The 138778-nt window shown below is 41.8% G+C and overlaps 2 protein-coding genes across 2 annotated transcripts; one reads left to right on the top strand and one right to left on the bottom strand.

Annotated features, from left to right (window-relative positions):
- The first annotated feature begins 19440 nt into the window (after positions 1 to 19440).
- DECR1 (2,4-dienoyl-CoA reductase 1) lies at positions 19441 to 57235 on the top strand. Its single transcript, XM_004597220.4, has 10 exons — positions 19441 to 19593; positions 31723 to 31925; positions 33051 to 33108; positions 33245 to 33331; positions 34534 to 34681; positions 48069 to 48168; positions 51072 to 51144; positions 56426 to 56572; positions 56990 to 57052; positions 57156 to 57235. The coding sequence occupies exons 1-10, from the start codon at positions 19525 to 19527 to the stop codon at positions 57213 to 57215; spliced, it is 1008 nt and encodes a 335-aa protein (XP_004597277.3). The 5' UTR covers positions 19441 to 19524; the 3' UTR covers positions 57216 to 57235.
- Positions 57236 to 65611: 8376 nt separating this feature from the next.
- CALB1 (calbindin 1) lies at positions 65612 to 87359 on the bottom strand. Its single transcript, XM_004597221.2, has 11 exons — positions 87230 to 87359; positions 86719 to 86795; positions 82971 to 83045; positions 76468 to 76551; positions 76313 to 76369; positions 73041 to 73118; positions 70735 to 70790; positions 70610 to 70649; positions 70433 to 70486; positions 66720 to 66791; positions 65612 to 66065 (listed from the first exon to the last, which is right to left on the bottom strand). Exons 1-11 carry the CDS (start codon positions 87306 to 87308, stop codon positions 65952 to 65954), a joined length of 786 nt encoding a protein of 261 aa, XP_004597278.1. The 5' UTR covers positions 87309 to 87359; the 3' UTR covers positions 65612 to 65951.
- Between the last annotated feature and the right edge of the window lie 51419 nt (positions 87360 to 138778).

Here is a 138778-nt window from a genome sequence, read left to right as displayed (position 1 = left end):
AGTCAAGAGCTGCATCAGAGTGGAGCCACCGGGACTCAAACCGCTGCGTCCTTGGGGTGTAATGTGCTGAAGCACAGTGCCAGTCCCCCTAAAGAAAATGGCCTAGACTAATCCACAGAAAATATCAACAAACACAGAGGGACTGAAGGGCAAAAGACAAAAAGGAGGAAAAAAATAAAACCACAGAGACAAATCAATAGAAAATAATTTGCAAAGGAGAAAAGTGCAATCCAACCATGGCACTAATATATTCTTTGTGAAGACATGAACAAGTCCAAGAAAAAGGCAGTGATTACACTTGTTTTATAATAAATGATGCGCTCTAAAGCAGCTAGAATCCAACATCTGACACGGCAGGTAAAGTCGCCACTTGCAGTGCTGTCACCCTGTAAGTGCACTGGTTCCTGTCCTGATGCTCCACTGCTGTTTCAGCGCCACACTAACAGCCTGGGAAAGCCAAGTGCTTGGCCCCTTTGCACCCACGGGGGACACCCACGGAACTTCTGCCTCCTGGCTTTATCCTGGCTCTATCCTCACCATTGTGGTCACGTGAACAGGAAATCAGCAGATGGAACATTCAATCTCACCCTCCACTCTCTAACTGACCTTCAAATAAAGAAATAAACAAATCCATCTTTCCTCTTTTAAAAGCAAATCACAAAGAAAAAAAAAGTTGAATCTCAGGACTTCCAAGTAGCTGTAGAAAACGTAGTCCTCTTTGTAGGGGAGATTTTCCCAGATCACCCCTCAGCTTCGATAGCCATGTTTCCACACCCTTATTTCCATACCCTTGTTTTTTATGAACTCTGTAAGTCATTGTTTCTATATTTTACATCTCTTCCATAATTTTTGATATTGATGTGTAATTATTTCAAATGTGTATAACTTGGTGAAGCTGACTTAGTTGTATTTAGAGTATTCCCTTAATTACACACACTTTCTCATGTAGTACTGCATATGTTCTTTTGAAACTTTGTGTGATTTTTTATGTAATTCCAAGAGAAATATTGAGAGCATCAAGGTGACTGTAAATTCTTCATGTTCTCTATAATAATTCATTTATGATTCTATGCTATTGTACCCTGGAAGTAGCATATCTTGTTGCATAGCACATTGAATGCAGATCTCTGCTGTGTAAAATTTAATGCATGTTCTTCAAATATAATACAAATAAACCAGATCAGTGGAAAAAAAAAGCAAATGTGCTACCATTTTATGAAATGGGAAGAAGAAGAATCATCACACAGAGTATCCATAGCAAACATAAAATGTTTGGCCCTAAAAATGTCCTGATAGGTTTCAGAGATTTAAAGTCATAAAATGTGGATATGAGGTCTCAGCAGAATCAATTGACAAATCCAAACCTCCAAGAAAATCAGGAAAATCCCTAGTGTATGGCAATTAAATGGTGTCTTTGTAAACAGAGCAGAGAAAACTTATGAGAGAAGCCAGAGATAGGCTGGAGTGAGGGTCATGCAGCCTAGGCCAGCTACAGGGATGCGCTCACAGCACTGCCCATTGAGCTCCCTGCTGGTGCACCTGGGAAAGCCTGGGAAGGCAGCTCAGGGCCCTGAGGGTCCCCCTGACACCCACGTGGGAGACCAGCGAGAGCTCCTGGTCCCTGGCTAGAGCCTGATACAGCCCAGGCCACTGTAGCCATGTGCAGAGTGAACTAGCAGGTGAAAAATCTGTTTCTTTCTTCTTAACTTTGTCTTTCAAATAAATAAATCCTTCTTCACAAGTGACATTATCCGGAAAACCATTGGAGCATCAGTTGACCTTTGATCTCAGGACACTGTGCCTTTTCTGTGACCCCAAGGAGCCTGCTCCTCCAGCGCTTTCTGCCTCCCTTACAGAGCCGACACTGCACACAGTATGCATGCACAAAGCTCAGGCTCCTCTGCCACACCTGCTGCTGACACCTAGAGCCCAAACGAGTGGCAGACCCCCGGCCCATGGGTGTGAGTCCTTCTGGAACTCTCAGGTGTTCATTACACTGTGGAGTGACGCCTTCCTCAGGCTGCATGTCCCTGTGCACATGTACACACAGGTCCAAGGAAGCCAAGGATGCCACGTGTGGGTCAGAGCAGCAGGGAGAGGCATCCTGTGGGCTTGGAGGGGCTATCCCAGGAAACCTGTCCCTCTGCTACCACACAGGGCCCAGCCCTGCTGCCTCCAGCAATCAAGCAGTACGATGAAGCCCCCTCTGGGAGCTGACCATCTTGGGGGCCAGGCTGCTGACTGGGAGGAGGGGGTATCCTGGGCTCCCCTTCAAATGCAGACTCAGGATGACCTTGCACAACCCTCATCCCACACACTAGCTGGGGTCTCATGGCACAGTAAGGAGCCCTGGGCCCCAGGAAAGGACACCCGGGTCCTTATAACCTGGCCCAAAAAGGCAGGCTTCCTGGAGGAGCCCCAGAGCGGCCACCCCCAATGGATAAAGGCAAGAAGAGCAGGCCAGAGCCCTCTTCCTTCTGACCCCTACACAAGGAGGAGGGCAGGTGCCTGACAGGGAATGGGAAAGGGCCAAGGGGCAGGGGCATGCCGGACAGGAACCATGCTTACCACTCAGGACCGTGTTGATCCACTGACTCACAACACGGTGTTCCTTGTCCACGTCCTTTGCGGTGACTCTGTAGCCGGGGTCGGGTGCCTCGGGCAGGATGAGTGGCTCTCATCTCCTGTAGGGCAGCAGCAGAGGGGTCTTCCGCGCTGGGCCTGGATGGATCCTGCTCCAGTGCAGGAGGTTTCACGGAGTCAATCTTCCCCACAGCAGTGCTTGCAGCCTTCTCCTGTGGGATGTGCCTGTGGAGCACCCTGGCTGCCTGGGCGCTGACCAACTGGCCTTCCTCACAGGACTTGGCATGTGGTGCACCAGCAGCTTGGCCTGCAGCCTTCTGAGGGCTGATAGTGCGTTTCATACAGGAGGGGACCCTGTCCACCCCACCTGCATCTGGGGTCTTGGTGTGTGGTGTCTGGAGAGGTTTGCCCTCAGCCTTTCCTTGTGGGATGTCCCTGTGGGCCACTGTGCTGGCAGGGGTTCCCCCCTGAGGGTGTTCCTTGGGGGTCTTGGCCTGTGATTCATTGACTGGAGCTCGGGCCCTGATTGCTGTGAGCATCCAGGGCCCTGTGGCGGAGCTGTAGGAGCTGGCGCTGGGGTTGCGGTTGGGGCATGTCACCCTGAAGGGGAACTCTGGTTCCCTCCTCTGTCTCTCAGGATTTGGGGTTCTTCTCAGAGGCCCAGGCCTGGGCACAAAGGAAGCCAGGACCCCATTGACACGCAGGCGCCTAAAGGCAGAAGAGGCCCTGCCACTGTCCTGGGTGTTGTAGTCCTGTGTGTCCTGCCCATCACGGACTGTGGGGTTGCCCTCAGATGTTGGTGTCCCCTCATTACTACCTGTATGGAAATTCTCTGAGGTGCAGCCTACTGCTGCCCTCTGCTGACCCCAAGCCAGGCGGCGGGCCAGTGCGACCCATAGGTAATGCAGCACCTTCAGGAGAGTCTGTTGCAGACCCTGCTGCAGCGCCTGTGGCAGTGCTGTGAGGACTGCCAGGCAGCCATTGGCACCAGCCATCTTGGGCAGTTTGAGGCCCAAGGACCGGGGGGCACAGCCGTGAGGCACTCTGGAGGCAGGGTCTCCAAGCAGCTGCTGTTCCCTGCAGGTCTTGGCCTGTGGCACCCGGGTGGGTGTGCCTGAACCCTGCTGTGTCATGTCCCTACATTCCATTGAGGAAAGGAACCTGTCCTCCCAGCCTTCCTCAAGGCTCTTTGCTTTTCGTAGGCCATATCCGCGCATCTGGGCGTGTGGTGGCCAGAGAGGTTTGCCCTCAGCCTTTCCTTGTGGGATGTCCCTGTGGGGCACCCATGAGGCTGGGGTGGCCCCCTGAGGGTGTTCCTGTGATGCCCTGACAGGAGCTCGGGCCCTGATTGCTGTGAGCCTCCAGGGCCCTGTGGTGGAGCTGTAGGAGCTGGTGATGGGGTTGCGGTGGGTGCATGTCACCCTGAAGGGGAACTCGGGTTCCCTCTGTCTCTCAGGGTTCCTGGTCTTTCTCAGAGGCCCAGGCCTGGGCACAAAGGAAGCCAGGACCCCATTGACACGCAGGCGCCTAAAGGCCGAAAGGGCCCTGCCACTGGGGATGTCGCTGTGTGGTGCCCTGGAGGCTTGGGCACCAACCAGCCAACCTTCCTCATGGGTTTTGGCATCTGGCCTCTGGGTGGGTTTGCCAGCAGCTTTCTCCTGCGCGGTGTCTCTATGTTCTGTGGAGTCAGATACTCTCTCTTGTGGAGCTTCCATGGAAATCTTTGCTCCCCGAGAGACTTCCTTGGGGATGTTTGCTAGTGACGCCCAGGCATATTTGCCTGCAGCCTTCCTCCTCCTGCGGATGTCCCTGCGCGGCCCCTCAGAAGTGGTGGAGCCAACTAGCAGGCCTTCCCCGGGGGTCTCGGCCTGTGACGCCCGGGTGGGTTTGACAGCAGCCTTCGGCATGGTGTTGCTGTGTGCTGCAGAGCGGGAGCTTCTGTCATGCCAGCCTCCCACAGGGGTCTTTGTTTCCTGAGGCCTTTCTTCAGGGCTCTGTGAGAGCGGTGTCCAGGCAGAAACACCAGCAGTTTTGTTCTCCTCCTCGGGCAACAAAGAGGCTGGAGCACCAGTGAGCAGGAATTGCTCAGGAGTGCTACCAACTGGTGCAGAGATCAATTGACTCACAGAATTTTCATGAGGCATGTTGCAGTGAGTAATTGAGGCAGAGGAGCAGGACTGGGTATGACCATTGGAGACCTTCACATGTGTTCTGGCAGGTTCAAAAAGGTCCTTGGATGTGAATTGGATATTGCAGTGTGGTGTATTGCAGGCTGGAGATAAAGAGTGTGGGGAAACCTCCACGGAGTCGGCAAACGGTGCCCAGGACCAGTCATCCACAATTGTGTCCTGTGGCATGTGGCTTTTTTCCACAGAGAGCATGGTGGCACTGGCCTGGGAGACTTCATCGGTTTTCTTGCCCTGGGGTCCACCAGTGAGTTGATCAGTTGCCTTCTGCTTAGACCGAATGCTGTCGTGCACGGCAGGGGAGGCTGTGGTGCCAGCCTGCAGTTTCTCCTGGGGATGCTCAGCCTGTGGTGCCAGGCCAGAGGCACCTGTAGTCTCAGCCTGGGTGGTATAACTGTGTCCTCGGCATGTGGGGTCCCTTGCTGTCAGGTCTTCCAGGTTGAAGTTTACTGCCTGCGGGCCTTCCTCTGGAGCCTTCACGAGAGGTGCCGAGGCAGAGATGCCCACACTGTTCCTGTTAATGCTGGTGTGTCTGTGTTGCTCCCTGGACGCAGGGACACTGGTCCTCGGGTGTTCCTTCGGTGATGTGTCAAAGGACAGCTTGGCGAGTTTGCACACGGTCTTCTTGTGCACATCGTTGCTGTGGTTCATGGATTTGGGGGCTCTGAGCTGTGTGGCTGAATTCTGCACATGAGGTGCAAAGGAAGGTGAGCCCATGACCCTCCTCTTTGTCATGGCCCAATACGGGCCATGAGAAGTTGGGGATTTGTCTTGGCCTCCCTCAGATATTTCTGCACGTTGGGACATACATGCATGTTCAGCCGCAGCCTTTCTCTTCTGCCTGCGGTCCCTGTGCGATGCCCTGGAGTCTGGGACAGCAGGTTGGAGGTGTTTGTTGTTTGTCATGGTGTTTGGCTGCAGAGCAGGGGTTGCCATGGACTTCCTCTGCAGGATTTTGCTGTATTGTGGAGAGGTGTAAGCCCTTTCTTCCCGGCCTTGCAGGGAGGTCTGTCTTTCCTGCAGGCCTTCCTCACGGGTGACTGGCAATGAGGCCGAGGACCCATCGTCCACAACTGTCTTCTGTGGTGCGTGGTTCTTCTTCACAGAGACCGTGGCACTGGTCTGGGAGACTTTCTGTAATTTCTGTCCACGAGTTGTATGGGCGCGGTCTCCCACTACAGTCTTGGCAACATCAATGTTGCTGTGCAACACATTGGATGCTGGTGTCCCAACACGTGGGTCTACGTCAGGGGTCATGGGCTGTGGCACTAGGCCAGGAGCTCCCACAGGCTTCTCCTGTGGGATTTTGCTCTTATCTGAAGAGGTGTTGCTGCTTTCTTCCTGGCCTTGCAGGGAGGTCTTTCTTTCCTGCAGGCCTTCCTCGCAGGTGTCTGCAAATGGTGCCCAGGCCCAGTCATCTACAACTGTCTTCTGTGGTGCATGGTTGCTTTCCACAGAGACCATGGCATTGGCCTGGGGGAATTCATCAGTTTTCTTGCCCTGGGGTTCACCAGTGAGTTGACCAGTTGCCTTCTGCTTAGACCCAATGCTCTTGTGCAGGGCAGTGGAGGCTGTGGTGCCAGCCTGCAGTTTCTCCTGGGGATGCTCAGCCTGTGGTGCCAGGCCAGAGGCACCTGTAGTCTCAGCGTGGGTGGAAAAGCTGTGTTCTGGGCATGTGGGGTCCCTTGCTATCAGGTCTTCCAGGTTGAAGTTTACTGCCTGCGGGCCTTCCTCTGGAGCCTTCACGAGAGGTGCCGAGGCAGAGATGCCCACACTGTTCCTGTTAATGCTGGTGTGTCTGTGTTGCTCCCTGGACACAGGGACACTGGTCCTCGGGTGTTCCTTCGGTGATGTGTCAAAGGACAGCTTGGCGAGTTTGCACACGGTCTTCTTGTGCACATCGTTGCTGTGGTTCATGGATTTGGGGGCTCTGAGCTGTGTGGCTGAATTCTGCACATGTTGTGCAAAAGAAGGTGAGCCCATGACCCTCCTCTTTGTCATGGCCCAATACGGGCCATGAGAAGTTGGGGATTTGTCTTGGCCTCCCTCAGATATTTCTGCACGTTGGGACATACATGCATATTCTGCTGCATGCTTTCTCTTCTGCCTGCGGTCCCTGTGCGATGCCCTGGAGTCTGGGACAGCAGGTTGGAGGTGTTTGTTGTTTGTCTTGGTGTTTGGCTGCAGAGCAGGGGTTGCCATGGATTTCCTCTGCAGGATTTTGCTGTATTGTGGAGAGGTGTAAGCCCTTTCTTCCTGGCCTTGCAGGTCTGTCTTTCTTTCCTGCAGGCCTTCCTCGCGGGTGGCTGGTAATGAGGCCGAGAACCCGTCGTCCACAACTGTCTTCTGTGGTGCGTGTTTGATTTTCACAGAGACCGTGGCACTGGTCTGGGAGACTTTCTGTAATTTCTGTCCATGAGGTGTACAGGAGAGGTCACCCACTACAGTCTTGGCAACATCGATGTTGCTGTGCCACACATTGGATGCTGGTGTCCCAACGCGTGGGCCTATGTCAGAGGTCATGGGCTGTGGCACTAGGCCAGGAGGTCCCACAGGCTTCTGCTGTGGGATTTTGCTCTTATCTGAAGAGGTGTTGCTGCTTTCATTCTGGCCTTGCAGGGAGGTCTTTCTTGCCTGCCGGCCTTCCTCGCAGGTGTCTGCAAACGGTGCCCAGGCCCAGTCATCAACAACTGTCTTCTGTGGTGCGTGATTATTTTCCACAGAGACCGTGGCACTAGTCTGTGAAACTTCATCGGTTTTCTTGCCCTGGGGTTCACCAGTGAGTTGATCAGTTGCCTTCTGCTTAGACCCGATGCTCTTGTGCAGGGCAGTGGAGGCTGTGGTGCCAGCCTGCAATTTCTCCTGGGGATGCTCAGCCTGTGGTGCCAGGCCAGAGGCACCTGTAGTCTCAGCCTGGGTGGTATAACTGTGTCCTCGGCATGTGGGGTCCCTTGCTGTCAGGTCTTCCAGGTTGAAGTTTACTGCCTGCGGGCCTTCCTCTGGAGCCTTCACGAGAGGTGCCAAGGCAGAGATGCCCACACTGTTTTTGATAATGCTGGTGTGTCTGTGTTGCTCCCTGGATGCAGGGACACTGGTCCTCGGGTGTTCCTTCGGTGATGCGTCAATGGACAGCTTGGCGAGTGTGCACATGGTCTTCTTGTGCACATCGTTGCTGTGGCTCATGGATTTGGGGGCTCTGAGCTGTGTGGCTGAATTCTGCACATGTTGTGCAAAGGAAGGTGAGCCCATGACCCTCCTCTTTGTCATGGCCCAATACGGGCCATAAGAAGTTGGGGATTTGTCTTGGCCTCCCTCAGATATTTCTGCACGTTGGGACATACATGCATGTTCAGCCGCAGCCTTTCTCCTCTGCCTGCGGTCCCTATGCGATGCCCTGGAGTCTGGGACAGCAGGTTGGAGGTGTTTGTTGTTTGTCCTGGTCTTTGGTTGCCAAGCAGGGGTTGCCATGGACTTCCTCTGCAGGATTTTGCTGTATTGTGGAGAGGTGTAAGCCCTTTCTTCCTGGCCTTGCAGGTCTGTCTTTCTTTCCTGCAGGCCTTCCTCGCGGGTGACTGGTAATGAGGCCGAGGACCTGTCGTCCACAACTGTCTTCTGTGGTGTGTGTTTGATTTTCACAGAGACCGTGGCACTGGTCTGGGAGACTTTCTGTAATTTCTGTCCAAGCGGTGTACTGGCGAGGTCACCCACTACAGTCTTGGCAACATCGATGTTGCTGTGCCACACATTGGATGCTGGTGTCCCAATGCGTGGGCCTATGTCAGAGGTCTTGGCCTGTGGCACTAGGCCAGGAGCTCCCACAGGCTTCTGCTGTGGGATTTTGCTCTTATCTGAAGAGGTGTTGCTGCTTTCATCCTGGCCTTGCAGGGAGGTCTTTCTTTCCTGCAGGCCTTCCTCGCGGGTGACTGGTAATGAGGCCGAAGACCCGTCGTCCACAACTGTCTTCTGTGGTGCGTGTTTGATTTTCACAGAGACCGTGGCACTGGTCTGGGAGATTTTCTGTAATTTCTGTCCATGAGATGTACGGGCTAGGTCACCCACTACAGTCTTGGCAACATCGATGTTGCTGTGCCACACATTGGATGCTGGTGTCCCAACGCGTTGGTCTATGTCAGAGGTCATGGGCTGTGGCACTAGGCCAGGAGGTCCCACAGGCTTCTGCTGTGGGATTTTGCTCTTATCTGAAGAGGTGTTGCTGCTTTCATCCTGGCCTTGCATGGTTGTCATTCCGTCTTTGGGGCCTTCTTCCAAGATTTCGGTTAATGGTCTCCAGGACCAGTCATCCACATTTGTGTCCTGTGGCATGTGGCTTTTTTCCACAGGGACCGTGGCACTGGCCTGGGAGGCTTCATCGGTTTTCTTGCCTTGCAGTTCACCAGTGAGTTGATCAGTTGCCTTCTGCTTAGACCCAATGCTCTTGTGCAGGGTAGTGGAGGCTGTGGTGCCAGCCTGCAATTTCTCCTGGGGATGCTCAGCCTGTGGTGCCAGGCCAGAGGCACCTGTAGTCTCAGCCTGGGTGGTATAACTGTGTCCTCGGCATGTGGGGTCCCTTGCTGTCAGGTCTTCCAGGTTGAAGTTTACTGCCTGCGGGCCTTCCTCTGGAGCCTTCACGAGAGGTGCCGAGGCAGAGATGCCCACACTATTTCTGTTAATGCTGGTGTCTCTGTGTTGCTCCCTGGATGCAGGGACACTGGTCCTCGGGTGTTCCTTTGGTGATGCGTCAATGGACAGCTTGGCGAGTTTGCACATGGTCTTCTTGTGCACATCGTTGCTGTGGCTCATGGATTTGGGGGCTCTGAGCTGTGTGGCTGAATTCTGCACATGTTGTGCAAAGGAAGGTGAGCCCATGACCCTCCTCTTTGTCATGGCCCAATACGGGCCATGAGAAGTTGGGGATTTGTCTTGGCCTCCCTCAGATATTTCTGCACGTTGGGACATACATGCATGTTCAGCCGCAGCCTTTCTCTTCTGCCTGCGGTCCCTGTGCGATGCCCTGGAGTCTGGGACAGCAGGTTGGAGGTGTTTGTTGTTTTTCATGGTGTTTGGCTGCAGAGCAGGAGTTGCCATGGACTTCCTCTGCAGGATTTTGCTGTATTGTGGAGAGGTGTAAGCCCTTTCATCCTGGCCTTGCAGGTCTGTCTTTCTTTCCTGCAGGCCTTCCTCGCGGGTGACTGGTAATGAGGCCGAGGACCTGTCATCCACAACTGTCTTCTGTGGTGCGTGTTTGATTTTCACAGAGACCGTGGCACTGGTCTGGGAGACTTTCTGTAATTTCTGTCCATGAGGTGTACGGGCTAGGTCACCCACTACAGTCTTGGCAACATCGATGTTGCTGTGCCACACATTGGATGCTGGTGTCCCAACGCGTGGGCCTATGTCAGAGGTCATGGCCTGTGGCACTAGGCCAGGAGCTCCCACAGGTTTCTCCTGTGGGGTTTTGCTCTTATCTGAAGAGGTGTTGCTGCTTTCATCCTGGCCTTGCAGGGAGGTCTTTCTTTCCTGCCGGCCTTCCTCGCAGGTGTCTGCAAATGGTGCCCAGGCCCAGTCATCTACAACTGTCTTCTGTGGTGCGTGGTTATTTTCCACAGAGACCATGCCATTGGCCTGGGGGACTTCATCGGTTTTCTTGCCCTGGGGTTCACAGGTGAGTAGATCAGTTGCCTTCTGCTTAGACCCGATGCTCTTGTGCAGGGCAGTGGAGGCTGTGGTGCCAGCCTGCAGTTTCTCCTGGGGATGCTCAGCCTGTGGTGCCAGGCCAGAGGCACCTGTAGTCTCAGCCTGGGTGGTATAACTGTGTCCTCGGCATGTGGGGTCCCTTGCTGTCAGGTCTTCCAGGTTGAAGTTTACTGCCTGCGGGCCTTCCTCTGGAGCCTTCATGAGAGGTGCCAAGGCAGAGATGCCCACACTATTTCTGTTAATGCTGGTGTCTCTGTGTTGCTCCCTGGACGCAGGGACACTGGTCCTCGGGTGTTCCTTCGGTGATGCGTCAATGGACAGCTTGGTGAGTGTGCACATGGTCTTCTTGTGCACATCGTTGCTGTGGCTCATGGATTTGGGGGCTCTGAGCTGTGTGGCTGAATTCTGCACATGTTGTGCAAAGGAAGGTGAGCCCATGACCCTCCTCTTTGTCATGGCCCAATACGGGCCATGAGAAGTTGGGGATTTGTCTTGGCCTCCCTCAGATATTTCTGCACGTTGGGACATACATGCATGTTCAGCCGCAGCCTTTCTCTTCTGCCTGCAGTCCCTGTGCGATGCCCTGGAGTCTGGGACAGCAGGTTGGAGGTGTTTGTTGTTTGTCCTGGTCTTTGGTTGCCAAGCAGGGGTTGCCATGGACTTCCTCTGCAGGATTTTGCTGTATTGTGGAGAGGTGTAAGCCCTTTCTTCCTGGCCTTGCAGGTCTGTCTTTCTTTCCTGCAGGCCTTCCTCGCGGGTGACTGGTAATGAGGCCGAGAACCCGTCGTCCACAACTGTCTTCTGTGGTGCGTGTTTGATTTTCACAGAGACCGTGGCACTGGTCTGGGAGACTTTCTGTAATTTCTGTCCATGAGGTGTACAGGAGAGGTCACCCACTACAGTCTTGGCAACATCGATGTTGCTGTGCCACACATTGGATGCTGGTGTCCCAATGCGTGGGCCTATGTCAGAGGTCATGGGCTGTGGCACTAGGCCAGGAGGTCCCACAGGCTTCTGCTGTGGGATTTTGCTCTTATCTGAAGAGGTGTTGCTGCTTTCATCCTGGCCTTGCATGGTTGTCATTCCGTCTTTGGGGCCTTCTTCCAAGATTTCGGTTAATGGTCTCCAGGACCAGTCATCCACATTTGTGTCCTGTGGCATGTGGCTTTTTCCCACAGGGACCGTGGCACTGGCCTGGGAGACTTCATCGGTTTTCTTGCCTTGCAGTTCACCAGTGAGTTGATCAGTTGCCTTCTGCTTAGACCCAATGCTCTTGTGCAGGGTAGTGGAGGCTGTGGTGCCAGCCTGCAGTTTCTCCTGGGGATGCTCAGCCTGTGGTGCCAGGCCAGAGGCACCTGTAGTCTCAGCCTGGGTGGTATAACTGTGTCCTCGGCATGTGGGGTCCCTTGCTGTCAGGTCTTCCAGGTTGAAGTTTACTGCCTGCGGGCCTTCCTCTGGAGCCTTCACGAGAGGTGCCGAGGCAGAGATGCCCACACTATTTCTGTTAATGCTGGTGTCTCTGTGTTGCTCCCTGGATGCAGGGACACTGGTCCTCGGGTGTTCCTTTGGTGATGCGTCAATGGACAGCTTGGCGAGTGTGCACATGGTCTTCTTGTGCACATCGTTGCTGTGGCTCATGGATTTGGGGGCTCTGAGCTGTGTGGCTGAATTCTGCACATGTTGTGCAAAGGAAGGTGAGCCCATGACCCTCCTCTTTGTCATGGCCCAATACGGGCCATGAGAAGTTGGGGATTTGTCTTGGCCTCCCTCAGATATTTCTGCACGTTGGGACATACATGCATGTTCAGCCGCAGCCTTTCTCTTCTGCCTGCGGTCCCTGTGCGATGCCCTGGAGTCTGGGACAGCAGGTTGGAGGTGTTTGTTGTTTGTCTTGGTGTTTGGCTGCAGAGCAGGAGTTGCCATGGACTTCCTCTGCAGGATTTTGCTGTATTGTGGAGAGGTGTAAGCCCTTTCATCCTGGCCTTGCAGGTCTGTCTTTCTTTCCTGCAGGCCTTCCTCGCGGGTGGCTGGTAATGAGGCCGAGGCCCCGTCGTCCACAACTGTCTTCTGTGGTGCGTGTTTGATTTTCACAGAGACCGTGGCACTGGTCTGGGAGATTTTCTGTAATTTCTGTCCATGAGGTGTACGGGCTAGGTCACCCACTACAGTCTTGGCAACATCGATGTTGCTGTGCCACACATTGGATGCTGGTGTCCCAACGCGTGGGCCTATGTCAGAGGTCATGGCCTGTGGCACTAGGCCAGGAGCTCCCACAGGTTTCTCCTGTGGGATTTTGCTCTTATCTGAAGAGGTGTTGCTGCTTTCATCCTGGCCTTGCAGGGAGGTCTTTCTTTCCTGCCGGCCTTCCTCGCAGGTGTCTGCAAATGGTGCCCAGGCCCAGTCATCTACAACTGTCTTCTGTGGTGCGTGGTTATTTTCCACAGAGACCATGGCATTGGCCTGGGAGACTTCATCAGTTTTCTTGCCCTGGGGTTCACAGGTGAGTAGATCAGTTGCCTTCTGCTTAGACCCGATGCTCTTGTGCAGGGCAGTGGAGGCTGTGGTGCCAGCCTGCAGTTTCTCCTGGGGATGCTCAGCCTGTGGTGCCAGGCCAGAGGCACCTGTAGTCTCAGCCTGGGTGGTATAACTGTGTCCTCGGCATGTGGGGTCCCTTGCTGTCAGGTCTTCCAGGTTGAAGTTTACTGCCTGCGGGCCTTCCTCTGGAGCCTTCATGAGAGGTGCCAAGGCAGAGATGCCCACACTGTTCCTGTTAATGCTGCTGTGTCTGTGTTGCTCCCTGGACGCAGGGACACTGGTCCTCAGGTGTTCCTTCGGTGATGTGTCAAAGGACAACTTGGCGAGTTTGCACACGGTCTTCTTGTGCACATCGTTGCTGTGGCTCATGGATTTGGGGGCTCTGAGCTGTGTGGCTGAATTCTGCACATGTTGTGCAAAGGAAGGTGAGCCCATGACCCTCCTCTTTGTCATGGCCCAATACAGGCCATGAGAAGTTGGGGATTTGTCTTGGCCTCCCTCAGATATTTCTGCACGTTGGGACATACATGCATGTTCAGCCGCAGCCTTTCTCTTCTGCCTGCGGTCCCTGTGCGATGCCCTGGAGTCTGGGACAGCAGGTTGGAGGTGTTTGTTGTTTGTCATGGTGTTTGGTTGCCAAGCAGGGGTTGCCATGGACTTCCTCTGCAGGATTTTGCTGTATTGTGGAGAGGTGTAAGCCCTTTCTTCCTGGCCTTGCAGGTCTGTCTTTCTTTCCTGCAGGCCTTCCTCGCGGGTGGCTGGTAATGAGGCCGAGGCCCCGTCGTCCACAACTGTCTTCTGTGGTGCGTGTTTGTTTTTGACAGAGACCGTGGCACTGGTCTGGGAGACTTTCTGTAATTTCTGTCCATGAGGTGTCCGGGCGAGGTCACCCACTGCAGTCTTGGCAACATCAATGTTGCTGTGCAACACATTGGATGCTGGTGTCCCAACGCTTGGGTCTACGTCAGGGGTCATGGCCTGTGGCACTAGGCCAGGAGCTCCCTCAGGTTTCTCCTGTGGGATTTTGCTCTTATCTGAAGAGGTGTTGCTGCTTTCATCCTGGCCTTGCAGGGTTGTCATTCCGTCTTTGGGGCTTTCTTCTAAGATGTCGGGTAATAGTGCCAAGGGCCCGTCATCCACGTTTGTGTCCTGTGGCATGTGGCTTTTTTCCACAGGGACCGTGGCACTGGCCTGGGAGACTTCATCGGTTTTCTTGCCTTGCAGTTCACCAGTGAGTTGATCAGTTGCCTTCTGCTTAGACCCAATGCTCTTGTGCAGGGTAGGGGCGGCTGTGGTGCCAGCCTGCAATTTCTCCTGGGTATGCTCAGCCTGTGGTGCCAGGCCAGAGGCACCTGTAGTCTCAGCCTGGGTGGTATAACTGTGTCCTCGGCATGTGGGGTCCCTTGCTGTCAGGTCTTCCAGGTTGAAGTTTACTGCCTGCGGGCCTTCCTCTGGAGCCTTCACGAGAGGTGCCGAGGCAGAGATGCCCACACTGTTCCTGTTAATGCTGGTGTGTCTGTGTTGCTCCCTGGACGCAGGGACACTGGTCCTCGAGTGTTCCTTCGGTGATGTGTCAATGGACAGCTTGGCGAGTTTGCACACGGTCTTCTTGTGCACATCGTTGCTGTGGTTCATGGATTTGGGGGCTCTGAGCTGTGTGGCTGAATTCTGCACATGTTGTGCAAAGGAAGGTGAGCCCATGACCCTCCTCTTTGTCATGGCCCAATACGGGCCATGAGAAGTTGGGGATTTGTCTTGGCCTCCCTCAGATATTTCTGCACGTTGGGACATACATGCATGTTCAGCCGCAGCCTTTCTCTTCTGCCTGCGGTCCCTGTGCGATGCCCTGGAGTCTGGGACACCAGTTTCGATTCGTGTGTCTTTTGTCTTGGTCTTTGGCTGCAGAGCAGGTATTGCCGCAGACCTTCTCTGTGAGATTTTTTTATATCTTGAGGTTTTGTATTCCCTGGTGGCTCCGAGACCATTCTCCTGTCTTGCCTCAGCTGTATTTGGTTGTGATTTCTGGGCAGCAATTCCCACATTCTTCTGGGAGGTTTTTCTCAGCATCTTGGTGTGGAATTGTCTTTCTTCCTTGGCTTTCAGGGGGATTGTTTTTGTCTGCACATCTTGATTTGTGGTCTTCACTTGTGGTGCTGCATCAGGATAGCCTGTAGCCTTCCTCTTCTCATGGATCAACCTGTGGGTTGCCTCACTGGTGTGTGTGATTGCTGGCAGGCCTTTGTCAGGGTTCTTGTCATGTTGCCCACTGCTGGGTTTAGCTGCAGGCCTCTCCAGCAGTATGTCGCTGTTTATTGCTCTTAAAGTTCTGGTGGCAGCCACCTGACCTTTTTTGCAGGTCTTGTCATGTAGTATACTACCATGTTTGCCCTCAGCCTTCTGTTGGTTTTTGCAGGGCTCAGGAGAGGAGGGGACCCTGTCCTCCCTCCCATCCCCAAGGCTCTTGGCATGTGGTGTCTGGAGAGGTTTGCCCAAAGCCTTGCCCTTTGGGATATCCCTGTGGCTCACCATGGAGTCAGGAGTGACCCTCTGAGTGCGTTCCTTAGTGGTCTTGGCCTGTGATGCTCTGACCGGAGCTCGGACCCTGATTGCTGAGAGCCTCCAGGGCCCCTTGGTGGAGCTGTAGGAGCTGGTGCTGGGGTTGCACTTGGTGCATGTCACCCCAAAAAGGAACTCAGGTGCCATGGTCTGTCTCTCAGGTTTTGGGGTTCTTCTCAAAGGCCCAGACCTGGGCACAGAGGAAGCCAGGACCTCTTTGACTTGCAGGCACCTAAAGGCTGAGGAGGTACTGCCTCTGGGGATGGTGCTGTGTAGCGCTCTGGCAACTGAGGCCCTGAGCAGCCGACCTCCCTCACAAGGCTTGGCCCATGGCACACTGGTACATTGTCCCGCAGCCTTCTGCAAGATGTTCCTATGATCCATGTAAGAGGGGACCCTGTTGATTTTGACTTCCTTGGGGATCTTGTCCTGTTGCTTCCATGCAGTATTGGCCCAACCAACAGCCTTCTTTTGTGGGATGTCCCTGTGAGCAGACGTGGTGGCAGGGATACCCACCTGAGGGCGTTTCGTGAGGGTCTTGCCCTGTGATGCCCTGACTGGAGCTCGGGACCCCATTGCCATGAGCATCCAAGTCCTCGTGTTGGAGCTATAGGAGCTGGTGAGGGGGTTGTGCCTGGTGTTTGTCACCCTGAAGGGGCATTCGCGTTTCCCCCTCTGTCTTTCAAGATTTGTAGTCTTTCTCAGAGGCCCAGGCTTGGGAAGAAAGGAAGCCAGGCTCCTATTGACACTCAGGTGACTAATGGCAGAAGGGGCCCTACCACTGGCCTGGGAGCTGCTGTCCTGTGTGCCCTGCTCATCTGAGACTATGGGGCTGCCCCTGGGCTTTAGTGCCCCCTTAGTGCTGCTTGTAGGGCCCCTCTCCTCTGGGGCGCGGCCTGATGCTGCCCTCTGAACCCAAGCCAGGGGGCAGGCCAGCAGGACCCATAGGCAATGCAGCAACTTCCACAGGGCCTGCTGCAGACCCTGCTGCAGCGCTTGTGGCAGTGCTGCAAGGAGCGCCAGGCGGCCCCTGGCAGCATCCATCCTGAGCAGTTCAAGGCCTGCTGCTCCAGGTCCAGTGGGTGCGGCCTGGGGCGGTGGGAGCGGCTTCCTCTGAGGACCACCTCAGAGGAGAAGGCTGGGAATGAGCCCATTGAGGGCTGAGCCCTTAGAAAGTAAGACGGTCCCCGCCTGGCGGGGTGGGAGCCCCTGCCGCTGGCGGCGGCGGGGGAAGCCTCTGAGAGCTTCCCCCGCCCGCCTGTGGACTCAGTTCAGAGAGCAGATGGGTCTGGGGGGCGGGGTACTGGGTGTGCGGGCTGATTGGCCCGAGGCGCTGGGCCCCTACCGGGGTCGTCACGCTGCACTGAATGCCGGGGTTCCTTCCTTGGTCCTCAAGGTGCACTGCGGCGTTCAGTGTGGGCGCGTTCGACGCTCTTGGGAGCTCCGAGACGTGTCCGTTGGCAGTGCTCAGGGCGGCACGAGCCCGGAGCGGGGCGGGTGGCCGCGGGGCAGAGCTGGCGCGCCTGGGGGCGTGGGGAACCCGCGGCCGCCCGTGGTCGTGACAGCGAAGGGCCCTGGCTGTTGTGGGGCGCCGGCGGCTTGACATGGTGCACAGCGGCTGCTGCCTGTTCACCTGAGGCCAGGGTTCCCCACTGAGATCCTGCTTCTCTCAGTGCCTTGGCCCTTGACTGCAGCCTGCATTTCAGAGAGCAAAGACAGAGAAGATCTTCCATCCCATGAGTGACTCCAACAGCAAGAGCTGAGCCGATCCCATGCCAGGAGCCAGGAGCTTCTTCCGGGTCTCCACACGTGTGCAGGGTCCCAAAGCTTTGGGTCGTCCTCGACTGCTTTCCCAGACCACAAGCAGAGAGCTGCATGGGAAGTGGGACCGCTGGGATTAGATCCAGTGCCCATATAGGATCCCAGTGTGTGTGAGGAGAGGACTTCAGCCGCTAGGCTACGGTACCGGGCTCTAGATGATATATCTTCAATATTCTTGTCAGCTACAGAGTTAACAATGGATTTTACTTTTTATTAAAAGAATTGTAAGATTAGCTTCTATGTTTATTAACATCTTTATCATTTGTGGTACTCTGAATTCTGTGTTGAAGGTCTTGTTTTCTTTTGATGTTCTGATGGTTTAGCTGTAATCCTTGCACATTTTCCATTTCAGATGTTCCTTATTCTTCTAAACTTGCAACTGCTTCTTTGCCTCCAATTCTGGAGGACGCTCTGTTCACTCATTATGATGATTTTAACCCTGCAGTGTTGTAGTACATATTCAATAGCTTCGTCAAAGTTCTGTGTGTATTTAGGCCCAATGTGGTAGCCTAGTGGCTAAAGTCCTCACCTTGCCCATGATGAGATCCCTCATCACACACTGGGATCCTATATGGGTGCTGGTTCTAATTGCAGCAGGCCCACTTCCCATCCAGCTCCCTGTCTGTGGCCTGGGAAGGCAGGTGAGGACGGCCCAAAGCCTTGGACCCTGCACCTACATGGGAGACCCGGAAGAGTCTCCTGGCTTCAGATCGGCGCAGCTCCAGCCATTACAGCCCCTTGGGGAGTGAAACAGCGGAAGATCTTCCTCTCTGTCTCTCCTCCTCTCTGTATATCTGACTTTCCAAAAATAATAAAACAAGTCTTTACAAAAATAAAAACAGTGTCCTGTGTATGAACTCAAACATCAACACCCACAGTTTGTTGGTGGTAACTGCTTTTCAGATGGTACTTTCATTGGAGTTGCATTTTTGATAGATGCTTTCATGCTTTCATGTTGATAGCATTGCATTTGAATGTGTTAGCTCATTTCAGTGTCCCTCTTACTTGAAAGTTTAACTTAGCCACAAGAATTTTATTTTTTGTTTGCTAGTCATTTCTTCTCTTCTCTATTATTTTTAAGCTTTAAATGATTTTAAACGGCTGATTTACATGTAATATCATGTATGTTGGTGGGATACAGTGCAGTTTTTCAACACAATTCCAGAGTGTAAAACAGCGAGCCCAGGTAACTTGCCTTCCCCTTTCTCATCCTCCCTTTGTGTTTGGGGCCTGTCAGTTCTTCTCTCCCAGTTCTTTCATCCACAAGGATATATTATATTCTGCATGCAGTTCCTTCACCCCAACACTGCTCTGGAACACTAGAACTTACTGTTTTGGTCTGTGTGTCAATGCCCATTGTACAGCCTCTCTCTCTGGCCTCTCCCTCTGTGTGTGTGTGCATATGTGTGCACTCTATGAAGTTTTCTTTATCCACTCGTACAGCAGTGGACACCTGGGTTGATTCCATGTCTTGGTTACTGTGGACAATGCTGCAATGAAATGGGAGCTAAAAGGTTTCTCACAAATGTCCATTTCCTTTCCCTCAGATGTACATGGAGAACAACTCCACAAGGGCTGTACTCATTTGCATAGCTATGATTATTACTCATTTGCATTTTCAAGTGCAAATATTACCTGGTAGGGATTTGGATGAGGTGAGGAAGACAAAAGCAGTGCCTTCCAAAGGGAGTAGGAATGTTCAAAATAGCCAAAGAACTCTTTTCCACACTAAATGTGTCACAGTCAATGTTCAATCATGACTCTGATTCCAGATAGGTGCTTTCCATCAGAGGATTCCAAAGCAAAATTGGGCTGTTGGTGGAGTGACCACCCACAGATGGACGATGCTGTCCCAGAGTGTGTGCGTTTGTGTTTCACGCCTGTGCGGCTCGCCCCCTGGCGAGGCCAGCCCGCGACCGGAGGCCCGCGGCGCTGGGTGCCAGGGGGCAGAGTGCCCGGCGGCAAGTTGGCGCTCCGGAGGCTGTAGCCGCGTCTGGGAAAAGTTAATCCAGACGGGCCAAGAGTTAATCCAGACAGTCCCAAGCGGGCCAGAGCCGCAGATCCCAGCTCCCCGCCCAGCCCCGGAACTTTGCTCTTCCTGGCCCGCCCCTTGTGGTTGCTGCTTTCCGGCCAAAGTTCCGACGGAGGCATGGCTTCCTGGCGCCTGATTTTCTCTACCGGGGCGTCCCGGCTGCCCTGTAGCCTCGCTCCTCGGCGGGTAAGGCAGCTCCGGAGGGGCAGGAGGTCGAGCTCGCTCCTCGCGAACGCCTGGCCCGAGCTGGCCCCCGGGGAGCTCGCGAGGAGGGAGGATCAGGGTCCCAGGCTGCAGGAGCGGAGGGAGCTGGCGACCCCGGGGCGCCCGGGGAGAGGGGACAGGAGTTCAGTGGCGCGGGCAGCGGGGATGGTGAGGAGACCGGGCGCCTTGCAGCCCCGCGGAGTGTCCCTGGGACCGGAGGGCAGGCGAGCAGAAAGCTGCCTGAGGTCTTACTCCATAGTCAGATGAAGTCTGTGTGTAAAGAAGGGAGAAGGAGAGCGTGGGGCCCGGGGCGGGGTGGGGAGTTGTGGGGACAGGGCTTCAAGGTTTTCACATCCTTGCAAGTTTTGAAGTTGTGAACAGGTGGAGGTGGAAGAAGAGAGGGTCCCGCGGAGGGCCTTTGCTTTGTCTGAAAATCCACTGTTGGGCTGTGTAGTTAAACCTGAATACAGTTTCATGGAAAATTGAAAGTCTGCATACAAATTTACAGAAAAGTGAAAGTTTCACTTAAAAAGGAAATAAAACCAGAAAGAAAACATGAGCTGTCTGCAAAGTCCCCTTTGTAGCCTACAAAATCTTGCTGGCCCTCACTGATTTCCCTGTACTTTTTTGTCTAATTTTGCCAGCATGCCTTTATAGGGCCTATTATTGTAAACAGGACAGCTGGGAAAGGGCTCAGAGAAAACGTAAAGAAACGCCCAGAACCCTGTCCTTTTTCTGAGAGCTGAGGCCAGTGTGTCTGGAGGAAGACGTGTAAGGATTAAAAAAAAATTTTTTTTTTCCATGACCCAGTTCTGTAGGTTGAGGGATTTCCCTTCCCACCCTCCCCATGGGTAAGGGTTTGGTGGGTGAGGAAGAGGGGAGAGCGATGCCAGCCCTGGAGCGCTGAGGGGGACCCCGAAACTGACTTGGAGTTAGTTCAGTTAGAAAGGTGGAGGTGCGAGTGCTCATACTCTCTGGGAGTGTCAGGGAAGGCGGTAGAGCATTTCTTCTTCTAAGGTTTATTTACCTTTTTTTGAAAGGAAGATTATACAAAACGAGATTTTACAAAGTTTGGACTGGTTCACCTCCCAAATGGCCACAGTGCCTTGGAGCTGAGCTTATCTGAAGTCAAGAGCCAGGAGCTTCTTCCAGGTCTCCCACATGGGTGCAGGAGCCCAAGGACTTGAGCCATTCTCTGCTATCCTCCAGGTCATAAGCATGGAGCTGAATGGGAAGTGGAGCAGCTGGGACTAGAACTGGCGCCCATATGGGGTGCTGGGGCCACAGGTGAAGGCTCAGCATGCTATGCCACCGCACCTACTGTGGTGGCAGTGTTTTTAAGGGTGGGGTAAAGAGATGGTATTGAACAATTTGTGGAAAGGTAAGGTGAGAGGAAGCAGTTGTGTTCAGGAAGGGACATGAGGCAGGAGAGAGGGACAAAAGAGTGTTGTGTGGAGTTAAAATAATTGGAAATTTTGGGGCATGGCACGGTAACCTAGCGGCTAAAGTCCTTGCCTTGCATGCACTGGAATCCCATGTGGGTGCTGGTTCTAATCTCAGCAGCCCCACCTCCCATCCAGCTCCCTGCCTGTGGCCTGGGAATGCAGTTGAGGATATCCCAAAACTTTGGGGCCCTGCACCCGTATGGGAGACCCGAAGAGGCTCAGGGCTCCTGGCTTCAAATTGACTCAGCTGCACCCATTGCTGAATCAGTGGACTGGAGTGAATCAACGGATCGAAGATCTTCCTCTCTCCGTCTCTCCTCTTATCTGTATATATGACTTTCCAGTAAAGATAAATCTTAAAAAAGAAAGAATCGGGACTTTGGGCAGCTCACAGGTGCTGTTGGGGGATCCTGCTTCAAAACTGCATTTGCTAGAGCATCTTGGCTGCTAGAATGTGGTTATTCCACAGTCCTGCTGCAAGCTGCCGTTCCAGGGCACAGCCTTCTAGCCCATCTCCTTTGGGTCTTTTCACCTCAACTCAGTCATGGTCGGGGAAGTATTTCGCCCATGCTGTCACTTAAACTGGAAGACAGCCATGTTCAACTCCTCGCTGACTCGTTCCTAGCTGCCACAGGTCAACTCCTATATTACACAAGTTGTCCGCTTTTAGTTATGTCATCTGTGGGCTCTCTTAGACCAGTGTCTGCTTATCAGACAGCTCTGCGTTTCCTTTTTGTATCTTACGATGAACTTGAACTCTTTCTGGCGCACAAAGACATTGCAGCAGTAACTGTCGTGGTCGGGTGAAGGTCAGAGGTGTGTAGAAACTCTCAATCGGAGGAACATGATCTTCTCAGTAAATAGGAGATCTGTTTTATTTGCTCTTAGTGAAATAGGTCAAAGTGTGATGAGGCTGTGCTTGAGGCAAGAAGATGGAATCAGACCAAGCAACGCTAGACAGAGTGATGACTCATGGCATTCTGACTTGTGGGGACCCTCATACTCGGCAGATAATGGGATTTGCTAACTTTCTACCACTTCTGATAACAGACATCCTCTTGACTTAAGCCATCATCATCTTTTGGGTAGTCTGCCGCACAAGTGTCTGAACCGGAATCTCTGTTTCCAGCCTTGCACTTTGTAGCATAGCAGCTGGAGCAGTCCTTGAACTGCTTCTGGCAAAAGATGTCAATCTTCTGCTCAAAACGTGGGCCATTTCCCATTCAGAATGAAAGCATGTCTGTGCAGAGTGGCCCACCCAGCCTGCAATTTCCAGTGCCCTCTGCCTCTCTGACCTCTCCTCCCACATGTCTTCCCGTGCCAGCCACACTGGCCTGCTGCTTGATTGCCCTGTGAACTGGCTTGCTGCCTTCGCTCTCTGCCTCGAACCTTTGCTCTGCTTTCCCCTTGGCCTGAAACCATGTAACTCGTCCTTCACCTCTTCCAGGACGTTGCTTAAATGTCACCTGCTCAGGGAGGCCACTGCTGTCCATTTTACTCTAAGTAGCAGTTTCTGCCTCTCTCCTATGCCTTGTTTTCTCCACACTCCATCTCATTATCTGCTGTCTATGTCATTCAATGTGTTTACACCTTGTCCGCCTTACATCATTCTGGAAGGTAGAATTCGATATCTGTTCTGTTTACTGCTGTCTTGCCATTGTCTAGAGCAGTGCCTGCTTGGGGCAGAGTAATAAACAATCATAATGCCACATTAAAAAAAATAAACCTCTAGTACTTTTTCATGTTAGCAAAACCTTAAATCAAAGCAAACCATCGGCAAGAGCAGTGGATCTGATTTTCCTAATCAAAACAGTTAGTCATGTTAGTTTTGCCTGATGAGATAGAGAATCAAAAAAAACATGACTCCTCTGAGACATGAGCAGGATCGAAGACCACAGTTAAAAACTTTAAGTTGCTCCTAATTTGTCTCTGATTTTTGTCTCCCTTGATTGTATAGTATTTGGGAAATACCTGGCTCTTAACTGTGGACACATAAGAACTGTATGAAGAATGAGAAATAATATCCTGTAGCACAAGGCAGCTACTTTTTCGAGCACTCATGTTCACTGGGACAACATGTATTGTTACTCCAAAGTGTAATTTCTGTTTTGCTGCTGGCGGTTGCCTACTTCAGCTTAGCTACTGGAGCTTAGAATACAGTAGGCACTTTCTTTTGTATCTGCTCAGCCTTACCTTCGAGTTGCTGTGGCAACAAGAACTGTGCTCTGCCGAAGCTCAGAATAGCTGTGGCCTCTGTCCAATGTCTTGCTTTAAGTTCAGGAGCAGCTAGAGATGCTGACGTGATATGTAAACACATTGAATATAAACCTAACATGCACGTAAAAGCAAAGAGTATGAACCTAACAGGGCCTGTGGCAAGCCATGTATGGGGTAGAATTGAAACACTTTAAAACTTTCTTCTTCTTTCTTTTTTTTTTTTTTTGTAGAGGGGGCAGCTTGCTAGTCTAGTGATTAAAGTCCTCATCTTGCCTGTGCCAGGATCACATATGGGCACTAGTTCATGTCCTGGCTGCTCCATTTCCCTTCCCGTTTCCTGCCTGTGGCCTGGGAAAGCAGTCGAAGATGGGCCAAAGCTTTGGGACCCTGCTCCTGCGTGGGAGACCCAGAAGAAGCTCCTGGCTCCTGGCTTTGTGTTGGCTCAGCTTTGACTGTTACTGCCATTTGGGGAATGAACTAGCGGATGGATGAGCTTTCTGTCTCTCCTCCTTTCTGTGCATCTGACTTTCCAGTAAGAATAAGTACATCTTAAAAAATCACTTGTTTAATGTACAGGGTCGCTGTTCTCATTTGGGATGAGACAGTTGCTCATTCTACTGGACTCTTCATACCTGCACTGGAAGACTAGATGTACATGCACCTGGTTGCCTCCCCTGCTTCCAGGTGCCTCTGGCCACGAACCACACACACCATACTGCGGTAGTCATGACACAGGGGCTTGGAAAACAGTGCATGCATGGCACAGTCCTGTACCTTGCAGTAACAGGACCACATGTTGGGAAGTGGTTATGGAAGGGTCACAATTGCCAGGGTGAATGTGATGTACTTTTAGATTATAAAGATGTACATTGTTCATACTCATTCTTTAGAAAATATGATGTTCTGTTTTTGCCAAGCTGACATGTTTACACTCCAGTTAAGGCTCAGACTGCAAATCTCATAGATGAATTTGGGTTTGATCAAAAATATTAATTTGGCATTAAGTGATGGGTACTTATAGAATATAGGGAAATTCTATCCATCACTTGTAAGCGTAAGGCATTCACCTTTCTCATGAAATCAGATCTGTGCTGTTTATGTTCTTGCTGTAGGTTTGGTTTGCTCTAAATCTCTTGTGTCGCATGCATTGATGCATGATTTTATTTTGTATTAGTGTTTTTGATGAAGTTCTAATTTATGACCACATTGCGTGTTCAAGCTGCATGTCCGCATAGGCAGTGATAGTGTTAATAAGTCCCTCTTCAAGAGGCAACTCCTTGGAATGGTTTTCTGAGCATCCTGTCAAGGCATGTATCAATTTATGCATGAAGATAGCCAGTGTAAAAGAAGCACATGAGTGGGAACATATTATCTATATTTTTTGAAGTTTTCGCTCAATATGTAATGTTTCATATTGTTGATATTCAGCAACATTGAATAAATAATGCATCTCAGCCATGCTTACATTCTGCTTGAGCAGCACGATTGTGAGTGCTAGTCTCTTCTGTCAGTAAATAATTTATAGAACAGTGTTTTGTTGCATGTATGTGCTCTGAGCCATTGGATATGTCAATACATTGTTTTCGGGTCTTTTCCATTACCAAAGCTTTAATGTATATACTTGATGACCTGGAATCCCCTGCAGTTCGTATCAAGTTTAGGAGAAGCCTTTTAAGCTTTGTACAAAGCCACATGGATTTTAAGAGGGATATTGTTGAACCTGTAGGTCAAGGTGGATAGTATCGCCTTCCTAACAAAATTAAATTTTACAATCTGTGAACACAGGTTGCCTTTAATTCCTCAATGGTGCTTTGTGGTTTTCAATTTACAAGTCTTGCATTTTTTAAATTGCATTTATCAGTATTTTGTTCCTTCACAGTGTAATTGTAAACAGTTATTTTCCTTATTCCATTTTAATTACTTCTGATGATTTTGTGTATTTGAAAGGCAGAGTTACAGAGAAAGAGAGATCTTCCATCTACTGGTTCAGTCCCCATATGGCTACAAAGGCCAGGGCTGTCCAGCATGAAGCCAGGAACCGGGAAACCCATCTACAAACATCTCCTCCTTGTTTGGCAGGGACCCAAGCACTGGGCCCTCTCTGCTGCTTTCCTAGGCTCATTAGCAGGGAGCTGGATTGAGAGTGGAGCTGCTGAATTCAAATATATGCTCATATTGGGATACTAGAGTTGTAAAGCAGTTGCTTAATTCTCTGTACCACAATGCTGGCTCATTTTTGTGTTAATGCGTCTTTCTATATACACCGTCTCCTCCCTCATTCCAAATAATGGGAGAATATCTACTGGATAAATTGTAGTATGTGAAGTTACTAAGTCAAATCGTATTTACACTTAACATTTTGATGAGCGTTGCCAAATTGACCTCCAAAGTGAAGTTGCCACGATTTCTATCAGTAGATTGTAAGAGTGACCCTAATAAATGTGTATGTTGCAAGCTTTTGAGCCATTCCAGTCTGATAAGACGAAAATTAGATCTCCTATTGTTTGCATATATAATTTAGTTTGTAAATATGGTTGTATGTGTGTTGTGTTTATGTGAGAGAGAGAGAGCTACTCTGAACCCAGGTTTTTTATGTCCAGGTGTCTTGTTAATACTCATGTATGAATAGGTTTTGTTTATCTTTTCTTTAATATAAGCTTTTAAAAAATATTTATTTTATTTTTATTGGAAAGGCGTATATACAGAGAGGAGAGACAGAGAGGAAGATCTTCTGTCCGATGTTTAAATCCCCAAGCGGCCGCAACGGAGCAGAGCCAATCCGAAACCAGGAGCCTCTTCCGGGTCTCCCACGCAGGTGCAGGGTCCCAAAGCCTTGGGTCATCCTCGACTGCTTTCCCAGGCCACAGGCAGAGAGCTGGATGGGAAGCAGGGCCACCAGGATTAGAACCGGCACCCTTATTTGATCCCGGTGCATGCAAGGCGAGGACCTTAACCACTAAGCCATCGCGCCGGGCCACTAATATGAGTTTTTAATATTCCATAATTTAGGGTCATCGGAAGACCCTAAATTTTAACTGTTTCTTTGTGTGTTTTTAAATTATTGAAATATTTATATATTTGAAAGGCACAGTGACAGTGACTGCTGGTTCACTTCCCAAATAGCTACAATGCACAAGGCTGAGCCAGATTAAAAGAGGCCAGGAAGTCCCGTCTGTGTCTCCCATGCAAGTGGCATGGGCCCCTGCTTGGGCTGTCGTCCACTGCTTTTGCAGGTGCATTGGTAGGAAACTGGACTGAAAGAGTAGCTCATCTGAGATGCCTTGTATTACAAGGGAAAGTTAACCCATTGCATTACAACCGAAGCCTCTATTTTAACTTTTTCAACAAAGGGCAGAGAGCTGGGTTTGTATTATATATTCATGTAAGATTCTAGGTCTCCATCACTGTGCTTTTGAATATAATTGGAGCTTGGCAAAGTTGTATTAAATTCAATAAACCAAACGTTTACAGTATGTCTTATTGCTGTCAGATTCCCTGATTTGGTGATGAATGAGAAACTGCTCTGCCTTCTTGAGTGCTCACAGTCAAGCCAGAAGCCTTGGTGAGGGGATGGATTCCTTGGTCCTATTTAACTGAGGCACCTGTTAATGGTTTTTATAGAGGTGTTGGCCTCTGTGTGATTCTTGAAGCTTGAGAAAGGAAGTGAGTCAGGCTGAGGAGACAGCAGAAGGGAAGGCCAGAATAGGGGTAAGCATGGCAAATTTTGTGAATGCCTGAAAATGTATTAGTGCAAAGCTCCTCTCTGATGGAACTGGTGCAGTGCGGAGTTAGGACGGTGGCTAGATGCTGTGTTTGTACCGTGATGTGAACATGTGAATGCCAGGGTGAAGACTTTGACTTTTGTCTTTTTGACTCTGGAAGGTGTTAATGTTTTTGAGAGATTTTTTTTTTTCCATTTCTATTTTATTTGAGATCAGTAGAGATCTTTCTTGTGCTGGTGCTCTCCCCAAATGCCTGCAGCATCTGGGACTGGGTTGTGCTGAAGCTGGGAGTATGGAATTCAGTCCTCCATCACGTACCCACGTATGTCTTCCAAGGTGAACGTCACCAGGAAGCTGCGTCTGAAGTGGAGCTGGGACTAGCAGCGGGCACTCCTATGGGAAGCAGGTGTCCCACCAGAATGCTCCGTCTGCTCACCCTGGACTTCGTTTTTTTGGAATGTGAATTTGCCTGATTTCTAAATATCGAGTTCAGAGTTTAAAAACATTGGGCAATCCCAACACCACACAATTGACTTAGGATCTCTAACATACCTCTGGTTTTTAGATATTTATCCTAAGCATTCCAGAATCATCGAAATACTGAATTACTTAATCCCAGTGTAAATCTCACTGGAACAAAGTTGCTTTCTGTTGGAGAAGACAAAGTTCAGACGCTTTGTGAACTGCCACTTGAGAGTTGGTAAATCCCTTCTTTTTTAAATTAAGAAAACATTTTTTTAAAAATTTTGATGATCTTTACATAGTTGGTTAGGGTTCATAGGGTCAAGGGCTACAGGAAAGTGGGTAAAACCGTTGTTTCCACATTCTTTTTTTCCTTCCTGTATCTGGGGTAAGGGGAGACTCAAAGGGAGAAGCCACACCCACCCTCCCAGCCGTCCCAGGTCACTGATGTGGGGTGTGCTCCGAGGGCTGAGGGCCGAGGGCACTGCTCAAGTGGCTTTCATAGTTTAACTGTTTGAATTGCTGTCAGTCTCGCCATTCCAAGCACAATGAAATCTTTTCAGAATCCACTGGCTGACAAAGTCTGCCTCTTCATCTTTTTTAAAGATTTATTTTTGTTGGAAAGTGAGATACATAGAGAAGAGAGACAGAGAGGAAAATCTTTCATCCAGTGATTAATTCCCAAGCAGCCACAACAGCCAGAGCTGCGCCAATCCGAAGCCAGGAGCCCAGAGCCTCCTCAGGGTCTCCCATGTGGGAACAGGGTCCCAAGGCTTTGGGCTGTCCTCAACAGCTTTCCCAGACCACAAGCAGGGAGCTGGATGGGAAGTGGGGTTTCAGGGATTAGAACTGGTGGTCATATGGGATCCCAGTATGTGCAAGGTGAGGACTTTAGCTACTAGGCTACTGGACTGGGCTCTAAGTCCCTTCCCTTTAGAGTTACTGTAACTAGCAGGACTGGAAGGTGGAAACTGTCGTTTCTGTGATGAGATACTGTCTGTGAGCAGAGGTGGGTGATTGCTTTTACTCTGCTAGACTTATAACTTCCAATCCTTAAAAAAAAAAAATTATTACCAAAATCGAAAGGTTTCAGAGACTTTTACGAATTTTAGGACCCTGAAGATCTCTGGAGAAATAAGTTCTGTTATTTGAAATGTGTGATTTCTGTTTTCAGAAATTCTAAACTTATTTCTAAACTTATTTCTACAAAAACAACAAAGCAAAAAAAAAATGTAGCTTTTTGTAAAATCAATTTTTAAGAAAGTAACAAGAAAAAAGTAATGACCAAAGTGTTGTTTCAGGTTGCTCAGCTTGCTTTCTCATCCTTTTCCTTTTTGTAGAAACAGGGCATTGAATACAGTGTGACCATTGAGTTCTGATAGACTCTGTGAGTCTTGCTGTTGAGCAGCTGACTTAGGCAAAGCAATGACTTGAATTAACATTTGTATAGAGTCCGTGAATTGTCAGAATATTGAGCTAACTAGCAGGTGGTTTCTTCACTTGTGGTTTGGTGAGAGGAGTCCTGGGACGGGCTTTGAGTAGCTCAGAGAAGCAAGAGCATGTTATGCTGCTAACCTGATAGGTTGTAAACACTTATCAGCAGTTTTTGGTGTCAAATGTGCTGCTTTTACCTTTATATTTTTTCCTGTGTCAAGAGACTGAAGAAAATATTTTACAAGGAAGGTCTGTATGTTAATGTCTTAATTGAGTTCCTTAAGTTTCCACATCAGATTATATATACAATAAGAAAAACTTAATGTTAGCGACTTTGGAAAATTAGGATCCTTTTTTTCTTTGTTATTAGGTAGTGATGAATTTACCAGCCTACTCGTGCATGCTTCCTGATTTATCATCTTCATGTAATAGTTCTGAAGGCGGGAGGCAGCCTCAAGTAAAAACTGCCATTTATGTAGAAAAAGGTTATTGTAGGTTGCTTTGGCAAAAGGATAAAAAAGAAAATGTCAACAGGAAGAGAAAAGAAATATGACTGGAGATAACAAATTTATCTTTAGTTATTTTACTTATGGTCTCAGTTTTTTTCTTTCAATAATATCTTGTCCTGATTATAAAACTAAGCTATACTTAATGGATGGATTTGGAAAATATTAAAAAGCAAAAAAAAAAAAAACAAAACCAAAGCAAGGGACACATCCATAGTCTGTCCTATTTGGAGACGATAATTGTGTAGAGTAGTGGAGATGTTAGATTTGAGCCAGCCCCACCCCAGCCCCATCCACTCATTGTGAGTTGTCTTTAAAAAGGAAAAGACATGGCCTTAAGAGAACAGAGAGGAAATATGTAAGGTGGTTTGCAGAGGACTCCAGAACCTGTTAGCCCACTTTTTAAGCTCGATTCTGTAACTTTGACAATATTTTTGAAAAATAATTGAGAGAGAGATTAAGATTGAGGCAGAGCACACTTTGACCTGTTGGTTGCTATAATCCTGGGGCTGGGGGAAAGTGTAGGTTGAAGGTGAGAAGCTGGCAACACCATCTGGCTCTTACACAGGGGGATAAAGGACCCATCTTCTTACACCGTCACTTGCTGCCTCCCAGAGTGCACTTTGGTAAACGGCTGGTTTTAAGAATGCAGTGCTCCAACTTGGGATGTGGTGCCCTAACTGGCACCTTAGCTACTGTGCCAAACACTCTCCTTGATTTTGTAATGTTTGAAGCCTTTCTTGTACAACAGGGTGAATATAGTATTTGTGTCACTGTGAAGAGTGAACACTAAGTAGTTTGTTGTGAAGGCTCCGCTAGGCTGTGCAGACCAACTATCTAATTGCAGTACATGATTATCACCTAATGAAAGTTAGCTCTGTTTAACACTAAGTTTGTTTCTATAGTTAAATGTGATCATGATAGTGATTTTTGAAAGTATCGTGAGCATAAATTATAAAATATAAAATAGGGCAGAGAGTTATTTTTTATTTCCCTTCTTCACCCACAGGAAGAAAAAAAAATCCTGATTTTGTTTCTACTTAATTTTTTTAAAAGCTTACTTATGTATTTGAGTACAGGCTAACAGAGAGAAATTTCCAGACTCCCCAAATGCCCGCAGTTGTTAGAGCAGAGCCAGGCTGAAGCTAGGAGCAAGACCTCCACCAAGGTCTTGTAGAGTGGTGACGGGTACACATGTACAGTACCTGAGCCATCACGTACTGCCTGTAACACACTTTAGAAGGAAGCTGTATCAAAAGGGAAGGTAGGTACTCCTGTAATGGCTGTGGCTATTCCAGGAGGCAGCTTAATGTGCATTGCTATCACCGCCCTGCTGCTGTTGTAAATATTTTGTCTATTCTAAGACTATTCGCCAGCAGAAAGTAGGAGGTCTTTGATTTAATCAAGAAGAATTTAAAAATGATTTTCTTGAGTGAGTCAAAGATGAGATGTGAATTTGGTTCAAGTTATTCCTGTTAAAAGGCAAAAGTACTTAGTGAATTTTAAGAAAATATTTATTGTTTATTTTTATTGGAAAGTCAGATATACAGAGAGGAGGAGAGTCAGAGAGGAAGATCTGTCCGATGATTCACTCCCCAAGCAGCCGCAATGGCTGGAGCTGAGCCGATCTGAAGCCAGGAGCCTGGAGCCTCTTCCAGGTCTCCCATGCGGGTACAAGGTCCCAAGGTTTTGGGCCATCCTTGACTGCTTTCCCAGGCCACAAGCAGGGAGCTGGATGGGAAGCAGGGCTGCCGGGACACAAACCGGTGCTGATATGGGATCCCGGGGCATGCATGGAAGGCGAGGACTTTAGCTGCTAGGCCAGGCTACCTCACTGGGCCCACTTTGTGAATTTTTAAGGTTAGATTCGGAGGTGGGCATTTGGTACAGCGGTTAAGATGCTGCATTGGATGTCTGCCTTGTACATCAGAATGTACATCAGAGTTCTGGCTCAGCTTCCAATTCAGCTTCCTGCCCTTGCGCACATGTCGAAGCAGCAGGTGATGGCTCAGGTGCTTAGGTTCCTGTCACTCAGTTGGGAGACCAAGTTGAGTTCCTGGCTCCTGGCTTTGGCCTGGCTCCATCCTGGCTGTGGCAGGCCTTTAGGTTCACCATCCAACACATGGAAAATCTCTGTGATTGTGTATGTGTCTGTTACTGACGTTATTAACGTTCAGAAAGGTAGATGATTACATAGTATGCTTGCAGTGAGTTTATATTCATTCAAAACTGGTTAGTTTTAAATGAAAGAGTAAGTTTAAAAAATTCGTGTCTCTTGTGGAATATGTAAATGCAAATGTCAATTCTGTCTTTTGCTCTTTTTAGTTTTTCAGTTGTGGGACAAAAATACTATGTCAAAGCACTGAAGCTGCCCAGGCTAAATTCTTTCCTCCCGTTCAAAAAGTGATGCTACCACCCAATAGTTTTCAAGGAAAAGTGGCGTTCATTACTGGGGGAGGCACCGGCCTTGGGAAAGCAATGACAACCTTCCTGTCCAGCCTGGGTGCTCAGTGCGTGATAGCCAGCAGGTAAGTCGGTCTCAGCAGCCACTTGGCAACAAAGGAGCTGCGCTGCGTGGTTGCAGTGCGCCAGAGTGGATGAGTTGCATCTCACTCTTCCAGAAAGTACTTGATTTCTTTGCATGATTTCAACAAAGCACCTGGGAAAAGTCAGTTGTAAGTTGAGATGATGGAAATAGTAACATTATGGAACTGGAGTTGTTTACATTTCCTGAATTCAGTCCACTACTGTTTCTGCTCATGCAGATGAAGTTAAAATGAACTGTACTGAGGCCGTTTTGTTCTCAGTAGAAGTGATTATGGTTCCTGTATCAATTGCTAATCAACTTTGTATGGTAATATTTGATGTGGATTTTTAAAAACATCTGTTGTGCTGAATACTGGAAGTGTGTCAACACGAGGTAGGAATTTCTTATTTAGCCATATCCTGGCCCCTGTGTAAGTTTGGCACTTTCAAGATTGCTCAGAAAAATCCATCCTTTCTTTTTTTTTTGACTGAGATAAAATTTTAGCTGGATGAAGTGTTCATGAATGTAATTGACCACAACTTTTGTGTTTTTGTACTGTAAGGTTTTTGAGTTTTACAGTATTTTCATTTAAGTACTATAAAAGTTAAATTCATACTATAAAACTTTGTGTATATAAATTTATATATGTGTCTATATGTATACATATGTGTGTATACTATATAAATTATTTTTGTATTGCTGTCAAGCATATAAGATTCTGAATATATATAGATTATATGAAACCTTAAATTTGGCCTAAGAACTGCCGACATTATGCCATGAATGTATTTTTTGGCAAAAGCCTATTGGGGCAAAAGAACAGATATAATTATTATAATCAAGGAAATATTTTAAATCTACAAGTAGATATGTAATAACTGACTTAAAAGTGGCTAATTAAGTAACTACTATCAGATGTATAAAATTATTTTGAATTTAATTTTTAGTATTAAGTATATTAAAACTGATTTATGTTTTAAGGCAACTTTTGTGCTTTCTCAGAAATTCTTTTCCTTGAGCCATGGATTCTTTGTGTTCTTTAGCTTATGGAATTAAAAAGGAATTAAAAAGCAACTTTAACATGAGTCTTTTCAGAACTCAAGCAAAATACTTTGTTTCCTTCCAGGAATATTGATGTTCTGAAAGCTTCTGCAGAACAGATTTCATCTCAGACTGGAAATAAGGTACATTAAGAAAAAAAACAGTCACTTAATCACTAAATACAGATGTAGGGATTACAACATGTAAGTATTTTCCTCATAGCTTTGCATTCGAAAGCCTGGAGAATGAAGAGTTCATTTTTCACTTCGTTATTTTCAGGTTCATCCGGTTCAATGTGACGTGAAAGATCCTAAAATGGTACAGAATGCAGTGGCAGAACTGATCAAAGTAGCAGGGCTTCCTGATGTGAGTACAATGGATGGGAGGCCAAAGTAAGAGGCGTTTGATGTTGATAACACCCTCAAAATGTACAAAGCACATCATATATTGATGTGAGCAAGTGCTGTGGTGGGAAGTACCTATTTTCCACGTCTGGGAAAATGCTGGTTCCATTTAAAGGAGGCAACAAATTAGGTGGACTGCACTACTTCCTTTTAGGGATCCTTAAAGAGTGCATTAGTAATTATAAAACAAGGTTGATTTCACTTTATTTAATAAGATTATGAAATAAGAAGAGCAGTTATCTAAGAGCACAATATCCAATTTGATGATGTATGCTCTGATTTTACTAATAATTTTGATTATCTCTCTTACAATATAGACGAGGAGAATTATAAAAAATTCTGAATTTTTTCATAAGACTGAGATTTGCCTGGGTATTTGCTATTATTTGGTTCATTTATTGGAAAGAAGTTATTTCTTTCAATATCCTGAAAGAAAATACATTTTAATGTTAGAGGTATTTTTAGACTAACCAATGTGATTGAATCTACTGTGGAATTATTAGAATAGTTTTTGGTAGTGAAGAAACAGGTCACTAACCAGGTTCCATTGAATCAGTTCAACTACAATAACACTGGATATTAAAATGCATTATTTGAGATTCCTTGAAATATTATCACATGGTAAATATGCGTAATCTGTATTTGTTTTCTAATATAGTTTACCTTAATGTAAATACAAGGATTAGGATTTTGACATTTGGTAAATAATGAAATCACAGACATATAACAAAGCTGAACTCAATCTCATAGTATTGTTTTGTAACTACGAACTCCAGTTTCATTGTATTATTTGTATTAGTAAGTCTCAGAAATGGGACATTTGGTGCTGGCATCCCACATGTGAGCTGGTTCGTGTACTGGCTACTCCACCTCTGATCCAGCTCTCTGGTTATGACCCGGGAAAGCTGTGAGGATGGCCCAAGTCCTTGGACCCTTGTACCCACGTGAGAGAACCTGGAAGAAGCTCCTGTTTCCTGGCTTCAGATCAGCCCCACTGCAGCAATTGTGGCCACTTCGGGAGTGAACCAGCAGACAGAAGATCTCTCTTTTTGTAAATCTGCTTTTGAAATAAAAATAAATAAATCTTTAAGAAAGAAGTTCTAGAGGGAAGATGTACTTCTTCATCCCCAGTAGTCTCTCTAACCTTTGCTGTTCATCTGTTAGGTCGTGATAAACAACGCAGCAGGGAATTTTATTTCTCCCTCTGAAAGACTGTCACCTAATGCCTGGAAGACGATCAATGACATAGTTCTGAATGGCACAGCCTATGTGACACTAGAGATTGGAAAACAACTAATTAAAGCACAGAAAGGTATGTTTGTAAACTTATTTGTTGAGCTACTGTGTATAGGTTCTAAATCATGCCCAGGGATGCTTAAAAATGTAAATGAGACCTCTACTTGTGTAAGCCACAATGTAATGGAAAACTAAGATCATTAAATCATCACCTCTGTACGACACAAGCCATCATAAACACGTTTCAGAGTGCATTGGCAATCAGAGACAGGCATGATCGGCTCCCTGGGTTGGTGCTCGGATAGAGGACTGTGGTATAATTTGAATTGTCTGAGATCAAGAAGCAGAGGAAGAGGAGAATGGTGAGGAGAGCGGTGAGAAATTTGCTGTTGTTAGAGATGGTAAGAAGGAGGGACAGGAAATTATTTTGGGGAATGGGTTGAGTGTACTTGGGACATTTCCCAATATCAAAATCGGGTGTCTGTGATTACTCCTGAAAGAAATAGGATGAAATAATTGAAGGAGACGCATTCAGGAGGGCTTGATAGTTCTTTTGGCATGTGGATAGATGGCATGGGAGCCAAAGAGGGAGACAATTAGAAGATAAAGTCCACAGGCTGTGCATGTGAGGTAAAAGAGCCTTTGGCTGGAATGTGTCATTTGGATCATGAGAGTGATGACGGGAGGTTAATGGGGAACATGTTTGTCAGTGCTTTGAATACGTTCCTCATAAAAGTTCATACAAATAGTAAACTTGTGTATAACGTATGCATATGTGAGTACTTGTATGCCTATTCGTTTAACAGACAATGGTGGCTTTTGAGAACCAAGTCCTGTGGTCATGCCTGAAGCTCAGAGGCAGAGGGGCCTGTCTCTGAGCAATTTGGAGTTGGGATTGGCAAGATGGGGGCATTTTTCAGAGAGTGGGGGTTTCTGTACAGAAGAATCCTGCTGCTTCTGGGAGAATGTCCTTTGGGGCTTTTAGGGAGGAATTGGGCCTGGAGTCAGCCCACTACCTCCCTCTCCTGATTGCCTGAGGAGGTTGAAAATCCGTGCAGTGTGGCTTGCAGCAGCTTGAAAGGGGAGTTGGAAATAGAGAGACGCCTGAGAAGCACCAGGCCTTTTTCTTTTGGTGTTAAATGTACTGGTTGAAGAGGGGCAGGAGGCTGACCCCTCCTCGGCCTTCTGTCGGAAGAACCCGGATCTCTGTCCTTGGTGGCTGCCTCCATCGTGTTTTTGTGGCTTCTCCCCACCCATTGCTCATGGCTCTGTTTCTTTATATTTCTGCCTCTATCAGCTCTTCATTTCTGGCTGTTTCTTCTGTGTCTCAACACATCTTTCTCTGCTTCCTTGTCGCTCTCAGTACTTCCCCAGCCCGTCTCAGTGCCCCTTGATTCTGGTCTGACTCTCCTCTATTCTCATCATTGTCTTTCATTTGAACATTGACTTTGATCTATTTTTACTCATCATGTTGGATTAAAATTCTATGCCCTTCATTAAAAATATATTAGAGAAGAATTTTTGAAATATCAAAGCTAGTTTTTAGTCTTTGAAGATTTCTGTCAGTTATTGATACTGCAACTTGACAGTGTTGGGCCACTGAGTGGAGAGTTTAGTGCAAATGGCCTGTTCTGTTATTAGGTCAATAGTTAGGAACCTCAGATGTTAGTGGTTTCTCAAGTGTTGGCAGCGATTTGTGCAATCTGTGATCAGAATTGTGCTAGGTTGTCTGGCAGCTAGGATTAATTGTCTTTAACTCTGTATGTATTTATTGTAGGCTTATATATTAAAAATTGGTTAGTTTGACATTAGCTTGAAATAGTGTATGTCCTCCAACTTCATACTTTTTAAAAATTCTGACTCATCTATGTCTTTTTCATTTTTAGTACTTTTAGTATTGATAATTTTTTACATGGAAACCTACTGAGATTCTGAAATCATGAATAGGTTGAACTTGCCAAGTCCTATAGTTATATTTAGGCTGTTTTTTTTTTTTTCTGACTTGTTAGTTAAAATTTTCATTTCTTTGTACGAAGTTAAACTTTGAACACACTTCCTTTCTTTTCTTGGCCAGATGTTGGTAACTCTAGCCATGTTCTATCCGGAAATGTACTTCTTCTTTGGAAGAACTCGGCACCTCTTTTGTGAGTTGACTGTCTGTTGCAAGCACCAACTATATTTATCTAGTTTTGAATAGTAAAGAATTTCTCTAGTCACTCTAGAAACTCCCATTACACTAAAAAAGAAAGCCTGGCAATATTTTCAATTAACCCAGCTACTACACTGAATTTAGTGGTGAAGTTTCTTAATTAATTCTCCCATTACTAGCAGTCATGCTCTGCAGCTGAAACTCATTTACATATAGCTGTAGAGTATTATTTAAGTTTAAAGAAACTAAAATCAGATCACACAGTGGTTACATGGACTGGAATCAATGCAGGCTATTAATAGGATGCATTCAATAAGCAGCATTGCATCCTAGGCTAACTCCTGCTTGGTTGTGACTTGGTGTATGAGTGGATTTATGTTGCTGACATTTGTTAAGGCTCACTGTTTTAGGTTCTCTCTGCTACTCTTCCTTGAGCTGCTTCTTCACATCCTTCTTGTGGTTGTTTAACTCAAGGGTCACCCAAGGATCTGAGGGCAGTTTCTTTTTTTAAAAAGAATAGATTTGTTTATTTTTATTGGAAATATACAGAGGGGAAGAGAGACAGATTGGAAGCTCTTCCATCCGCTGATTCGCTTCCAAGCTGGAGCTGAGCTGATTGAAAGCCAGGTGTCCTTGTCTACCTTCCCAGGCCATAAGCAGAGAGCTGCATGGGAAGCAGGGCCACCGGGACTTGAACCGGCGCCCATATGGGATTCTACCATGTGCAAGGCGAAGACTTTAGCCACTAGGCTACTGCACGGGCCCCTGAAGGCAGTTTCTATGCAGATGCTACTTGCTTCGTTCCAGCTGCTTCCACAGTCCTCTGCCTGGCTGTGTGGAGATCGGTGCAGTGTTGGCCACAGTCCTGTCTTTTCCAGTGGGTGTGTTCCCTTTAGCCTGAATTCAACTGGGATCTCTGATGCCACCACCATTTATATAAATATTTAACATACTATGACGTCTTCATATTTGGTTGTTAACCTCCCTCTTTCCCTACCACTCTTCTTCCTTTTTTATTTTTAATTTTTTAAAAGATTTATTTATTTTTGTTGGGAAGTCAGTTTTTTGCAGAGAGAAGGAGAGACACAGAGAAAGATCTTCCATCTGCTGGTTCATTCATCAACTGACCACAACGGCCAGAGCTGAGCTGATTTGAAGCCAGGAGCCAGGAGGTTCTTCTGAGTCTCCCATGGGGGTGCAGGTTCACCGGGCTTTGGGCTGCCCTCGACTGCCTTCCCAGACCATAAGCAGGGAGCTGGAAGGGAAGTGGAGCAGCTGGGATAAGAACTAATGACCATATGGGATCCCAGTGGATGTAAGGGTGAGGACTTTAACCACTCTAGGTTACTGCGCCAGGCCCTAATTTTTCTTTTTAATTTTTACAATACTGTACTTTCAATTTTCTTTATACTTATTCACAAGCTTAATTCATTACTAAATAAATAATTCAACAAGTAGTGAGGAGAAAAAAAACACTTTTTTAAAGAGTATATGCAGTGGCTATATGCAATAATCAAATCTCAAAATGTCAGTTTTACTCCTGTACATTTTATTTTCTTTGTACTTTATACATTAGTCCTCCCAAAACAGGGTCTTTCTGGGGACTGACCTATTTCACTAAACGTAACGGTCTCCAGATGCATCCATTTCATTGTGAAAGGCAGATTGTCATCTTATTTTCATATTGCTGAGTGGTACTGCAGTGGGTATATCTACACTATTTCTTTATGCAGTGATCAGTTGAGGCACATCTGGATTGATTCTGTATCTTAACTGTTATGAGTTGAACTGCTGCAAGTATGGAGGTACACCTGTCCTTAGTATGCTCATTTCGTTTCCTTTGGGTAAATTCCTGGCAGCAGAATGACTAGGTTCTGTGGTCGGTGCGTTTTCCTGCTCCTGCTGACTCTGCATGCTGGTTCCATAACGGCTCTGCTCGTTTATGTCCCCATCAACTGTAGATTCGGGTGCCTTTGTCCACATGATTGCCAGCGTTTGCTGGGCTTTTGATGCTGGTTGGCAACCATTCTAATTATGTTGAGGTGGAACTTACTGTAGTTTTTATTTGTGTTTACCTGATGGCCAGTGTCTCTTCATGTGTCTGTTGGCCATTTGTATTTCATCCTTTGAAAAGTGCCTGTTAATATATCCTTCATCCATTTCTTAACTGGACTGCTTGTTCTCTTGTTGACTTTTTTTTCTTTTTTTTCTTTATTTATTATTTTTAATTCATTAATTACATTGTATTATGTGACACAGTTTCATAGGTACTGGGATTCTCCCCACCCCTCCCCAAACCCTCCCACCATGGTGGATTCCTCCACCTTGTTGCATAACCACAGCTCAAGTTCAGTTGAGATTCCCCCATTGCAAGCATATACCAAACATAGAGTCCAGCATCTTATTGTCCAGTCAAGTTCAACGGCTTCTTAGGTATACCCTCTCTGGTCTGAAGACAGAGCCAGCAGAGTATCATCCCGATCGATTAAAAGCTCCAACATACCATCAGCAAAAAGTTACATCATTATGGAATTAATTGACATAGTAATGAGTAACCAATATGTTAAAAGTAAATGCGAGTTCTTCACCACCTTCTGTGACCACCTCATTGACATTTCAATTTTAGTTTATACACAACATATAATATACATAACATAACGTGTTATACATAACATCATATCATCTTTTTTCTTGTTGACTTTCTTAAGCTCTTTCTTTATCTTGGATATTAATCCTTTATCGTATATACAGTTTGTAAATATTTCCTCCCATTCATTGACTGCCTCCTTGCTGAGTGCTTGTTTTGTTGTGCAGTATAGCTTCTTAGCTTGATGTAATCCCCTTTTTCTATTTTTGTCTTTTTTTTTAGGGATTTATTTTTATTGGAAAGTCAGATATATAGAAGGGAGGAGAGACAGAGAGGAAGATCTTCTGTCCATTGATTCACTCCCTAAGCTGCTGCAACAGCTGGAGCTGCACCAGTCCAAAGCCAGGATCCCAGAGCCTCTTCTGGTTTCCCACATGAGTGCAAGGTCCCAAGGCTTTGGGCTGTGCTCCACTGCTTTCCCAGGCCACAAGCAGGGAGCTGGATGGGAAGCGGGGTTGCCAAGATTACAACCGGCCCCTGTGTCTGCCAGCATGTGCAGTGGACTGGTCTGGCCTGTCACACATCCCATTGAGATCTTTTATGTATCATTGGGCATTGAAGCCTAATTCAGCCCAACTGACTTCACGCTCCAGCCCACATTCATGCCAGTGCATGCCACAGCCTGTCCAGCCAGACCCACCCCTAGTCCTGGTTTTCATGCTCACCAGTGGGAGCTGCAGCCCATCAGAGAGGAGCCCACAACCTCCCCACTCCTTACCCCGGGTATTGCACTTTCCAGGTGGTTCTGCAGTTTAGCTCAACAAGACTTGCCCCCAGCTTCAGCACTTGCCGACTGATGCTGTGGCAATGGCCAACCCACCTCCCCTTATTCTGGCTCATGCCTGCCCCAGTGGATACAATTGGTTAGCTCAACCTGACTCTCACCCAGTTCACATGTAGGCCAATAGGTGTTGTCACTCTGCCCAGTCTGTTCTGCCCCCAGTTCTTTTTTTTTTTTTTTTAAAGATTTATTATTATTGGAAAGCTGGATATACAGAGAGGAGAGACAGAGATGAAAATCTTCCGTCCGATGATTCGTTCCCCAAGTGAGCCACAACGGGCCAGTGCGCGCCAATCCAATGCTGGGAACCAGGAACCTCTTCCGGGTCTCCCACACGGGTGCAGGGTCCCAAAGCATTGGGCCGTCCTCGACTGCTTTTCAGGCCACAAGCAGGGAGCTGGATGGGAAGTGGAGCTGCCGGGATTAGAACCAGCGCCCACATGGGATCCCGGGGCGTTCAAGGCGAGGACTTTAGCCGCTAGGCCACACCGCTGGGCCCCTGCCCCCAGTTCTAACTCTCACATTCGCTAGCATGAGTGGTGGCCCAGCAGTGGAGTCCCCACTACACTCCTACTAGAATTACCTTCCTCACCTGCGTCAATCTTGCATGTGCTGGTGGGTGCTGAAGTCCAGTCTGGCATGGCCCATCTCACCTTGGCATTTGCTGGCGGGTGCTATAGCTTAGCCTGGCCTGGTCTGTGTTCATTTCAGCTTGTGCTGCCTAGAGCTGCCTTCTAACCTAGTGCTGTCAGCCCCCAGTCCTGGCCCTAATGTGAACTGGCTGGTGATGTGGCCAGATCCAGCCTGTCCTGTACCCCATGCTGGTTCTGAGATCTCCCAGTGGGTGTTATAAACTGGCCCAGCCCCCATATCTGAGCTACATGTATGCTGGCAGGTACTATAACCTGGGCTGCTCTTTGCTTTGGTTCTTGCACTCACCTGCAGGGACTGCGTCCTGGCAGAGAAGTTCCCAAGCTCCTCTATCAGGTCTCCTCTCAGTGGCAGATCTTGTGTACACTGGTGGGTCCTGGCCCAGCCTGACTTAGCCACCTTTTGTCCTGGCAGGAACAGTAGCACCTGGGAGGCCAATGGGCTCAAGCCATCAGTCCCAAGCCCTGTCTCCAAGAGAAGCTAACCCACCTGGCTCTGAGCACTTGGCAGGCCAAAGGGTTTGAGCCTCCAGACCCAAGCCGTGTCCAGGGACAAACTGACCCACCTGGCCCGAGTCCTGCCGCCTGGGAGCCTCAAGAGTCAAGTTCCAATGAAAGTGTCAGAGAAGCTGGATAGCATCAATTAAGGTTACAGATGACTAAAAAACAGGATGTTATTAGTTTTGTAATGGAACTTCCTGGAACCTGCATTGTGGTATAACATGTACAGCTACCACCTGTCACACCACCATCCTTTTTTGGCACCAGTTTGTTTCCCAGACACTCCACTTCTGATCCAGCACTCTGCTATTAGCTTGGAAAGCAATTGAAAATGGCTTAAGTGCTTGGGCCACTGTCAACCACATGGGAAATTTGAATGAAGCTCCTGGCTCCTGGCTTCACGGTACATGCCTGTTGCAGCCATTTGAGGAATGAACCAGTGGATGAAAGATTCTCTCTCTATCATCCCTTCTCCTGTCTCCCTATTTCTCTTTCTCGCTTTCCACAATTCTGTCATTCAAATAAATCTTAAAAAATGAAACTTTCGGGAACTAGTACTCTGGTATTGCAGAGTACAGTCCCTCTGCTTACAGAGCCAGCATCCTGTATGGGCTCTGGTTCAAGGCCCACTGATTCCACTTTCCATTTAGCTCCCAGCTGATGGCCTGGGAAAGCAACAGAGGATGGCCCAAATCTTTGGGCCTTTGCACCCATGTGGGAGACAAAGAAGAGACTCCTTGTCTCTGGCTTCAGCTCAGTCCACTTCTGGTCGTAGCTGTCATTTGGGGAGTGAACCAGCAGATGGAAGATCTCTCTCTCTCTCTTTCTCTGTCTTTCCTTTTTTCTGTAATCCTGCCTTCAAATAAAAATAAAGTAAATCTTAAAAAAAAGGAAATACTTGCACGAGGATAGGACACTCCTGAATAGAATTAACAGCAACAGTTATGTAATAGGTATTCCCTAAACTTGAATGAAATTTTCGAGATTCCTGCTTTTGGTAATCTGGGGCTCAGAGCAGGTCACCCAGATACACAGCTAGTAAGTAGAATTAGAATCTGAATCAGCGTATGAAGAGACATCACTGGTGGAAAATATCTGTTATGGGGAAGATATGTATGATTTCAAAATTGTTTTGCACCAAAATGTACATATTTTTTAAATTACATTTTGCCCATGAATTTTTTGAAAACTCTTCACCTCTGTTGCTCTCTGGACCGAAGTTGTTCCTTGATTGTTTTAATTTTCATAATTTACATTGAAATTGAATTTTAGAACTTTAGAGTTCTCTTCTGAAGTTGAGAGATAATGTTTCAAATTTTTTTTTTATCATTTTTGATAGTTAATGCCTTTTTTGCTTTTTAATGATTTATTCATCAATCATTTTTGCTTGAAAGACAGTTACAGAGAGATGGAGGGATAGGGAAAGACAGATCTTGCGTCTGGAATGGCTGAGGCTGAGCTGATGTGAAGCAGGGTGCAGGATCCCAAGGTTTTGGACTGTCCTCCACTGCTTTCCCAGGCCATAAGCAGGGAGCTGGATGGGAAGTGGAGCAGCCAGGATTAGAACCAGTGTCTGTCCACATGGGATGATGGTGCCACAGGAGGAAGCTTAGCTGGCTGCACCATGGTGCAGGCTTGGTAATATGATTTTTTTGTAAAAGATTTATTATTTGAAAGAGAGATGGGGAGAGACAGAGATTTTTCATTCAAGTGGTTGCAACAGCTGGAGCTGGTGTTGGTCAGTTGAAGATAGGAGTCAGGAGCTTTATCCGGGTTTCCCATGTGGGTGGTAGGGACCCAAGAAGTTGGGTCATTTTATGCTGCTTTCCCAGGTACATTAATAAGAAGTTGGGTTGGCAGTGGAGTAACCAGGGTGTGAACTGGTACCCACTTGGGATGCAGAGCTGTAGACAGTGGATTTACCCGTTACTCCATTGTGCCAGTTGCCGCGAATGTGATTTTTAGTGTTTCTTTGGTACTGTATTTTCAATTTTGAAATAATGAAGGATGGATGACATACTTTTAAAATTTTATTGTGATTATTACTAATGGCTATGGCTTATTACAGTGGAAGGATCCAAAAGCAATAGCAATGAAGGGTAAAAGCACACTGCACCAAGCTTGGGGAATTCAGCTTCCAACGAATTCCAGTGGAGCGATACAGGCATGTTTATTACTCTAGCCTCTTAGGCTGAAGAGTTTTCTACTTACGATTCCTTCTTTGAGCCTCAGAGTCTAGAGTTAGTTTCTGTCTGTCTGTTGTTGTCACACGTTTATTTCAATTTATTTGTTTGAAAGGCAGACTTTACAAAGAAGGAGACGGGGAGAGGGAGTTGGAGAGGGAGGAATGGAGAGTGGGAGAGAAAGAGATCTTCCACCCGTGGTTTGCTTCTCAGACGGTCGCACTATCCAGAACTAGCCAAAGCCCATAACTCCAGCCAGGTTTTCCATGTGCGTGTCAAGGACCAGAGTGCTTGAACTGTCATCTGTTGCTTTCCCAGGTACATTGTCAGGGATCTGGACCCAGAGCAGAGCAACCTGAAACTGTTGCTTCAGCATGGGACACTGATGCTGTAGGTGTTGGCTTGATGTTCTGTAATAGACACACAGTCATTTACATATTTTAGGGTGTAATGTGATAATTTGACATAATTTTATTAAATCTGCATCATTACCACTTCTTTCTGTTGGGTAACTTTAAACTCTACTTTTCTAGTTATTTTGAAATAATGCAATAAATTGTTCTAAACCATAGTCTCCCTTCATGCTAAGGAACACTATAACTTAATGTCTTATAATATTTGATACCTATTATTTAGCCTCCCACAGTCTCTTCTGCCTTCCTAACTCCTTGTGAACACTGTTCTCTGCTAAGATAGCATCAGCTGTTTTAGCTTTCACAAGTAAGTGGAAATATGCACTTGTCTTTGTGGATAGCATCATGTCCTTCAGTTTCATCCAGGTTTCCATAGGTGACAGGAATTTATTTTTTTTTTTATGGCTGAGCAAAGTTCTGCTGTGTATATATACCACAGTTCCTTTATCCACACACATATTGATGAATCTCGGTTCCCATGCCTGTCTATTGTGAGTGGTACTGCAGTCAAGATGGGAGTAAAGATAAATCTCTGGCAAAGTAATTTCATTTCTTTAAATACATTTGTTAGCTAGTAGGATTGCTGCATCATCTGATAGTTGTCTTTTTAGTTTTTTGAGACAAGTCTGAACTGTTTTTCATAATGGCCATGTTGATTTACATTCCACCAACAGCACGCAAGAATTCCCCTTTCTCGGTATCTTTGTCAACATGTTTGTTTTTGTGTTTTTTTTTTTTTTTAATTTTGAAAGGCAGATTTAGAGAGAGAGAGAGAGAGAGAGAGAGAGAGAGAGAGAGAGAGAGAGAGAAAGATCTTATATCTGCTAGTTCACTCCCCAAATGGCCACAATGACTGGAGCTGGTCTGGTCCTGAGCCAGGAGTCACGAGTCTTGAGCCATTTCTGGATCTTCCACAGGGTTGCAGGGGCCCAAGGACTACAGCCATCCTTTGCTGCTTTCGTAGGGGCATTAGCAGGGAGCTGGATCACAAGTGGAGTAGCTGGGACAAGAATCAATGCCCATATTAGATGCTGGTGCTTGCAGGTTGAAAATTAGACTGTTGGGCCCGGCATGGTGGCCTAGCGGCTAAAGTCCTCGTCCTGAACGCCCCAGGATCCCTTATGGGCGCCGGTTCTAATCCCACCAGCTCCACTTCCCATCCAGTGGCCTGGGAAAGCAGTTGAAGACGGCCCAAAGCTTTCGGTTCCTGCACCCGATGTACAGTTTTCCCAGCACCATTTGTTCCTACCATGTACGTTCTTGGCACCTTTGTCAAAAATCTATTGCCTTGAAGTATATGGGTTCATTTCTAGGTTCTCAAATATGTTCACTGGTTTGTGTGTTTGTTTTTGCAAGATGGTTATTTTATCGTTCCTTGTCTCCATTTTCTTGACCTCTCTAAATAACATAGATTTATTTCGGTTGAATACATCTATTTACCCTCTAGAAATTTACCATCTATAATCCTCTCCCATAGGCAGTTTATTCTCATTGAAAATATTGGCCTTCCCACATACAGAAAAATATATCTGACTAATCCTAGGAATCAGGGATTCTTTAGCTTGAACTTTCCATACCCCTGCCTTTTTTGAAGGCCAGCTTCTAATTGTTTCACTGTGTAGCATTTGTGCTATTGGAACGGTGCAATTATACATTTTTATTTTCTGCTTACATTTAAGAAAACTACAAAACAGCAGTATTTTATTCTAAGTAGTGGGCCATCTGAATTTTCCAGATTGAGAAAATAAAATGTGCAGAGAGAACAAGAGGAAATAACTGCTTTCGTTTTGGCTTCTAAAGTATATTATGATGATCCTACTCCTTTTCTCTCAACCTTGGGGGAAAAACCTATCTGTTAAATCTTAATTGGAAGATAGTGCACTGTGTGTTGCTGCATTTGCTTTGTGTAAGTAATTCAATTTTAAGGTCGTTTTTATATTGTGCGCTTGGCATCTGTTGTCAGTATACTGCCCTAGAGCCCACTGATGTTCTACATCCCGCTCTCTCTCTCTCTCTCTCTCTCTTAACAGAGTAACATTTTAGAAGCAAAGTAATTTTCAGATATTTGAGAGGCTGAGTTTGCTATAGCAAGTAGTTACCAGAATGACTAACATAATTGTTCTTATTTCTCATATCCTCAAAATGGTACTCCTGCCCCCTCTCCCACCCCCGTGTTCTCCAGGATGAGCTGAATTTTATTTCTACCCTGGAAAATGCTGAGGGAAAGAGAAACTAAATATGTGGAGAAGAGGAAAAAAAACTGAATGATCTTCAAACTTTTTTCCTTCAAATTTAAGTTTCTTAAAATACATTTTATTAAAGAATATATAAATAGATTCTTGAAGCTTTTCAAGATATTAAACTTGGAGCATGTTTTTATTTAGTGTTGTGATTAAATAAGTAGAAAGTCACTGATTTTCTCAGAGGCTAAAGACTGCTTTGTTGGGCCCTGGTGCAATGGTCTAGTGGTTAAGTCCTTGCTTTGCATCTGCTGGGATCCCATTTGGGTGCTGGTTCTAATCCCAGCTGCTCCACTTCCCATCCAACTCCTTGTGGTTTGGGAAAGCAGTAGAGGATTGCTGAAGGCTCCTGGCTCCTGCCTTCAGATCTGCTCAGCTCCAGTCATTGTGACCACTTGGGGAGTGAACCAGTGGATGGAAGATCTTTCTATAAATCTGATTTTCCAATAAAAAAAATCTTTACTCTGTTAAGCTTATAGTTTTGTAGTTAATTTACTTTGAGCCTGCTGCATTCCAGGCACTGTTAATTACTATACATGTATAGCTTTGTACAATTTAAAAACACAATTCATTTATTTAATTTCACTTTATCTGAAAAGTGAGAGCCAGGGAGATCTTATGTCCACTGGTTCACTCCCTGAAAGACTGTACCAGCCAGGACTAGTCTAGGCTGGAACTCGGTCTGCATTTCCCGTACGAGTGGCAGGGATCTAAGTGCGTGGACCGTCATCTTCTACCTCCCAGGATGGCATCAGCAGGGAGCCAGGGAAGAAGCGGAGGAGTCGGGACTTCAGCCAGGCACTGTGAGATGGTGTGCAGGCTTCCCAAATGACATCTTAAAAATTGTATAAAATGCCCACCCAATGCAGTTACTTCAGGTGGAACTTCAGAAAACAAGGAAAAACCATTTCAATCACTTGTAAATGAGTTCAATCATTTCAAGGTTCATTTTAAAGCTTTATTTGAGCAATCATACAGAAGACTTGGCTTTGGGGCTAGTTCAAGCCTCCTTCTGAGGCTGTCTGCTTTCTGAGATCTCTGCAGAAAGAACTGGTTCTCCTCGATGTTGCTTAGAATGTACATGGCTCCCAGCCTTGTGTGAGCCCTGGCCATTGTTCATCTTACAGCTTGCTGGCAGTACTTCTTTGGTCTTTTGGAATCTCACTCTGGTACATGCAGGCTGGTGTTTGGCCAAAGACCTAGGGAGACTTATGTAGATTTATGGCGCTCTGCTTGCCTAGGTTCCTCCTTTGAGGAGCTTGTAGTCAACACATTTATTTTCCTTAGCCCTCTCAAACTCTGCTCTCTGTCCCTGTAGCATAATGCAAGTATATTTTCTGTTTCAATTCTTTCTCCTTTATGGTAATGATATCACAGACTGTCTGATATCTTTGGGTAATGAGCTGGCAGTGGGGGATGTTCTTGGGACTCATTTTAGCTCATTGTCGTCTCAGGAATTCCTGTCCTTCCCTACCTGACGTACATATTTAAAAGGACAACTTTCTTGACATTTACAGTGGAAGAGTGAGTCCGTCAAGGCTGGAGGCAGAAAACCCTGCTACTTTTGGTTACGATTTGCTCCCACATAAGTGGTTCTTATTTCGTAGGAGTCCTGTCTAGCTGATTACTCAGGGTCTTGCGGTCAGTGACTCTGAGACTTGGGCCTTTGTATGGATTCACCAGGCATAAACTTCCGTGTAAGCACAGATTAGACCCTCTGAAAAGGCTGCAAGAACAGTAGCAGGATGTAGTCATTGCAGTTAGTTACTCTCAGTAGTTTAGAACTAGTGAAGCGTAGTTTTTGTTACACCCTTTTGCGTGAGATCCCCCTGTTATAAATCGTGTCTTCCTGATGTGAATTGTTATATTGTTCACCATTGCTGTCCTTTTGAATGTCAGGAGCGGCATTTCTTAGTATCACAACCATCTATGCTGAGAGTGGATCAGGTTTTGTGGTACCAAGTGCTTCTTCCAAAGCTGGCGTGGAAGCCATGACCAAGTGAGTACTCCCTTATTAATTCTGTAACTGAGGGTCAATTATGTTCTCTGATCACTCATGCAACTAATTTCTAGCCTTTTGATCTCTAGCTAGAGCAAAATAAAAGAGGGTACTTTGAATTCACCTGTTTGTTGGATGCAGTATGGTCCAAAGGAACTTTGGCCAGTGATGGGAATGCTCTGTAACTGGCACTGTCAGATCATCGTATGTGGCTTCTGAGCCCATTAAACACAATGACTCTTACGGAACAACTTCAAAACTTTAAACTTGGGAGCAGATGTCTTGCGTGGTGGTTCACACAGCTGTGTCCCACTTCAGAGTAGCTGGGCTGCATTTTCTGTTCTGGTACTTCTGCTTTCCTGCCAGTGCAGACCTGGTGAGGACTCATCCGTGTGGATGACATGGATTGGGCTGCTGGCTCCTAGATTTGACCCTGACCTAACCCCAACTGTTCTGGGCATTTTGTAAGTGGCTGGGTGTTCTTTCTGAACGAACATCCAATAAATAAAAATTATGAAATATTAGAATTAAATGGCCTGCCTTTTAGCCCTGTGCTTAGCATTTTAACTTGCACCACTAACCTGTGAAGTGAATTCCTCATCATATTACAGTAGTTCCTCAGTATATAGAGTGGCTTAGTGGGACCTGATCGGTCAGGTTAGTGGTGGAACAAATTTATCTGGCCTGCCTCCCAAGCAGAGACAAGGATGGGTGTTCCACCAGGAATGTACCCTTCCTAGGTTGCTCAGTGTTTCACAGGATGATGTAGGCTGTGCTCACTTCAGTAATCCTGTTAGACATGAAGTTACTGCTTCTTTGGCAGTTTGGGGTAGGTGCAGTACAAGTACACGCCCCAGGATGTTGTCACAGACCCCATCCAAAGCATCGTTCTCGGGTCAGCTCTTTCACTTCCGGTACAGCTTCCTGTTGATTGTTACTCTGGGCAACAGCAGATATGCTCCATGTGCTTGGGTTCCTGTCCCTCGTGTTGGATGCCTGCAGGGAGTTCCAGACTCCTGGCACTGACCTGGCGTACTTGGCTGTTGTAGGTACATAGGGAGTAAACGCATGGAAGATTTCTGTTTCTGTCCCCTGTCTGTTACTCTCCTTCTTCGTCCTTTTCTGCAGCTTCTCCCTCCCTCTTTCCTTTCCTCCACCGCTCTCTGTTTCTCCCAGTTTCTCTCATATCCTGCCTGTCAAATAAATGGATGAATAAACAAATCTGCTTTTAAAATGCATAGCTTGGAGTAGGCGATTTGCTTGTGAAAAAGATAATAGAGTCAGTCCATTTTTCTAATATGTATTCATGGATTAAGTGAGGCGCAGGCCTCCCTGGCATCCTGAGCTGCCTGTCCTGTAGGATTGGAATTGGTTTAGCTGAATTGGCCTTTGAGTTGTTATGGGGGCACTCTATTAATGGGTATCTGTGCTTTCATATAACACATTCAATTTCGTCTATTGCAAGGATACAGGACACTATTACACTGTTGAATTTTTCTTTTATCAGTCTTCCAGAAGACATGATTTTCTGGTCTTTCTATTAGAAAAAAAATGCGTCTTTCCTGAACACTTAGTTTGCTTTTTCCATGTGAGCTCTGTAAGTTGTGTAACGAACTGGGCTTAACTTTTTTGCGTAGGATCATGGAAACAGTAGATAGTAATTTGTGATCTGCCTCTGGCAGTTACAATTGAATTTAAAAATCCATTTAGGTATTAGCTTCCTTATCCCTATCTTTGTGTTTACTTTTTATTTGCTCTTTAATTTGTATTCCCTCTTTCTGCCTGCCTTCCTTCTTTGCATTATATATATATATTTTTAAAGCTACCTTAACACATTTAAAAAAACTAAATTAATGATATGAGTATGGGAAGTGGATGTTTATTTTGGTGCAAAACTTTTATGAAAACCATACAGTTATTCTTTTTTAAATAAATATCATAAAGTTAATCTTATAACTGCTACTAAGAAACTATAAAAGGCTGGGGGTAGAAATGGGGAGGGAGGAAGAGGGGAGAGGGAAGGACTGTATTGCAGTAAGTAATAAAAACATCGGGAAATGCATGAATTTTATTTTTTGCACCAGAATAAACATCTTTTAATTCCCTTTTCATAATCATTTTGAAATAGCCTCATTTGCACACAACCCTATATACTATTATAAATTCTGAGGGTGTAGAAGAGTGAAGCGAAGCTAGACCTACCAGCAGGCTTTGGAAACCAGTAGCTTCAGCGTTCTTTGCTGTTTGTGTTACTCTTTGCCTCAGAACATTTAGAAAGATTCCGTTAGTTTCCTGTTTCTTATAGTTTCCTATTTTCAATGCGGTTCCACAGTTGTATGAAAGCTTAGTTAAACATGGATATGGCTCATATCTTAAATCTGGAATCCATCTCTTATTCAATTAAATGACTTGTGGTATTGCAGACATTGTAATCCAAGGCACAGGTCTGTAAGCAAAATAACAATGAAGTTTATAAATGCAAGATTAACTTCCAGAAAATGTGGGGTAAGGGCATGAAGCCCTCATGTCTTGATGTGAGTAATGAATACTTACTCTAAAAACATATAATAACATGTAATAATCTTGTTCAATTGTACAGGGTAGGTAGTGCAACCTACTGTTTAAGGGCATGAAAACAGCAATGGAGATTCTACAACAGCGGGGCTGAGGGCAGACTTTTATACTAGGCCATTTGGGTTCCATAAGTTAGCAGCTTGACCCAGAGAAAAGAATTTGCATTCTGCTTGTCTCAACTACTGCTTCTGCTACATAGAGTGATAGCAGACTCTGTCTGTTTGGATTATAACCCTGGTGTGTAGTAAGCATGCAGTGTGTCTTGTTGATTTGTGTTTTCAGCACCTGATATAATATTTTTAAATTAATCTTGTCATTGTAATTTGTAGGTCTCTTGCAGCCGAATGGGGTAGATATGGAATGCGATTCAATGTGATTCAACCGGGGCCTATAAAAACCAAAGTAAGTTTTACTTTGCTTAACTTGTGAATGACTAAAGAATTAGGAAGTGACAGGTGTATTCTGATTATTTTGTGAACAACTTTTGGAGTGCCTGGATCTGAAACCAAGAATGTAGGAAGAAGTTTGTGCCATCTCCCAGTATGAGAGGTGGGCAAAACATAACAGCTGTATAACTTCTTGATAACTTCTATTTCTTTCTCTTAAACTTGCAGGATCTTTTTTTTTCCCCTTTGCTATTCTTTTTGACATTTTTTTCCTGATTTGCTTTGTCACTCTCAGTCTGTTATTATCCTATATTTTTAAATTTTGATATTTTAAAATCTCTTTGACATCCTCATTTAATTTTTAATATTCTTTGGAAGGTAGAATCAGATAGAGACAGGAAGAGAGTACGAGACAGCTTCCATCTGCTGGTTCACTCCTCTAAGGCCCACAGCAGCTGTGCGAGGCTGAAGCAGGTAGCTGGGATGTCATTTTGAGTCTTCCATAAAGGTGACAGGGACTCAAGTATTTGAGCTGCCATCTTCTGCTCCCTGTGTGTACAGCAGTAGGAAGCTGGGATCAGCCGCTGAACTGGGACTTAAACCTGGGCTGTATGATACATGATGCAGGTATCCCAAGTGGTGTCTGAACCTCTGCAGTAAACACCTGCTCCAGCATTTTTTTAAAAAAGATTTATTTATTTTTATTGGAAAGTCAGATATACAGATAGGAGGAGAGACAGAGAGGAAGATCTTCCGTATGATGATTCACTCTCAAAGTGGCCGCAAAGGCTGGACTGAGCCAATCCAAAGTCAGGAGCCAGGAGCTCTTCTGGATCTCCCATGGGGGTGCAGGGCCCCAAGGCTTTGGGCTGTCCTCAACTGCTTTCCCAGGCCACAACAGGGAGCTGGGTGGGAAGTGGAGCTGCCGGGATTAGAACTGGCAGCCATATGGGATCCTGGTGTGTTCAAGGCAAGGACTTTATCAGCTAGGCCAACACGCTGGGCCCAGCCCAGCATTCTTTTTCAAAGTGATGAAACTGTTAACTGTATTTTTGATTTAAGAAGTGCTCTGGAAATTTACCATATGGGTTTGGTCTTGCCATAGGTAGCATTTTCTTTGACTCATGTCTTTGCCTTTTCACTCTCAGTCAATTATGCATGTCATCTAACTCCTACATTTCTCTGATTAAAATCTTTCCAATGGCATTCATTTCACCTAAAATTAATAATCCCACAGACATTCACTGTAATTCATAATTATCAGTAATTTTGTTGCAGATGTTGCTCAAATTCTCTTTAGTTCTTTATTCCCTCATATGATTGAAAATAACTTAATTCTCACGCTTCTTTTTTTTTTTCACACAAATAAAAAATTTATGGATGCAACCAGGATATAGCTTTGAAAATCCAGTCAAGTTTGTAACTTTTACTAAGGACTAATTGGGTGATAGGTAGTTCTTGAGTATTAACTATTAACATGGGAATAGACATTTATTAGTTTTATCAATTTGATTACTAGAAAATGGAAAAAAAATGCTTGTCTCTATTTCTCTTTCAAAGAAATGAAATGATTTTTTAAAAAAGCTTTGTTTTTATTGGAAAGGCTGATTTACAGAGAGAAGGAGAGACTGAGAGAAAGATCTTCCAGCTGCTGGATCACTCACCAAGTGGTTACAGTGTCTGGAGCTGAGCTGATCTGAAGCCAGGAGCCAGGACCCTCTTCCGGTTCTCCCACGTGGATGCGGGGTCCAAAGACTTTGGGCCGTCCTCGACTGCTCTCCCAGGCCACAAGCAGGGAGCTGGATGGGAAATGGAGGAACTGGAATACAAATGGCGTCTATATGGCATCCCTGTGCTTGAAGGCGAGGGTTAGCCAATTGAGCCATTGCATCAGACCCATAAAATAATTTTTGTTTCTTATTTTTCACTTTACAATTTTGTAGGCTTAGGACTTCCTCCATCTGCCGCCCCTCTCATCCTGTTCTCCCTCCGCCCCATTGTCTCCTGTGTTTTATAGTAAAATATTCTATCAGGTATAGTCTTGACTCCTAACTTTCTGCTCTCTATGTGCGTCATAACACTGTTGTCACAGGCAGTGGTAGAAGGATTCATATTTTGTTGTGTAGGTACATTTACAAGTTTCATTGGGGGTCTGCTTTTATTCAATCATAGAGATGCATTCTGTCAATTTTCTTTGATTTCTGGTACTGTTTTCCATTGCATCCTTCATTTGTGAGATTACAAGTGTATGTTTGTTTACTGTTATTTTTTGTTTCTATCGTTTATGAAGATTGCTTTATTTTTAGAGTGAACATATGATACCTGTCCTTTTGGGATTAGCTCATTTCACTGAGTATAATGGTCTGCAGTTGGGACCATTTGGTTGCAAATGATAAAATTTCATTTTTCTTAATAGCTAGTAGCATGTCAAAGAATAGATGTATCACAGTTTCCTTACCCAGTCCTCCTTCAGTGGGCATCTAGGTTGTTTCCATGGTTTTGCAATTGTTGGTTGTGCTGCAATGAATACAGAGGTGCAGGTTGCTTTCTCATATGTATGTATTAGTTCTTTTGGATATATTCTTAGGAGTGGGTTTGCTGGATTATATATATGTGAGTTTTCGATTGCCTGAGTACCACCCTCCACAGTGGCTACACCAGTCTGTGGTCCTACCAGCAGTGGATAGTGTACCTTTGCCCCAACATCCTCACCAGCAGGTGTTGTTTTAGGTTGGTGGTTTTCTGCATGTGGGCCATTCTCACTGCGGTTAGGTAGAATGAACCTCTGTGTCGCTTTTATTTGAATTTCCCTTATTTCTAGGGAGCGTAAGCACTTTTACATATACTGTTAGCCATTTGGATTTGTTCCTTGAAAAGCGCTCATCTCCTTTGCTGATTTCTTAACTGGTTTGTTTGTTTTGTTATTGTGTTTCTGGAGTTCTTTGTGTATTCTGAATATTAGCTCACTATTCTATAGTGTGCAAAGATTTTCTCTTACGCTGTTAGCAGCTTTTTTTACTTTGTTGATTGTTTCCTTTGCTGTACAGAAGCTTCTAAGTTTGATATAGTCCTGTGTGTTTATTTTGGTATGGACTACCTGTGCTTTTGATGCTTTTTCTAGAAAGTCTTTGCCTATGTCTATATCTTGGAGAGTACTTCTTATGTTTTCTTCTTCTACTAGATGGCAGTTTCTGGGTGATGCTTAGATCTGTTATCCGTTTCGATTTGCTTTGTGTGTGGTGAAAGGTGATGTCTTGTTTCGTACTTCTGCATGCTGCTCTCCAGTTGTTCCAACAACATTTGTTGAAGAGATCAACTTTATTCCCCGGGGTAGTTTCTGTTCTCTTGTCAAAGATTAGGTGACTGTACATCTGTGGGCCCTGTTCTGATGTTTCTATTCTGCTTCATTGCTCTTCCTATCTCTGTACCAGTGCCAGGCTGTTTTGATTACTACTACCCTATAATATGTCCTAAGATTTGGAATTGTGATTCCCTCCAGCTAGATTCTTATTCTTGGAGATAGTTTTGGCGATTTGTGGTCTCTTACATTTTCAGCTGGATTTTTGTATCTTTTTAAACTCTGGGAGGTATATTCTTGGGATTTTCATTGGGATCTTATTGAATCTGTATATTGTTCTTGGTAATATGGACGTTTTGAGTATGTTGACTCTGCCTATGCAGGAACATGGTATGTTTCTCCATTTTTACAAGTTTTCTTCTATTTGTTTTTTGAATGTTTTGTAGTTTTCCTTATAGAGATGTTTCACGTTTTTAGTTAGGTTAATTTCAAGGTATTTAGTTGTCTTCTATGCTATTTTGAAAGGGGCAGTGCCAACTAGTTCTTTTTCAGTCCTGGAGTAGTTTGTTATATACTAGGGCCATTGATTTATGTTCATTTATTTTGTATCTTGCCACCTTACCAAAATCTCTCATAAGTTCTGAAAGTCTCTTTATTGAGTCATTTGGTTTTCCTATGTATAGAATCATGTTGTCTATGAACAGAGACCGTTTGACTTTGTCTTTTCCAATTTAAATTCCTTTAATTTCTTTTTCTTGCCTAACAGCTCTTAGTGAGGACTTCCAGTAGTATGCTAAAGAGCAGTGACAACACTGAACGTTCTTGTCTAGCTCCGAATCTTAGTGGGAAAGCTTCCAATCTTTCCCAATTCAGTAGGATGCTGGCATCAGTTTTTTCATAAGTTGGTTTGATTATGTTGTAGTATGTTCCTTCTGTGCTTATCTTGCTTAGAGCTTTTAGCATTAAGTGGTGTTGGATCATATGGTTTTTTTATGGTCTTCAGTTTCTTGGTGTGATGCATCACATTTATAGATTTGCATATGTGAAACCGTCCCTGCATGCCAGGGATAAATCCCACCTGGTCTGGGTGAATAATCTGTTTCCTATATTGTTGGATTCTGTTGGCTAGTATTTTGTAGAATTTTATGTCTGTGTTCATCAGTGATATTGTGACACTGTGCTTCTGCATATTAAGTATCTCACATAGTTTGTGATGGGGCTGATGTGTGTGGCATAGTGCATAAAGCTACTGCCTGCTGTGCTGATACCACCCGTGGACCCCAGTTTGAATCCTGGCTGCATCACTTCTAATCCAGTTCCCTACTAATACATCTAGGAAAGCAGCAAAACATAGTCCTACCCCTTAGGCCTCCACATGGAAGACCCAAAACAAGCTCCGGGCTCCTAGCTTTGGATCAGCCCAGCTCTGGCTATTGCTGACATCTGGGGAGTGAGCCAGCAGATGGAAGATCTCTCTTTCCATCTCTCTCTCTCTTTCCCCTCTCCCTATCTCCCTTCTTCCTTCTCTTTCTCTCCCCTCTTAACTCTTTCAAATAAATAAATCTTAAAAAAAAAGTCTGTGGAAAGATGGAATTAAAAAGATGAATTTATTCTGATGCAAAAAAGGTTTGGAGTCCATGCATTATTTTGTGATAATATTTATCTTCAGTGGCCTTTTTGGGGGACCCTTGTATTTTTGAATACTTTTATATACATTTCTGCTAGTCCTTGTGACCATTTTGTGAGGGACTAAGATAGATGTATTTATTTTACAAGGAGGATAATTAAAGTAAAATGTTATATTTCCAGTGGTTTTTTTGGGTTTAATTAGATAAAATGACTTCCTTTGAACTGCTTGAATATGAAATTTTGGGGAATTTTATTACTTTTAAGGGGAAGAGGTTACCATCGTATGATTATATTTTATTCAGATTTGTTTCTTAAGGAAGAAATGGGTTGAATTTTTAAAAATTGCTTCTTTTTTTCCCCTCCATTTCAGGGTGCCTTTAGCCGTATGGACCCAACTGGAGCATTTGAGAGAGAGATGATTGACAGAATTCCCTGTGGTCGACTAGGGACTGCAGAAGAACTGGCAAATCTTGCTGTTTTCCTTTGTAGTGATTATGCTTCTTGGATTAATGGAGCTGTAAGCATTATTGTGTGTCTGCTTTCGGTGGGGAGGGCTCTGAGAGTGAGGAGGCTGGCCCATCGTGAAGTCTGTGCTACCAATGCTGAGTGTCAAGATGATTTAAAACATTTACTTAGCTATTAATGATAAAGTCAGCAAGAAATGTATTTATAATAAAAGTAACTTCATTAGAGGTGAGTTATCCTGATAGGTATGTCTTTAAAATCTTTATGACTGGATAGAATTTGAAATGGTAGAATATTCTGGATGGAATAAATTAATTTAGATTTAATCATCAGTTTTATTTTTAACATTCGGGTTTTGATTGAATGTGCCAAGAGGACATTCCATCCAGTTAGAATGTGGAAATGGCTATTGGCTCAGAATCTTTTAAAAAGAAATTTCATATCAGGGTTTTTCAATTCTTTTTTTCAGGTAATCAGATTTGATGGTGGAGAGGAAGTATTTATATCAGGTGAATTCAACAGCCTGAGGAAGGTAATGCCATTTTTCTGTGTATCAGACATCATTAGCAGCTAGGATACTAAGCTTCAAAACCATGTGGGAGTCATATTAAATTTACATCTGTTTTCTGTGTCAGGTTACCAAGGAACAGTGGGACACAATAGAAGGACTTATCAGGAAGACAAAAGGCTCCTGAGGTGACCACGTGCCTGCATCCCTTCCTCGTGGTGACACTAGAAGTCAGACAACAGAGTGCAAACTGACTGTAGGAAGATAGGATATTTTTTCTTCAAGTTGTAAAAACTTAGGACAACTGAACTGCTTGAGTTTCTGCCACCATGTGGAGACACTGATGGTGGGGCTCAGGTTCTCCTGCCTTCAGCACGAGCCAACCTGGCTGGTGGGGGATGTTTGTGGAGCTAACCAGTGGATGGAAGATCTGTCTCTGTTTGTCTCGCCTTCTCTGTGTCACTTTGCCTTTCTGATGAATAGAAAATGAGTCACTTTATTTCTGGTAAACAAAATAAGAAATAAAATAACTTTCTAATAAGTAAAATTAAATGTTGTTTTAAAATGTAAAAACATGGCCTTGTTCAGTGGTGTAGCAAGGTAATTCTCGACCTGTGGGGCTGGCATCCCATATGGCGGCCAATTCAGGTTCCAGCTGCTCCGCTTCCAATTGAGCTCCCTACTTGTGGACTGGGAAAGCATCAGCGGATGAAGTCCTTGGGCTCCTACATCAGCTGAGAGACCTGAATGAAGCTCCTAGCTCCAGGCGTCGGATCAGTTCCAACTGTTACTGCTACTTGGGAAGTGAACTAACAGGTGAAAGATCTCTCTCTCTCTCTCTGTAACTCTGCATTTCAAATAAAAATAATTCTTTCAAGAAAATGTAAAAACATGAATGAAAGGTGGACTTTGTTTCTACTTTCATTTTTGTCATGATTATATAAGAAAATAAGAGAATACAAAATAATTTTTAAAATACATTTTTAAAAAATTAGTGTTTTTTTAAATTTAGTTATTTTCTGTGAGGGTAGTTTGCATGTGCATATAGTGTTTTTTTTGGTTAAATTTTTATTTTGAACTTTTGAATTTTATAGTACAAGTGCATATAGTTTATGGAAAGAGTTTATAGAAAGAGTTTACCATGGGGGCCTGCACTGTGGCATAGTAAGCTAATCCTCCACCTCTGGCACCAGCATCCTGTATCAGTGCTGATTTGAATCGCAGCTGCTCCACTTCTGACCTGGTTTCCTGCCGGAGTCCAGCTCCAGCTGAGTTTGGAACTCGCTAAGGGTGTGTGGATGAGACGCAAAGAGGAATGAAATGGACCACAACGATCTCATGATCACAATGGACAATGCGAGAAAGCTGTCCCCTTTATTTATACAGAAGCAATCACAAGCTCTGGCACAGACTTTTGACGTCATGGTCAAATGGATGTATCCAAGAATAATTCTGCCATTTGTTTCACCCAAAAACAATAGAAGTTCCCACTACAATTCTTATTCTACAACTCAATTTTTTATCACAAAGAAAAGGAGAACCTAAAGATCAAGGAAAGAATGAAACCCTAAATACAGGTCCCTACATTAGCTTAACGTCAATGGGGACAGCTAAGACAGTATGAATAATAAAGGGCCCTTTTGCAAGATGTTGTTATTGACATTAATCTCCAAGCTCACACTGAGTAAAAAGCCAATGCCACAGTAGCAAACAATGCCTGAATAGATTAGAATTCTTCCGCAGGGTGGTCGTAGAGACATCCACAGAGCCCTGCCATACAGCGGGAAATTCCTTGCAGCCCTGCCTGCAATGGAACAATGCTCTTCACACCTTTGTCTCCCCCACATCCACTGCATGGACCCCAGCAGTTTCCTGCTTATGGACTGGGAAAGCAATGGAACATGGCTCAAGCCTTTGGGCCCCTGTGCACTGTGAGAAACCCAGAAGAAGGTCCTGGCTCCTAACTTGTCCAGCTCTGGCCATTGCAGTCATTTGGGGAGTGAACCAGTAGATGGAAGGCCTCTCTCATGTCCTTCTCTCTGTAAATCTGCCTAGCAAAGAAAATTAGATGAATCTGGTTTTTTTTGTTTGTTTGTTTGTTTTTAAGAAATTTGCTATAGTTTGTTCCCCAACTAGTTTCTATCTTCAACTCTTGAATGTTTGCTTGTATTTCTGGAAAATGCCCCCAGCTTATAAATGCAACATGTTTATTTTGCTATTTCTTGATTATGGCTCCAGTTGTAGAAACTGTTGAGTTTCTTCCCTGCAAACATGCTTGGACACAGGGAACACTTCTCCATGAATTCTACCACGACAGCTGTGCCTCTATTTTGCATTATTTGCTTTTTTCAAAAAAATATGTTTATGCCTTAATAAATTTTTTTGTTTCCCAAGATTTTTTGATCCTGTTTTAGGACATCTTGGCTACCATGTCATGAATTAGATCCCTTTTTAACACCTATCTGATGGTTAGTATTCCATGACTAATAGGTGTTATACTATATATTCTTTACTCAGAATTAGGTTATTTTTATTATTTTTAATTAAGTTTTATTCATTTATGTTCCAGTGCTCCTTTTGCAAATGCATTTTAAGAATTTTAGTATCACTATTGATCGACAGATTTTAATTATGTGTATTTATGGGGTTCAGTATAATTTTTCCATTTCTGCATACAATAACAGGCGAATTAGCATATTGATCATATGATTGACTTTTTTTTTGCAGTGAGACATTTGAAATGTATCCTCTTGTGTTTAAAGGCATTGCTAATTGTTATTGATTGTAGTCAGTTTGCTCTGTAGTAGGTTTCAAAGCCAGTATTTCTTTCGTCCACTATCTGCCAGGTTCTGGGAAGAACTCATCCTATTTGCTTCCTCCTTGAGTTCCACCTGCTTTGCCACATACAAATGAGATTTTCACGTATTATAAATACATACAGCATTTTCAGATTGGGAATTTTTCCTCATGACAGATTGTTAGAAATGTTACTAATCGAGTGTTATGATGCCTTTATTTTTATTTCAAAGCATATTACAGAGAGGCAGAGGGAGAAAAGTCTTCTATCTCCTGGTTCACTCCCTAGATGGCTGTAATGGACCAGGGGCGGGCCAGGTGGGAGCCAGGAGCTTCATCCGGGTTTCCCACGTGGGTATGGAGCTCCGAGCACTTGGGCTTGTCTTCACAGCTTTTCCTAGGCTGGAAGTGGAGCAGCCAGAACTTGAACTTGCACCCATATGGGATGTCAGCAGTGTAGGTGGCAGTTTAGCCCACTATACCACTCTGAGCTATGGAACTTTTAAAGGCTGTTGATATGTATTTCCAAATTTTTATTCCAAATATTTAAATGGGCTTACACACCTTAGAGCTTTGTGTCACCAAGTCCCTTTCAACAGTGACCTGATGACATGGCTGGCATTGTGGCATGGTGGGTGGAGCCAGCATCTGAGATGTTTACCAGCTACTTCACTTCTTTAACTTATTTTTATTGGAAATACTGATATACAGAGAGGAAGATCTTCTGTCTGTTGACTCGCTCCTTAAGTGGCTGCAATGACTAGGACTGCGCCGATCAGGGCTAGGGGGCCAGAGCCTCTTCCAGGTCTCCCACGTGGGTTCAGGGTCCCAAAGCTTTGGGCCGTCCTCAACTGCTTTCCCAGGACACAAGCAGGGAGCCAGATGCCAGATGGGAAGTGGGGCTGCTGAGACATACTGGCGACCATATGGGATCCCGGCGTGTACAAGACACGGACCCCAACCACTAGGCTCCCACGCTGGGCCCAGCTGGCTGCTTCACTTCTAATCCGGCTCTAATGACCTGGGGAAAGCAGCAGATGATGGCCTAAATGTTTGAGGCTCAGCTAGTCATGTGAGAAACCCCAGATAATGCTCCTGGCTTCAACCTGGCCCAACTTTTGCAATTGCACCCATCGGGGAAGTGAACCAGTAGACAGAAGATTCTCTCTGTCTCTGTCTCTCAAGCAAAATAAATAAATAAATCTTAAACAATTAGCTGACAACAATTAAAACCATTTCCCAGGGGCAGGTGTTTTGCCTTCTGGTTAAGCTACTCTCCTGATTTACCAGCATCCCATATTAGCATGGCTGAGTTCAAGAAGGCCTGGGTACCTTTCGGTTTCCAGCTTCCTGTTCATGCACAGCCTGAGAAGCATCAGGTGATGGGTCACTTGTGTTGTGCTTGTTTCCTGGGAGATCTGGACTGAGTTTCAATCTCCTAGTTTCTACTTGACTTGGTTGTAAGCTTCTGGAGAGTGAACCAGTGGATCAGGGCTGTCTCTTTAACGCAAATAAGTATATGAAAGTATTACCAAGTTTATAATATAGACCTTTAAAAATGTGCTTAATTATTAGGTATCCTCTTGTACTTGTAAATTTCCTATTTCTCTTTCTTACTGTTGGTTTCTCTGTCGGGCATTCTAAGTAGCTTTATTTATGTTCCTTTGTATTTTCTTGAGTTTCCCTCATTCCTGCGTACCATTTCAAACGGTGAATGAGAGAGCAAAACTTGTTTTTATGACAGAATCAGAGAAGAGAATTAATGGGGGGATATATTGGCTAGCAATATATTCCTGAAGCTGAAACAGAAACATTGACGGACAGTCACAACGCCATATGATAGGCCATGTCATTTTTTCACCTTAAGAATGATTGCTCTGTCATTGTAACTGATACCTTTTATAAGAGTCCTAATTCTCTTGCACTCATGGAAGAATTAATACTTAGTAAATTAAAGTGCAGCTTATTGGTAACACTGTCACTTATCTTACTATTAACATGTGAAACCTGCAGGAAATGTTTCAGGTACAATGTGACAGCCATTGTTTCTTTATTGTTCTTGTGGAAACAAAAGCAGTGATATTTAAGTGACTTTGAATAATAAGACTTTCGAGCTAGAAAATCCTTAGACAATACAAATTCTCAAACCTTTTATCACTGAGTCTGTGACTGAAGTTAATCTGACTGCTGTAGGTCACCACTGGTTAGCTTCACATCTCTTGACCAATTGTAGGTTTCTTAGGCTCATAGCTTAAATTGAGAGAGAACAGTATCTTTACGAGGTATCATGTTGTTGCTAAATGTTTCAACAGGAAGAAGCTCATAAATAAAAAACTTGTCTAATTGGAAAAGTGTGCAAATCACAAATTATAAAACGACTGAGTATATCATGTGATCACGACTCAGCTCAAGAAGCAGGTCATGGAGGCTGGTGTGTGGCACAGCAAATTAAGCTGCTACTTAGGCCCCCAGAATCCTGCATTAAAGTGCTGAATCCAGTCCCAGCTGCTCTGCTTCTGATTCAGCTCTCTGTTAGTGTGCCTGGGAACAAAGCAGATGACGGCCCAAGTTCTTGGGTCCCTGCCACCCTGGTTAGAGAACTAGATGAAGTTCCTGACTGCTGCCTTTGGGCTGGTCCAACCTTGGCTGTTTTTGGCTAGTTAGGGGGTAAATTAGTGGGTGAAGGCTCTTTCACTCTCTCCCTCTCTATGGCTCTTCCTTTCAACTAAAAAACAATCTTAAAATTAAAAACAAAACATTGCTGGGAATTCGGAAGCTTCCCTCTTGTTCCCCATTTAGATGCTCTACCTTCTTTATACCCACAATGCCATGAAACACTTACATAGCAGAAAGTTAATCTTGTAAGTGTTGCCATACTACGGTGATGTGGTGAAAAATGGCAGGAGGGGTAAATGGTTAGTGATGAAGGGAAGGGGCAGGAAGAAATACTTATATCTCCAGAACTATATAATGGACAACAATTATAGTAATAATAATAAATCCTACAAAAAGATTCCCTACTTGCTCCAATCTTGATTTAACACATGGCCAAGCAGGTTTTGAGATGTACATAAATAGAATCCTACATTCTGGCTTTGGTTGTGGGTAGCAGCTGTTTACGTATCTCATTGTCCAGTGATTTTCTCTGGATTACATGTTACAAATGGAGGCACCACAGCTTTAGTTCTGCTATTGGTAATTCAGATTGTTTCCAGTTTGAGTCTCTGCTAAAGACAATGATGATATAAACATTGTTCTTGTGGTGAAAATAAATCCCACACTCGTTAGATTGATAATACATAGACGTGAAATCACTGGATGTGCATGTTTAAGTTTAGTAGGCACTACCAGGGTCTTTCTAAAGTGTGCATAGTGTAACCACTCCGCAGCCAGTGTGCTTCTCATGGTGCCATTGTCTTACACACAACTGAGCAGTTGGCACCTACGCTTGTAGTCTTTCTGATGCATGTATGCTGGCACCTACTTTTTTTGAACTGGTGTTTGGTCTCTTTGCTAATCCAGTTCATCACATCTTTCTGTTTAGTGGACATTTGGAGATCTGTGAAATGCCTATTTAGCTTTCTTTCGCATTTCTCTGTATTAGCATGTTCATGTATTTATATTATAAGAAGTTGATTTCCAGGAGTAATACGTACATGTTTTGGATTTTGCTTCTGTCAGTTATGGATTGTAAATACCATCTTACTCTGAATTTCATTTTTAAACCTCTTAATAGTATATTTTCATGAACAGGAGTACTTCACAGAGTCCATGTTTTTAATCTGTTTCTTCTGAATTGGGGCTAAGAAACATTTCCATTAACAGGATTTGGAGGATACTCTTCTGTTCCCAAATGCATGTCTCTTACATTAAGAATGGTAATAAGCTTGGGATGAGGTTGGTTTGTTGCCTGGGGTAGGCACTGTGCCAGTCATCTTGCATTGCCTCTTGCACATTCATTGTTAACAATCTTCACGCTGTTCCCTGGTCCAGGAAGCAGACCTGCCATGAATACCGAAGTTTGATGGATTCTGCTGAGGTAGAGGGCTTTCTTTGTTGGGTAGTGCTTAGGACTTAATAGCCAGCATGCTGAGCTTGGGACCCTATTACCGTGAACACTGGAAAGTCTCTTCAGAAAGACTCCAATCATACTTTTGGGTGCTGCTTTTCTTTTTCCGTGCTCTTATTGTAAGAATGCCAAACCTGGTACAGGTTTGTGTGTATTTTGTGTTGAACAGCTATTTTTTCTGCAGATGAAAAGTAGGAAAGTGCTTACCACTCCTCTGGAAACCTTGCTTGAAGAAAATTTTGATAATGTCTGTTGCGCAAAAATCTCCAAATTTTTGAACTTTCTGAAATTTCTTTGTAAATGTTAATGCCAGAGTTACCCCTTTATTCAATGAATCATCTAATACAAGAAATTCATTTAGACAAGTTGATATTTATTTAGATTTTCTTATGCTATAATAATCTGAGCATCCTACATTTTACCTGTATTGATCATGGATTACATATTAACTAACATTTTGGAGAGGAAACAAATACAAGAACTCAAGGTTATTTTCTTCTTTATTTACTCTTAGAAGGTAAATTCAGTCTAATGTCAGTGCTTCCATTTATGTACTAGACGCAAAGCCCAATCTATCATTCACATTATCCGATAAATTTTGGTTTTTTTGGCAGATTTCTTTTCTGTTCACTGCTGAGGGAAAGAGCTCATATTTTTTTCTTTTAATTTATGAACTAAAAATAAGTGCTGAAATTGTAGAATGGGGACATTCAAGCTGACCCAGAACCATCATTAACTTTGGTGATAACTTTATAAATTTCATAGACACATTTCTCATAGCTCTTCACTCCATAATCAGAGAATGCAAATCATAAACTATTACATGTTAACTATTTCTAGTTATAGAATATGGTAACTACAAACAGGTGAAACTGACTTGGACATGGGTCAAAGAATGTCTTAGAATCTTTCTTTGTGAGATAAGACAAATGATTCCATTAGTATTTCTCTTCAAATATTTTTTTAAACTCCTTTGAAACTAGTTGCAGATAGAAATAGAAGCATTTTGAGTGCTGATCTCAATATGAAATATAGAATCCACATAATGCAGAAAAATATTGATGGTATAACATTCAATAATCAGGATGTCATGAATTTTACATTAAAATTTCAGTTATATAGTAAAAAATAGAATTGTTATAGCTAGAAAAAAATATTTTCAGAGGCAGCAGATACCCTTGCTGGAAACACACACTCTACAACATAGAAACAAAATCCAGGAAGTATGCAAACTACACACCAATATAGTCAGTATATTAAATTTAATCAGAGATTACACAGAATATTACATAAACAGCAGTTTACTAGAGTAAGTATAATCTGCAACATGTGAAAACAGTTTAGAAAATGAGTTAAGGTCATACTCTCTGACAGTAGGCTTGTGGAAACAGAGACATTGAGTCAGACAGGTTGGATGCTATCCTGTCCTGTCACCAATTCGATTTGAACCAAAAGTTTCATGTGGATTCAAATGGTAGATGGGTTGTTGATTATAAATCAAAACTTCTCTAGTGTGACTGTTAATCTCATAAAGCCACAATTAACATTTTTTTGATATTTTGGTGAGTATTTTAGATGTGAAAGCATATTCTTTCTAATAGTTGAAAATTTAACTTTAAATACAATTGTGGGAAATAGATTATATTTCAAAATGCATGTAATTGTTTAAGCTAAGAATGTTTACGTTGCCAGGGATAACTTACTCAATAGCAAGTGTGCTTTTATACATTAGAGACTACAATTTGATATTAATTCTCGTGGGATTCATAGGGACATCAGTGTCCAACTGTATTTGTGAAAGCAGGAATATATTAGGTTACTTTGTATTTTAATTAGGCATACGGACTGGCCGAAGCATAGACTCCCTCATCATATAGTTACAAAAACTGTACATTACAAACAGTATAGAAACAAGCTGAAAAGAATGTGCCACACACCCTGGATCTTTATCTATATGCACTTAAATTTACAGATACAAAAGAAAATACAGCCTACTCCATTATAGTGCACAGTTATTTTTTAAGGATTCAATGTATCACTAGCAAGTAGCCACCCATTCTAGTTGTCCCCAGCAGAAAGAATAAGGGCAAGATCTGTTCGGTAGAGCTTCCCTCCATCCGACAAAGCCATTATGTTCTTCTTGTATGTTGGAATATTATTAATATCCAGTTCCTGTGTAAAATACAGATGAGATTGTAATCCAGTTAAATGTGGGAGTTCATTAACCACTATCAAGTGATACATGTGAAATCAAACCTGCTTGTTACATCAGCCCATTAAATAAGCTGAAGAGGTGGGCGCCTAGCCTCGTTTAGATGTCCATGTCCCATTTCAGAGTTCCTGGGTTCTCTAGTAGGCTCTGGATCTTTAATCCAGTTTCCTGCTAATGCAAGCCTGGGAAGCAGAAGGTGATGGCTCGGGTAATTGGTGCTTTCCATGCACTTGGACAACCCATATTGAGTTTCTAGTACCTGGCTTTGGTCTAGGCCAGGCTATTGTGACTTGAGGAATGAACCAGCAAGATGGGAGTCCTATTTGTGTGTGTGTGTGTGTGTGTGTGTGTGTGTGTGTATTTAAGTCTCTGTCTCTCCCTCTAATATAAGTTAACAAAAGAGCTGGATTAAATTCTTATATAAATTTGAATAATCACAGGTTTTCTTAAAGACTGTTTATCATAGTTCCAGTGATGTGGGCCCGAACCAAATGAAGTCAAAATATGAAATGTACTTGGGGTGCTGCACAAATGGTTTTAAATAGATTTCCAAAATATATGTGTGGCTGCTTCAAGTTAGATTCTAAGATCTGCTTAAGAAGTAACTAAATTACCTGTTTATTCTTCTCACACAGGTCCTTTAGCAAAGCGTCCAGTTCATTTTCATCTATGTAGCCATTGCCATCCTGGGGGATGAGGGAAGAGCACACAACCATCTTACAGTGGTGGTGGGTGATGAAATGAACTGCATTTTATTGAAATACTCAGAAAATTCCCCACTGCACATAAACCTTAGTTTCAGGCCATCACACTTTTTAGCTGCTCCCAAGTTACAAAAATAAGTGAGTTGTTTCTCATTCATGTCATACTAATAAAATACCAAACATTTCTGTAAAATTTTATACTTAAATCGTTGCCTTATGTTAACAGTATTGTCTCCTTCTGAAACAGGAGAAGTAGAAAGGAAGTCATAATAGGTAGGAAAGTGAGAAAATAGTCAAAAACATGTTCATGTGTTAGGTGAGGATGCTGAGGCCTGTGAGTGGCAGTTGCTCTAGAGCTCAAGTTTCCACACATGAAGAAATAGAGGATCAGAGGTGTTTCTTGTCAACGCCTCCCAGCCAAGAAATCACAGTGTGGAATCTGATCAGGTTTTGTGTCCCATAGGGCACATCCTCTATTTCCTGGGGGAAAATAAATTAGCCATATGATTTAACAGCACATGTTTCTTTTAATATGAGCCTCAAGTGTCAGGTTTTTATTTTCCTTTAGTGAGCTTTTTCTAAATCCTTAAACATTGAATTATGTATAAGAACAAACTTTCAGGCACCCAAATGAAACTCAAAAAGATACAATTGTTGATTTATGGACAACATGATTTTTATAAAAAAGAAAAACCCTGAGCACTCTGCAAAACCTCTTGTATTAGTAAACAAACACAGTAGAGTTGCAAGACAAAATATCTACCTTAAAAAGCCAGTTGTCTCTATGCACTAACAACAGAATTACGAGAAGGATTACTAAAATTCTGTTATCAATAGTATGAACATCAAAGAATACTTCAATTTATGGATTGAATAGAAGTTGGTTCTCCAAACTCATGCAACTGTTTAAACTCTGAAGTCTTAATGTTAAATGTTGGTGGAAGACAGGTGGAGACTTAATCTAGTAATGGACTGTGAGGAGGTGGGTCTGGTCTGTGCGAGATGTTTTGATCATGTCAGATTTGCCTTCAAATGGTTGTTCTCACTAGAGGCCTAGTTATCTCTGCTGAATTCGCCTTAGCTTGTCTCCTTTCTGGCTTACCATGCGATCATGTGTCAGCACCCCCTCTGCTATTTCCATCCCCCTCCAGACACCAAACTAATCAGATAGTTTGAGTAGAAGTAGCAAAAAGTTGGTCATACACTTAAAAGTAGACTTATTAAGGAAGTGAAAGACTTGGATACTGAAAACTATACAACATTATTGAAAGTTGAAGGAGATACACACACATAAAAAGACATCCTGTGCTTATAGACCAGAAGGTTAATATTGTTACAGACCAAAATGTCCATATTGCTGGAAGAAATCTCTCAATTCAATATTTTTTTTCCTGCTGTATTCCAATGACATCTTTTTACAGATACAGAAAACTGATACTCAGACTCATTCTACAACATTCTAACAGTCCTGAGAAAGAATAAAGGTGGAAGCTGTGCACTGCCTGATTGTAGCATAAAAGCAGATACACAGATCAATGCAACAGCACAGACAGGCCTAAAGTCAGTGTGCAGGTCCACTGGGAGTTGACAAGGCTAATCTCTTGAGCAAATGGGAGAAGAGGCATCACATGCAGAACAATGAAACAGATCCTTGTGCCATACACAAATATCTCAAAATACAGTGAAGAGCTAAATGCAAGACATGAAACTTTAAAAGCATTGGAGCAAAGCATTGTGACACTGGTCCTATCAATCATTTTATGGATCTGAAATTACAAGCACAGGCAAGAGAAGCAAAAACAGATAAGCTAAAATGGTTTTGCGCAGCAAAGGAACAGCCAAGTGAAAAAGCAGCCTACAGAAAGAGAGGAAATACTTGCAAGCTGTTTATCACTAAGGGAGTTCACTTCCAAAGTATATAAGAAACTCACAGAGCTCAAAAGTTTTTAACAAAATATCTAATAATCTAGCCAAAAAACATGGGCTAATGGCTAGGTTAGACATTTCTCCTTGGAAGAAGTACAAATTGCTAACAGGTAAATAAAAATGGTCAGCATCACTGACTGTCAGAGAATTGCTTAACACAGAGGGAAGATAAGGGCACAGAAAGGCTACTTCCCTGACCTGCTTAGTTTATGCTCTGTATGTATGTTAAAATATAGCATTCGATCCCACAAAAGTATATTGCATTTTTATTAACTTTCAAACGTATTTATGAAATAAAGCAAATTGCAATCACAATGAAGGGCAAACGATTACTACAGCAGTTTATATGGTGACTGGGATATTGCACTCCATATTGGGAGTTCCTGGGTGCAAGTCCCAAGCTCGATACTTCTAGTTCATCTTCTTGATAATAAGTACTTTGCATGGCTCAAGTTCTTAGGGCCCTACCACCTGTGACACCCAGAATGAAATCCAGATTCCTGGTTTCTGCCTGGCTCAGTACCAGCTGCTGTGGGAATTTGGAGCATAAAGCAGCAAATGGAAAATGTTTTTCTATTTCTATCTGCCTCCCAAATAGTTTTTTTTTTTTTTTAAAGTAATTCACAGGGTCCTGCGTGGTAACCTGGCAACTGAATTCCTTGCCTTGCACATGCCAGGATTCCATATGGGTGCTGGTTCTAATCCCAGCAGCCCCGCTTCCTATCCAGCTCCCTGCGTGTGGCCTGGGAAAGCAGTTGGGGACAGCCCAAAGCCTTGGGACTCTGCATCCACGTGGGAGACCTGGAAGACTCTTGGCTCCCTGCTTTGGATCAGCTCAGCTCTGAATGTTGCGGCCACTTGGGGAGTGAATCAACGGATGGAAGATCTTCTTCTCTGTATATCTGACTTGGGAATAAAAATAAGTAGATCTTTGAAAAGAAAATCACAATGAAATATCACTTCACATCTTTAAAGATGCTTATTATGAAGCAAATAAGCAAGAGAAATATTAGCAGAGGATTGCATAAATTGGAACCCTTTTAAGCATATGATAAGCATATGATTCAGCCATTAAGTCACTGCCTGGAGTGCACACAGTTATGTGGAGTTCCCAATAGCATGACCACTGAAAAATGGTTGTGATGATGCTTAAACAGGTTGAAAGTAGGAATACCATGCGATTGAGCAATTGCAGGCCTGAGCATCTATCCTAAGGAGATAGATCCTCAGGATCTCAAAGAGATATGAACACTGCAACATTCAGTGTAGTGTTACTCATAAAACAAGGTGTGTAAACAAATTGAATGCCTACCTCTGGATGAACGGATAAAGGAATACATTCATACACACAGATATTTTACACCCTTAAAATGGAAATCTTGCAAAAGATGACAAAATAGATGAATCTTTAAGACTTATTAAGTGAATTAAGCCCAACAGAGGACAAATATTCCACAGCTTCATGTAAATGGAAACTCCTACAAACTCATACCCTAGAAGGGCCGTTGCCCTTGCCAGTGAAGGGAAAGCTACTAATCAAAAAACAAATAGGTTCAGTTATGAAAATGAGTAAGTTCTAAAGATCTGCTGAACAATATTGTCTAGTCAACCACACTGTATTTTACATTAAAAGTTTTGTTGAGAGGGAAGATCATGCACTGTTATGCCATAATCAAAAGGAGAAAATGAATTTTTACCTGATCATATAACTCAAAAGCTTTATTGAACTCTTTCCCACACATTTTGACTCCCTAGGAGACAGAGAATAAAGGTTATAATGTTCTTAATATACTCCAGTATATTTCCCTGGAGAAATATCTTACATTCCATCTTTTCAATGATAGTCTTATTTGCTATAGAAACAAGTTAAATACCTGAAATTTAAGAAGGAAATTCTCTTGCACTGGTAGTAACCTTTTGAGAGAAAAAACATAACAGTACATTGTATTTTTGCAAGGGGAAAAGTTTATGAGAACATATATGTAGTCCCTAAACTTACCTTGCCATCTCGGTTAATTCCAGCTTCCCATCATTATTTGAATCAAATAGTTTCAGCTGGAAGACAGAATGACATTATTGTCATGGTTCACTGACTGAGTGGTATGAACATTCAAGATAACTTACGCAACACATGTACATAGTGAAATTTTTTAAACAAGTGTTTTTTAAACTTTCAATTCAAATTTTAATTTTTTAATTTGAGTAAATTGCCCAAGAACAAAGAAAAGATGGAATAGAGTAGCACTGGTCTTAGACTTCAAGGCTACCATAATTTCTTTTCCTTGACAATGTATGTGTTTGTGTGTCCAGGTTGTGGCACAAGAGCCTCCTCAAACAATGTTCTGAGAAAAAATATTTAAGTAGCTTCATATATTTGGAGCTTAAAAATATAAATAACAGAAATATAAGGATAATATGAATAGATCCATAGGAAATAGAATTCTAGCATAATTTTCGTTTTCCATTGGGTATGACATATTTGGTAACTCTCCATGACAGTTACACATATATCATATACTAAGCCCCCACAAACATAAACACCCTCATATCAACACTATGGAAATATTTCCACTTTTTAAAGTGACAACTGTTGCCATGTTACAGAAATGTATAAATATAATATACATATCTATGGATATATATGGGATACTAACTATATAAAAAGGCATTGCTTTGTTTCTGAAATAAAGAATTTGATGCATATAGGCTAATGGATATGTGACATTTTTTTTAGTGACATCTTTTTAAGGAGAAAAGGAAGAGTGTCCTGTTTTCCAAAGATGTTCTCAGAATTCTTTGTAGAAGGTAGATTTTTTTTCAGGGTTCTACCCTGACTTGACATTTTTATAATCTGTGGATCACAAACTCTGACACTGTTACACTGTCTACCAAGCTAGTTGGACAACTAGATCACACAGCGTAGTGCCTATAGGGAATGTCTTCTCACATATATATTTAAATTTTAATTAGTTCTTAGTTAATTTGCTTCCTGAATTTGATCTGGTTTATGACATTTAATCAGATATCCTAGGCCAACCCAACAGGGGGAAAGTCCCATCTGAGTGGGTTTTGAAAGGTTGCATAAAATTTCTACCTGGAAAGGAAATTTGACTTTAAATAGCTTGTCCCTTAAGGTAGGAACAAAATAGAAAATTGATAAATGTAGGTTATTATTCATTTCCCAAAGGTCATTCAGAGCTCATATCTGCCCATTGTGGCAAACAGCCAGAAAATCTCCCCTTTTGTTTGCTAATGTTATAAATGGACAAATAATGAAAAGTTAAGGGAGACCATGAAGATATTTTTGTTTGTTTTGAAAATGAAGATTAGTCTGTCTTTATAACAAATGCCACAGTTTTGTGAGCAAATGCATACATAAATTCCCAGTGGCTATTCCCCACTAGAGGCAAGTAGGTTGAGAGGCTGAAAGTAAACCTTAGTCCTTCATAACACTGTTTCTTAGCAAAGTGAAAAATTGTCATGAATCAATCTAACAAAACAGCAGCTCTTTTAATACACAACCATGTTTTCTGGGTTACTCATTTAAATCCATGCTGGGACAATTCACAGGATCTGGCCTGGCGTGGTAGCCTAGTGGCCAGGATCTAACCTTGCATGTGCTGCAATCCCATTTGGCCACCAGTTTGTATACCAGTTGCTCCACTTCCCATCCAGCTCCCTGCTTGTGTCTTGGGAGAGCAGTCAAGGATGGCCCAAAGCCTTGAGTCCCTATGCCCACGTGGAAGACCTGGAAGAAGCTGCTGGCTCCTAGCTTCAAATCAGCTCATCTCCGGCCGTTGTGGCCACTTGGGGAGTGAACCAGCAGAAGGAAGATCTTTCTCTCAGTTTCTGCTTCTCTCTGGAAATCTGACTTTCCAATAAAAATAAATAAATCTTTAAAAAAAATTCACAGTATCTTCATTTAAAATACATTTGAAGTATGTTCATAATTTGAGTTTTGTGTATATATACATATATACACATATTTCACACAAATTATAAATTATATAGTTTAGTGATATATTTGTACTGGTTTTATAGGAAAAGTAAGTACTATTTGATAGTTAAAATTCGCATAGCTCTACAAGAAAGTCAATGTCCATATATGGAATCTGGAAATTAATGCCTATACTGTAACATTCAGCATTACAAGATATAAGCATCTTTACAAATGAAATAATATCCGTGTGCATGTGATGGCCACATCGGGGTTGATTTATTTCAGCCTGTGTAGCTTTAGGAGTAGCAAGAGCACAGTAATAATTCATGAGCTCCTGGGTACTGGGTTTTCACAATCAGTCTTACCATTAGGTCTGTATACTCATCTAATTTTGTGTCATCAACAGTCTTGTTTGCTTTCTCCAGCAGGTCCTTTAGAAAGTTCTGTTGAGATCAAGAATACTCAGATAAGTGTTATCGATAACATACAGTCTGCTTCCACTTCAGTCTGACTTGAAACAGGGCATTCCAGGAATATGAGAAAGAGTCTCTGCGAAGGTAGAGTGGGGTGAGGAGAGGGCTCTAGGCACAGGACTAAATCTGGCTTTCTTTAGGATAGCAACGAGACTGCCAGTGACAGGTACAATATTTGCATTGCCCAACATTTGATCCTTCATATACTGGCTATGATACATTTCTCTGGTGTCAGTGAAAGAACTTTACAGACTGCACAGCGTATAAAAATCTGAATACAAACACTGAAATCTCTCCAGCTCAATGAATGCCCTTCTGCTTAATATCTTCACAAGCCCTTTTGTATGACCAGTCTGAGAGACACATAGAGGGTCTTTATTATCTCCGTCACATCAATGAATCGTGGATCAACAAACCAAGTCATCAATAAACCAGAAAGAGAGACAGCTCTAATTTCAAATGCATTTTCTGCTCTCACAGGGTATATGTTTATACTAGTTTATGGTTAGTATGAATCTCATTTCTCTAAGGGGCTAGTCAATTGACTTTTAAACGACATAGTCCATGCCACCTTGATTCAACTACTTCAGCTGACCTTCCACACTGAACGGGGTGGCCACAGATGGAGTCATCTAATCCTTGATATATTAATCACATTAAGATGGAGACTCATGTGGGAATTAAAAAAAAAAGATTTTAAACTTAACAATGGGAGCCAAGGCCTGGATTTCATTTTTTTTAAAGAGACATAAATCAGACAAAAGCTTCCCCACAGTTTGGCTTACAAATGACAGCAAAAGTACTTAAGCATAGAATGGTCTTTCGTTTGTTCATCCCGACTCCTCTGTTTCTTACTAAAGGATTAGGATTCTTTGGCGTGGCAGTGGTTTATCTTCCGAAATGTGCCTGTTCTGCTGACGTGATTTGGCTTCTCTTTTCAAAGGAGAAGACTTTTCCTTGGTTTGATGAATATATTTTCACTTGAAACATTCCACTTCAAATCCAAAGTGAAGCATGGAAGTTTCAAAGTTATCTGTTGGGGGTGAATTTTATTTTTGAGCCTTCTGAGACTTTTGTCAGAGATTAATTGGGTTAAAAAGTCTCATCAGAGACTAAAATGGTGGTCACAAAAATAGCCTTTGAGAAACCTGGGGACGCTGAGACTCAAAGTCGTGTCTGAGAGCAAGCGGTGCTTTACTCTATTATGGATCTTAAAATTAGCTTTCTTGAAAGATCCATTAAAAAAGAATGCCAACTTATCTTCAGAATTCTCTAGGGAGGAGAACTTTTATTTAGAATTTCTCTCTGAGAACAAAATTTGGAACAAAGGAGGAGACTTAACGTATTTTGAGGTCAGTGTTAGAAATGAGCTAAGGTTTTCATTCTGAACTTGAAAGGATTTTAAAAAGATTTTTTTGATGTGTCTAATACAATAAAACACTGTCACCTTGTGGACTCTGGTTGCTGAGCTGTAGGGTTATGAAAGTCATTGTTTTCAGTGACTTCACATTAAAAATGTTACGGGGCAGGCTTGGCCTACTGTTTAAGGTGCTGGCTGGGATACCCACAAAGTCAGACTACTGGGCTGGTGTACTGGCAGTATTCCTGACTCCAGATTGCCACTAAGGTGGCCCTTGGGAGGCAGCAGGTGAAGGCTCAAATACATAGGTCCCTGCCACACTTGTGGGAGACCCACATACAAGTTTTGACGCATGACTTCAATCTGGCACAGCTGTGGCTATTGTCAGTACGTGGCATCTGAACCAGTAGGAGAGAGATCTCTATTTGTTTAGCCACATTTTAAATGAATAAGATAAATAAATGAGAAATAACACTTGCAAAAAAATGTTTACGAACATTGTATCACAAGGCTGCAGGTGAATTTGAAATGTCTAGAGATACTAAAAGCATGTTGAACTATGATTAGGAAACTGTTTAATATTCATGCTTCCTCATACAGTGAAGAAGAGGTAATTTTCAATAACACTTTGGAAAGTATGCAGCATTATAAGAAAAAAAGCATTATTTACTGTTATCAGATATATGAGGTCTAAATATAGGTTCTAATTTATCTGAACTTTAATTTCCCTTTTTCTAGATTCAGATTGATAATAACTTGCCTTACCAGGTTTCTGTGACGCTTAAATGTGAATACACATCTTAAGCACCAATGATTGTCCCGGCCACACAGTAGGTGCATCATTAGCTGCTCAACAAAAAACAACTTGCTTCCCTGCTTACCACTTCATGTTCTGAAGTTATAGAAAGCTAAATGCTTGATTTGAGACGCCGGGATAAATTAGAGGAAATTAGGTGATAGGTTCTTCCATGTTTCTGAAAGATTAGCAAATTAACTTCATGAATAATACAAATTACTATGTCTTCAAACTTCACAAAATCTTCCATGTATAACATAGTTCTTGAATCTCACAGTAAGTGAGAGAAAGTTCTTATCACCCCAGTTTTAAAGAGGGAGCACACCAGAACACTGTGGAGCTGTGCTACTAGGTTAAGACCTGGTTTCAGATCTCTGCATTTCCATTTTCCTCCTCCAACAATCATTCCTCTTTACCTCTTACGACAGGAACTGATACAGTCTCCGCCAGTTTTTCAAGTGTTTGTACATGAGGGTTTGGTTGGTGTTTCTGTCAGTGTCTGGATTGTGTGGCTTTCAGCAAATTACTATAGGATCTCTCACCCATTTTCATCATCAGGGTAATACTAACGTTATTGAATTCATGCAGAGATTATATAAGATTATCAGCAAAGTAGCTGGCACATGGGAAGGAAGCAGTAATTTTTTCCTTGTCTTTTTTTGCAAAAGGAAACCTATTCATGCATGTGTTTATTTTTCAAAATAAAATTTCAATGAAGGGAATAGCTTATCAAACTTGCACATAGATTTATCCATTTCCACATCTGTCTTATATTGTACTTACTGCAAATCAATAAAAGGCTAATATTTTGCATCACTGAACAGAATTTCAACAAGCACGTAAAATCTCTGTTGATTCGTACTTCATTAAGGATGTGGAAGAGTGGGTGACAATGTGCTCCACGTTAGTTTCTTCAGTGGGAGGTTTTCTTTCAACCATGAAGTGCTCAGCGGTTCATAATTGTATTTGAAAGGAGAAAAAAAAAAGCACAAGTTTTTGTTTGCTTACCTTCAGCTCCTCAGTTTCTATGAAGCCACTGTGATCAGTATCATATTTTCTCCATGTCTGCAAATAATTTTGGATAAGGAAAAGCAAAGATGTTGAAAAAAAACGTTCAATTCGCTTATTTTCTCAGATTTCTGAAAGTGACAACTCTCTGATACCTTCATGAATTCCTCACAGGACTTCAGCTGCTGGCACCGGAATAGCAGCAGGAAATTCTCTTCCGTGGGTAACACGTGAGCCAACTGGAAGAGATTAAGAGAAGGTTGGTTGCAAGCAGCTTGAAAACAAGACCCTGCTGTCATCTGGTGTTTAATTTTGTTTCAGCATTTTCCCTAGGAGCTAGTAGGAGATGAACATTAGAGTCAGCGCTGCCTGGCTGGCACTTGGTTCCCACAAAGTGCCATCATGTTTTCCAATGATCGTGTGCTCTGCAGGGCTTGGTCCTTGGGTCAATGTGGTGGCTGCTGCAGGCATACACTCAGAGACTATCAGGATCCTTTCTGTCCTGCTGAGCATACAGACTGTCCTGGTGACCAGAACCTTTCTTCACATGCCCTGTGCCACAGATTTCAGGGTGTATGGAATGTGGAGCCTGTCATTTCGTTCATTCTTTTTTCCCCCAAAGAGTTATTTATTTTTGGACAGTCAGATTTACAGAGAAGGAGAGACAGAAAGATCTTCCATCTGCTGGTTCATTCCCCCAGGTGGTCACCACGGTCAGAGTTGAGCTGATCTGAAGCCAGGAGCCAGCAGCTTCTTCATGGTCTCCCATGCAGGGTTCCAAGGCTTTCTACTGCTTTCCCAGGCCATAAGCAGAGAGCTGTATGGGAAGTAGAGTAGCCGGGACATGAACTGGCGCCTATATGGGATCCTGGTGTGTGCTAGGAAGGACTTTAGCCACTAGACTACCGTGGTGGGCCCGGAGCCAGAATTTCTTATGAAATGAAAGAAATTGAGAAACACGAGCATAGAGGAAGAGAAGGAAAGGAAAAAAATGCATTTCCTAATCCGAAGAGAAAGCCTATTATGAGACGTAAAGGAAAATAAACTGAAGAGGACTGGGAAGTAATGAAAAGAGGTGGAAAAGGCTATTCACAGTGACCAGTGGGAAGTTGAACATTCATAGAAAAGTTAGTTCTCCAGATGTTACTTTCTGCTAAAAGGACAGCCGCTGCTGGGACCCAGGCCTGGGAGAGTTTTTAACTTCATGGCATGACTCTGTAATATTTCTCTTTAGATCTCATCTCGTAACTTCAATACTGGGATTTTTTTTGAAGGAACAAAAGTGTTCCAGATCCCATTTTCAGACTAATACAATCTATCTATTGTGTGCAGAGAAGGAGGGAGCCGGATTGATGGTCCCACTGCAGACATGAATTCTATTTCTGTCTTGGAAGCTACACCCTCAGCCATGTCTAGACCTCAGTAGCCTCTTCACTACAATAAAGAGGCAAAACAGAAACCAGTGCTTCTTAACCATACTGGATCAAAAAAAAAAAAAAAAATCTTTGTTTTAATGACTGCATCTTCACTATCAAAGAATAGTCAGACCCATATTCCATTTCATCCGGGAGCTGATGAATTTCCTGAAGCATAAATGTATAGACCTCACTCCTTCGATTTGATACTAAAAACCTATAATCTAGCTCAATCTTCAAGTCTGTATGAGTTTTAAAAGATCTACAATGTTCTATGAAAAATCAGCATATCATTAAAAAATTATTCTTTTAAGTCCATTAAAAATCTGTAATATGAAACACCACTCTACCTTAAACAGAAGCAAAATCCTCTTTTGTAAACCTGTACAATATGCTTTAACTTATTTTTATATGCTTGAAATAATACCTTAAATTCAAACCATTCGGTTGATAAACACCACATACATGAGTGACTGTAAAAAGCACAAATGTTTGCTTGGTATGACCCAGTCAAAACACTTTAAAAAATTTTTCAAAGGTCAATAGTGTGGTCACATGATAATAGGCCTGAAAGACAAAAGGAGGAGCATAGTGTTTACCAGTAATTTTTAAAATCTCATTGGATCTTGGTGCATAAACATTTATTTCACTTTTCTCTCTCTCTCTTTCTCTTTCTCTCTGTGTACATGTGGGCATGTGTTCTAGGCGTTTTATTAAAATCATGACACACTTCAGTGCCGTTTGATTTTCTTGAATCATAAAATTCTATCCACTAGAAATACCGTTGTTCGAATTAATTTTGAGTTGAAATGATTCAGTTGAGAACACCAGGGGATCAGAGACTGAATGACTTGACTTTGTGATTGGCAAAAATTGAAAAACACTATGATTTGATGCTTATTAGAAAATTCACAACATATTTACTGAAGACAGTCATACAATTAGCTGATTTCTGCCTTCATCTTAGCCTGCAAATATGCATTTGTTGGGGATTTATATAGCTGCCAATAAGATAGTCTGGAGGCTATGTTTCTAATCACTGAAAAGTAGATCACCATATTCGTATGAAGTCCGTTTTCCTCCTCTGCAATGAGATGATTGTGCAAACCAGCTAATCTGGTCTTGATCATTCAAGGAGCCAGATCCCAGTAACTCGGCCTAGAGAGAAGGTCTGTACTCCCTCCTGAAGAGGAGAGGAAAACTGGAAGGAAGGCCAGCAATGGCCTGATACTATGCCCTCAGTCTCTTCTAGAGCCCCAACTTGCCTTTACTAATACTTTCTTGAAGAGGTACTGGAGAGTGTTTATTCAAAAATTCTGAAAGAAGTAGAGGTGAAAGAAATAATGATACGGGAAGGGGAAAAGAACAAAAAGGGGAATTAAATAAAAAGAAAATAAAGGTCTCCAGAGGGCGAAAACATGTCAGAGGCAGGAATTTCCCAGCACAGATTGACTGATGGATCTGCCCAGCAAGGAAGTATGTTAGAAAATGCTGAGTTACTGAAATACTGACCATGTTATAGCATCACTATACATTAATATAAGGTATTCAATAGAAAACAGACAAAGCTAATATCAACTCTTCCTTTATTTATTGATACATACCTTTGACAGGTACAACTTCTTATGTTTGGTTGAAACTTCTCTACTATTGATTTCAAGGAGACCCTAAACATTTCTTATTTACTGATTGTGAATGTCTAGCGTGGTGACCAGCACATAAAATTCACATGCACGAAAGAAATGCTTGTGGATTGGTGAATAGCTTTACTTCAGTGGAAAAACTGCCTTGCTAAGACATATAGTGAATATATTTTATTAGCATTATAATTTTCTGCATTTCTTGAATTTTTATGATGATTGTATATATTGCTTTGAATAAAAAGGAATACTTTTTTTTAAACATTATATTTGGCATAAATTTATGTTTCTTTGTCTATGCTTTATTGATCTTACTTTACCAAAATATCTATCTATACACAATGTATTTATTCTGTTTTGATCTCATTGAACTTGGTGCAATCGAATTGACAAATGATAGAAATGCCTTAAATGTGCAAAATAATAATATAAACTATAATACAAATTAGCCACTAAGACTAATGAATTTTCCTAGAGAGGATATGGTAATGACGAACATAATATCTTTTTCCTTTTTTTATTATTTTCTTAACTTTTGATGATGATTACGTGGTTGAAGATCTTTTTTCAAGATGCATTGCATAATTGGTAGTCCTGTATAGTCTATTGTTCTACCTATTTTACATACTAATCAGTATGGAAACTTCAGAGAGTGGCTCACTGATTCTCACTTGATCTTAGCCAAAAGGCCAAGAAGCGATCACTGATTCTCCAGCTATAGTATCCAACATGTTTACAACATGTCAAAGGTCTTTTATGGAGAATATTAAGCAGGCCTGCTTTATTCTCAAATTTGGTAACTCCTTGATGTCCAAAGAAATGCTCAATATTGCCTGTGTGAAGACTGTGGGTACTTTCTTGTTCTCTCTTTTATGAGCTCCCCAAGGCTTTTACGGGTTGCAGCAGGAAGTGAAGAATATTAAGGGTATGATTGGAAGGCAGATAGCTGAGACCGCAGATGAACCCTTAAGGGATTCCCTTTCTTTTATGTTGTTCGCCACTGAAAGTAGGAAAGCAAAACTATTTCTACTTGTTTATCTCCGTTACCAATCTATCTACCCAAAGGATAAAATCCTACGTTTTATTGTCTATTTCTTTGCCTGGCACATACACAAATTTCAGTGAGTATTTCATTGTATTAAGCAAGGAAAGCATTTGATTGTATTTAGAGTCAACATGAGGCTGTAAATTCTTTGGAGAAAATTTGAAAATGTATTACTTCCAGCTGTGGCGTACTTTGCTATGTGCCAACCACCTTTGAGGAATTGATTGGCCTGATGGCGGCTGCATTTCCAAGAGGACTGAATTCTGAAACTGATCCACAGGGAGATAAAAAGACCAATCTCTCACTCCTAATTGGGTGTTTCTCTGAAGGGTCACCCCTTGAGAGCACACTGTAGGGTCAGGTGAGATCTCCACTGAGAATGTTGCACATCTCAGCACCTGCCTCTGCCCAGTCCTGTTCCCCTAACTTTGCTTCTACAGGTTGCAAGCCCATGAGCTCTTCCTAGTTTGAGTCAACCTTCTCTTGCTACTCTTTTACTTAGCTGCTTCCCAGGGAATTCAACCCACAAGAGGGGTCTTTAAATATTTCTTCTGTTTCTAGCAGATACGAATCCCTTACCCTATGGTTTAGAGTAGGTTAAAAATGTTTGCTTTTGCTCATATGGCTACTAAATACTTGAAGCTGTGACAGCTACTGAGGATTCAGTCACCACTAGTAAGAAGCTTACAAGGAAGCAGATAATAGTTTAAAATGATTCTTTTTCCTAACGTTTTCAAAGCCAGAGATAAATACAATGACAAAACCTGGCTATTGAACGTGAGAGGGTACACGTGAAAGACAACCTCATTAGAGGTGTTTGCTTGAAAGTGCATGAGGCATGTTTCCTAATATTTCATAAATTGCATAATGACCCACAAATGTAATTTATTTTTCTTAATACTGTTACTGTAAAATTTCTTCAGATTTTCCCTTCAGCCTTTATTTCCTTATCTTCTTCTTTCGCCTGTACTTTTAATTTTTCTCCCCTTTCCTAACACAGAATTTCTTTTCTTTTCTACAGCAGTTTTTTATCTTAAACTTGGGGGAATTTTTTTGTTTCAAAGCTCTGAGACAATCCTGCTTCTTTGTGACACTCTAATCTCTCATTAAAATTAGATTTAAAGGGTCAAAAATGAATAAAGCATACATATTAAACTTTACAATGTACACACATTTTGTTCTTTTAAAAACAATCATATTTCTTGCCAGCAGATACATACTTTTAACTGCATAGACCGTTCTGAAGAAATCAAACAGAATAAGCTGCTAGGCCCATTGGTGTCTTTCAAGGTAAAATATATTAAACGTAAGACGACAGTCTTTTTCTACTAGAATTACAAACTGCGTCAACCCCAAAGAGCCAATCTATAATTTCACTGATGTCAGATTTCCAAAGTAGTTTTGAAGAATTAGGTTTACTTTATTTCATTTATGTTCATTTGAAAGCTTTTGAAAAATTCTTGAAGATTTCATATCCTGATTAGCTGTCCTCTAACTAAATCTCATTCCTATTAATTTATCTATTCATATAGTAATGACGTTCACATGGGAAGTGAATACTCCTGGGAAAAATTTTAATTGCAAAGATAATAATAGTATGGCCTCTCAATTCTATTTGTAGGAGGTGTTTAAAAATAAGTGTATTTAACACCGGTCTAACAAGTGTCCTAGTAAGATCAATTACTTGAAAACCAGGTTAGTCCTGTGGATCATAGATAAATTATGAGTAAGTGTTGAGAACAGAATACTTCATGATCCGATGCACTGAGAATGCTATACCAGGACAATATTTTAAAATGTGGCCTTATTAGATTATCCAGAAAAAAGTCCTCCACACAATTTCTTTAGCAAGTTGCAGAGATAAAGAATTCAAGATACCAACACATTTTGGAAAAGTGGAGCTAAGGGAAGCAACAGTTCTTCCACAAACTTGAAATGCTTTCTTAATTCACAGACAAAAAGCAATCATTTTCCATAGAAAAAGTCATTGTCAAAGATTAGACACCTGCAGTTTTTACTTTTGGAGACTCAAAAGAAAAATCTACCTATGGACAGATTATAAAATATTCATCCACTGTAGTTAAGTTCTAAGGCTATCTATCAAATTAAAATAGAATTCAGAAACCAGGATGTAGTTGTTTTTTGATTGTTTTTACCATGTCATTGTCATAGGAACTACAAACATTTCATATTACGTTTTAACAGAAAGGTCTATATTACTAAAATATAAGATACAGCAATGAACCAAATACTTGATGCCTGCTAAGGTAAAGTGATGGGCGTTCATCCTGAAGTTGGGGATTGGTTTATCTAACTGCTCCTGTGTCAGCAAGCAGCTGCATGGCCACAGGCAAGCCATTTCGCTTCTCCATTTCACTTTCATAATGTGTTAAATTTAAATTCTGTTTAAGGTAAACTCACAGCTCTCTCTTTACCTCAAAACATTATTTCTTAATATATAATTAGAGAGTAGTATTACTTAGGCAACGTATGCATTTCTGACACAACTTTAGAAGTAAGCTCATTTATTAAATCAGAGACATATGTAGGTGCCTTACCTCCACAATTCCTATTTTCCCATCATCTCTCTGACCATACTGATCCACAAAAGTTTTCATTTCAGGTGATAATTCCTAAAATTACATAAAAACAGGAAAGAACCTTGTAAACACATTCAGTTATGCTTGTGATGCTGTTAACATAAATTATTTTACAGGACAACAAAAAAGGGAACCATCAGGAATTCTGCGTGCTGACGAACTAGTCTCATGAAAAGAAAACACGTAAGTGGTACATGATGCCTATTAGTTTCAAATAAAAGTAATGATCATAACTTTTAATAAAACACTATGATTCATCTTCTATTATTAGCTTTGAAATTCTTTGACAATGTATGCATAATTATTCAATTAATAACCTATAGTGAATTTAAATATAGTAATAATTGCTAATAGACTTTAAGCAATGCTTGGTTCAGTGAGGTTAATTTTATACTATTGCATTATTTTTTTCTTTGTTTTCTTTGTCATGGAGGATAGTAATATGTGATTTTGCTCTGGACAAACAAAAAATGTGAATATCATAAGGTAATTCTTATCATAAGGTAAGCAAGGAAATGTTTTCAGTATGAAAGAGGCATTGATTGATTAAAGTAAGTTAAAAAGTTAACTATGGGAAAAACAACTCTCAAGTAAAACAGTGACTTGACAAATCTGAGCTGTCACCAGAGACAATGTTGATGGTCTTATTTTAAGCCACTGCTTAGATGCTTAAGATCTGCATCTCTGAGGGTAACTCTGGGAGCAGTTGGCTTTGTTTCCATTTTCTCCAAGATGGTGTTCTTTCCTCCAGGTATTTTAATACAATAAAATGCTATGGGTGACAAAGTAAATGTTCTTTTTCTTTTTTGTATTTGACTTAAAAAAATCTGTTGTATTAATTATGTAATCTGTTCACAAATTGACAGATAAGAAAGCTATGAGCTATAAAGCAGTGATCTGAACACAGAGCTAGTATTCAGGAAGCTCAGTGTTTACCCTTGGGTCTCCAACATAGCCCATTTAAATTAGCCCTGTTGCATGAACTGAGCCTATTTAAAATAGGTCAGCCCTTGCTAATGTCCTTTTCTCTGTCCTTGGGAAAGCAAATTGAGGTTTCAGTTTTCATCATAATTAACACTATGGTGGTTACCAACAACATGTTAGCTTTGGGGAGATATAGATGAACATAATTTAGGGCTATATTGAGGCTAAACATGATTGGTAGATAGGTTGATGTAATTTGTGGGCTATATTGAGGCTAACTGTCATTACCAATAGTGTTTAGGAAATCTCTTCAAAATCAATGTAAACATTCTTAGTAGAATTAGTGTATTAGCTTGTAATTGAATAATTTAAATTTAGAAAGGCTCCATGTGGATAAATTGAACTTTTTATGCTCTCATTTTGTTACAGCAATAATTGTAAGAAAAGTGTCTCTTTCATGGCAATAGTGGAAGTGATAGTCTTCATTTTTATAACACATCTTAAAGTCAGCAAAAAAGCAAAGAAGAAATCATTCTTAAATATCAAAACTATGTAATACAACTAGTTTATTAGCAGCCTTTACATTTAGCTTATGAAATTTCTGGGTGGCAATTATGCCCAATTCAATTTTTTATAAAAGTGCAAAGCATATAACCATCACCATCACCAATATCATCAACTAATTATCTAAAAGTGAAGGAAAATTTAAAGACTAAATACTGTGAATAATGTAAAGGGTAATTTTGAACACTTATTGGGCTATTTATTTCATTGATGTTATATTCTCTTTGTGAAATTTCAAAATTTAATATGACAGCCAAACAATTTTTCCATTGTGCATTGAAATCTGTTATCCTATGGTTAGAAATGCAAAGAATTGGGTCAGTCTTTGTGTGCAGGGAAATATAAAAAATATGCAAAACTAAGCTTATTATAATGTGTTTAATGGTATAGTGAAACGAGCCTCTCAATCCAGGTCTTGATTTGGATTTTAAGTATTCAAAGTACACATAAATAATCCAGAAAGGTATTCATAAACTGAAGTTTCAGGAAACTTGACATAGTCCTATGTTTGTACTCAAATTTAGTATTATTAGGTTATAGTCTAATAATTAAAGCTGTCCATACAGCTAGGCAGTTTTGGAAAAGCTCTAAACTCCTTAAAACCCTAACATGAGCATAATATTTACAAAAAAGGTACGAATATTAAAGTAAGGGAAATCAAAAAATCAGAAAAGATGAATGGAACTCATGAGACATGCTAAAATGAAAGTAACTCTCAATATTAAAATTATTTCTGGAAAAGACAAAGTATGATTTAGCTGCTGGAAGCTCCTTCCATGCCTAACTCTAAATTTAATGCAAACTAAGACTTTTCCAGCCACATATTTTTAAATATATTTTTAAATGAAGAGAATTAGTTTTGTTTAATTAGTCAAAGATATATAGAGGTAAAATGGTAGTGTTAGATACATTTGTATACAAGGGAGGAGAACACATAAGATGGTCTTATTAGATCACAATCTATTAAACTTTTAGTTCAATATTATATTAAATCAGACTAAAACAATTCCTTGAGCACAATCTGATTTAAAACCAATTTGGCTTATAATTCTATCAACTAATAGTTCTATAATACATTAGGATACATTTCGAGCCCTCTGGAATTCTTTTTTCTATGTCATACAGCAACAATTCTCAATTTAGATACAACAAAAAGTATACTATCAATACAATATATATTTATTTATGCATGTTACTCAGTACTAGAGGTGGTGATTTGGTATACAATATGTGCAGATAATATATACATAAATCATAATGAAAAATTATTATTCTTACTCTAATCAAAAAGGCTAAAGACTATAAACATTTAAATTAGGTCAAATCCAACACAGCCTTTGGAAAGACAATCTTATAGGAAATCCTAATGGATAAATAAAACCCTTGGCCTATTTTCTTCTACTTACCTATCCCATCTGTATTTGAAAAATGAATATATCTTATTTTTATGCTGAAAACATTTTTCTAAGCTGGCTAGTCTATGCCACCCCCTCCTGAGCCATTTATAATTACTCAGGATTTTCATTTGTTTAATTAATTAATAGCATAAGGTTTCAAAACAGTTTATTTTCAGAACAGCATTATTTCCCATCAGAGCATCTTCTATTTTGCTGTCATATTACATAAAAACTTTTTTTTCTAATTCTCTGAATTTTGGGTTTCTCCCGTTCTTACAGAAATGAAGACTTTGTCTTGATTAAATATGAAAAATGCTTAACTGAGGAGGGGTCGAGGCCAGACGTTTTCTCACCTCGCCAACAAAATCAACAACACAACCATCATTATTGGCAATAGAACAGGATTCATAATCTGCAGATCTGTTTCCTGGCCACCGAGGGGCAGAAATGCATTTCTACCCCTTTACTTCTCACTCGGTAGAAGAGAAGTTAAAAATTACCTAACCTAACTCATGGTTGAGACGGTTACTGGGAAGGATTTCGCGCACCCACACTTTGCTTTAAGCAGCTGTAAAAGCTGTACAATCAATGATAGAGTATCCGTTTTTAAAACTCTAAACGTTTTTCCCTTTAGGAAATCTATACCCCACCGCCTCCCTGCTTTCTCTCTCCTCTGCTCTCCTCTGCTCTTAATCTCTTTTTAGTCAATAAATGTCTACATTTCCTGGAAAGCGTTAGACCCTCGCTGGCCCCCTATGAAAACACAGGAGGGTTATGTTTTAGGGTCCAAGGTCTTCCTTCCTTCACAAACTTGAACGTACCAATCCAGCCTTCTTCCGCGCCTGCTGGAGCTCCTGGATCAGGTTCTGAAGCTCTTTTCCTTCCAGGTAACCACTTCCTGCAAAGACAAAGAGGTACGCAGGTGTCGGATATCTCAGCTGACTTTCTTTCCCATTCACTTTCCACGACAGCTGTTTTTCTGGCCACCTGAGAGCCTTGACATTGATTACCCGGCTGGTGTCAAACTTCAGATGCATTGAAGACATAGGATGATGATCGGGCTACTGAGCGCAGCCATAGAAACTTTGGGGGAGGGAGGGGTTCCTTAGTCCCTGCTTTCTATCGCCTGTCATTTACCATTCCTGGAAAGGCAAACTTTAAATCTGGGGAGTATAGAGAAGCTGTGTAAACTTTCCCGAGGCAATTGGCGGGGGGGGGGGGGCGAAGAGGGAGCACAGAATTAAAGAATAGAAATGAGGAAGACGGGAAGGGAAAGAGTGGGAAGACGAACGGACAAGGATCTGGAAATAGTTATTAAAAAAAAAAAATCACCATCGGCGTCGAAATGAAGCCAGATCTCGAAAAACTGCGAGGCTGTGATCAGGGGTGACTGCAGGTGGGATTCTGCCATCGTCCAGCGGGCTGTGCGTCTGCGGGTGCGGATGGGTGTGCGTGCGTCCGGGAGTGGTGAGCGAGCGGGGCTGCAGGAAGACCTGGGCGCGGGCGCTGTCCGGCGCTGTCCGCGGTGCTGCTCGGCCGCGCGCGCCTCCGGAGTTCTCCGCACCCCGCACCCAGTTCTCAGTATTTATCCCAACGGCCTCAAACCGGGCCACGCCTCCTCCTGCCTCCCATTCCTCACTCCCCGCCTCTTGCTCTCCCCAGCCGTTTTCCCCTCCCCGTTCCTCTCTTCCCCGGAAAGCTAGCGGGAACAGGAGTTTCCGAGTGTTAGGAGCAGCAGGTGGTGGGAGATCATTTTCTGAGATTGGTCGCTGCAAACAGGGCTGTTTCCCTTTACATTCTTCTGGTCCGGGAGGAATCCTGTTCCTGAATATTATACCTGGAGAGGGTTGGACTCCCAAACAGAAGGGAAAAACTGATGAAGGAAAAACCACATAAACGTTTGCCTGTAATCTCTAAGACTTTTAGTTTTGGATCAAAATCAGGGGAAATCTTGACATGTATAAATTAACCGATCATAGATATAATGAATTGGTTGGTTGAAATAATAAGTCCATTTTCTGCTATTTAAATACTATTATAAAACTATGTTGTTAAGTGATTTGTAGAAGTTAGCTTTGCCAGCAAGATAAAGCAGGATCGTCGTTGTTTTGTCCGGCTTGAGGTAGAGTTATAACTGGGGTTTACAGAGTCAAATTATAAAATCCTAGTATGCTAGAAAAGGACCTTATTTGAGAGATACTACAGTTTATTGCTTTTGAATTTAGGAGCAAAGCAAAGACAAAGCAGAAATCTGGCTCAAGTGCATTTCAAGGTGAGATAGTGACCTAGTTACAGCCCCTTTCAATGACCTTCATGTCTCTCCTGTTCTACGCCAAGAAATCCCTGGTAGAGAGTTTTTCCTACAGGAAACCATCTTCACTGTAGGAAATAGCTGCATCACTACATGTTTTTATCGTCTATTTTTTAGGACTAAACTGCTAGATTGCTCGCTCTATACCCACATACTTCTGAAGTGTTTATCTTTGAATCTTTTGAGTGTTTGAGAACTACTGAAATCAAAGGCCAGTGCCTGATCACAGGGTTGCAAAACGAAAGATCGAGAATATCATGTTGTGATCAACTTAAAAGTGAATTAAAATGGGTTTCCCTTGATTTCTGTTTTCAGTCTTGTGCAATGAAGTGTGAGAATCAACAATTGTATGTTTCTAATATTGTGTCTTTATCCAGTAGCGGATTTGTGAAACCTTTTATGAGTATCTTTTTCGGAGTCTGAACATTTCAGGGCTGGCCAGGAATTATGATAAACATATTCTGACAAACTTCTAAATAGACTCCTCACTTCCATAGTAATTCAGCTTATAAGTTACTTTCATTTAAGGTGCATAATGCATTTTTTAAAAAAAATTATTTGTTTTACTTGCAGGTCAAACTTACATAGAGAAGAGACACAGAGATCTTCCACCAGCTGGTTCACTTCCCAACTGGCCTCAGTAGCCAGAATTGGGCCTATTTAAAGCCGGGAGCCAGGACCTTCTTCTGTCTCCCACATGGATGCAGCTGCCCAAGGCCTTGGGCTGTCCTCCGCTGCTTTCCCAGGCCAATAGCAGGGAGCTGAATTGAAGGTGGAGCTGCTGCCACTGGACCCAGCATCCATATGGGATGCTGGCACTGCAAGTGGAGAATTAGCCTGCACTGCCACCACACCAGCCCCTACCATATCCAATTTTGAAATTTAGTATTTTTTTTTCTGTTGCAAACAGAAGAGTTTATTTGTGAAGGGACCAGGTGAGCTGGGAAGGGAGAGGAAGGGGAAAGCACCTCCGAAGAGCCGGGAGGTGGGGTGTCTCTCGAAAGAGGAGGGAGAGAGAGAGAGAGACACCCTGAAATTTAGTATTTGATGTGAGTATGCAGAAGTATACTATTATACTTGTTTTCACACAAAAGCTTAAATAGATTTTCTTAAACAAGATTTATTTATTTTTATTGGAAAGTCAGATTTCCAGACAGAAGGAGAGACAGAGAGAAAAGATCTTCCATCCGATGGTTCACTCCCCAAATAGTTGCATGGCCAGAGCTGAGCTGATCTGAAGTCAGGAGCCAGGAGCCTCCTCCAGGTCTCCCACGCAGGTGCAGGGTGTCAAGGCTTTGGGCTGTCCTCGACTGCTTTCCCAGGCCACAGGCAGGGAGCTGGAAGGGAAGTGGAGCAGCCAGGGCATGGACCAGTGTCCACATAGAATCCTGGTGCATTCAAGGTGAGAACTTTAGCCAATAGGCTACTGCCCAGGGCCCTAAAATGGAATTTGAGAACTAGAATTTCAGAGCTTGCTAGCCTCAATCTCAAACTGAACAAGACTTCATTAAGAGCCAAGTTACTTATACTTTAACTCATCCGATGAACTCTGATAGACATTGTAAACAACGAAGCGAAAAACATAGTACCCGCCTTCTGAAAGCTTAGGCTTAGGGGAATAGAGCCACATGAACTCCCACAATACTACATATTCATAGAATGGAAGCAGGCACAAGCTACTTTGTATGCAGGAGTCTCCTAACTTTTTGCATACGTGGGAGTTAAAGTTTAAGTTATGTAAGTTACCTTGTCACTGAGAAAACTTTTCTCTATGGTAAGGCACCTTTGGGTATGAGAAGAAACAATCATGGCAAGAAAAGGCCAGTAGCTTGGGCAAGTTCATTCTAATTCCTGAAAAACTAATTCAGAAAATGATCCTGCTTATCACCATATTTAGGGTCATGAACTTCGAATAAAAATGATTTATGAACTTGGAGGGCGATTCTAGGGGATAAACTTTGGATTAAAAAAGGCAGTAAATCACAGATGATTTGAAGTATACTGACCCTTCCTGGTCCAGGCACAGCTGGCAATGTTTAGACTCTGACAAGAGTTTCAAGACAAATAAGAATGTTTGAAAAAAAAATGAAAGAACATAAAAAAAAGAATTTGATCTAAAATTCCAAGGTTTTGCAGATTGTTTTAGCAAGTCAAAATATGTTGTATGGGCAAGCAACCTCTTTCTCATTTCCTTTTCTTAAGCTCATGTCAACTTTAAAATTTTCCTGTAGGAATGTTTAGGCATTGCAACCTCTACGGGGCACTAATGGGTGCTACAGGAAAGGGGGCTCTGTTGGAGGCTTTGTCCTGTGCTCTGAAAATAAGAAAATTCTCTAATTATTTTCTTTTTTAGGCTTGTGCAGAGTAGCTTCAAGGAGTGAAATGCAGATTATGAAGTTCCAAACTTTCATTTTTTAATTTTAAATTTTAATTCCTGTTCATATGAGCAGAACAGATTTCATATATTGGTAAGTACAATTCTAAAAAGATAGCCATACTTCCCTTTCTTTTCCCCTGTAAGTCACCTCTTCATGCTCTCAGCATGCTGCTGTAATCACTTTGAAAGCCCAGTGTTTATACAGACACACAAATTTGTATGGCTTTTTATTTATTGTTATTTGAGTCCATAGAATAGCAATTAGATTCTGCATGTCGCACTTTGATTTATAAATATCATGCCATTTATCCAGTACGAACAGACTAATAGACATTATTTAGAGCTGAATATTGTACTTTATTAAATAACCATAATTATAGACAGTGTTCTAACTGCAATCATCACCATTATGTGCTTATTTAAGATGTTTTCTTTCTTTTTTTAAAAAAGATTTATTTTATTATTTTTATTACAAAGTCAGATATATATAGAGAGAGGAGGAGAGACAGAGAGGAAGATCTTCCGTCCAATGATTCACTCCCCAAGTGAGCCGCAACGGGCCGATGCGTGCCGATCCGATGCCGGGAACCAAGAACCTTTTCCGGGTCTCCCACGTGGGTGCAGGGTCCCAAGACTTTGGGCCGTCCTCAACTGCTTTCCCAGGCCACAAGCAGGGAGCTGGATGGGAAGTGGAGCTGCGGGGATTAGAACCAGCGCCCATATGGGATCCTAGTGCATTCAAGGCGAGGACTTTAGCCGCTAGGCCACGCCGCCGGGCCCCTTCCTGCCCTCCTTCCTACTCTTCCTCCTCCTTTACATATTAAAAAAATTTTTTTACAATGACATACTTGCAATTTCCTTTATAATCACAAGCTTCCCGTAAACAGAATTCAACAATACTATTTTTGGTTCAAAAAGTCTCTATATATTACATTTTAATAATATGTCTGTGTTATAGCTTGTGTGCAAGTGAATAAAGTTTGAACATGACTTATCCTTAGTAGCTTTGAATGCCATTGCCGTTATTGTAGCAATATAGGAAAAAACAGTGGGGGAAGGAGGATAAATGGGGAGGCTGGGAGAGGAAATCCCTGAGCCTATGGAACTTCATCATGAAAAAGAAAAAACAGAAATAAGATACTGTGCTAATGTAATGCGTAAAAATATTAAATTTCCCGCTTTAGTTTGCAGTCACTATTCAGTCATAAAATGTATTATTTGTACTTCTATGATGCAATTTCTGTTAGTTTTTCTAAAATAGCATAAACATAGTACACTTTTTTTTTCCTCTTGGAATGATTATTGATTTCACATTGTCACTTCAAGTCAATATCTCTTTTAGGTTTATATTTTGGCCCAATTCTACATCAAGCTCTTATGTTGCTAGTAAAAAAGTGTATGTTCCAGCTCCATAGATCTGAAGTTACTTAAGACATTCTTTTGCTTCCATCAAATCCTTTAATTTATTAACTAATGTTTCAGGGAAGTTACTTTTCAAGTATGCAGAAATCCTTTAAATTCTAGGGTTCTGGGAGAACTGCAAATGCTTTAGGAATGAGATTTTTCCATAAGATTAGTTTCTAAAAACAACATGGAAACGAAGCACTTTTATGACTTGTTTTATAGACCTCATTACCCAACCTTAAGGTGAATGGGTTCATGATCCAATATTGTCATAAAACTAGAAACAATTCAGGTGAAAAAAACCAAAAGACCTCCAGGATAATGAAACTGCATCTTCCATTTCACATTACTGAATTGCTAGAACTGTAATTCATATTTAGGTTACCGCAGGATACTATGTAAATTAGAAGACTGAGAACTTCTTATGTTAAAGGTTTATTTATTTATTTGGAAGGCAGAGTTACACACTCAGGGAGAGAGAGAGAGAGAGCATGAGCACAAAAGCAGGAGAGAGAGAGAGAGAGAGAGAGAGAGAGAGAGAGAGAGAGAGAGACCTTCCATGTGATGGCTCCCTGCTCAATTGACCACACCGAGCAGAGCTGGCCCAGGCCAATGTGAGGAGCCTGGGGCTTCTTAGGTGCAGGGGACCGAGCACCTGGGCCAAATCCTGCTGCCTTTCTCGGCCATTAATTAGCAAAGAGCTAGATCAGAAATGCAGCGGGCCGGTGCCCACAGGGGATGCTAACATCGCAGCTTAATCTGCTCGGCAACAATGCGGGTCCTTCTCAACACTATTCTGCTATGGGTTCAGCTGTATGGCAAGTACCCGGAATCACTCTGTCAACATCTTCTGTCTCACAGAAGGTCTAAGTGGGTGAATTACCTTCTTGCAGAAGGTGGAAGGAGGGGAGAGCTCATAGCTTTATCCAAAAGCCTTCTCTGAAGACCTCTGCTTAGCACCATCTTGTCGTATTTGATGTTGTTTTCTCAAAGACTGAAGGACTTGCACAGATTTAGAAAGACAAGTCTATCCTTTGGATTGGCTAGGTAACACAGGGAATAATTATATTTCATTCTAAAGTACCACAAGCTCCAAAAGAAGATTTGAGTAAATATTGCTCATATAAGGGGCAGCATATAAAAAGTTGAATAATGAAATTCAAAACTTTGGCTTGAAGAAGCTGCTTACAAGCAGAACTTATGTAAGAAGAGAGACAACTTGATTAAACGAAACCAGATGTGGTTTTTACCCTCTGTATTTCTCATGTTTGAGCTTTTCTACCCAGATAGTCACTGCCACAGAAGTGCCAAATTCCACCTCCCACCAAAAACACTCATTTACTCACTTGAGAATATCTGTGAATGATCATGTATCATTGAGGGGGCTACAACAGTGAGCAAAGCACGGAGGCTCTCTCTTCATGCACTTGTTGTTTGGCAGAAAGGAAGTGGAGCAGGATGGCTGGAAGGACCATTGTGAACGTGTTTTGAATTTATAACTTCTGTGTACCTATTTAATTCTGTAAATGCACGATTATCCTCTAGTATTTTATCCTAAGTGTTATGCACTTGCAAAATAGATTTCTGTTATGCACTGTGGACTGTGGTCTTCAGCAGAAAGATTTTTTGGGTAACCAGCTGGAAGCATTGTGAGGTTCTCTCACTCTAGCACATTGGTAATCTGATCTCCCAAGTTACAGAAACTGGAAAACATTGTTAGAAATAATGGAACAAACATGTCCCTGCAATCCTGTCAGCCACAGGGGAGTCCTGGATGGAGTTTCTGGTTCCTGGCTTGGACTTGGTGCAGCCCTGACTACAGAGGGCATTTGGGGAGTGAACCAGTGGGTGGAAAATCTATCTTTGTCTTTCCCTTTCTCTCTGCAGCTTTAGCAAAACAAACATACAAAGAAATAAATAAAACAATTTTAAAGACCTTAAAAATACAGCTTGAAGTCTTTCTTCCTGCTGTCCACTGCAGCTAGATTTTGGGTGTCTCCAATGCCCTTTAGAACTAGAAATAGTCCCTTATTTAATTATCCTCCAAATCCAAGGTGGGTATTCCTTATATTTCTTGTCCAGGTCTCTCTCTGGTGTACTGTCTGCCTATCTTTGTCTAGAAATTGACTAGATGAATATCTAGCTGATTAGCTAGGCAGAAAAATGCCTTCATTAGTTTATGTTGTTTACTTTTTTAAAAAATAGTTTCTGAATTTTCTACAGCAAATTGAAGTAATTAAAAAGTAATTCTGCTCTCTGACCTATTTCTAGACTCATGTCTGTCCAGCACACTGGTCCTCTTTTATTCTGTGTTCAATCTTTTTCAGTTCTCTAAGACTCTTTGTCTCCAGGGCCTTTGCACATACACTCCCCCTGTTCTCAAACAACTTCACACATTCCGTTCGCAGAGTAGATGACTATCTGGCACCGCAGCCAAATGGCTCTGTTTCAAGCAGTCTTTCTATAAGTGTTCTGCCTTGTTGTATGGCACTGTTATGTGTCTAGACAGCAACTGTGCAATCCTCCTGTTGCAAGATGCATCACTTCCTCCTAACATTTTATGAGGACAAGGACCAAGTTTGTATCTTTCTTTTTAAAAATGTGCTTATTTACATATTTTTCAGAGACATAAAGAGACAACTTCCATCTACTGGTTCACTTTCCCAATGTGCATAGCAGCCAGAGCTTACCAAAGCCAAAGCCAGGGTGTAGGGACTCCATTCTGGTCTTCCACAAGGATGTCATAGGTACAAGCACTTGAGCGGGCACCTGCTACTTCTAGGGATATTATTAGCAAGAAACTGAAGGTGATTCTTGAACCAAGGCACAAAAATGGGATATGGGCACCCAAGCCGTCTCTTAATTGCTAGGAAAAACACTCATGCTATTTTGGAATTGGTTCATGATAAACATTCAATAAATATTTGTACAATGAGCTAGTAAATGTGGATAGACAAGTAGTTATATTTAAGAAAATTGAGAATCTGAACCTTAGACATGTGTATATGTTACAGTCTGATGTTTTCTGAGATCTAAATTCAAATGAATGGGGTGGATAGACGGGGGGGGGGAATGACGGAGGAAAATGCACAATAATTCACTTAAAACAAATGTAAAAACTAAAACAAACATCTGTATCTTCTGGGCTAAAAGTAACTCAGAGATTAGAGAATCCGCATCCAAAGCTGAAGAGTAATATTCCGACTCTTGTGTCACCCATGTTTTCCTAATTTGCATTTCGCATCGTCGTTTGTGGTAATTTAATTTCCTAAGCCTCAAGTCTAGGCATTTTCACTTTGCTACTTAATCTCAGTGGTTTACTTTAAAATGACAGTAAAATCCTCTCATTTGCTCCCATAGCTGCTTTTTTTCCTTCAGTCCGTTTAGCCTAGTCAGTTCCTAGTCTATTGCAACAGTCACTTTGCTGGTTTTCTGCCTCTGCTCCAGATGCTGTTTCTAATTCATTAACAAATAAACAGGTTCATGAAGTATAATTGCCATACAAAAGTTTCACAAGTAAAAATGTGTGCAGCTTGAAACATTTTGCTGAATTATTTACTCTTGTGCAACCAATATTGCAATCGAGGTAATCAATAAATTCGCCACCTTCAAAATGTCCAGTCTGTTTATTCTCCTTCCTTGCCTACTGCTTCGTTTGGATAATCTTCCTCAACGTCAAGCAACCACCAATTTCAGCTGGCTGCTGCAAGTCGGTTTGCATTTTACAATGGCTTATGTAAATAAGGTGATATGATATGTACTCTTTTGTTCTGGCTTCTTTCATTCTACGTAAAGATTTTGAGAATCATTCATGGTGTTATGCATAGCGGCAGTCCAATTTTTAAAAATTGCTGAGTAGTATTTCATTGTCTGGATTATATTTTTGCATTTCCAAAAAAGCTGTTCGAGATTTTCAGTTCATGCATATTTTTTTTAAAGATTTATTCATTTTTATTACAGCCAGATATACACAGAGGAGGAGAGACAGAGAGGAAGATCTTCCGTCCGATGATTCACTCCCCAAGTGAGCCGCAATGGGCCGGCGCTGCGCCAATCTGAAGCTGGGAACCTGGAACCTCTTCCAGGTCTCCCACGCGGGTGCAGTGTCTCAATGCATTGGGCCATCCTCGACTGCTTTCCCAGGCCACAAGCAGGGAGCTGGATGGGAAGTGGAGCGGCCGGGATTAGAACCGGCGCCCATATGGGATCCCGGGGCTTTCAAGGCGAGGACTTTTAGCCGCTAGGCCACCATGCTGGGCCCAGTTCCTGCATATTTTTATCAGCACTTGGTAGTCAGTCTTCATGTATTTGTAGTATCATAATATGTATTGGTATTTCATCATGATTTTAATTTGGATTTCCCTAAAGACTATGATATTGGCTGGCTTTCGTCTTCTAAATTCCCATCTCTGTATCTTTGGTGCTATGTCTGCTAAAGATGTTTTATAAATGTGGATTTCTTCTTGTTAAGCTTGCGATTTTATTTTTTAGATGTGATTTCTAGATGTAAGTCATTTTTTTTTATTTTAAACACCTTTATTTGCTTTAAAAACATAAGACTTCTTGTACAATAAAGCATAAGCATGTTTCATCTACAAAGTCAGAATATCTTCCTCATGGAACACGCAGGAAGAAAGGAAAAACACACACATGGCAAAGTAGTCACAGATTACCTCTAAAACAATTAAGACTTTTGGCCAGAAAAATTAATCTTTTGAAAACAAAAGTATAACAATAACAAAAAGCCATATTTCACACCTGGTACTAACAGTAAACATTCACAGTACAAAATTATCTGTTAAAATCAAATTCCTATATATTGAAAATATTAATATCATCAAAATACCCATCGTACTTAAAGCAATTTACAAGCTTACTGCAATCTCAAAATACCGAAGACATTTTTTTTCTCATATCTAGAACATTTTTTAAAACTATTTTTCGGATTGACATCCTTTCATAACAGCCACATCAATCACAGCATGAATAACAACAGCAACAACGTCAACAACAAATTGTAGCACCTTGAATAAGTAATGTGCCACTGAGTAGGCCGCATATGCTTAACTAAAAGGAAACACAGAAGTCTCTTAGGAACTATGTTGCCATTGCATACTCCATGGGCACCTGATGAACTCCACTAGAGAAAAGAAATTATTTGGACGCAAACAAACCGACATAAAAACATCAAGACATCTGAGACACAGCCAAAACAGCCAACAGACGCTCAAAAAAACAGTATAGATTGGACTATTGGAGTTACCCTTTCCATGTTGGCTTCCTTATATGAGACAGAATATATGGTATTTATTCTTTTGTGATTGACTCATTTCGCTGAGCATAATGGTTTCTAGTTGGGAGCACCTGGTTTTAAATAGAATACTATCGTTCTTCTTGACAGCTGAATAATATTCCATTGAGTAGATGTACCACAGTTTTTTTAACCATTCTTCCTTAGACGCACATCTGGTTTGTTTCCATGTCATTGCTATTGTAGATTGTGCTGCTGTAAATATAGGATTACAGATTCCCTTCTCATACGCAGATTTTACTTCTGTTGGGTATATTCCTAAGAGCGGGATTGCTGGGTCATATGGCAGGTTTATTTGCAATTTTCCAAGCACTCTCCATATGGATTTCCACAATGATTGTACTAGCCTACACTCCCACCAGCAGTGAAGGAGGGTACCTTTCTCCCCACGTCCACGCCAGCATGTGTTGTTTTTCGAATTCTGAATGTAGGCCAGTCTCACAGGAGTTAGGTGGTACCTCAAGGTGGTTTTCATTTGTATCTCTCTGATGGCTAGAGAGCCTGAGCATCTTTTCATATGTTTGTTAGCCATTTGAATTTGTTCTTTTGAGAAATGTCTGTTCATTTCCTTTGCCCATTTTGCTACAGGGTTTGTTTTTTCACTATTCCTGGGTTTCTGAAGCTCTTTGTAGATCCTAGATATTAGTCCCTTGTCACTTGTGTAGAATGCAAAAATTTTCTCCCATTCTGTTGGTTGCTTCTTCGCTTTTTTAATTGTTTCCTTTGCTGTACAGAAACTTTTTAGTTTGATATAGTCCCATTTGTTCATTTTGGATTTGATCGCCGTTGCTTTAGGCGTCTTTTCTAAAAAGTCTTTCCCTGTTCCTATATCTTGGAGTGTGCTTCCTATGTTTTCCTTTAGTAGTTTAATGGTTTAATGGTTTAGGTCCTTGAGCCAATTAGAGCTGATTTTTGTATAGTGTGACAGGTGCGGGTCCTGCTTCTTTATTCTGCAAGCTGCTATCCAGTTGTCCCAACAGCTTTTATTGAATAGACCAGGTTTTTTACCTGGATTGTTTTCTGTTTTCTTGTCAAAGATTAGTTGACTATACATGTGTGAATTCCCTTCTGGTGTTTCTATTCTGTTCCACTGATCTTCTTCTCTGTTTCTGTACCAGTACCAGACTGTTTTGGTAACCACTGCTCTATAGTATGTCTTGAGGTCTGGAATTGTGATTCCTCCAGTTTGATTTCTATTTTTCAGGACAGCTTTAGCTATTCGTGGTCTTTTGTGATTCCAGATGAACTTCTGTATCATCTTTTCTATTTCTGAGAAGAATGTTGCTGGGATTTTGATTGGGATTGCGTTGAATCTATATATTGCTTTCGGTAATATGGCCATTTTGATAATGTTGGTCCTGCCAATCCAAGAACATGGTAAGGTTCTCCATTTTTTAAGGTCTTCTTCTATTTCTTTTTAAAATGATTTACAGTTTTCATCATAGAGGTCTTTCACATCTTTAGTTAACTTAATTCCTAGGTATTTAAGATTCCTTTCCTCTATTTTAAAGAGAACTGTACTTACAATTTCTTTCTCAGCGGTGGCATTATTTGTATACACTAGTGCCATTGATTTGTGTTCATTAATTTTGTATCCTGCTACTTTGCCAAAGTCTCTTATGAGTTCCAATAGTCTTTTGACTGAGTCTTTTGGTTCTCCTATGTAGAGAATCATGTCATCTGCGAATAGAGATAATTTCAATTCCTCATTTCCAATTTGTATTCCTTTAATTGCTTTTTCTTGCCTAATAGCTCTGGCAAGGACTTCCAAAACTATATTGAAGAGTAGCGGTGAGACTGGACATCCCTGTCTAGTTCCAGATTTTAGTGGGAAAGCTTCCAGTCTTTCCCCATTTAGTATGATACTGGCATTGGGTTTATCGTAAATTGCTTTGATTATGCTGTAGAATGTTCCTTCTATGCCTATCTTGTTTAGGGTTTTCAACATGAAGTGGTGTTGGATTTTATCAAATGCCTTCTCTGCATCTATTGAGAGGATCATATGGTTTTTATGAGTCAACTTGTTGATGTGATGTATCACATTTATTGTTTTGCGAATATTGAACCATCCCTGCATGCCTGGGATGAATCCCACCTGGTCCGGGTGAATAAGCTGCCTAATGTGTTGTTGGATCCTGTTGGCTAGTATTTTATTGAAGATCTTTGCATCTATGTTCATCAAGGATATCGGTCGGTCTGTAGTTCTCTTTTTCTGTTGTTTCTCTCTGTGGCTTTGGTATTAAAGTGATATTAGCTTCATAGAACGAGTTTGGAAGAATTGCTTCTTTTTCTATTGTTTGAAAAAGCTTGTGTAAGATTGGGGTTAGTTCCTCCTTGAACGTTTGGTAGAATTCAGCAGTGAAGCCATCTGGTCCAGGCTTTTCTTGGTTGGGAGGGCTTTAATTGTTGACTCAGTCTCAGTGCATGTTATTGGGCTATTTAGATTGTTAATTGCTTCTTGATTCAATTTTGGTGGATTGTATATGTTCAAAAATCTGTCCATTTCCTCTAGGTTTTCTGATTTGTTCGCATATAGTTGCTTATAATAGTTCCTGATGATTCTTTGTATTTCTAAGGTATCTGTTGTTATATCTCCATTCTCATTTCTAATACTATTGATGTGTATTTTCTCCCTCCTTTTTTTAATTAGTCGAGCTAGTGGGGAGTCTATTTTGTTGATTTTCTCAAAGAACCAACTCTTTGATTGATTAATCTTGTGTATAGTCCTCTTGGTCTCTATTTGGTTTATTTCCTCCCTTATTTTGATGATTTCTTTTTTTCCTACTAGTCTTAGGATTGCTTTGTTGTTGTGTTTCTAGTTCCTTCAACTGTAAGATTAGCTGATTTACTTGGTGCTTTTCTTGTTTCTTGAGATAAGCATTAATTGAAATGAACTTTCCTTTCAGCACCACTTTGATTGTGTCCCATAAGTTCTGATAAGTTGTGTTGATGCCTTCATTTGTTTCAAGCAATTTTTTAATTTCCCCTTTGATTTCCTCTCTAACCCAATTGTTCAGCCTCCATATGTTTGTAAGTCTTCCTTGGTGTTTCGAATTCTTGGTCTCAAGCTTCACTCCTTGGTGGTCTGAGAACGTGCATGGTATGATTTCCACTTTTTTAAATTTGCTAAGGCTTGTTTTATGGCCTATAATATGATCAATTCTGGAGAAAGTTCCGTGTACTGATGAAAAAAACGTGTATTCTCTGTCAGTAGGATGAAAGGTTCGATAGATGTCAACTAAGTCCATTTGCTCTAGAGTTTGAATGAGTTCTATTGTTTCTTTGCTGAGTTTCTGGTTTTTTGATCTGTCCATTTGTGTTAATGGGGTATTGAGGTCCCCCACTATGATCGTATTGGAGTCTACTTCTCCTTTTAATCCCATTAATATTTGTTTCACGTAGCTAGATGCTTTGGCATTTGGAGCATAAACATTTATTATGTTGATCTCTTCTTGCTGGAGGTATCCTTTGATCATTATGTGGTATCCTTCTTTATCTCTTTTGATGCTCTTCACATCAAAGTCTGTGTCATCTGATATAAGAATGGCTACTCCTGCTTGTCTTACCTTACCATTTGCTTGAGATATCTTTTTTTCATCCTTTCACTTTCAATTTTTTCTGATCTTTGTTGGTAAGATGTGTCTCCTGTAAGCAGCAGATAGTTGGGTTTTGTTTTTTGATCCAATCCTCCAATTTATGGCATTTGATTGATGAGTTTAAGCCATTTACATTCAGCGTTATTATAGATAAGGGACAGTTTGGTCCTGTCATTTTGGCGATGTGTTGTTCTAAATTAGGTCTTGTGTTAGCGTTTTAGTTGGATGTTCTCCACATTTGCCTTTGTTTCTGATGGTTACTATTTCTTTTTTCTTTCATAGGAACTTCCTTGAATATCATTTGTAGGGCAGGTTTAGATGAGACAAAATCTTGAAGTTTTTCTTTATTGTGGAAGAATTTTATTTCATTTTCAAAGACAAAGGAGAGCTTTGCAGGGTAAATTATTCTGGGCTGAAAATTTTTCTCTTTTAGAATCTGGAATATGTCACTCCAGTCTCTTCTGGCCTGTAACGTTTCCTCTGAAAAGTCAGCTGTGAGTTTAATTGGGGTTCCCCTATATGACACTTGATTTTTTTCTCGTGCACATTTAAGGATTTTTTCTTTTTGTTCAACTGAAGAGAGCTTAATTATCATGTGTCGAGATGAAGTTCGTTTTTGGTCAACTCTGTTGGGAATTCTGTAGCCCTCCTGTATATTATTTTCTAATCTTTGCTCAGCTTAGGGAGGTTTTCCTGTATTATTTCATTGAATACACCTCTAATCCCAGCTTCTCTTTCTGCACCTTCTGGAACATCCATAACTCTTATGTTAGACCTTTTAATCATATCTTTTAATTTTTGGATACTTTTTTTAGCTTGACCTAACTCTGCTTTCAGCTTTTTGTTTGTTTCTTCGTGGTGGCAGGAAATATCTTCTAATTCTGAAATTCTTTCTTCTGCCTCATTCATTCTGTTTTTGAGACTCTCCACTGTATTTTTAATTTGGTCTACTGTGTTCTTCATTTCTGATATATCAGCCTTAATTTGGTGTATTACTGCTATTTCTTCTTTGAACTCTTTTTTGTACTTCTCATTGTTGACCAGCAGCTTTGCAATGAGTTTTCTGAGTTCTTTGTCCCCCATTTTCTCAATGTCTTCCTCAGTTAACTCTGAGAATGGGAGAAGGTTTTGCTCCTTTGTTGGAGAGACTTCAGTAACATTCATAGTGTTTTTTTCTTGTCTTTTACCTTTTGTAATTGCCAATCTGTTTGACGACATCTCTATGGTCTGTTACCTCAGGTGTATAAATTGACTTTAATGTTCAATCAATACCCTGAATTTAGGAAACACAGCTGTCCTGAATAATTGCTTTGTCCATGGCACTGATTTTATAGGCAGCACTGAGCTTGTTGCCCCCTGCTAGCCAACACGTCTAAGTACCTCCTGAGGTCACCCTGGGCAGACTTGGTTGCCAGAAAGATCAGGGGGCTGACGCAGTCAGCTCCAGGGACTACACAGACCCCCCAGGCTGCAAGACTATTGCCGTGGGCTCAGCTCCGCGCAATTAACCAACAACACGCCCACTCCGGATCTCCACTTAGGGTTCACACCTGCTGTCCTGCCACCTGATATGGCTCCAGGTGGAGAACTGCAGTTGCTAGTTTTCAGTTCCAGGGACCACACCAACCCCGCAGGGAGTAGAGCCGGTGCTCCCCTCCACCCCTAGATCAGATCCGTATGAACAGTCAGAAAGGGGCCTGTGTGTTGTTCTGTCAACTTCGCTTTGCTCCTCTCCACACAAGGTGGCTCCCTGAGTCCCCGACTCCCTCTGCCTGCAGCTGGTCCCAAACACCCAGCTCAGATTGTCAGGTCCCGGACCACACTTGCCTTCCCAGCTCTCCACACAGACACAGGCTCTAACCTGGCGGTCACAACATCCATGTGGAGGCCACCGCCGGATGTCTGGCTGGTGCTGGAAACGGATCGCTGGAGCCCGGATCACCGGAGCCTGCGGTTCCGAAGGCTGGCGAGTCCCTCGTCGGCCACAAGGTCAGTCACGGGAGCTCTTCATGCCAGGAAAGCGTCACTTCCCAGCTCTGCTGAATAGGAGCTCTGAATGGCAGCTGTATGATCCAGGAAAAGTTGTCTGCAAGTTGAAGCTTTTCACGGCCTAAACGTGGGAGACCGCTCCTCAGGAGGCCCGTGGGCTTCACCTCGCAGCTCTTCCCGGCCTCCGTAAGTCATTTTTGAATACACATCCTGCAAATATCATCCCTTAGACTGCGGCCTGTCTTTTTACTCTCCTAACACTGTCTTGGAGTTAAGAATTTAAAAAATGATTACATCCATTTTATTAAGTGTTTCCTTTATGGATTGTGTTTTTGGTGGTATATCTAGGAAATCTTCATCTTGTTGAAGATTGCAAAGATTTTACTGTGCTTTCGTCTACAAATATTTTAGTTTCAGGCCTTATGTTTCGCGCATTATGACTATTATTTGCATGTCTGATAGCTTGTTATTAGATTCATGATATTATACACTTTAATTTGCTAAGTGTTGTGTACTTTTAGATTGGTATATGTGTTATTTATTTAACATTGCAGTGAAACATAATCGGGGTGAGCAAGATGGTGGAATAGGGTGAGGACATGGCCAAAGAGATGGAGAAGAATGAAATGCAGGAGAAACAGAGAGGAAATGATCCTGGGAAATAGGATTGGGCAGGTTGACAGCTGGGGGACCCCCGGGAACCTCCCGGATGTGGGGAAGCAGCAGAGAAGGTGGAGTGGCACTGCAGTGAACAGATACTCCAACAGTAGTTAGAGCTCCATTGGTGCTCAGGTGGGAAGGCAAGATCACCAAGCATGCAGCAGGTGAATTAAAGCACAGCATCTCAGGCCTCCCTGTTTTTTAATCTAATAATGGGCAGAAGCAGAGTGGTGAAGCCCTTTAGGATTAGTGTGGGAATGGGGTGGATTTCATGGCTCAGACATCCCCCTCCCATGCCATCATCAGGGCCATTTTGAGTTCTGTGGCAAAGCCTCTGGGGAATAACAACAGCAAGTTGCACTTACACTTGGTCAGAGCAGAATTCATGTCCAGCTCAATATATTACACTGGTCCCACGGAGAAAATCTATAATGACTTGGTGTCCCTTGGGTTGCCCCACAGCCGTAAGTGCCAGCAGGTTCCAACAAAAAGAGAAATGAAAACAGCGCATGTGATGAGTTCTGCTGACACCCTGTGATACAGTTACAGCGAGTGCCTCCCTAACCCTGGGTACTGTTGGAACCGCGAGTGGTAGAAAGGCTCAGCAGCCAACAGTGTGGCCACAGCACAGGGCCACAGGAGGCTGGGAGTGGTAACCCAGGGCGTCTTGGCTGGGGAGACCATGGCAGAAGTATAGCATGGGAGCCCAGGACTGAAACATGCTGGAGGAACTGAGGCAAGTAATACAAATGGAGAACGGGGCAATGAGTGGGATCATAGCAGTCAACTTGAAGACCTGTGGCTGACACAGATTAGAAATTAACAATCCGCTAATCTGAGTTGGAATGACCAAGGGCAAAATAAGAGGCACAGGCACAATAAATGAGGTTGCCAAATGCCTCCCCTCAGAGGAGTGAAAGAATATTTCAATCTCAGAATTAACTGATGAAGGAACTGCCAGATGAAGAATTTTGAAAAATTACAAACTTCTTAAAAACAACTGGAAGCACATACAGGAGTTTAAGGAATTTAAGGAATATTTTACATAGGGATTAGCTGCTGTGAAGCAAAATTAAACTAAATTATTAGAAATGAAGAATACAGATCACAGTGCAGTAGCCTAGCAGCTAAAGTTCTGGTTTTGCATATGCCAGGACCCCACATGGGGGCCAGTTCTAATCCTGGCAGCCCTGCTTCCTATCCAGCTCCCTGCTTGTGGCCTGGGAAGGCAATCGAGGACGACCCAAAGCCTTGGGATCTTGCATCTGCTTGGGAAACCCAGAAGAGGCTCTTGGCTCCTGGCTTCAGATTGACTCAGCTCCGGCCATTGCGGCTGCTTGGAGAATGAACTAACAGATGGAAGATCGTCCTCTCTGTTTCTCCTCCTCTGTGTACATCTAACTTTGCAATAAAAATAAAATAAATCTTAAAAAAATTAAGAATACAATGCAGCAAATTAAAAATTCAATGGAAAGCCTCAATGATAGAATGAGTGAGGCAGCACAAAGAAATTCAGAACTGGAAGACCCCACAGGGGAAAATGCTGAAATAGAAACCTGGAAGAGGGACCGAGTAAAGCTAAGACAACAAAAGAAGAATCAAGTGATAGCATCAAAAGGCCAAGCACAACCATGGTGGGTGCTCCTGATGGAATGGAAAGAGAAGCTGGGTCCAAAGATGTATTCAAACGAATAATTAACGATGACTTCCCTAACATGGAGTGAGAAAAGGGGTAGAGAATCCTGAACAGATTCAATCAGGAGATATCTCATTGTGGCAAATCACAATGAGGCATTCTTCAGCTGAATATAAAGGAAAGATATTTCAGCATACATGAGAAGAGTGAATTAACTAATAGAGGAACCTCAGTCAGACTCACAGCTGACCTCTCAGAGGAAATTTTACAGGCCAAAGAAAATGGAGTGACATATTCCAGACCCTAAAAAAAAAAATTTGGTCAGTGCACAATAACATACCAAGCGAAGCTTTTCTTTGTCTATGAAAGTGAAAACAAATCCTTCCAAAGCAAACAAAAACTCATCACTGAAAAGATAGAGATTAGCAGGTTGGATCAGAAAACAGAACCCATGTATCTGCTGCCTACAGGAGACATATCTCTCCAATAAAGACACGTGGGAATAGAAAGTGAAAGGATGGAAAAGAATATCCCAGGCTAATGCAAAGGAAAGACAAGCTGATATAGCAATTCTAATATCAGATAATATAAACTTCAGTGTGGAAAACAGTAAAAGAGATGAAGAAGGACAACCTACTCCCATGTTGGTGGGAGTGTAGGTAGTGCAGTCACTGTGTGAGTCAGTATGCAGAGTGCTCGGACAAATGAATATTGATCTATCACATAACCCAGCTATCCCGCTTTTGTGAATATATCCAAAAGAAGTAAAATCCACACATGAAAAGATGACCTGCAAGTTTATATTCACAGCAGCACAATCCACAACAGCAAAAACACGGAAATAACTCAGAGGCCTGTCAAAAGAGGAATGGATAAATTAACTGTGGTATATCAACTCCATGGAATATTACTGCAGCCAAGAGGTCCCAACTAGGACCATTATGCTGAGGGAAATAAGTCAGCATCATATGTTCTTTCTGATACAAGGCAACCTCCATACAAAATAAAAAGCAAAAAGACGTGTAGGTAAACATGTATATATTCTCACAGATGAACTATAGAATGGAGACTAGCATACTGGGAAGTGACGGTATAAACAAATAAATGGAAAACTCTCGATGAAACTGTTAAATATACCTTGACAATAGGATGCTAGACTATCTGCCATTGTCAATAGCTACAATTCCATGCATGCTACACCAAAGAGCAGAATGTTGAGCTTATGACTGTTGTTGAAGAACTATAGTAATAATACGGGTGGGGCAGAATGAGAGGGTGGAAATGGAATTCCTGTGCCTACAGAACTGTATCATTAGAAAAAATAAAAATAAAAAATATAAATAAAAATAAAGGAAATGCCTATCATTGATTTAAAAAAAAGACAGTCCATAAGATGCCAGCATTGTAATGAGGGTGACAAAGCTATTGCCCATGATGCTGACCTCCCATACCAAGATGGTTCCTATCCTGTTAAGACAGGAGAAATTGATATAAACATATTGTAATATTTATGATGCCACTGAAAAAAATGACTCCACAGTAGTAAAATATCAATATTTGTATACATCATATATTGTAAATAGTATATGAATATACTATGTGTATGTCTATTATGTAATATATAATATGATTTTATAAACTCTAATAAAATATCAGTTGTTACATCATGCTATATATTTTTAAAAGGAAGTATGATAAAAAGTGGAAAAATATTCTTAGAGATTTTGTATGTCTCCATTTATGTATCACAAGTCAATCTTCATATTTTCCTTTTGAGTTCAAATGATTTTTGAACTTCACTTTCTTGAAGTCCAAAGGGCTTCTTTTCTTCCTTCATTTATGTATTTATTTTGGTAAGACAGATCTGCTATGAATAAATTCTGACAGACTTTCGGGATTCTTAATTTCACACTAATTTTGAACAATAATTTATTTCTTGGAACAGAAAAATGTTGTTCATTAGCAACCTTTTGTTTAAACTTTTAGACCAAATTAATTGACTTTGGCAGAAAGAAAAAGAGAGAGACAGATACAGAGAATCCTCATTTGGTGTTTTACTTCCTAAATATCCGCAGTGAGCTTGAGACTGAAGCCAGGAATCAGAAACTCCCTCCACATTGTCTCGATGGGAGGCATGCAGTCAACCAACTGGGCCATCACATCATTTATATGAATTTATAATCAGAAGCCTGAGCTCAGGACTGAACCAAGGCATTTCAATGTGGGGGTTATATATGCTGGCCTGTGTCTTAACCACGTGTGAGAGAAGCAAAAGGGGATGATAAAATTCTAATCTCTTACAAATTATAGAAACTGTGATCTCTTATTGTTACTTTTGTTCAGTAAAAATTCATCTGAATTCATAGACTTTAGTTTTCTTTTCTTTTATGGAATTAATCTAAAGGCAGGATTAACACAGAAAGATAAGAGACAGAGAGAGATGTCTTTTGTTTGCTGGTTCATACCCTATAAGGCCTCAATGGCTAGGGCTGGACCAGGCCAAAGCCAGCATGGAGGAGCTTCTTCCAGGGCTCCGTGATGGGTGGCCGGAGTCCAAGTACTTGGGCAGTTTCCTAGGCACATTAGCAGGGAGCTTGATTGGAAGTAGAGCATCCAGGAATCAATTCTGACTCCTACATGGGATGCTGGCATCAAACGAAGCATGCAAGTGAAGAAATTGGAATTCAAAAAGTATCTTGCATATTTTTCTGGTATTAATCCTTTTTCTCTAATGTTTTATAAAGGGAAAGGGAAATGTAGAATTTGAAGGTGTTTATTCCTGGTTTATCTTGAAGTACAGAAGATATTGAGTATGTAGAAAGGGAGATAGGATAGCATCTGTGGGTAAGATTCACAAAAATTTCAAAAGTGGAGTTTTTGCTTTTATCATGCTTTCATGTTATCCCATCATGTATTAAATAGTAATGTATATTCCTGATTAGACACCATCAGATAATGGGAAAGTACTGACTTTGAAAACAGAACTTTGAACTTCTGATTTTGTTAGTTGCTAATTCTGACATTTTGGTCAAGTGTTGCTATAAAATCATTGAAATGATATTGACCTCATATAGTTCAAGTGTTAATAATGAAACCATATGTAAAGGATTTGGCACTGGTCAAGTAGTTAGTAATTGGCCCAGTTACGTTAAGTATTTGCTAAGGTTAGCATGTAAGAATTCAATTAAGATGTAAGATTCTTATCTTAAGAAGTATCTAATCTTGGCCCATTGTTATTGCCTGCAGAGATTATTGTCACTCCCTTTGTAAGCACAAAATGCCATAGTGATTTTGTTGGTGCTTGATTATGAGGTAGTTACAGTTAGTTTCCATTCATGAGTCATAATTCATTAACTCGAGGTGCTGTCTTGAATGACCTTCTGTGTTGCAAACAATGCCAGCATCTTGCTGTAAAGTGAGCACTGTTGATCATTACAAGAGCCATTTACATTTCGAAGCACAGTCATGCATGACTTAACTCTGAGGATACTTCTGAGAATGCATTCTTATGCAATATTGTCATTGTCTGAACATTGTAAGGTGTACTTACTCAAATCACGATTGCTATGATGCTACTAGGTCATATACTCTCAAGGGACCACCTTTGTAAATGTAGTCTCCTTGACAAAAAAGTTTTGTGGCACATGGTTGTGCGTTGTGATTACCGTGGCTGGGTGGAATAATCTCAGTGACTGTTAGAATATTCTCTTCAACTTACATGATACCAAATCAAGAAACCCCCTGGGGGAAAAGCTATCATGAGAGATTGAAAAAATCCTAAGTGTTTTACCAAAATGAGAGTAGAAAAAAGTAATCATTATAAATAAAACAAGCAAAAGCAAAAAAAGATCAATCTACCTTGTACGAAACAAATTTTGCTCCAGTACCATTGGGACTGGCTTCTGGGAACAATTCATTAAGCAGATCCTGTGGCCATAAAAGAAAATTTCAATGTTGAATTCTTCTCACTTTTGTTCCCTGGAGCAATGAAGCTTTGATATACCCAAGGCTAGTTAGGATTAAATATGTGCAGAAATAGTGGTAATGAGTACTACATCATTGGGTTTTAAACATCTGCATTTTTTTCAGTTCTGAAATTCGATTTGGTTCTATCTCATACTTCTTATGTATTAAGATTTCATGCTTCTCATTCAAGAAATATACTTGTGATTGAATCATTTTTGTGGTCTTTTTTTTTTTTTACAAGTTTAAGATTTTTATTTTACTGTTAAGTAATAGATTTTAAGGGTCCAGAAAATAGGGGCTGCTGGGGTCCGTGCAGTGGGTGTGGATGACACGAAGGTGTGAGGAGAACAGCTCGCTGTGTGGCAAGGCCCGGTGGAGCTTCCAGCTGTTAGGCAAGGCCCGGCGGAAGTCTCTCTGACCACCTTGACGCTGTTTTACCCCCTGGTTGCATGGACACTCAAGCACCCCACTAAGAATTCTATAATCTATTGAGGTGTTGTTTGCCCCTGTGAGACGGTTCTTGCAACCGATGTGAGCTTGAGAGTTAATGTCCCTGATAATGTCTTGGTGAGTGGGCCTTTGACAATTTACACACAGGAACACAATTAAGCCCATGCCATTTTTGGATACCTTATTGGGTACTTAACCTTTTCCTCAGAATTTGGCCCAGACATGTAGCACTCCTTCTGGGAAGGGGCTTGAAAATATCCTAAATATGAATGCAAGTGATGGGAGTGAGAGCTGACACTGCTATGGCAATAAATATAGTTATTGTTATCTCAAAGGCTAGTCTGTCTTTGCAGTTTTTTGGAATATAGAAAATGTAATTGTTTTAGCCACTTTTATAATTTTAGCTAGAGGAATTAAGGATGCTTTTATTAAAGAAAAATGCTTTTGATTATTGTTTCATTGTTTATGGTGTTGTACAGTCTATAGTTGTAGGGGGATTTTATATTTGAAATTTCTGTTTTAGATTTTAGGTTTTTCCCCTGGTAACCTATTTTCCCATTAAATAATGGGTAAATTGTAGAAATAGAAATGTGGCAGGAATGTACTACTGAGTAGCAGGTAATCGCATGTGCCTTGGCCTTGGAGTCCTGGCTGTCGCTCCGTGGCTACTGTTGAAGAATCAATAATGGCTTGCTTTGAAGAATATGAATACAATATTTTGCAGAATTACCAGGGGCACCTGCTTAGCCTTGAAGTGCAGACATAGCGACCAAAGGTCTTTACATGACCCCTTAGTGTTGAAGTCAAAATAGAATGATTAGTTGTTTGTGTAGAAGCTTGTGAGGTGTCTGAGTAAATAAAAAGGACAGCTTTTTCTTGGGCTGTTGTGAGAGGGCACCAAGTGTCAGTGTCTGTGTCTTTCTTTAGCGCCGACTCCACGCATCCTTCCCGAGCTCCGAACTCAGCGGGAGCTGGACTCCGGCAAGGGACTTCATGTGTAATAACAAAAAAATAATGGAAAATTAGAATAGAATAGAGTAGCAATTGTAGAGTTCAATGTACAGGATAGACACAGTCTCAACAACATACTGGCTGTAAATCATTTTAATTATTCATTTTGTTGTTTGTTTTAGGCTTGAAAGGTCAAAAATGAGAGAAAACCGAAATATATATGCCAACTGCCTTTAGGAATGTCGGATTTTGAGATCCCCAGAAAATCATCAAGTCTGAAGTCGGTACTAACGCATAAAGGCGGTTATTCAGGTTAACCCTGGTCTCCCAGCCACCTCCCGCAGCCCAGCAGGGCTGTGGGGAGGGGCAGCCGCAGCCAAGGCTGCAGCAGGAACAGCAGGGAGGAAAAAAGAGAAGGCGGCGAGGTTAAACAGCACAGGATTCTTATACATTTCAGGCTATTAATTATACAGTCCTGATTGGTCAGTTTAACTGTTAACTTTCAAAAAGAGCAAGTTGGCAAGCTTCTAATGTGGGGTTGAAGCAAGCAACTTTCAAAAAGCACACACTGATGAGCTATAGGGCAGTGGGTCTTATCAAACACCAGATAATTCCTTCCTGAGGAGTGACCTGCCAGGAGTCCTGCGCGTGTCACGGGTGTCACGTACACCGTCAGGCCTGGAGTTCACACAGCCCCCTGCCAAGCAAGTAAGGCAGAAATCACAAAAGCAGAAAACATCTAGGTTCTTCATTATAAATGAATACCCTTAAAAAGGTAGGGAATGGTCACACCTACAAATTGGCTGATGGGTATATAAGTAAGGAATATGTTTTCTTTGGAAGAAAAATCCTAACATTTCACATTTTTTGTCTAAGAGGTTTCATGTATTTTATAATACAACTGTAAGAAAATAACCACCGTTCCTTCCCTTTCTCCATCTCTCCCTCTCTTCCTTCTTCCTTCTCTCCTGTCTGTCTGCATTTTTTTCTCATTTGACTTGTGATTTTCCTAATTCTTGGTACAATGAAAATTTTTTTATTGTAGCCCACATTTTTTAGTATATGATAAAACTATGGGTCTTATTAATCTTACAATGCAGTGAGCATTTTCTGAAACTGCCTGGAGGCAGAGATGGTGACAGCGGGGAGAGTGAGCATGGACCAGCAGGTCTCCACTGCTGTCGGGATGCAGTGGCTGCTGTGTGATGGAGATGAATGCCTTGGCTGTGAGCTCATCTTCCCCACTCCAGCAGGTGGAGTTCCTTGTTTATACTCACATGGAGGTGGGCTGTGCTTCTCACTTGGCCTTTCTGGCAATGATGGAGCGTGGCTATCCTATTTTCCGTGATGCTTGGGATAGTTTTTTTTTTCTCTATTTTGCTAAGCTGACACTTTTGTTTGTCCTTCCAGTAGAGTGTCTTAGCTTTCCTTTTTCCTTCTTTATCCTTCTTTAGTTCATCGGTTTCTGGATTGTTGGCTTCTTAAGCACTTGAAATGTCCTGCATAATCTTTGCGTGTTTTTACTTTTTATTTAAACACAGTATTTAAAAACCAGTGAATGAAAAATTCAGGGATTTTAATTTCAAAAGTTGAGCAAAAAGATAGAAGAAATCACTAGAAATGCTCATAGAATATTCTGTTGGTTATTGAAGACAAAATTTGAGAATCAGAAAGAGGATTGGATTGACTTTTATGGGCTCCTCCAATTCTGAAATTCTGTGGAATTTGGGAGGCAGAAGCTTCAGTGTTCTTCAGTAAAGTTGTGATGTTCAGATACTACACCTTGAACGTGAATCCCATGGTCCTTCAGTTATGTAGTGGCTTGTATGTATACTGCCCTGCAGAGTGGGGAGAGCATACCAGGGTGGGAGGGACATGAGGACATTCACCACAGACAAAGAATGCATATACTTAAAAATATCTCATGGAAACCAAGATTGGGCTGTGCTTTCAACATGTTTTTATTGTGTTCAGTCTTCTGAAAAATTCACGATAAGTCATAAAAATATTTTAATATTCATCCAGTACGCATACTTCCAGCTAATCTTACTGGTGGCTCTAGCAAATGGAACATTTTTAGGAAAGTAAAAAGGAAGACATTGGTGTTTATGAACAAAAAATATTTGGAGTTCTTTAAGAACATTGGGTAGCCAACTAGAAAAAAATAAAAGTTTGCCTGCAGGTATTTAATATAACTACATTTGTCCAAATCTAAGACATCATAATTTTTTCTACAAAATAATCATTTTAGCAACATGTTGGAGCCTTGAAACAAAATTTCAAATTCTGATTTACGTAAATAGTTTCATTACGCAAATAGAACAATAGCATGTAATCCAAAAGTAAATACAATATATGATGGGACTGTCAATTTAGTTTTATGTGGAAAAAGCCAGGCAGCAAAGTATAGAGCCAGGAAGGTTAGCTAGTTTATCACTTGACTCTCATAAACTTGAAATCAGTCTGAAAGGCCACTGGGGAGGTAAGGAAACTAGCCAGAATAATTAGAATTTTCTAGCACAAACTTGTTACTCAGTTGTGGAATTATCCCAGAAAAATTTATTTACCATTACAGCAGGTATACATATTTCCACCTAATCTCACTGGGGTCTCTAGCAACACTAAAAATCAATTTGACTTTTGCTTCCAAATGTAATTTTCATTAAAATTCATTGGTATGGAGTGAAAACATTGAAGAAAAAATGTTTTCTTTGCAGTTACCAAAAATTATAAAATATAAATATTGGTGAAACAACTGATGTACTTCCTTTTGAAAGTTTGGCTTTGCAATATCTCTGAAAAATTTATTTGTTAATGACTAGAAGACTGTTTTTGTTTCTTTAAAGATTTATTTTATTTTTATTGGAAAGTCAGATATACAGAGAGGAGGAGAGACAGAGAGGAAGATCTTCCACCTACTGATTCACTCCCCAAATAACCGCAACGGCCAGCGCTGCGCCAATCCAAAGCCAGGAGCTAGGAGCTTCTTCCAGGTCTCCCACGCGGGTGCAGGGTCCCAAGGCTTTGGGCTGTCCTCAACTGCTTTCCCAGGCCCCAAGCAGGGAGCTGGATGGGAAGTGGAGCTGCTGGGATTAGAACCGGTGCCCATATGGGATCCTGGTGCATTCAAGACAAGGACTTTGGCCAGTTGGCCACTGTGCTGGGCCCCGAGGACTGTGTTTCTTAATATTTCTTTCTGTTCAAACTGTGAACTATACATTTTTTAAATTAAATTTGTTTTATGCTGACCCAGTGACGTAGTCGGATTAGGTAACTTTATTAGCTAATAAGAGAATTGGAAAATTAGAAAATTTAGGGTTTCAAGATACAGCAGGGACATATGATGAGAATTAGACTCAGGAATATTTCGCTACCTATCTAACTGCCATCAAATTGAAGATAAAAATGAGCTCTTTGGCTTGACTTTGAAGATGGGATGTTTGTACCTCTTTTATAGCTCTTTGGAATAAGACTCATTTTTTTCTTTAGTATGGAATCCTAGTTCCAAGAAACATGTGATACTGGCTGTATATTCAGTCCTCCAAACAGAAAAGTGACTTTAAAATAATCTGAAGAAATAACTTTTATATAGAGATGAGAAAAAGCAGAAAAGTAGTTTAATATTTGCTAGAGTGCAATAGTCATCTCTCCCACCATGTTATTGAAATCACAGGTAGCATGTGGCTGTTTTTGTCAGCAGTGATAGTGAAAAATGCCTTTCTAAGGTGGGAACATTTAGGTTGGACCCATGGTTTCCAATTTTGTTGGTACCCAAATTCATGGTGTGAGTTGCAAACAATCATTTTATCTCTCTCTTAGTCTTATTTTCCATGCCTGTAAATTAAAGGGGTAGACATGGTCTGTTCCTTTATATATTACTGTAGACTAAAACAATTTAGATTCATACGAATTTATATCCTTGGACAACAACAAACTCTGCAGTATACAAAAGCCTATTCTCCTCTTAAACAGTCCATCTTAGTTTTTTTTTTTTTTACCTTTATCTTGATTCCAGCATTTAATGATCTTCATTTAAAATGAGCTTTGCCTTGTAAATGCAATTGAGGCATATTTCTGCCTGTTCTTGCTCTGTTGGCGATGAAGTGCACAGATTTGGTGTTTTTGTCTGCTCAGAAACTTGGAGTGTCTCATCCTGTTGCTTTTTATTTTAATGTTCTTCTTTGTTTCACTGTGCTAGCTTTCTACTTTTTTCAAGACACGATATTGTATTATTACTATTCTTTTTTTTGCTTTTGCATTTTAAAAGATTTTTCATGATACTTGCGTAGTTGAGAAGGGTACATGCCCACGTAGACAATCACAAGGTCCCTGATGTGGAACATGTTCTGAAATGCTGTTGATTCCACTGCACCAAGGATAAGGAAATCCTTCCAAGGTCCATTGGCTGACACAGTCCATCTTAGACTCTCCATTCATCCAGATATTTGCTGTTAAAGATTGGCTGAAATAGTTGTACACTTTATTTTCCCGCTCCGTTCTCTGCCATGGTGCTAGATGTCCTCTGCAGGGCCTAATGGACTGCCATATCCCCCATGTGCACGTGGGCATGCCACGCGCTGCACCATCTGCAGCAGTTGAGGAGGCCCAGTTCTGACACACATACTTGATGATCAGACCACAGACCCTGGGATTCTCTCTGTGGTTGGGAGTTCTGAGTCCAGCGGTTCAGTTGGTGGGGGATGGGAGGGAGAGGTTCAAAAGAAACCTCATCTGAGGTGACCCTATACCTGACTTTCATGTGTGCCAGTCAGTATGGGATCCAGTTCATCCAGCTTAGTCCATCACCCATGTCAATCTGCAGACACACTGGTGATCGCAGTTGCTGGGTCATATCTGTCTCTAGCCCTATCGCGCAAACCAATGGATGCTGAATTCCAGACCAACCTTGTCCACCACACGCTTGGTCCAGTTGAAGTGAATCCCTATAACCCCACCTGCCCTGGTTCCTGTACATGCCAGCATGTGCAGTAGACTGGTCCAGTCTGTCCCACATCTCATTTGGCTTTTGTACCTGCCAATGGGTGCTGCACCCTAGCTCAGCCCAACTGATTACTATTCAGCTCATGCTTATGTTGGCAGGTGCTACTACCTATCTAGCCAGGTCCACCCTCAACCCTGGTTCTCATTCTCACCAGTGGGAGCTACCGCCTAGAAAAGGGGTGACCACATTTTCCCTACCAGGGCCACTCCCAGCCCTGCATCTTGCACTTTTCAGATGGTACCATGGTCTATCCTGACAGCACATGCCCTCATCCCCAGCACCCAGCACTGGCCAGCTGATGCTGCAGCAAAGCCCAACCAGGCTATAACTTACTCCGGCTCAAGTGGATACAATCAGTATGCCCAGCCTGCCTCTCTCCATAAACAAGCTTACAAGCAGGCCAATGGGTGTTGTAGCCCTGCCCAAGTCTGGTTTGCCTCTGGTCCCAGCTCTCACACTTACCAGCAGGAACAGTGACCCAACAGGGGAGTCCTTGCTGCTCCCCTACCAGACTTGCTCTTCCCCCCCTGGGTATTACGTGCACTGGTGGGTTCTGTGGCCTAGTCTGGCATGTATCACCTCACCTTGGCATTAACTGGTGGGTGCTGTAGCCTGGCCTGGTCCTGTCATGTCCAGTCCCAGCTCATGCTGGTGGGTGCTGCTGTCTATCCCAGCCCAGCCAGGCCCCAGTTCTGACCTTCATGTGAACTGGCTGGTGGTGTGGCCCAACCAGGCCTGTCCTGCACCCTGTCTTGGTTCTCACATCTGCCAGTGGGTGTTATGAACTGGCCCAGCCTGGCCTGCCCCCAGAACTGACCCACATATATACTGGTGGGTAGTGTAACCTACTGTGATCTGGGCTGCTCCCAGTCTTGATTCTTACACTCAGCTGTAGGAACTGTGTCCTGACAGAAGAGTTCCCCAAACTCCTTGCCCTGGTTCTACAGCCCAGCCCTGCCTGGTGTAGTTCAGTGGGTGAAGAGACTAAGCCCAGCCACTCTGGTTCTTGTAAGCACCAGTGGATGCTGTAGCCCAGCCAAGTCTGGCATACCCAGTCCACACCCATGACTGGGTATACTGCAGCCATATCATGTCCAGTTCACCACTCCCGTTCTTGGCTCTCACACTTATGAGTGGGAACCACAATCTAGCCAGGGTGTCCCCTTACCTCTCTGACCATGCCTGCTCCTAGCACAGATCTTGTGTGGACCATGGTTATTCTGAGGCAGCTTGGCATAGCCCATCCCTAGTATTGGCCTTTGCCTTTGGAAGCTTCATATCCCAACCTGGCCTACCACCCCTATCCAACTTTCACTGGTGGGTCCTGCAGCCTAGCCCTGCCCAGCCTGTCTCCATCCTTGGATGTCATGCTAACCAGTAGGTCTGATAGCCTTGCCCAGCAACATCCATTCTCCATCCTGGCTTCTGCACATGCCAGGGTGCTAAGCCTCGGTCTGGCCCTGTGTGGTTCCACCCAGACTCAGAACCAGCCCACACACTTGCTCACAAGTAGAGCAGTCCTGCCTGGCCTGACCAGTTCAAAGCCCTAACTGACATGCTCACCAGCGGGAGATACAGCTCACCAGGGGTGTTCCCCAAGTTTCTCCAACAGGCTCACTCCCAGACCCAGATCACACAAGTGCCGATGGTGCTAGATTTTTTACCTGGCATATCCTGCCCCCTCCCTTTTGACCTTTGTATGAGCTGGTGGATGTTGGGTCCTGGCCTGCCTCAAACCCAAAACCTGGGTGTGAATATGGATACTGCAGCCTGGACCTGCCCAGATAGTTCCCAACCCCAGTTCTCATGAGTACTGGGGAGCTTCCATGGTCATGCCATCTCAGCCCATCACCCACTCCAGCTCTTGAGCAAACCAGTGGATATTGTAGTTTTGCAGGTGCGAGCCCACATATGCCCCACAGAATCTGCCACCAGACCTGGTTCTCTTGTGTGCTGGTTAGTGTCATGGCCCAGCCTAGCATTACACATTTCCTGTTCTAATACTCACTGATGGATACTGTGATCTAACTCTGCTAGGTCGAACCCCTGTCCTAACTCTAGTGTGTGCAGGCAGGTGGTGGTTGGCAGTGGTTGATGCTAACTAGCTCAATTCAGGTCTTTCACGTGGGTAGGTGTATGGTTCTGACCCAGAAAGGTCCTGTAGCTTCTCTACTTTAAGCTGCTCAGCTTCAGCCCACTTGCTTACCTGCAAATACAGTGGCCCTGTCAGCAGAAGTCACCCAGAAGTCATTTCTCACCTGTAATGTACTCCCTCATTGGTTCTGCTCACACTTCCTATACCTCCTCTCCTGATCAATCCACAGCCCCCACACCCATGAGCACATGGATTCCCCAGCCTGGTCTTCAGGTTGGGCAGCATAGTGGCCTAGAGCCTTGTCTGCCTCTCCCCGTGGCACCCCAGAACCAGTCCTCTGGCACACATGCTGGCCTGGTACCCCACCCCTCTTCCGGCCAAGACTCAAGCTTGTTAACAAGTCCACAACCAGACCGCCTTCACAGCATACCACACCAGCATACCAGCCTGGGGTTCTAACACCAGCCACTCCACCTGCCCACCTTCCTGGTGCTCACCCAGCACCAAAGCCTAGTGCTCATCTAATTGAAAAGATTAGATGGTTGGAAGTATTATTAATGCTGGTCATATTTCACTATTACAACACAGCTTACAGCTAAATAATTGAAGCTAAGCAATTATCAAGGAAAATATAGTTAGTGGAAAGGTATTTGTGAGTTTTGAAATTTCCTTTTATTTTGTATTTTAAAATTAAAATGATTGAGAGAGAGAGGGAAATCTTTCATCTTGTTCACCCCAAAATGCCTTAGAATACCATAGGATACTATGCATTTATTCAAAACAAGCTAACATACTGGGAAGAATAAAAGTGGTGTGAAAATTATTCCCTACAGCAGATGTTGCAATTCCTTTATGTCCTGAAAAAGGCAATTGGTTGGGGTTCCAAAAGAGTTGAAATTACAGAAAAGGACCAGGAAGGTGAGTCTGTCATTGTATCTTTTCTCCATTTGTTCCATTAAGTTATGGTGACTTTGGAGTAAGAGAAAAACTTACGATGCCTTGAGACTCTGGAGCGGGAGGCTATTTAGGATGCCACAGTCTCTCCCCAATGTCTAAATTAGCTCAATTTCCCTTATTAACTCTTTTAGCAAAAATAGCAGTAAGATGCTTATTACGTAGCATCCTTTCCTGCTGAGGAAACCCTGTCAGAGACAGGCTTAGGAATCCGTCTGGCTAGTTTACCCTAGAATCAATTTCCTGACATTGGGAAGGGGATTTCATTCTCTTAATATTTTGTTATTTTTGTTCCCTTGGATAGTTGAACTTGGTTGTAGCCAAATGTATGAAAGTCAGTGAGCTAATCCTTCCTTACTGACGCTCCGGTCTAAATTTTGTTTGTTAATAAAGAAACTTTGGCCTTTATTCATATTTTAACGTTCAGCTGGATCTGGGGAAGAAATAGATTCTTATTCCCACAAACCCATACCCTACCAAGTGGCTTGGGCCCTGCAGGGAGGCAGCACGGTGGACAAGGAGAGCCGTGGCTGCTGTCAGACACTTGAACTTGAAACTTGAATCTGATAGTTATCATCTTCGTGACTGAAAAATTTATTTCATTTCCATTATGTATATTTTCTCATATGTGGCTTGAAAATATGAAGATTTGTCAATGCTGTTGACAAGATTTAAATGGGAGGATGAACGGGCATCTTGTTGCTCTGTCGGTTCTCTCCCAATGTTCTTTGTTATAACTGGGTAACCTGGTCCATTTTGTGCTTCAATCCCTACCCACTATCTCTCACCACACTTTACCTAACAGATTTATCCAGGATGATTAGACAGAGTTAATCTGACAGGGAACATTTACTCCAGCTCTTGCTGATTTTGCTTTTTAAAATAAAGTAGTTGTTTGCAGCCCGGTTTGGTAGCCTAGTGGCTAAAGTCCTCGCCTTGTGTGTGTCAAGATCCCATAAGAGAATCGGTTCTAATCCCGGCAGCTGCGCTTCCCATCCAGCTCCCTGCTTGTGACCTGGGAAAGCAGTCGAGGACGGCCCAGAGTCTTGGGATCCTGCACCTGGGTGGGAGACCCAGAAGAGGCTCTGGGCTTTAGGCTTCGGATTGGCGCAGCTCTGGCTGCTTTGGCTACTTGGGGAGTGAATCAGCAGGTGGAAGATCTTCCTCTCTGTCTCTCCTCCTCTTTGTAGATCTGACTTTCAGGTAAAAATAAATGAATTTTTTAAAAAATGACAATAGTTGTTTAATATAGATTTTTGTCAAATTGGATGCTTCTCCCCCTACTTCATAAGAATGGTAGATAGGCAGTTCTGTTATCAATAGACTTAGCTATTAAAGATGTTTCTGTGAAAAAAAAGATGTTTCTGTGGACATCCTCTTGTAGTTTTGACTGGCATTCACAAGTTAGTTCACTGAATATAGGGAAGCCATCAACAAATGATTTCTGTATACAATTTATTTATCAGACCAAATCAAGTCAAATGAAGGGTGCCATCTTCCATTTCCTGTTATGGAGAATCTGAAATAAATAAACTATTAAAAAATAAACATTCCTTTTATTTTTCACGCAAATCCCTTTTGTTAGCTTCTTATGAGAAATGTAAGAATGATTTAAATTATAATTACATAACTATAAACTTTTAAAGACTATAGACCTGATTTACATAGTATATAATGCTGTTTTTGTGAGTTACTGCATTTCAGAGACTAAATATATGTTTGGAATATAAATCATGTTTTATACTGTTGGGTCTGGAAAATTTATTTAGAAGATTCACTTGATTTGGTGGTTGGTCTGATTTTGTAGAGTTACATTGTTAGATACAATGTAACCTGTTGTTACTAATATATATGTGTTAAAGGGATTTCTTCATATATGAAGAAAATATTCTGCATGAATTTTTGGGATGTTAGGAAGGGGTTGCTATCAGTAAAAATACTGCAGTACTTCATAATGACAATTTGAGTAGACAAAGAAAATGTATTCATTTGGCATAACATATTTCTTTCTTTGAAGTTAGTGGTATTTTGAAAGGAGTGTACCAGGCATCTTTTGATCAATCTAATGAAAATTCAGTTTCTTTTGATGTTGTAAATGATCTCCTTGGGTGGTTAGAAAATTTAAATGAGCAAATGAGTTGCTGTGCCCAAGCTACTTGAAATGTTGAACATTAAAATCATTCTCTTATCTATAAAATATTAAGTCACTGATTTTGCTTTATCTTTTTTTTGTTTTTTATTCCATATTAGCCATTTGAAATGGAGGCAAAAATAACCTTCATTACTTTTTCTAGTGTGTGTACATTTCTTTGCTAATAATTTAAACATCTTGGGGTTATAGATGTCCTGTTGGTAGATATTATTTCTCAAAAAAAATTACAGCTCAACTTTATTGTGTATCCACTATTAAAAAAACACAGAAAAACAAAACTTGTGTTTGAGTCAAGTCTCTAATTAAATTATTCTCTTGTTTTATAGCCACATATGGATGATGTAAACCTTTATTTAGAGCAGTGACTTCACTGGAAGTGAAGAGTAAAATTAAGTCCAACTGGCCATTCACAGAACACTTTAATTATATTTTAATTCCACTTTCTGAGAACTCTATGAAGTCCCTTCATATAAAAATATAAAGTAATTTTAAGAAGATAATACTATATGAGGGTGCTGAAGGGTATGCGTATTGTAAGTGTATTGTGATGTTTTTCTCTGTACCTGTAAAATTCACTCATAATGTTCTCAATCAGAAGTTTTCCATTATATATAGTTATTTCTGAATTTCACATAACCTAAGATCCCTTTGCCTGTCTTCCTCAATGTTAAAATAATGTTCTCCTTTTTTTTACCATTATAATTTTTCAGTTTACTAGTTTTTAGATATTAACAAGTTTGAATTTCATGTGAGTGACAGCAGAGTCAGGTTTTTCCATAGATGTTGAGCTGGATGCCTGAAGAGTATTTGTTACATTTGTCACATTTATTGACACATACTTTTATGAAACTTGTATATAAATGTTTTCCTATATTTATGGATTAGTATTTTCTTTGGTCTTTTTTCATATACTGGTCTTTACCTTTGACCATGTCAATGCTATTTTAATCATTATAATTTTTATTGATAATCTTGTTCAATATAACAAATTATTCCTTAGATTTTTTTATCTTTAAACTTTCTTGATCATTCTCATAAATTTATTCTTTTTCATGAAATGAACAGTTGTCTGGTAGCTGTCCTGTCACTCATGAGTCCCATAGTAAATTTAATTAGAAGTATACGAAATATACAAATTATATTGGATAAAACTGATACGTTTAGAACTTTATTGACTCTTACTATGTCTGTATATTAGTAACTTATTTAGAGGTTTTTATTGATCTAAAGCAATTTTTATAGGTTTTTATAGTTGTATATGGCTCTTTTCATATTTATCTATGAGAATAATACAGTTTTTATTTCAGTAGTACTTTGAGTAGCCTCTTTCAATCTAGCACCTACATAATTATAGCTAATGTTTAGAATTTGCTGACTTTTATCTCTTCACACTATAATTTAGTTGCCTAGTGTACTTACGAATTTCAAAGTTTTTCACTTGATTCTCTTGCCTTAATAATTCTATATTTGCAAAGCATAATAATTTGCAGGTTTGATTTTCAACACTTAGCCCTCTTTCTTTTTCTCGACTTACTCTATTTGACTAGAAACTTGAGAGAACAGAATTTTTGAAATAATGTAAGCTATAGCAAATATCCTTGTGTTATTTGTGCCTTAAATAGAAACAGCTCTAACTCACTAGGGAGAATGGTGATGCTTCTTGTTTTTCTCTCATTCAGGCTAACATTAAGGAAATTCATAATCATGTAAGTTACATTTAATGGCTCCTAACCATCTATAGAACTACATGTGGCTGTATGATTTTATGTCTGGCTTCCTGATGTATAACCACACTTCATTACTTTCCTTATTTGCAGTTTTTTCTTCATCTTTTTCTTCCTCTTTCTTCTTCCTTTCTTCACATGGGGATTGTCTGCTATGCGATCACATTAGCAGTGATAGGTTTGAATGATTTATAATAGATGCTAACAGGTGTCTTTCACTAGCAGTTATGCAGACTCGCAATTATAGCCTTATTTTAACAGAAAATACAATTTTAAAACTGGTGAAAGATGTAGCCTTCCTAGCTTTAAATCTCATAAAGTAGTTGACAAGCAAGTCTGTAGTATTACAAATTTATGCAAGAAGGAACAATTTAATTCATCTGAAGTGGCTGATACAATGTATAGTCACTGCAATAGAGGGAAAATAGTAGTTAGTATACATGCCTAGAACCCTGTCCTCTGCTTTCTTACTTCCCTAGGGATGATTGGAAGCATCCTCCCTGTGAGGCAGAGGGAGCCAGTACAGTGACTTTTGACGCCTAGGCCTCACCTTCCACGTGCCCACTGGACAAGCGGTTGTGGATGTTTCTAGCTGGTGAGACTCCACTTGAGTTTCTCTACTGCACAAACCAAACCCCAGAATGTGACCTACCACCAAGGGGCTCTGGTACACTCAGGAATTTCTTGTTCATGCCTCCAGTTGGTTTCCAAAGGTAGCCCTCTTTAGAAAAGGCAGTCTTTCTCTCTTTTTCCTTTTCACTTACATAAAGACAACACATTTCCTGTATTTTTTTATCTACGATTATAAGAACATAATGCTACAGCCAAGCCTACCCCTCTTCCCTTCCTTGCTGCTTTGGCTTCACTCTTTTCCTCCCTAGCCTCGTCCTCCAGATAGGATAATTAACATTATCCTCCAAAGTGATTTCCAAATGCTACCTGCTTCAAGATTTTTCATGGTTCTGAGTTGGAGTTTATTATTTCAATTTAGTAAATTTTAAAATTATTTTTGGCAAGTAGTTTTTAGAGTTGTCTGAATGGTGTGTTTTTTTGGGCATTACCATGGTTGAAAGAACATTAGGTTATTTTTGTTGTATCATTGAAGTGTTTTTTTCTTTAATGGCCTGTTTGTGTGTTACCTAGATTTGACCTTCACAAGTTCCAGGAGTGAATAGGATGGCTATCTTACACAATTACAGAGAACATTCATTTAGTAGTAAAGAAAAGAAGAAAAGAAAATTACCATGTTGTACTAAGTGCCAGGGACTTCTGGATTTTTCAAATTTCTCTATAACTTTGTAGGATAGAAGGAAGATAGCATTATTTTTGACAGAGGAAGTAAGTACTTAGAATATTTAAATGCATCCTTCTTGGTCATGCAGCTAATTAAGTGGCAGAACTTGCAAAGAACAGAAGTCTGTGTAGCTGAATGCCTCATATATTTTTCCAGTACTTTACTGCTTTTTCTAAAGCATTTATTGAATAACTATAATACTTTGTAGCATATTTAATGAGAACATGGCCAAACAGTTATTAATGGCTTATTTGAAAGTTATTATTTTTAATAAGGTTTGGCTATTTTAATTTCTTAAAAGCACATACTAATCAATTTTTTTGCTTCCAGCTCATAATGCAACAATAATTTCAAATTAATTGAGTGTTATCAATAATTATAAAAGTTCTAATGGAAACTATTAACTCTGAGCTGGGATGTCAGTACTGACAAGCCATTGAACCATCACTGCGCTTTTCTTCAGATGAAATGTTTAGTGATTCATAAGGCTCTCTTGGAATTTACGATACTTTGGATCCCAACTGCTAACAGAAAATGAAACTTCTTGAGCTCTGCTTTATATGCATTACCTAGTCTAATCTGTCTTTTTGAAACAAAGCATATACTCCCCTATGGGCCTGGTGTGGTGACCTAGTGGCTAAAGTCCTCACCTTGAACGTACCATGATCCCATATGGGCACTAGTTGTAATCCCAGCAGCCCCACTTCCCATCCAGCTCCCTGCTTGTGACCTGGGAAAGCAGTTGAGGATGGCCCAAAGCCTTTGGGATCCTGCACCCACATGGAACACCTGGAGGAAGTTCCTGGCTTCCAGGTTCGAATTGGCACAGCACTGGCCATTGTGGTCACTTGGGGTGTGAATCATCGAACGGAAGATCTTCCTCTCTGTCTCACTTCCTCTCTGTATGTTTGTCTTTCCAATAAAAATAAAGAAATTAAAAAAAACCCCAAAACAAAGCATATACCCCCATATACACACACGTACACACACATACACGCAAGCATAATAAATTTTTATCAACTGAATGGTTCATTCCTTATCCTTTAATTTCCCAGACTGATTTATAATACTTTTCTTGAAGTTTTCATCTTTTGGTCCATACTGTTCATGGATGTTTACATGTTAAGTTTCAGTTAAGTTTGGTGGTTTGGTGACTTCCACGACAGCTCTTTTGGTTCAATAATTTATTTTCTAGTTTGGGTCTTTGTTGGATAAGAATTTTAGGAGTCCAGATATTTGTAGATTGACATCTCCAGTGATGGAAAATTCTGATAATTTTTGTGCATATTGTGATTTGTGTAAACTTTGAGAAGACCTTGCAGTGAAAAAAAAACTTTCTGCAGGTCGCTTATGGCTGCATCTGATGAATAAACTATTGTTGGTTTTAATCAGAAAAATTATAATCTGTTGATCTCTATTCCATCTTGATGAGGCACATCATATACTTCATGATTGAAATACTGATTTTTATTAAAATTCCCTTAAAATATTGAAATATCTAATTTTCTAACAATGAGAGTGACTGAATGCAATATTGATAATTAGCAGAAAAACCCATTGTTTCATTATTTCTTTGAGTGAGAAGTAATACTTTTTTTTTTAAAAGATTTATTCATTTTTTTTTTTATTACAGCCAGATATACACAGAGGAGGAGAGACAGAGAGGAAGATTTTCCATCCGATGATTCACTCCCCAAGTGAGCCGCAATGGGCCGGTACGCGCCAATCCGATGCCGGGAACCTGGAACCTCTTCCGGGTCTCCCACGCAGGTGCAGGGTCCCAAAGCTTTGGGCCGTCCTCGACTGCTTTCCCAGGCCACAAGCAGGGAGCTGGATGGGAAGTGGAGCTGCCGGGATTAGAAGCGGCGACCATATGGGATCCCGGGGCTTTCAAGGCGAGGACTTTAGCTGCTAGGCCACCATGCTGGGCCCGAGAAGTAATACTTTTGATGGAAAATGGCTCAACAGTTTGTGAGATAGGGGAGGTATCCTAAGTGATAATTAAGTTGCCACTTAAGGGGGCTGCTTTCCATACTGGGGTGCACCTCTCCAGTCCCCGCTCCCCTGCTGCCAATCCTATTTCCTATTAATGTGTCCCTTTGGGGGCAGCCAAAGATGGCTGAAGAATTCTGTCCCTGCACCCATATGGGAGAGCTGGTTTGAATTTCAGGCATCTGGCTTTGGCCTGGCCCAGTCCTGTTGTAGGCATTTGAACAGTGAATCAGCAGATGGAAGATCCGTCTGTATTTCAGTGTTTCAAATTTTGTGAAAATAAATAAATAAAGTCAAATAAAAAAGAATTTATGAGCTCAGACGCTTCAGCCAAACGTGAGGTTAGTGAAGAACAATTGCACAAAGGTCTGAATTCAGAGGATAAAACCTAACATACCACAAACCAGCCGGGGACTGAGTGTAGTGACGGTTTGTTTTGTTTGAATTGGAAAAAAAAATGCCTTACATGTACTTTGGATAGTTGCCAACATGCAGAAATTGGCAGTTTTACTGAAAATCCAGTTTTTTCTTTCTTTTTTTTTTTTTACTCTAGTGAGAGCTGGGAATCATGGAGCCCAAATCCAGCAGCAGAGCTCACTCTAGCCATGTTCCTTGTTTGCCTTAGGAAGACTGCTTCAGTTGCCATTTGCAATTGCATTTGATATACTTAAATCTTATCAAAATAGGGAAAATAGATGGTAAGCTAGAGGTTACCATATAGGAGGAAAGCAGATTTATTTTCAAAAGTGAAGATCTGTCCTATGGGTTTAATAGGCAAGATGAGATTTTGTGCCAAAATTCACTTAAAATACCACCATGTAAGCAATCAGAGTAAGAAGCATCATGGACACATGAAGAAGTTCTTTGATGAGAAATTTGATGTGAGAAAAGCATCTAATTTTTTTTTTACTCGGTTTGTTTCTGAATTGAAAAAAAAAATTGAGCAGCACTGTTGTAAAATTCAGCTAACCATTATCTCCAAAAGCTACCTAAGCATCAGAAACATTGTTACAGATGGGGAGTTCATAAAGGATTTTGGATTAAAGACGTGAAATTATGTGTCCTCAACAGCAAAAGAAATCATTTAAATTGTCAGATTTAGTTCAGTCCAGAAATATGAGTTCATAACATTCAAGAAATAGCTGAGAATCTACTGGATATGTCAGGGGAAACAGCTACAATGTTTGAGTCATGTTCTATTGAAGCAAATGGAAGCTCAGATATAAGGAATACCACCTGGTTAGTCATATTCAGATGTTTTAGAAATGAAACTGAAGAATTTTGCATGAGAGGCACAGCAACAGAAAACAAGGTCTCTCGCTGTGTTGAGGAGCATTGAGCTACTTAGGGAAGATTTGCCAAGCAACTGGAGGGAGCAATTGCAGATGGCACCTCTGTGGAAATCTGTGCTTATGTCAAACTCCTTCTGAGATGAATGTCTCATTTGAAGGGACATATTGAAGATTTCCAGGAATTACTTTTTAAAAAATTTGTTTTTATTTTCCGTTTTAAATTTTGCAAATACATGGCTTCCTCCCTCTGCCCTCCCGATCCTCTTCTCTCCCCAGCAAAATTGCCCATCAGGTATAGTCTTGACTCTAGCTTTCTGCCCTTTATCTGTGGGTCATGGTACTATTGGCATAGCAATGGCAGAAAGTTTAACATTTTGTTGTTTAGGTGTATTTAGAAGTTTCGCTGGGGCCCACCTTTATTCAGTGGTAGAGATACATTCTGTCGATTTTCTTTTGTAGCAAATGAAGAAGAAAAAGTAACCCTACCTTTGTTGGAGTAGATAACAATTCAAGCTGGAGGTGCTCCTGTGATTTGAAATGTAGGGTTTGAAATACTAGAAGCACATCACTCAGTAAGTTATCTATGCCTGCTGCAGACACTGGATGACCCAGCTATGCCATTTTAGCTTGCTGATCTTAAGTCTTGAAAGAAATGGGCTTGATTGTGCAATTTTGGCAAAATCTTTGCTTCAGCTCACCAGAGGCTAAGGAATGATAAATCTCAATTTTTTATGTTAAAATTTATCTAGCTACGATAAAAAAAACCTCCACAATGGTTACAAATGACTTAATGTGTCCATTTCAAGTGAAATCATGTCTTTGGGAAACTCATCTGACAAAGAACTATTGGTATACTTTCCTTTGATCAAAACTCCTTCCAGAAATGACAATGAAAGCTTAAGCTGTTTCCCAAAAACTGAAGTTAAGACTGAATTCTAGGAAAGATCCCTTCATTTTCAACTTAATTAAAAGAAACCAATATCCAGTGTAAACATTCTCAATTTACATAAACCATATGATGAAAGAGCTTCAAATGAGAGTTTCTGAATTGCAAAAATAGCAAAAAACTAAATAGAAATTCTGGAACTTAATATATATTTCTGTGAAGTTTTCCTAGTGGTAAAAAACATTATGCAAAAATTTTATATGTGTCCAGACATACTTCTGTGTATGAATGGCTAGTTTTTTTCCTGAGTAAAACTAAGTAAAAGTAAAGGATTCAATAGTGACTTTTGTAATGCGTATAATAAAGAAGAATATGCAATTAGACGTGGCTGTCTTGGTGTAGAACAGGTACATTTTCCTGTTCTAAATCAAAGGGGCAATTAACCAGAAAAGAGAAAATGAATACTTATTGATATTTCATTTTCATATGCATATTTAAATTTCAAAACCTAATCTCCAGCATGTTGCATGTCTGTAGGATAATGTGTTTGAACCATAATGCAGCAAAGGTAAAAAGCAAAGATAATGCTAAGGGAAATGAGCCAATCCCAAAAGGTTAAATACCACATGTTTGCCTTAATTTAAGATGATATGATGTTATGTATAACATGTTATGTTTTGAATGTTATATGTTGTGTATAAACTAAAATTGAAGTATAGGTGAGGTGGTCACAGAAGGTGGCTGGGAACCCGCATTTACTTTTAACATATTGGTTACTCATTACTATGTCAATTAATTCCATAATGATGTAAATTTTTGCTGATGGTATGTTGGAGCTTTCAATTGACTGGGATGATACTCTGCTGGCTCTGTCATCAGACCAGAGAGGGTATACCTAAGAAGCCGTTGAACTTGACTGGACAATAAGATGCTGGACTCTATGTTTGGTATACGCTTGCAATGGGGAAATCTCAACTGAACTTGAGCTGTGGTTATGCAACAAGGTGGAGGAATCCACCATGGTGGGAGGGTTTGGGGAGGGGTGGGGAGAACCCAAGTATCTATGGAACTGTGTCACATAATACAATGTAATTACTGAAGTTAAATAATAAATAATTTAAAAAAAAAAAAAAAGACTAAACCTTCAGCGGCTTGATGCTTTTCATTTCTGTTGACCATTGGTTTACTTTAAATCTTTTATCACTTTGCCGAAGTACAGGTTCTTGGACTTCAGATCTTCGACTCAACGTTTTGTCTTAGCGCATGATAAACAATCCAATTTTGCGCTCTGTGTGCCTCTGTAATAATGACTGGGAACTAATGAAGACTGCATTTTCTGGACTGGAGCAGCCTGATCACTCTATCTGACATGACAATGGCCTTTGGCTGTGCTCTGCCTAGTTACTTCTGTATTTACTTTTCTTTAGGATTGCTAAAAGTGTGTGTGTTGTTTTCCAAACGCTGTAAGTTCTAAGTAATTTGAAGACTTGAGTGGCATGTAAATAGATCACACATTATGTTCCCAGCTGTGGTTAGCATATTGTAATTTTGTGTTTTAGAAAACTTCACAATGACTGCAGTTTAGAAAACATTAGTGCTTGGAACACAGTGGGTACTTCATCAATGTCTGTTGAAACAAAATCTCATCTTCGTCTAATATACAATAGTCAGGCCAGGCTAACGTGTGTTGTCGGTAACACCCCAGTGATTTAACACGCAAAAGGTCTTTCTGGATTCTGCAATGTGTCATTGTGATTGGCAGAATGTTCTTTAGCGGGGCTGGTGGAGGCCTCACAGATTTGTATCAATGTCCTTTAGAACAGAGATCTAGGTAGTGGAAGAAAAAGACCTGAAAATCGTGCATAGACGTTTCAGCACTCATGTCTTTTTTAAAAGGACTTTTAAAAAAAAAGATTTATTTATTTATTTTATTACAAAGTCAGATATACAGAGAGGAGGAGAGACAGAGAGGAAGATCTTCCACCTGCTGATTCACTCCCCAAGTGAGCCTCAACAGCTGGTGCCGCGCCCATCGGAAGCCGGGAACCAGGAACCTCTTCTGGGTCTCCCATGCGGGTGCAGGGTCCCAAAGCATTGGGCCGTCCTTGACTGCTTTCCCAGGCCACAAGCAGGGAGCTGGATGGGAAGTGGAGCTGCCGGGATTAGAAGCGGCGCCCATAAGGGATCCAGGTGCGTTCAAGGCGAGGACTTTAGCTGCCAGGCCACCACGCCGGGCCCTCAGCACTCATTTCTTTTGCCAGAAGTAGTTACCTGTCTTTACCAGGCTACAAAGGGGAGCTTGAGAGGTGCTGAGGAGCAAATGGATTATCTGGTCATTGTTAACTGTCCCTTGTAACGGTGAGGAAACTAGCAACCAATTGTTACTGAGTAACTAATTGTTGCTGTGTAAGACTTTAAGAACTGTTATCAAGCTCTTGGATAAACATTTCCAAATGTGAAAAGGAGCTTGTCCCCTGAGAGAACCACAGGGGAGGGTGCTGTGTCAGACATCGGAGTTTTCTTGAAATTCACGGTTTTTGTCACATTGTAGGAAGTGATTATTTGAAGTGCTCTTTAGGGACCTATGGAATGTTAAGCCATATCAGTGATGCTGGCATCCGGTATGGGTGCAAGTTTGAGTTGCAGAGGCTCCATTTCCAATTCAGCTTCCTGATAATGTGCCTGAGAAAGCAGCAGAAGATGGTTGAAATACTTGGGCCCCCGTTTTTCATGTGCGACAGCCAGAAGCTCCTGGTTCCTGGCATCAGCTTGTCCCACCCGTGTGTGTGTGTGTGTGTGTGTATGTGTGTGTGTGTGTGTGTGGTGGCGGCCAATTGGGGAGCGAACCCGCAGACTGAAGATCTCTCTCACTCCTTCTCCCTCTGTAACTCTGCCTTTCAAATTAAAACACCTAGATCTTAAAAAAAAAAAGTTTCTTTGAGTCATTTTGATTATCAGAGGTACATGGGCACATGCAATTTGATAGACGAAAGTGGATTTTGTTGGAGGTCAAGAAGATGGGTCTCACATATTTCTTCTTTTTTAAAAATTTTCAAGTAAGTTCAATTTTGTGCCCTGAAATAAAGACCTCAGAAGTAAGACCTGTGGAACTCATTTCTAATTATGTTGCAGGCTTTGTTAAGGATACTGGGTTACTTTCCACACGGATGATATGGTCTTGGGGCCTTGGTCTAGCTTTTTCCAGTGGAAGTCAGATATTTCTAAAGTTGATGCATATGGAATTTCACTCCTTAAACAGAAAAATGGTGCTAGTTACTAAGAAACCAACATTCTTGTATCTATAGAAAAATCTAACTCTTTACTTCTGAATAAAATAAATCTGTGTTCTATTCAAATTATTCTTTCCATAAGTATGAATCTTCACTAAGGCGTTTATTGTGAAAACCATAGAAAAATCGGTAAAGAGCCTAGAGGAAGGAATTAAAAAAGATAATCCAGGCAGGACAAGGCTGCATGTTTTGAAAACCATTTAACAACTTCAGTAGTCAAAGCAAAACTTTGGGATGGTTAGAACTAAAGCAGTAGGGGATCACAGGAAGGGATTTACTGAAAAGATCTATCAGCGTTAGAACGGACATGACCTAGTGGGGATTTCTTGCAGAGGAAGATTGGGAAGTTAACACATTTTCTAACTCCGGTACAGACTAATGGGTACACGGTGATGCCGTTAACTGAAGCAAAAATTACAAGAGGAACAGATTTAGGGAAGAGGAACAGGATACAATAAGGTGAAAACCATCAGCAATACTGCTTGTCAGAAGTGAATTATAAGGATTTGGCAGGTCTCTTGTACGGGAAACGAACTTCATAGCAACCTTTCCGCGTAAGGTTGGAAATCACAGCATCAGTACAAAGCCTCTGTGAAGAATGCCCTGGATGAACTAGCAAACAGGAACTCAACACCTTTTTAAAAAATTCTATTTCTTTTAAAAATTCCATTTTTTTTTTTTGGAGAGGAAGAGAGGAACAGAGAGCAAAGGAGAGAGGGAAGGGAGAAGAGAGAAAATGAGAGGCATGGTTTCCCATGCACAATTTTAATCCCCAAAGTCTGCGTCTGCCAGGCTGGGCAAGACGGAAGGCAGAGGCAGGAAACTTGGGAACCAAGGAGTTGCACTTGAGTCATCACCTGCCCTCTTCAAGAATGTGATTTAGCAGAACTGGGAGCAGAACGAGGACTTGACTCCAGTCCTGGTGTGCCATGTGAGCATCGCCATTATTTTAACTGCTGCACCAAATGTTGACCCCCAGGAATGAAAATTAAAGTGAAGTAAGCCTGTATCTTTAAGCTATATGCTGAAGGATTTTAAAATTTTATTCAGGACAATCAATCAGGAAAGTTGTGTAGCACAACCAACAACTGGCAAATTGTTTGAGAAAATTATGTTCATAAATAAGCAGTAATGGTTCCACTTTTGTGGTGATATGACAGGAAATTGTCAAGCAAGATAACAATAGTCATTGATTTAATTGGGAGTGGCATTCCTATCACTGCAAGGGTATTGTATTTGATTCTTCCTAGATTTTATCCATTCTTAGAAGACTGTAACATAGTTTTCTTTTTGATTCCTCTTGTTATTTCTTATCCAGTAACAATTGCCCAATTGTTAGTATATCAAACTACTGGCTTTTTTTTTCTGATCCTGTAAGTTTTCTGACAAGACTTCAGTCCTGTGGTTTTTACACCATCTGGGTCATCAACGACGAGCTTCAAATAATGCATGGCCTATGATAGTGCTCTCCTACTGTGCTGCCTGCCCTTGGGTAGATTGGCCTTCCTGTGTTGATTTTTCTGAGAGATACATTTGGGATGAATGGAAAGGGTGCAATATGCTCACTAGAGGAGTTGAGAAATGAAGCAATACATTTTTATTTAGAGTATTTTGTTGTATAAAGAAGAGAAAAAGTCACACCAAAATGAGGGGTTGTGTAATATCAAAATGAAAACAAAAGCAAGGCAAAACATGCACTTCAAAGCCTTGAGTTTCATGATCTCAGGAAAGCAAAGGAAAGTAATTATAACCTGCAAAGCGCAAATTAAATAGGATGTTAGTAGTAATCAAAGCAAAAAGTTGAAGTCCAAAAGTGAAGCCTGGGCTTTACAAAACGTACTGTTGGAGGGACAAAAAGAGATCAGTGACTGAGTCTCCTGTAACCCAAAATCTATCCAGAAACAGTAACATCTGTGTAACTGCTATTTGTGATCTTTTCTCTTGCACTGTTTTCTCTGAAATGCAAGACGTCAAATGCCATAGTGGAGGCCTGCAGTCTCCCTGCAGCAGTGCCTATTCCAGAGGATAGCTTACAACATCCTTGTGATTTGTGCATGGGGTTATTGTATTATCAAACTCAAGAGGCCAAGGGAGTTAGTCCTTAGAGGACAAAAACACTGTCATTCCCAGAAAGCACTTTCATGGCACCACAGCTATTCCTGATGCAGCTGGACATTTGTATGTTCTCTGGAAGAATGCATCCGCTTCCAGCCTTCCTGCAGGGACTGCACTTCAGATACTGTACACCACAATCTCCATCTACTGTATCAGCAAGATGGGGCAGATCCTGTAACCGGAGCTTCAGCGGATGCTTGAGGTAACTTAGGAACACATCACATCCACTCTCTTTGTCATTTGGGCAGCACTATCTTAGAGAATGCTTGATGAGCTAGGTGATAGTGAAATGAAGTCTCCCACACAACGTATGGGCATTGTCAGTTTGTTGTGAGCCTGAGGTGAGTTGTGCTGTCAGTGCAATTGCCAGTAAGCTAAATCAAGACAGAAATCCACTCATTAAAGGAATTGTTCTCACTATGGGAACATGCTGGTGGTTTTGTTGGGAAGATGGTATGTTTTCAGAGAGCGGCGAAGCGCAAGAGAGCCTTAAAATTCTTGATGCTTCTGAAATAGTTTTGATTTTAGTCACAGTAAAATGTCACACTTCCTATTTTAATCTTAAAAAATGTAACTCCTGAAAATGAAGGTATTTTCTGGGGCTGTGTGTGGTGGTGCATCAGGTTAATCTACCTGCAGCAACAGCATCCCATTTAATATGACTGCATGTCCTGGCTGTTCCACTTCTGATTCAGCTCTCTGCTTGTGGGCTAGCTAATCAGTGAAAGATGGGCTAAGTCCTTGGGGCCTAGACCCATGTGGGAGACCCAGAGGAATTCCTGGCTCCAAGATTCAAGTGCAGCTCTGGCCATTGAAACCCTGTGGGGAGTGACTCCATTGATGGAAGACTTACCTTTCTGTGTTTCTGCTTCTCCATAGCAAATGATCTCACTCTACTGAATATGCAGATCTCTAATTTGGAACTATAACTTTCATGTTTCTAAACAGGGATATGCTTTTGCATTGTAGTCCCACTTACCTTCATGCTTGACAACCCTTACAACTGTTTGGTCCTTTAGATAAGTCAGAGGTTAGTATGATCAAGGAAGAAAGGAGAGTTCATTTAATGAGTACATGGTACTGATATGGATATTTATGACCATAATGAGTGAAATAATGTTATTGCTTTCAAGGATTCTGATCTGAGCAAATGGTCTCTAGTTGTGATGATTTTGTTGCAAATGGGGGAATTTCATTCTTTTTAATGGATGAATAATGTTCCATGAAGTAGATGTACCATAGTTTCTTTATCTATTTCTCTTTTGACGGGTGTCTGGGTTGTTTCCATATCTTCACTATTGAGGATTGTGTTGCTATAAATATAGGGTTGCAGGTGACTTTCTCATATGCAGATTTCATTTCCTTTGGATCTATTCCCCAGAGTGAGATAGCTGGGTTATATGGCAGATCAATTTTCAGTTCTCTTAGGACTTTCCATGCTGACTTCCATGAAGGTTGTACTAGCCTGCACTCTCACCAACAGTGAAGTTGAGTTCCTTTCTTCCCACATCCACACCAGCAGGTGTTGTGAGTAGATATTCGAATTTAAACCAATTTCACTAGAGTTAGATGGAACTCAATGTGGTTTTCATTCGTAGTTCCATGATAGCTAGGGATCCTAAGCATTTTTTCATATGCCTATTAGCCATTTGAATTTGTTCTTTTGAAAGATGTCTGTTCATTTCCTTCACCCAATTTCTTCACAGGGTTGTTTGTTTTTCTATTATTGAGTTTCTGAAGCTCTCTGTAAAATCCTGGATATTAGTCCCCTCCAGGTTGTGTGGTGCACAAAGCTATCTCCCATTCTTTTGGTTGCTTCTTCACTTTGTTGATTTCGTGCTTCTTAGTTTGATGGAATCCCATTTGTTTATTTTGGCTTTGAATGCCTGTTCTTGGGTGATTTTTCTGAAAGTTTTTACTAATGCTTATATATTGTAGAGTGCTTCCTACATTTTTTCTCTGATGCTTTGTTGGCTTCTGGGTGCAGATTTAGGTCCTTAATCAATTGAGAGCTGATAATGTGAAAGATGGGGCTCTTGCTTTTTACTCTCGCAGGCTGATATCCAGTTGCACCAAGAGCATTTGTTGAGGAGACCAATCTTTTTTGGCTGAACTATTTTCAGTTTTCCTGTCAAAGATTAGTTGGCTGTAAATGTGTCGGCACCGTTCTGTAGTTTGTTTCTGTTCCATTGATCTTTGTTTCTGTACCATTACCAAACTATTTCGATAATCACTACTCTGTAATATGTCTTGAGGTCCGGAAATATGATTCCTCCAGCTTTATTTTTAATTCTTTAAGATAGATTTGGATATTCATGGTCTTTAGTGTTTCCAGATGAATTTTTGTATCATCTGTTCTTTTTCTAAGAAGAATGTTGTTGGAATCTTGATTATTTTTTTGTAACACAGACATTTTGATGATGATCCTATCAACACAGTAACATGATAACACAGGAGCATGGGAACAGCACAGATAATCAGTTGCAGTAATAATTGTTACTATGACAATAAGGTATCTATATTTAAATGATTGTCTCTTGCAGTGAGCATTTATCCTCTCCAAAATGACAGATTCTACAAGCTTTTTCTATTGAAGTGTTATTCTTTCAGAATTTTGAAATGACATTTAATTATGTGCAATGCTTATCAAAATTCACTCAACTTCAAGTTGAAATGGCCTGCTGTTTCATATTTAATTGTTGAATAAATTTACCATGATTTGTTGTAGAATATAGAGACTTGCTTTCATCAAGCAGGTATAAAGCAAGTTTCATGGTTTGACTTGAAGACTCAGATGATCACTCCTTTTTTGTTATAATGAATTTACTCTATTTACTTTCAGGATTTAAAAACAAATAATGCATAGTTGCTACATTGATTGTTCCAGAAAGATTAATGAAAATGTTAAAAATCATTTTCTAACTATGCCTTGGAAGACTACTGATTTCTTGGAATGATCACAAATGTAAGAATCTATTTCTAGTGGGTTTTCTCTTGCTAATTCTATGACTCACTGATAGGAGTATCTCTTTGCTCAAAGGAGTACAATTCTACTTGTCTTTGGGTTGAAGATTTATTTGAAGAGGCTCTTTTTAGGAGCTCTTAGTAGTTGTGTCTTTGCTTTGAGGTTTTAATTCAGTATGTTTTTGCCAGTGTTTCTAATTGTTTTTGTCTTACTCTTTCATGTTGCTGTTAGATAAGAGCCATTTAGGCAATGTTTTGTTACCTGTGTTCCTTGAATTATTTCTTTCATGCCGGTAAAATGGCCTTATTGTATGATATTGTTCTATCATATTGTTTTAATATTCAGAAAATTCTCGAAAGTTATCAATTCATCTTTTTAAAGATGAAAATGTGAAAAATGTGATAAAACAGGAGTTTTCCTCTAGTGGCCCTGGTAATGTGAGTATAAAAGCAATATGCTATGTGAAGCAAAATCAAGTTTTGACTTACTTAGCTTCTAATGTCTTCCTTCTGCCTTTGAACTATGAAGACAGTAGTTTACTAAGCAACCTGGAGTTTATAACTCAGCTGGTTATAATTGAATGGGAGGTTATTTTCATGGCATAATCCCCTTGGCTGGATTTCATTTGTAGTCATATATAATTACACAGTTGAAGAGACTGCATTTGCTTAGGAGTCTATAATATTTTTCTATAGCTGAGCAAGTGACAATCTTCCAACGAAAAAAATCTCTTTAAAAAGGTTTCTAAGAGAAGAAAAGGGTTGTCAGTAATCTTAAGCATTTTGCAGTGGCAAGCATCTTTGATTCAAGTTGAGAAACTGAAAGTTAAGCAAGACGTGGGTGAGATGAAAAAGGAAAAGAGAGCACTAGGAGATTATTTTTAGATGTGTTTGTAAAACAATGGCATTGTTGTGGATCAAATAGTAAATTTGGTGCCAAATAACTTGTAGTTTATTACTCATGCTTGCATTTGTAGGGCCATTCACCCAGGAAGTCTTACAAATTATAAAATGGAGTCATCTTCATTATATCCTTCTGAGATAGATGGGATTTTTATTATTCTCATCATTGACTAGGTGGGGGAAATTAAAGGATGCTGTGAAGGCAGAGAATGACTTTTCATATTTGGGTAACAATAAGTCGGGAGACTTACAAAATATCCTCATTGAAACCTTGAGCACGAGTAATTCCAGACTGTGGCGAGGCATTGCATAATAGATATTTGGAAGTCAATCAATGAGCACAACAATCTATTTGGCACTATTTCCACTTCTCTATCTCTAGTTGCTAACTGGAGTTTCCAAGACATGCTTTTTGGTGTTGTTGCTGCTGAGTGATTCTAGGAAATGGACTGTTAGAAAGGGACTAAATCTCCGTATTCAGTTCATGTTTCTGTGAATTATTTTCTCGGGGGAGGGGGATCTTTCTATGTCCTCCTCTTTCTTATGACCTTCCCTGGGACTTTGTTTCTTCCACTTACGGGATTAAGGCATAGGAAAGCATTAATTCTTTCTCTGCCCCTTACTCTGAGAGCCTCTGTGGTCTTTAGCAAAAATGATTAAGCTTCCTTTATGATAAAAGTAAAATATTTTCAGTGGTCTTTTAAATATATACATGTACCTATATGTATGTATATATTTAAACTCAGATTTCCAATGCAGTAAAACAGCTTCAGGTGCAGTGCTTTTATGTCGCTGCCAACAGGTAATAGGAGTCAGGAGTCAGAGCCAATCCTCCAGGCACTCAGCAGAATGCATACCTTGTAGTTGACAGATAGCAATCAATGAAGCTTTAGTTTCAATGTGACACAGTTGCTTCAGCATTCACCTTGGGTTTAATGTTCCTGGAGCTTCATCCAGTATACCAATGTATCTGTAACGAATACAAGCATCTGAAATGGTATCTAGGTCCTTTTATAGGTAAAAAGATAGGAAACTAGATTGTTTTAGAAAACCGAATGTCAAGGAAGTCTACTTTAGCTTCTAGATATTTGCTTAAGAGGTTCCTTGTTTTTAGCAGGAACATTCTTGTGGTTAAAAAAGAAAGATAAAGGGAATCCTAAGGTGGTTTTTAGAAATGATGCTTTTTTACCCTCTTTTCTTTGAAGGGTAGAACTACAGAGACTGGGGGTGGAAACACAGAAAGAGATCTTCCATCTGCTTGTTCACTCCCCAGATGAGCACCAGGCCAAAACCAGGATTCAGGAGTTTGATCAGGGTCTCCGACATGGGCACTGGGTCCCAAGAGTTCGGCCATCTTCCATTACTTTCACTGACATGTTAGCAGGGCGTTGATTCAGATGTGGAACATAAGGGCATTAATCCAACATCCCTATGGGATACCTGACCCTGAATACCACAGTGCCAGCCTCAACCCCATGGTATTTCGTGAACTGTGCCAATCTTTCTGCAGGCAGTTCTTTTCAGTGTAGGATAAGCCTAACTGATTAGAGGTTCCATTTGAGTGTCT

The sequence above is a fragment of the Ochotona princeps genome, chromosome 9, assembly GCF_030435755.1.
Source record: "Ochotona princeps isolate mOchPri1 chromosome 9, mOchPri1.hap1, whole genome shotgun sequence".
Lineage (NCBI taxonomy): Eukaryota > Metazoa > Chordata > Mammalia > Lagomorpha > Ochotonidae > Ochotona > Ochotona princeps.
Note: the sequence above shows the minus strand (reverse complement) of the source record. Positions and strands in the feature narration are given on the sequence as shown.

Bases quoted from the DNA above. Each gene is read 5' to 3' on its own strand.
- DECR1 (XM_004597220.4), top strand. From the start codon at position 19,525: ATGGCTTCCTGGCGCCTGATTTTCTCTACCGGGGCGTCCCGGCTGCCC. The intron at 31,926-33,050 runs GTAAGTCGGTCT...GTTTCCTTCCAG, and splicing joins CAGTGCGTGATAGCCAGCAG to GAATATTGATGTTCTGAAAG. The intron at 33,332-34,533 runs GTGAGTACAATG...TTCATCTGTTAG, and splicing joins AAGTAGCAGGGCTTCCTGAT to GTCGTGATAAACAACGCAGC.
- CALB1 (XM_004597221.2), bottom strand. From the start codon at position 87,308: ATGGCAGAATCCCACCTGCAGTCACCCCTGATCACAGCCTCGCAGTTT. The intron at 70,791-73,040 runs GTAAGACTGATT...TCTGTCTTCCAG, and splicing joins ATGAGTATACAGACCTAATG to CTGAAACTATTTGATTCAAA. The intron at 70,650-70,734 runs GTAAGTTTAGGG...TTCTCTCAAAAG, and splicing joins GAATTAACCGAGATGGCAAG to GTTACTACCAGTGCAAGAGA.